Source organism: Patella vulgata, chromosome 1 (genome assembly GCF_932274485.2).
Source record: "Patella vulgata chromosome 1, xgPatVulg1.2, whole genome shotgun sequence".
NCBI lineage: Eukaryota > Metazoa > Mollusca > Gastropoda > Patellidae > Patella > Patella vulgata.
This window is the reverse complement of record NC_065879.2, coordinates 89,050,140-89,162,443: the sequence shown is the minus strand read 5'-3', so window position 1 is coordinate 89,162,443 and position 112,304 is coordinate 89,050,140. Positions and strand designations below refer to the sequence as shown.

The following is a 112,304-nucleotide window of genomic DNA, read 5'->3' as shown; positions in this document are numbered from 1 at the left end:
TGATACAACTATGTTGGTTAAAAGTACATGTTTGTTGTACTTTGACTGTTTTTATGGGTAATTCTACTATTCAAACAAGTTTAAATACGTGATGTGTGTACAATTTACAGGAAACCTGTAATTGTACATCTCTTTAAAACTTTAACATTGTCTATACTATAGTTCACATATGAGGGGGTCACGGTGGGTAAGACGCTGGCTCGCTAGCCTGGAGGTCAAGTGTTCGATCTCTGTTATTGGCCGAGAAAGTTCATCCAGATTTTCCGGCGTGGTTTCCCCCTTGTCAGTAATGCAGGACGGAGGATCAAACAAGGATAGCTGTCCCGTGTACACGTTGGTGTGCACGTAAAAGATCCCTATTAAACTGTTAAAGTTTTATGTATATTTACAGTTATAAGTATACTTTAAATACAGTGTCCGATTTGTAATATCACATAGTTTGTTAACTTACATTTAAAGCGATGTAAATGCATATGAATATAAAGCTTATGTAAGATTACATCAAACGTAATGTAGAAAGACAACCATATGTCAGTTTACATACAGAAATGTCATTTGAATTATTATTTCTACAGCAAATTGTAAATTATATGTCAAATAGTGGCCACATCGGTTATTCCCTCTTTGGTCAAATGTAAGATTACCTCAAACGTAATGTAGAAATACAAACATGTCAGTTTACATTATGTTAGCTGTATATTAACTGAAATGCTATTTGAAATAGTAATTTTACTATTACTGTAAATCCACATGCTGTTTGTAAATCTAAATCTACCGCTTAGGTGTTAAAATACAGTCAATTTACTGACAACTTTCTGCCAGTCAATTTACGGTAAAAATACATAGATATTATTTACTGTGTATGTGTGTCCGTCTTCTCCAAAACTATCAGAAATTTCAGGTTTTAAATTCAATTGTTATTATAACATAAAAATAAATATCAAACTGTTTAAAATAAAAATTGTGCATTATAATCATTTTCAGAGATGTGTGAAATCAAAATGCCAATACCCATGTCCTTTCCGCTGAATCAAAGACAGAATATTGTATTCTAGGTTAACTCCAAATATTTTATTTTCCCATATTTTATTTTATACCCATGTCTTTTCCGCTGAATCAAAGACAGAATATTGTATTCTAGTTTAACACCAAATATATGTTTTTTTCCCATATTTTATGTTTTTACTATATTGTGGGAACAACTGGCACACTTCATAATGAAATCAGCTATAGGTGTTCTTACTATTTTATATTTGTATCAGCGTCACAGGCCTATATAACATAGTTTGAGTTAATAGAAATAAAACATGATCTGGATGCAACATTTTATTCTAGCATACTAGATATACTATAAAGTCGTATCTGGTCAGCCGCCAAAGCTGTTCTGTTTTACATGAAAAACCAAAGCCAATTTATACTAAATTCACTTTGATAACACGGGTAATTAATAATATGGAACAAAAGGACTTATGTAAAGACTACATAATTAAATCATTTGTCATTGATAGATTATCTCACTATAAGCATATGGCAGGCTTCAGAACAATTGATGTGTGACAGCTAACGCTAGTAAACGTCATTAGTGATCAGCGGATTATCTAACTTGACCATTATACATATGGCAGCATCTGGTTCTTTATTAAATGAACAATAGTGTGGTCAATTAGAGAACAGTGGAGAGTTTATTACACATGCGGTCATAGGATAATTATAATCTTTTACCTATCACTGTCTCTCACACTATGTAACAATACCTCCATTGCCAACAGTTTGTGAAACAAACAAACAAAATATAATCACCCTATCCTTAATGGATATAAAAAAGTAATATATATATATATATAAAATTATTTGAAAAGTTCCTCTGAAAAATTGTTATAATGATGATCCAATTTTAACACATTAATAGTTCACAGTGTACACTAATTATCCACGGAATAAAATAAAACACACACAACAGCAACAACAGGATCCACAAAATTATCGGCACATCTATTCAGATCTTCTATATACAGGCCCGTTCAACGTTGATTCAACAGGAACTATTTATATTTCCTATAACTGGAACAGCCAGTTTGTTCCGTATATCATTTGTATCAATTTTCTTCCTCTTACGACAAAGTTAACGTAGGATAAATTAACTTTTCTTTTGGTGGTGTGGAGCTAATATCTTCTCCTTGTAGCGTAATTTCGCCCTCGGTCTTCGCCGACACCATCTCGGTCAGAGCAGAATACATTGCTCTGACTTCTTTGTTATTTTCGTATAATTTGGCTGATTTCTCATTTCTTTTTTTAATACATTTTACTAGTAAGTAAATACCAGTAATTATTCCCAAAAGTATTCCAAAACCGCTTACAACAAAACTTAAATGAGGCCATGGCTTGTCAACACTTATCTTATTTACACTTCTCAGTTGATTTACTAAATCTTTAATACGAATATTTTTAATGTTTTTAAGTTTAGAGGGAATCTGTGGAATTGTGACGTTTGGAAAGGCTACTGTTAATGGTTTCCATAATTTAATGTTTGAAATATTGAAATGCATATGTATATTTCGAATAGAATTTTTAATGACATATTTACTTTCCTTCGTATAATATGGTAGTAACGAGAGATATTCATTAGATGCAGAGCATGACATATTCAATTTTATAATATCTATGGGAGGATGTGCAACTAATTTGTGTCCAGAATTCGAATGTTTACCATAAAAACAAAGAAGAGAAAACCTTAAAATTTCTGTAGTTGATATAGCCCAATAACCATCCGTTAAATATTCAGCCAATGGTAGAATTATTCGAGGTCTAATATTAACATTACAAACTTGTTTTACTAATTTAGAATTTTGCATAAACAAAGCTATAATACATAATTTACTTAAATTTATTGGATAAAGAGGACTTTTAATAGGACAAAATTTTACAACCCGATTTCCGACAATGTCTACTTAAAAAGTCACTAACAGAACCTTTACTAGATTGATAAGCGATTAATTTCACTTTTTCAATGGCAATTTCAGCTAAAATTGCATATTTCTCTATGCTTTTTATCCAAGTTTCAAAATTTTGTCTTTCCCCTGAATATGTTTCGACTAACTGAGAAACGCCATGGTGTTTTAAAGTAGTTGACAAGCCTTTTAACTCCCCAGTTAAACCTTGAAATAGCGCAGAAACATCTCCTTGTTCAGCCATTTTTACGAAAAATAACAAAGCTAACGTACCTTTCTGACTTTGACTGGTTCTGTATTTGGTTCAAACTGGAGAGAATTCGGCTGCCACTACTCTATTCTGTATCTTTCCATACAACCACAGTTGTTCGCTGGACACGGTCACCAAATTATGATTATAACATAGTTTGAGTTAATAGAAATAAAACATGATCTGGATGCAACATTTTATTCTAGCATACTAGATATACTATAAAGTCGTATCTTTTTTTTTTTTAATTTTATGTTTTTACTATATTGTGGGAACAACTGGCACACTTCATAATGAAATCAGCTATAGGTGTTCTTACTATTTTATATTTGTATCAGCGTCACAGGCCTATATAACATAGTTTGAGTTAATAGAAATAAAACATGATCTGGATGCAACATTTTATTCTAGCATACTAGATATACTATAAAGTCGTATCTGGTCAGCCGCCAAAGCTGTTCTGTTTTACATGAAAAACCAAAGCCAATTTATACTAAATTCACTTTGATAACACGGGTAATTAATAATATGGAACAAAAGGACTTATGTAAAGACTACATAATTAAATCATTTGTCATTGATAGATTATCTCACTATAAGCATATGGCAGGCTTCAGAACAATTGATGTGTGACAGCTAACGCTAGTAAACGTCATTAGTGATCAGCGGATTATCTAACTTGACCATTATACATATGGCAGCATCTGGTTCTTTATTAAATGAACAATAGTGTGGTCAATTAGAGAACAGTGGAGAGTTTATTACACATGCGGTCATAGGATAATTATAATCTTTTACCTATCACTGTCTCTCACACTATGTAACACCTAGCCTAAAAGTTTTATGTAGAATGTAGAAAAGCGATGTACCCTTCTTTAATAAGTTGATTAGATGCAAGTTGTGTCTTAATATTATTGCATGGTTCACAAAGAAATGTTACAAACACCATCTCTGCATCTGAATGTCTCCTACCAACACCGAGAAGCATGTTCTATTAATCCTTACCACTGCTAAAAATAAATTATAATATTCAGATATTTAAAGTTGTCATATTTTATGGAAGAAATTTGTGTGCTGAAATGCGAGGTCTTTCTCTGGTCTTTTTTGCATACAGTCTTGTGATTCGAGACAAGACCCTAGAGTATGGTGAATTTTTTTGTTTTTCTTGAAACGTCAGCTTTTTTTCTTGAATTAAACGAAGGGCGTCCCCCAAAAAATCCACGTTGATTAAGACCTTATACATGTCACAGAGTTAATATGGGTGAGATCTACCCAATATTTAAAGTCTTTAGAAAGATCGATATTAAAGCGAGAATTTCATATTTTCTAAGAAAGTTACAACATAATTATTTCTAAGTCTTTTGCTCAATAGGTTGTCAACTCGCTATTATGCGATCATAGGTATCATTCCCACACTTAAAAATCATTCACCCCGGAAATAATAACACAATTACATCCCTTGTTTTTCTATCCCCCCATGGAATTGCTATCTTCAAACGTTTGAATTTGAAGTTGAAAATGATATTTTTGCCAATATTTTGGCAATAGTGAATTATAGAATTAATAGGATTATTCTTTAACAAGGTAGAACTGTTTAAAGATACCATCTCATTTAAGGTTTTATTTTAATACATTTTAAAAATATAACTTAAAAATATGAAATTTTCGCTTTAAGCAGTCCATAATATCGTAAAGAATACCAAACTATTTTGATTCTCCTTTACATATTGTTGTATACTGTATATCAAATAATTGCATCGCATGTATATATATCATTGCCACGTCTGGACATGTTCGATTTTACAATTTGTTATGCTTGATCTTACTAGTATGTATAAGTTTATATTATATTGGTTACTATTTTCTGTATTCTGGGCTAGGTCTTGTGTGTTGTTCAATCCTTACAAATGAATAAAATATTGTTTAAACATAATCATTCGTCAAAGGTACGAAACAGTTATTAAACAAAAACAACATTCATACAACTGGCATACCAAAAACAATACCAAATATACCAAACATATACCTGAGACTTGTTATCGTTGCGTCACATCCATAATTACTTTTAATTGATCTTTCTATTGTATCTTTCATGTCGTCCAAGCTGTCTCTATTAGGATTTTTTATCATTATTTTCATACTAAAGTAACCTAGTAAAAGATAATAAATAATTGATAATATATACGTACAGTTATAATGGCAAACACATACATATTGTATAGATATAATAAAATGGGTGAAAATGTACAGTATATATAGTAGTTAATAATTATACATATACAACCATAGTAAGCATTTTTAATAATAAGCAACATTAGAGTGACTAGCCAAAAAGTATACATAAAGTAGACGATAAAATATTATTTGATCGAGTTTAAAATCTGTTTGACATATCTATAAACTTATGGACCTGGTTAAAAATATTAGTGTTAACGTCCAGATGGTAGATTGTGGAACCGAATAAAAAAAGACTGTTTAAATTTTTAAAATCATGTTGTAATTTGTCTATGGTTTCTGTTGTGTATTTGAATGTAAGGAACATCGCAGAAGGTAATGGTCGGGATCTACAGATAGTTTGTATGTATGCGCTACACAATCAGGTGCTAGGATAAGCCGTAATCAAGATGCTTTTAATATAATTTTGAATGTCCAGGGGTATATAGTTTAATTATCTCGATTTACAGGATTTGGGATTGAAACAAGGGAGATATGTTCCCGCAGAGGAGATTCTGGGTAATTTTATATCAGTTATATGTTTGTATAACCTTCATAGCACAAAAGATCGAAAAGGTTTGGGGCATTTTGATGCGTGTTAATCACGTGGATAAAAACTAGGAACTCCCCATTGTAACTCGGCTTTATCCGACCATTCAATGATTTTGATTATTAATCTACAACGAAAACCTATTTAGAAAGTGAACAAGTAAGGATGTCAACTATCCTCAAGTAGAACACATCTTATATAGTGTGTACATTACTATAACTTCACAAAGTGATGCTCTTCCCGAATAGAATCTTGTCTTTTCGCAGAGTCAAGTTTGTAGGTAGGTATTATCGAGAGTCTATGGTAACAGCTTTCTGTAATAGATTCGATATCGAACGAAAATTTGAAATTTTAAAACTGAATCTGGATCCGATGTGTCGTGCAACATTTAATGTAAAATGATACTTACTATTATCTTTGATAGCCGCAACGTCTTCACATTCATCTGCAAAGGAACATCGTCAAATTCTACACTTTTATAATGTGCAAAACATTTACATGGCCAGTAGATTCAGAATTTCCCGAAGCATATATATATGGGAGGAGGAGGAATTATTCTATTCTTAAATTACCAAATTTGATATTAAATGGGAATATTGGGAGCATCTACAGAAAAATATTATTTATGTGTTAAATAAGGAGTGCGTGTAAAGGGGGTCCCTTAAAAAGCGTATGTATATCTACCTTGTTCTAGTATTCTTTTTGCCTGGTGGTGGAATGTAGCAGAAAGTGCCTGTAAAAATTCATCAAAGGCCCTTGGACCACGCTCCACCAAAGTCATTAACAATTGATCAGTCTGTTCTATTCGATCTTTTTCGGACTCTATTGTTCTTTTGTCATCTTCGTCAAATACAAAAGCAGAGAATAATTGTCTGCAAAGTGGAGTGGGTTTTACTATCTCTTTCAGTAGAGTTGTGTAATTGGCCTGTATTTTGCTATACTGGACATCCGGCATTCGTCCATATTCCACATAACCTGTAGCAAAGAATAAAATATAGACATAGGATGAAATTAGTAATGGCTCCTTATGTTAATACTATGGGGACTAAGTTATTCATAAAAATTACCCTATCCCTCCTACCCAAATCTTAAGCCTAACCATATAGCTCATTGAAGCTATCGAAATAGGAGTATAGAGTAGTATCGTCCCTGTCTAGGCAATATTGTCCCGATAATATATTGCATGTCGTATACCCCCATCTCGAATAAACCGGCTGGACAGTAGGACATTCCATCCAATGTCAATTTATTTCATTTATATTCCATTATTCCTTGTTAGATTACACAAAAACAGTAACAATTAAGATGCTAAATATTTGTCACGGGCTTTAATGCCACTGTGTCGGCAGTATGGACAACTAGGATTATGGATCCTGAAGTCAACACAAATTCGTTTTTCTCGAACGAGCACGTTTTTAATATTTACGATAATTGCGCGTGAAGGAATGGTAACTAGTAGACGTGCGAGCCCCCGTCGACACAAATACGTAATTTACGGAGGAACAAGTTGTTCATAGTTGCTGTTGTTCGCGTAGAGAAATGCAAACTGCTAAGTGACAACCCTGTGTGGACCTCCGGTGAACATTGTGAGCTAAACCACAATAATTGAAATACCTCTGCGTTTATTCTTGAATTCCTGTTTATTCTTCAATTTCTGTTTTGCAAGTGAAGATCTTAACTCTTCAACTGTTTGTTTCAATTCCAGGTTTTCTTTCTTAAGTTTTAGTAAACCACTATCATGTTCTACTTCAGTTGATTTACAATTATCTAGTACCCTTGTCTCATGTTTACAAGTGATAGAGTGAATAATTGGCATGGATTCACACGAATTGTGTGAATAAACTGGTTGTGCGGACATGTCGCCTGCAATAAACAAATTAAAAGAGAAACATACATTATACAGATAGATGGTAAAAAGGACTCTGAAAGGTAATGTAAATGCCATTTATTACTTTTGTCGCATTTCAACAAAATAGGTGAAAAATGTTTTCTACCTTGTAAGTTTGAGTAATAATATGTTCAGATAATATTCCAAGTTTTAATAAATTTGCTTGAAATCTTTAATGTTGGTTAGAGGAGTAGACGAAATTATAAAAACGTGGCCAACAGAAAGTATGTTTGACACGTTGGTTCAATAAACAGATTTTAAAAAAAATAAGCCATTAAATTGATTAATTGGTGAACCAGTTCTATCACTGATTTTGCATATAGACGATATTTTTTTCATTTCTGTATTGGTGTATTCTTTCTCGTACATAACATTTACTAGCTTTAAGTAAAAATAAAATAAAACCAAGTACGAACAATCCAAACCATAAGACAGAATTCGAAGTCCTAAAAAACGTTATAGGCAAAATAGTGTATTCAAGCAAAATAGTGTAATCAGCAAATGGACTGCTCCTCGTGTACAAAATAAACGACAAACAGTGGTAACAGGTGTCCGGAAGAGTAAGCTTACCCTGCCTGACGCCACACCCGCCATAGCTGCATCCAAACTATTAGGCGAAATGTATTCAAGCAAAATAGTGTAATCAGCAAATGGACTGCTCCTCGTGTACAAAATACACGACAAACAGTGGTAACAGGTGTCCGGAAGAGTAAGCTTACCCTGCCTGACGCCACACCCGCCATAGCTGCATCCAAACTATTAGGCGAAATGTCGGTAAAATAGCGTGATTGGCCAATGAACTATCGGTATGCAAAATGCACGCGATGAACTGTGTTAACGATGTAGTAGACATTGTCAGAGAGATAGCAATTAAATATATCTAGAATAATAGCCGAGAGAGACACGTTATATTTACCAATCAAATCAATATGACGGCCATAAAACTTTTTAAAGGTTTTAATAAGTTTAGTGCGCAAGTATCCTTGTAGTTGAAGCTTAGATGACAAATGCCTCGATCTACTTAAAAAATCAGAATAAAAGGAACAAGCTCTCGCGTAACGAGTTAGCTGAGACACAAACACTTCATAAGCTGGTGGTATTGGAATGTAACTACTAATAAATGGAAAGTTAACAATCGGAAAGTCAGAGTCATCACGTTTATCGTACAATTTAACACTCAGTTTATGGCAATTGTCAAAATCGAGACGCAGATCCAAGTAGGAAGCGTAATTGTCACTGTCAGTGGTGTTTTTAATTTCGAGTTCATCATGATATATGAATTCTACATAATCACTAAATTTAGGATTATTAAGTGAGAGAGAGAGAAATGGGGTTTTAACGTCCACTCGACACAAACTAGGTAATTTCGGAACTAACATATGGTTTAATTTTATTTCAATAATTTGCTTGCGCGTAGGGGTCTTTAGCAGTGGGAGGAAACCGGAGGACCCGGAGAAAACCCACGAGGTTGGACAGGCGACCCTACTCCTTGTCACGTACAACCGGGGATTCGAAACCACGTCAGTCGACTCAATGACAGACTTTATGATACAGCGCGCGCACGCTAACCATCAGCCATTCAACCCCCCTCCCCTGATTTTTTAGTGATAAAACATCATCGATATATCGATAAGTGAAATTAAAAAGTCTGACTGATCGTTTAGTGGAATATCTTATGCTGCTGATGATTTTACTGGCGATTGCAGGACTAATCTACGTCACTGTCCCGACATCTAATAAGAAATGTTAAACTATTGCACACGTGTATATATTTACATTCCAACTTACTGATCTGATTGATATCATATAAATAAATACGGCTTATGATATAACTACACAAGGCTCAACGGTTCCCGTCAATTAAATAGCTTTACTTATATATTTTAGATTGGTTATAGTAAATTATACATTCATCTAGTGTTAACTCTTCTTCTTAGTTAAGTGGGTTCACCAATTAACAAATATCTATTAGATATTGTATTAGATATTCATCTAGATATTCTCTCTGTATTGTCTCTCTCATTACCAAGCTATCACTGAACTGAACGGACTTATTGTATTGTCACAGCTCTCATTTCATCCAGGCGTAGCAACTATGTTCAATCTATGTTGAATGTCTGTTAAACACACCACTACCTAAGTCATTTAAATCGATAAACAGGAGTAGTAGAAATAATAAAATAGAATATAGCGAAGTGGACGTGGTTAAGTCACACAAAATCTATAGCTATAAAACTAAAACTATTGCCGACGAAATCAAAACCAAATAGGGAATCAAAGGCACTCCGAAACTAAAATATTGACAAATGGGAACGTACGATGGTGAAAATGCCTGCAATGGTGAAATGGCGGAGTAGAAGTGGTAATTGCCCCACCCCTATCTGTAACCCAGAAGCAAGGTGTTATTCATGTTGTCCCATGTGAATACTCAAACGAGGAACTCTTAAAAAATCACCAAACCAATGGTTATGAAGTAGTAAGTGTATACAGGTACAGCACCCCAGATGGCAAAACATCAGAAAACATATAAGTCACGATTAAAAAGGGACAGGTCCCGGTAAAAATAAAATTAGGCTATCAGAGAAGAACAGTATACAGGTGTATTCCCCGTGTCAAAATGTGTAGAAACCGGTCATGACCAAGCTCACCGTAAAGGTAAATCAGTGTGCGAAAAATGTTCATACTCGCACAGCAGTAATACCTGTTCATCTGAGGTATTAAAGTGTGCTAATGACTAAGTCGTATCTCTATACATATGTATGTATACAACGAAATCAAATGGGGTTGAACGTTCTACTGTTCTGTTCTGATATAATAAAGCTTTTAAAACAAATGTGCTGGAGCGAAAGTCACAAGTCAACTGACAAAACTTGCACCAAATTCATTGCAACAAAGGAAATTCTTAGAATTAAATATGCTAAGAACATTTCGTTTAGGTGGGGGGGGGGGGCTTTGTTTAATGTCATTCATGTATACACAAGAAACGAACGTTGAAAGGCAAACATTATATGCTAAATCAAATTTAGATAAGAATAAACCATTTAATCAAATAATCATTACATCGCAACATTCAAAGACAGAAACTCTTTTTATGAGTTTTTATTAGAAACAGCACTTCGGGTGATCACTCGTAAAAACAACCAAACGAGCAAGGACTTTGTAATTAACGTCATAAAACAAAATGCCAAAAAGTTTATTATTGAGAACCAACTGGAAATAAATAGCACAGTCCTTATTCCAGCGATAAACAATACTCAGAAAGCTGAATCGGATATTAAGGTTTGTGATGATGGGGTGTTATCTGACCACTCACATGATTACATCTCACATGCGGCTAAATATAGAAAATATATAATAATGGCTCAACCGCCGACCCCGTCGAACGAAGGGGGAGCAAATCTCCCTTGAAAAGGAAATTTCCGAAAGGACAACGGTTGTGTCCGTCCATCCAAAATAAATAAGACTAATACTAACGAATGCTATAACTGGCTAATTAATAAGAATTAAACCCTGAAATCAAACTAATCCAATAATTTACATCGGTATATCCAATAAGTTAAACATAATGCAAATTAATACCAATGGTCTCACATCACGTATGGCAGAATTTAACCACTTTGTTAGCAAAATTGACATAAAATGGATATAGGAAAAAAAAATAGGTCCAAAGCAGGAGGACCCAAAACTGACTGGATACACATTTTTGCGGAAAGATCGTCCTAACCTGACAAAGGGGGTTCCGGGGGTGTTCCAACTCTCATACGTTTATTACAGTAGACTCTGCTGAATTCGAGGTAATGGGATTAGAATTGGCTACAACCGACAAACAAAGAATGACCGTAGTTAACATTTATAATCCGTGTAAAATTATTGATGAAGAAGCGTATAAAAAATATATGATCAAGTAAAAACTAATAATATTTTTTTATGTGGAGATTTTAACAGTCACCACTCCATTTGGACTCTGCCTTTAATGATAATGCTGGAGATAAACTGAATAGTTTCACTGAAACTTCCAATTTTGTTCTATTTAATAATGGTGAGATAACGTAAGTAATGTAAACTTTATGTAAAATTTACGTTAGATTTACACCAGAACATGACGTAAACTTTCCGGTAGATTAACGTCATTTCCTGATGTTAAATTAACGTTAAAAAATGAGCAAAATGATGGTAAACTGACTTACCATTTTTACGTAAATATAACGTCATGATGTTATGTGGGGTACAAGAGGCGGCCATTTTGTCCGACAATTTTGTTCCAATTTTCACGAAATTCGACCTCAACCGACATTATGGGGCTACGGTGATATATTTATACGTTTTTTTTACGTAAGTAGCGTAAACTTGACGCGTGTAAATTCGATAATTTAAATGAATCCCAAATGCAAATACGTAAAATACTATAGGGCTTATATACAGTAGAGATTATCTGAGTTCTCTAAAAAGATGCTCTGGTTAATGTATTGAAGTTTTTTAGCTAGTATCAGTGACAAACGAGAACTAGGCTAACAAGGATAAATATGGAAGTTTAAAATTGGGCAATGGCATCATAGTCTGATGATCCAAATATAGTAATCACATGCTTTAGACACACGGGCAACTGTCCTCCTTGTGCCCATATTATTACAATGGGTATGTGCAGCTGACCAATCCGATAAAGGAAGTACTTGGTCAATTTCCCGGGGCTCAATACACGACCTATGCACGTATCCTCTTTATATAAGAAGAACGGGGTTAATTTTCCACTCAGACATCATGAGGAGATCGTAAAGAAGACATCATTGAGAAATCCTAGACAAGATATCATTTGGAGTTCCCAGAGGAACATCATACCCAAAGCCTCCTCAGTTGAGAAACTGGGAAATAGACACCATTCACAGGGGAACATCATATCCACAACCTTCTAGGCTGAGAAACAGACATCATTCGGTTCCCAGGGGAACATCATACTCACAGCCTCCTCGGATAAGAGGCTGGGAAACAGACATCATTCGGTTCCCAGGGGAACATCATACTCACAGCCTCCTCGGATAAGAGGCTGGGAAATAGACATCATTCGAGTATCATTCGGACATCATTTAGACACCACTTGGATTAGAACGCACCGTTAAATCGTAGGAGAGCCATATGATGCTGTGGGGTTCTTTCAGTAAACATGTCCTACGAAAACGTTTGGTAGAGAGAATGATGTTAATGGTAATGTATGCTTGTAATTTATGTATCCAGTGCTTGACATAAAAATGTAGAAACGAATTGTGGTAACCATAAACTGAATAATCGGAGTTAAATAAACGTTTTGACGATTGGGCTAAATTAAGTGGAGTCCTAGAGTAAAGAATTACAAAAAAAAACCCAGAGACAATACAAGACGATTAGATCACAGGGCTATTATAATATGTAGCAGAGGAGAGAGTATGCGTCACACGTTGGATGTGATGAGCTTTGTTGGAGTGTCTTTTCACATGCGACCCATAAGACATCGTGTTACATAAGCACTCTTAAGACATTAATTATCCTTTAATTATATTGAAAAATAGAACAGAATACTATTTTGTCAAGACCAATTTTAACACCACATGAAGATGAGGCAGTTAGATGTGTTAACTGAAAAAGATAAGAAACTACTTGTCGAAACGTCGTGCCATATTTGTATAAACCAGTGATTGTTTTCCATATAAATTGTGTTATGTTTTTTAATGTGCTCAATCGTTAAATACCACTGAAGGATTATAGGCTTTTGCCATGTTGTTAGGAACCAAAATATAGGCCTTGATTTAGAGTTATATCCCATATGATGTTTATAAAATGATTAACAGCATTAGCACATGTCCACCCAATTTTAGACCCCTTGACAAATATTCCGCTAAAACCACAAGACATCTCTATGGCTTAAGCCATTTTGTTAGGGAACAAAATATAGACGTTGATCCATGAGTTATATCCCATAAGGTGTTTATGGGTTATAGGACAACTTTGCAATTAAAATATTACCCTAGTCCCCCAGTTTTCTTCTTATGAATATTGGACTCGTATCTTAAGGTGTATTCGCTCGGAAATCTTCAATGGTGTTATGTTTCTTGACAATTTTAAGTAGTTTGGTTAGTGAAATAACTTTTGTCACTGCATTAATTGGCGTGTAATTGTACGTATATCTATTTTTATCAACCGAAACCATAAACAGGAAGATATTATATAGTATTAAGGTAATAGGTGCATCTTATCTTCAACAATATAAATCGTTGGGTCGAATACAATGTAGAATTCGCATATTATTATGGAACATTGTTGTGTGTACAATTTTACTATTACACAAAGACTTTTCAGAAAAAATACAGATTTATTAACACTAAACTCTTACAAAGCTTCCACACACAGGCAATTTAAGATGTTGTAGTGCTATACTGATCTTTGGGATTGCTGGACGGTATATTTATGTAAAAATCTATTTCGACCAAAATCCATAGTCTTCAAATTGTTTTGCCTGTAGCACATTTAGACTCATTTTGTCAGACATATCAAAATATTATTCATAATGAACATACTATACCTGTTTATATATTCATGTATTACGCACCAGTATTGAACTATATGTTCAAGGGAGCTAACTAACGTCGACAGAGTGTAGTTCCAGTAAATACATATATCCTTTCCCCTTCTTTTCACATTTCTGCACCACACTTTTCGCTTGACGTGAGATCTCGAATTGATGAAATAGACCATGTATTTTTATTTTCAATTGGTTACCACTAAGGAATTTGAGGTGGAATGATCGGGGGTGAAGAGGCGCATCCATTTGTGGGAATTCCCAATGAAAAATTACCTTTTTATATACAAGGGAAATAATTACTAGTTTTCATATAGGACACAGGCCACCATTTATTGTCTTCCTCCGCTTTTGCATGGCCAGTTTAGCCGATGTTTGAAGAGGGTTTGAATTGCTATGTTTTTGCCTGGTTTTGGTAAATATTCATGGTAATGATATGAGCATGCTTTTGGATGGATTTAGCGCTCTACAAATGTACATTATTATTATGGACGTATAACGGAGTTGACGTATGGGTCTACAATCGAAGAAGGGTGTTTTGCTTAGACAATCAAAGCGATTGCATCAGACGAACAGGGTATGGCGTACGCTTTCAGAACCAGGAATTATTTTTTACTCGTTAATTCTTCGTCGGTGAGCATGATGATGTATTCAATGGAATCAGAACCTGTTTTTTTTAATCATCGGATAATTCAATCTCAATTAGTTCTATATTTAAATATTCTTATTGGGCAATCGGGGAATTTCGTGTGTTTTCTGAAGCTGGTGTCTTGAGCATTATCCGTTCACCTAAGCCAACTAGTTGTTCCCACATCTCTTGTAATTCAAATTTCAGATGTGCTTCTTCCTACAATGGCTTTGAGTATTAATATCAGACTTCCACCAGGCGTCTTTCTCGAAACTTCGCAATGTTATATAATTAGGAAACTTTTAAATAAAAACTAAAATCTCATCTATATCAATCCTATTCTAAGGTGTGAACCATAAAACTGAAGTGCTAAACAAACCTGCGCCATGAGCATCCTTGCAATATAAATATTCGTTATTATTATTATTATTGGAAATTATTTAACGAACAGTTTTCAATTTGTAAATAATCCACGGGTCCAGCTATGTGGTTTTTACTGCGAGAGCTTACCTTTTCCACATAAAGCAAGATGATTCTTTTTCCCTTTTGACCTTTTTTTTCTTTCGGCATTGGTGATACCAACCATCCTGGACCTTCTGTTTTATTATGACCAAGGCGGAGATGACTCTCCTCTCTTCTCGAAGGACAGCGAAATTTAACACCGCTTTTAAAAGAACCCTTTTTATGTTTTAACTCTATTCTTTAATTCCTCTTTCAGATGTAAATAATATTGATTATATTTTCTATGGTGTATCCAAAGCAAACCTAAGAGGTTGGGAAGGAGACCTTAGGATCCAACGTGCAATTACATTGGAATTATGATCGGTTTAGGGTGTGGGGGTGGTACATTTGCTTTGTGGTAAGGTTAAGTCACCTAATAGAGGGTTAAAATTATCAAATCTTGACCTCGCAAGGTTTTTTTTTTTGCATCTCTTGATAAAATAGTTCTGTATTTTTTCAATATTGTGAATATTAAAATAACAAACTTTAGATGTGTGATTAACTTGTGCTTCTGTTCTTGTATTTAAACTATGGCTTGTATATAAGTGCAACTCCACTACCACGCGAGCCCCGTGGGCGGTGTTTGATAGAATAACCGTTAGGAACCAGTGCAGCAAGAGTCGATGAGTCCAAAATGTCATCATTTAGCCACGTTTCAGTAATGCTGCATACATCCAGAAAATTTCTCGATGATAAAATCTGACAAGCATGTTGTTTTATTTCTCACAGATCTAGCATTTAACAACCGAAAAGAAGATATTGAATTTTCATCTTTGAGTTCTCTAGTTTTAATGTGTATTAAATTACTGTGTTAGCTGTTGCTGTTAAATGAACCAAATTACCATAATTGATCCCACTGAATTGATTAGAAGTAAAGACATTGTCCAGTCATGTTGTACTTTGTTTATGTTTACTACAGAAACTAATGATAAAATATCTGGTCAGTTCTATTCCGAAAACTTACAAAGTCTGACCAACGAATTGTCAATTTCTATTACCATTATACAAGCTATAGTCAACAATAACAACATCAGTGTTAAGGGCTCAACAAGTATTATCCTAAATCCTGAGAGCCATGCTAAGAATGGAGGTAACGAGTCTAATGATAATACATCTAGTAGTTATGTTTCTTCCACCCCCATTAATACCCTACCTTCAGTAGGTCAAAGGTTTTTACACGCTAAAAGTAGTATTGACAATCCATTAAATGACATCCCTGAAACATCACAGTCAAATGTTAATTGTGACACCAATGCCTTATTGTTAGGATTTTCAGAAAGGGTGGGGCGAGCTGTCTCCACTTGGGAGTGACGGGCAATCAACCAAGCCACCAACCGGCTCGTTTTGTAGTAAATTACGATTTCCAATTAATCTGACTGTTTAGCAACATGAGTTTCGGTACCTACCTACCAGCTGAGAGGTGATCATTTTTGTTCTTTACCGCGAGAATATATGGGTCAAAAATTGTTCGCCACCGCAAAAAAAATGGATCCGCTCCTAGGGTGTGATAAAGACAATGAAAGAAATAGAAGTCTTGATAGTTTATCAGAAACAGTAATAGATGATCAAAGGTCGAGAGGGGAATCCCCGCTTACTGAAACATAAGTTTAGAGATCACACAATTTACACATTAATATATTCAGATTTGAAAATTATTTTAGAAAGCAGACTTTGGAGACTGTTAGCCCTGTTATTTTTCTAATTATTATGTTAATTTATTCAATTAATGTTCAACAAAGAAATCGTCAAAAGATTAAACAATTTAGCAACATATTTAACAGATTAGATATATTGTATGTATATAAGACATTTTAAAATTAGATGTCAATCATAATATAAAAAATGTTGAAAATGAAATTGGTTATAAGTTGTACACTGCATATAACGAAACCCAAATATTATACAAAAGCGTTACAATATACCTGAAGAACTAGAAGTAAATGCTAATAATGCAAATATCCAATTGTGTAATATATAAGGTCCCTGCAAGAGAGAATTTAAAACCAAATACAAGAAACTTCTTTAATATTTCAAAACTCTGTATTGTCCACAACATTCATAAATTATAAGAGGTGATTTCAATCTGATTGAATCCAATAAAGATAATAAACTTGGCAACATGAACAGCTATCCAAAATAAGCAATAAAATACCAAGGCCATATTCAACTCAACCTAATATCTCTGATGTCTACAGAATTATCTCCCCTGATATCCATTTTTACCTTTCTAAACACACAGGGACAGGCTTGAAGATTAGATAGCATATTCCTTTCCCTTTCACTGATCATCAAGTAGTGTAACTTAATATCAACCAGAATATGAATAAATGGGGTAATTGATTTTGGAAAACATACAATGGTGGCAAAAACGTAAAGCAGCTATTAAAAATATTTCACAAAAAATTTGTCAAGCTTTAACATTCCAAAACAAACATGTCCTCAGAAACATTTGTCAACAACTGGAAATAGATGAAGTTCTAAAGGCCTTGAAAAGTTTCAGAGCAAACCGTAGTCCCGGTATAGCCGGCATTCCAGGAGATTTCTACATTAAATTTTACATTAAATTCTTTGACACCATAGGAACCAATATAACAAAAGTAAAAACTGGCATCTATTTACAGGGTGTATTAGCTAACACAATGAGAACTGGTATAATAACAATTAATTATAAGAATGCAGGCGATCACCGACTACTTCAGAACTACATATTGATAAATCTGTCAAGTGTCGACTATAAAATCATAAAACTACCAATTTTAAGATGAACACAGTTATTAACAAATTAATCTCTAAAACACAAACTGGACCCGGACCAAATAAAAGCATTTTCGATAGCTTGTTTTTGATCGTATTGAACACAATTATTTAAACATTCACTAAAATATAAGAATTTTCCAAATTATAGCTTTAATTGGGTTACAATACTGTTTAAAAACTTGGATAGTAAAGTTCAAGTAAATGGATCATTTTCATAAAATATTAAAATTGCCAGTTTGATTCATCAAGGATGTCCATTATCCATGATCCTTAATTAAATTCCTTATGTATAAATCCCCTTGCTTCGTGAATAAACAGAAACATCTTTATAAAAGGCATCAGAATCCATAACAACCCATCAGAGATTAAGCTCGTTCAACATGCAGAGGACAGTTAACTTCTTGAACAATTTTGGCACCATATCTGGCTCTCAACTCAATCATGATAAAACCGAAATCCTCTGTGTTGGTAAACCATCCCAAGACTCGTGTCCTGAAAATATAAACATTAAAACGGACGCAATTAACTTATTGGGCAATTGGCTTAGGATTAATAAAATGGAAACACTGGTTAGCCTACCACTCATCATAACAATAACATCAACTATATATTAGTCGCTGGTCTACTTAGAACCTATCCATTTAAGAAAATGTTTGCATTCTAATCAAATACACATTAAGCAAACTCTAGTTTGTTGCTCGAATCATTCTTCCTTCTCCTTATAATATTACAAACATAAACTAATATACAATTTTATTTGGTCAAACTCGTGTGAAAATAATTAGAAGGAACACCCTGAATCTCGTATACACAGCAGGTGGGTTAAAAATTCCAAAGGTTGATTTAAAAACTAAAGCCATGCACCAACAAAACATAATCTATATTTTTATTTAAACCCATCACAAGAGAAAATCTACCACACAATTAAATACATTCACTCTGAATATAAAGAGATTAAAACCACCTACATTTATTTAAAATGAAACATGAAATTCTCTAACAAAATTAAGCTGAAATAGACTGGTCACTCATTGATAGTAAGAATGTACAACCAAAAATAAACAAACACCTACCTCATATAAAATTTGAAACAGTTTGGCATAATTTACATCAATGTGTTATACTATCTGAAATGGAAAAAAGAATTAATGTACAAAAGATATTCTCCACACACGAAATATTTACGTAGATATAACTATAAATGTCCATTTTGCCAAAAAAAACTAATGAAATCTACAGCCATTTCTTGTTTAACGCTGACCTAAATGGCATCACTGTAAATCCTTCGTTACTACACTTATAAACGATATATATTCCACAAAACGCTTTCATATAAATAGCACATTGCATTTACACGAGGATAACATATATAATATATATCTGTACCTCTGGATCATATGGTCTAACCGAATACATCCCTTTGCTTCCAACATCTTCAACCATCTCATATTACCAATTCTATTTGCCTCTCTCTTAATTACCCAGACGCTTATTGCTGATGATAAAACTCAGATCCTTGTGTGCTATAGAGAGGCAGACCATTAAATAACAGAAATTATTTGGTAAAGATAGAACAATATCCTTATATATATTTAATACTTTCGATATTGTTGTATATATCCGAATGTATATATAATAGTGACTAGGCTAAATTAAATTGTAATTCTCTGTATATACCACACTGTATATAAAGTGCTGTTTTAAGACAATTTGGCTAAATAGTGTATTTTGAGGTTGAAAATGATAGTTTATGTCGTGGAACCATGTTCCATTTAATTCAAATGCTTATACCAACTCTTGAATCATTCCAAGAAAACTGATTTTACTATTTTGGACGATTGGTGCCATGCCATTATCATTAATTTGGCTGTGCAGAGAAAAGAAAATGAAATGTACCTGGTCAGGGAGTGTTACCCAGACTTTTTCTAAGGGGCTCAATGTATAAAACAGAAAAAATCCAAAGTAAGTTTAGCTAGGAATGAAAAGAAATGAATGCAACCCCCCTCCCCCCGCCCCATGTTCCTGAAGCAACGACCGCGAGTTTTACAACATCTGGACGTTGCTATGTTACTTTACATTTCCAAACGTATAGCTACGTTATCTACATACACGTGAACAATAGCGCCCAATCAGAGGTTGTGACACAGCGACCTCCACGGAAACCTTGACATTGAACGAACCTTTAACATTGCAATTCGATTATCACAGGTAGACATTTTAGCTTAAAAGCGCTCGACTGAGTATTCGCGACGATCTAGGAATCTGATAGACTCACAAGCTCGGCTTGTACCCAATCAAAATTAGTGCCGAAATATGCAGGGTATTACGTGAAGGCCTTGATAAGATGTACGTAGTTAAAGCGAGATCAAGCCTTCTATCGAAGATGGCAGCCCCATACTATACATTATTTGAACTAATGGTGGTCACCCGTTGTTCCCTTTATCTGTTCTCATTGTAGGAGCAGTCAACCATGGACATTATCAATACAAAATTATTAAAACGATAGTCCGCTTCACAGAAATGTGGTTTAGGTAAAAAAGAAAACTCAACAAAAATCACTTTTATATATAGTTTATTACATATACCACAATCTACATGAAATAGACAAAAATGTATTAAAAACAAATCATAAACCCATAAATTATGAAATAGCGTGGCATAATCAGTAGCACTTTTTACTCACATCACCAGTTCGATCACTAAAACCGTGTTAACACTTCAGTATTTCCGCAATAATATTTAGAAAAAAATGTAGTAATTGGAGTGCTAAATATGCGTATACAGTGTTAGTGAGTTTCTAATCATATATTTGATTAATTCATGAGTAAATTTTGAATTCAAGATAAATGAATAATATTTAAGGTACTTGATAACCGATGACATATGAAATTATCACATATATTTTAATCATTAACATAGTTAACCGTTAACTAGATAAACAGTACTAATAATGATACAGTCTATAATCCATTGTTTTCGATATTTCTTTGTTTTCGATATTTCTTTGTTTACTTAATTTTTCACACCCCGCCGCTATAAAACCCAAATAATGGTAGGTCAACATCAGAGGATGGCGCAACAGCTGTAATTTTGATACTCACAATTAACCCCCAAAATACAACTAATTACTGTTTTTATTGGTTAACGATGGATCGTACATTTTTAGTGTTATTGTGAGGAATAATCGAAACGAAGACACAGCAAGGGAATACCCGAACTATAAATTAAAAACAAAACAGTTCTAAACTAATCTCTGTCTTGAGTTACTTTAAATAAACACTTTATTCTCTGGGATTTAAGATTAGCCCGTTGCTTAATGCAAGTGCAAGTAAACTATACATTCTCCAAAAAACATATTTACGCAGTTTTATTACGATCTTTACATCGAACTACCGAAAGCATTATTAAATAAAGTATTTATGCCCCTTGATCATATCGTAATAGGGTTATAAAAGATATTTATGTTTAAGTTATGTGGGGTTGTATTCACACAAACAGTAGTGTCAGCACAATAAAATTCCAATTCAAAATGTTAATTAAACGTGTTATAAATAAACTTTCAATTCAAAATGTTAAGTAAACGTGTTATAAATATACAGTTGACATATGACTATCACAATAGATTGAAATTTGTACCATTCACTTTGAAAAGTGCATTAAAGCTGAACTCCAATTTCAAAACTACAGAAATAATTAAATTAAAAAAAGTTAACGCTCTAAACAATCGACATACTTGATTTCATTTTGTAGAACAAACATGGCCGATTGCTTACGGCGTATAAAAATAGAGGTAGGCCACATTCACATCCAGTATATGAATTGCCGAGAACAATATCCACACTCGACTAGAAATATTTTAACTACCAATTACCTCCTGACTGATTGACGTACATATTATTTTACTAATTAGACAAAATAAGTCAATCACGAAACTGCCTTACCCCAAACAATAACAAATCTACTAACACAAGCCAATTTTCTTATTTCGTGAAATGTTTAGTATTATCGTTCCAAAATTTACCCAAAGCAGCAATAAAACTGTTGTCCTCTCCATCAAATAAGTATACTTTCACTTCAAAATAGACACCACCCTGTTGTTATTTATGACGATCATGGGACATAAGTAGTTATGTTAACAACATAGAATTGGTTGGTGTTGGTAGATGTTTGGGATAAGGCAGTTTTCTCTTATTTATAGGGTAAAAGTACATCGTGGTTGACTTATTTCGTCTAATTAGTAAAATAATACGTACATGATCAGATATAATAATTGTGTAGCAATAATTTTTTCAGTTAGCTGACAATGATAAAACGTCAATCAGTCAGGAGGTAATTGGTAGTTGAAATATTGCCAGCCGGATGTGGACACTGTGCTTGACAAGGCATATACCGGATGTCGGCGTGGCCTGACTCTGTTTTTGTACGCTGTAAGCAATCGGCCGTGTGTGTTCTACAAATTGGAAACAAGTACGACGATTGTTTAGGGCGTTAACTTTTTTTTGTTTAATCATTTCTGTAGTTTTGTAAGGATGTCTAAAGTATAAAAGCGAACCGAAATATAGATTTGTATGAGGGGTTGGGATGGCCATGGGGTGCCTTCTCAACCTCGTGGCATTCCGGTTTCCTCCCATAGGAAAGACCCCTGCGCGTGCACTGAGACAATGATAATGAAAAATAAGACTTGTCTGCGATATCACCTTCGGCGGAAGCGGACGTTAAACACTTAGAACAACAACAGATTTGTATTTCAATTAGATTGACAACGAATAATAGGCGTTAGGCTAGAACAATGTTTGGTTATTAAAGACAACCTTTCAGCTCAAGCCAAGTTGATCCGATTGTTTGACGAATTACAGTTCCTGTTTTCGTTAATACATTGTGAATACCTTTGGCAAACGTTAGTAGAATACCATCATTTTCTTCAACCTGCCTTCGAAAGTGCTCTCTCAATTCATACTCCATTAGTCGTTGACCTTGTTTGGCAAGTTCTTCTTTCCGTTCTTTTACTCTGCTTTGGTAAACCTTCTCTGCTTCTACAAACATAGCATCCGTGTAGTGTTTACCACAGTTAGAAAGTATGGTCTGTTCTACCAAACTCAGAATTATATTAACATCGCCCTCAATTGATCCAGTTGGCGCACGGTTATTAATCGTTGCCACTCGCCCGCCACATCTGTCGATCAGTGATCGAAGTTGTGGTGGTGATTTTTGTATATACTCTTCAAGTGTTATTCCCTTAGTCTCTAGTGAGTCTTTACAACTAAAGACACAGATGACGTGACGCATTACCTCTTCTCCAAATAATTCCCGTAGATGGTCTACCGTATCCAGTTCTTCCTGAGTAAATCTGTCAATACTCAGAACAAACAAGAACGCGTGTGGGCCAGGGCATGCAAGAGCAATACAGCGAACCAATTCTTTTGAAATTTCGTCATTGGTATCCCGGGTATCGAATAAACCCGGTGTGTCAACTACAACCAACCTCTTGTCACCCTGAATATCCAGGTAACCGGCTGTACAGTTGCTTGTAACCGAATTACTCGAAGCTGATGACCCAAAAACTGACCGCAGTAAACTGTTTCCTAGTGCACTTTTACCTCGACCAGTTTTCCCGACCAAAACCACCCTCAATTCTGAAAAATAGAACGAACCTGTCATAACTCTCTAGTAAATCTAGACTACAATCCGAAGATGCAAAGGTGCAACAGAAATTTGTTAGGTGGTGTAGAAAGAGTAAGCATACTGTGTGAACTCCTCAAATGGCAAGTGGTATTAGATGTTATATAAAGAATATGTATACTATGTGAACTCCTCCCTGCTCAGAAATTGTGTAAGGTGTTCTGGAAAGAGTAAGTATATACTATGTGAACTCTTTCAATGGGAAGTGTTATCAAATTTTATATAAAGAGTAAACAAACTATGTGAACTCATTCAATCGGAAGTAGTATCAGATGTTATATAAAGAGTAAGCAAACTATGTGAACTCCTCTCTTCTCAGAAATTGTGCTAGTTGTTCTAGAAAGAGTATATAAGCATACTATGTGAACTCCTCAAAAGAGACATGGTATGAGATGTTCTAGAATGAGTAGGCATACCATGTAGAAATGAAAATTCGTTTAGAGATGTAATCTTTGAGTCTTATTTTTTAAATATATCTATAATGTCCCGCATTCTTTTTTTGTTCATCCCAGTAATAGTCGTATTCTTGTTCTACATTTTTGTCAAGTTAAAGGGCGTATAGCTGTATTAATTGGAACTTTAAAATAAAACACTTATAAATATGAATTTAAATAAAATGATTTATATTGAGTTTTTAAAACATTTATTGTAGTTTCTAATCAATTATGTACCGTGAAATATGCAAACAGTCCAAAACTGCACGACAGTTGACGTGCCTGCTTAGTTTATTCTTCACTTTTTAAAAAAAAATTATTATCTTATAGTTTGTGAATCAGCCATTTTAATTACTTCCCCATTGTCTTCTGGGATATGTTAATTTTTGTTTATTACAAATAGCTTTCGAAACCATTATATCCATAGAGTACTAATTTTTGAAATTTGTATTGTTTCTTAAATAGTTTATATCTTTATCCCGTATTTTCACGGAAATGAAATAGGGTTTAACGCCCTACTATGCTTCTTCGTGGCTAATGAAGACGGGCATGCATACGCCATACAGTATGAGGCCAATTTTGCCCGGACAGCGGCGCAAAGGCCTACACTTATATCGACTTCCAACTGCCAGGGTATCTTTTACGTGCATTCCGATGTCTACACGGGTCCATCTGAGCGCTGTCCTGCACCACTGACAAGTGAAAACCCGCGACTAGCGAGCCAGCACATTATCCACTTAGCCAATGTGGCACCCGTATTTTCACGGTAAGATAACAACACCAATATTGATCATAATCAACTCTCGATGTCAACGCTAGCCTGCGATATTTGTTGGATCATGATCCAATTTGCTGCAGAACTTTCCTTCACGATTTAATGATTAACTGGATAATCGTACCGACTTTAGTAATGGTGATCAAGGCTAGGCGGAACATTCAACCGCTTAATTCTCGGTTCATAGTGTATCAATTTGACTGAAATTTTCAACAAATTGTCTTTACATTATCTAGTTTTTAACTATTATAGTGAGAACTGTCAACTCTTTATCTAATCTCCCATAATGTATCTTTAATTAATGTCTAATTAACAATTTAGATAACATTTCGGGTCTAAAGAAAGACCTGCAATACGGAGATTTAGCTTTTGCATAATGTATGTTTAAGCTTCTTTTTCTATGTTAAAGGTGCATTATGTGAGATTTAGATAAAGAGCTGACAGTTCTCGTTATCATAGTTAAAAAATAGATAATGCAAGGGGATTATGTTGAAAATGGCAGTCAAATTTCTTCATTGTTTGGTAAGATTTGGTTGTTTGAAGAATAGAATTGTCTCGATTGTAATTGCTATCGCTGTTCCGATAGTAACTAAAGTCTTCTCGATTATCTATTTTTTAAATAAGATAACCGTTTTTGGATCCGTTCCCAATCAAGAGCATCCGATGACCTAGAGAGCTGAATATGGTCTTGTTGGGTAAATAAATGTCTAAATAAGAATTCATATAGTATTTAAGGCCTAAAGAAAGACCTCCAATAGACCGATTTAGCTCTTGAATAATGCAGCTTTAAGTCGACTTTATACATCTATTGATATAGGGGGATCACGGTGGCTAAGTGGGTGAGACGCTGGCTCGCTAGCCTGGAGGTCGGGTGTTCGATCCCTGCATTGGCCGAGAAAGTTCATCCAGATTTTCCGGCGTGGTCTCCCCTTGTCAGTGATGCAGGACGCAGAGCCTGACAAGGACAGCTGTCTAGTCGTTCGGATGGGACGAAACATAAATTGAGGTCCCGTGTAAATATTGCCGTGCACGTAAAAGATCCCTTGGCAGTTGGAATTCGATATAAGAGTAGACCGTAGCGCCGCTGCCCGGGCAAAATTTCCCTCATAGCACACTGTATGGCATATGTCCGTCTTCATTAGCCCAGTTTAGGAGCAGAACAGTAGGACGTTCAACCCCATTTCACTTCATTTCACTTCTATTGATATAATACATATATAAGTGAACTTACCTTCACGGTCACTAGTAGCCGTCGTCTGTCGTGACACTGAAATAAAAGTTCATATATTTATAGTTATTATCAGACGGGATATAAGTGTTGTTTCAAAGGCTCACATGGCCTAGAGAGTTTATTACGGCCGTGTGATAGGTGGGTCCAGAGAACACACACAGGAAAATTTCGATCTAGAAGCCTGGAAATGCCATTTCCAGTGATCTGAGACAAGAATACGGATCTAAAGTGCGCCCAAAATTTGCATGTTCTAGATTTAGACAAAAAGAAGAGTATCATTCTGTATAAATCCTATTCCAATGAGATTGTTTATTGTTCAAGCAATAAGCGCTACCAAACGCATGACTGGTACGACAGTTAGGTTATTTTTACTATTATGTAATACCAAAACATCATGCCGATCCGATATCTACTGACAGAATTTGGTAGCTGCTTCCACAAATTATTGAAAGTCCCTCATATTTTAGCACCTTATCAACTAATATAAAACAAAAATCAAAATAGTATTTAGCGGGGAGTCCAAAGTACCAATATTTATGACAAATAACATCAATATTAAGTAACTCTTTATTAATTAATATTGACCAATTTGTTTTCATCGTTACCCACGGCAAAATAATAACGATTTTGAGGGCATTTTATGTAGTGTGTATATACTGTACCTTTGGGGTGCTGTTCTGCCTTATAATCAGTACCAGACATGACTGGTTCTGTTTGGGGTGTCACTGATACGTCCGAAGTACTTGAAGTATCCATTCTGCTACTAGAATGTGTAAGCGGCTCTGCATCTCGCTTTCTAATGTTTCTACTCGAAGATGTGCTTTTAAAATTCGACTTGTCGGTTTTCATCTTGTCGGGCAGGGTAGCCCTATGAAAAATATAAATGTTTCGTTGTGTGACAAAGTACTCTATAACTTTCATTAAACTGAATAATCATTTAGGTGTATAGAACTTATTGACCTACGCTCCTTTTGATAATATATTATATTAACTTTTCAACTCGTATAAACTTCTGTTAAGGCACGAACTGATTATGATTTAATTAATCATGTAATTAATCCCATGTCATTTACAAACTACATATGCCCTGTGTACAAGCTCCACATGACTTCAAAGTAATATACACTGGTCAGTAAGCATGCCATGACGTGATAAAGAGACAATCGCACGTATGAACATGTATTAGCCTATTGTTACATCACATCAAACATAGATACACTAACACTACTATTGACCTCACCTAATTTATTCCTTCACTATTTCGGACATTAATTAACCCATCAAACCTAACATGATAATCCGGAAGGCTCCTAAATCACACCTGCAACCTGCCAGGATTTTTTTTTTTTTTTTTTTTGCTTATTATATGGAGTGATTAGCTATAGGAAGGGAATTGGTAGTATATTGACATAACTAGAACCCAATATATTATAAATAAGCTTACTGTTCATTTAACATAACACTACTTGCACCAGCTCCCAGTTCATCAGATTTCTCTGCTTTCTCATTTAACCACCCTGAAAAATAAACGCGGGGAAAAACATTAACCACACACGTACACCAATCACCGGGGTTGTTGCAGATCGACAGAGATACTTGCGAATGGGTTATCACATAGTCGACATTGAAAGTCAACAAACAATTCAAGTTGTTCTTCTCATATTCGAGCCACAAACACATCATATTGCTGATCTATAAATAACGACCATTTTACAGCCGAAGACTTTACAGCACCAGGCCTTTTTTGCAGATTCGTGTATCTGAATTCAGATTTCGTACCGAAATGAAGTGTTCACTTCCTATGAAGTGTTCATTTCTGACACACTTCTAGGAACACTTCCGACGAAGTGTTCATTTCTGACAAACTTCTAGAAACGCTTCCCCTGAAGTGTTTAAAAAACTCAACCGGAATGTTCATTTCTAACATACTTCTAGGAGGGAGAGAGAGAGAAATGGGGTTTAACGTCCACTCGACACAAACTAGGTCATTTCGGGACTAACATATGGTTTAATTTTATTTACATAATTCGCTTGCGCGTAGGGGTCTTTAGCAGTGGGAGGAAACCGGAGGACCCGGTGAAAACCCACGAGGTTGGACAGGCGACCCTACTCCTTGCCACGTACAACCGGGGATTCGAAACCACGCCAGTCGACTCAATGACAGACTTTATGATACAGCGCGCTCACGCTAACCATTCAGCCACCCAACCCCCCAACATACTTCTAGAAACACCTCAAGCGAGGTATTCACTTTAAAAACATTTCCAAAGACACTTCCTTTCAAGTGTTATAAAAACTCCATCGAAATGCTAATTTCAGCGACACTTCCAAAAGATGGTCTGTTTTTACAGCATTTTATCGTCACTTCTGAAAGACAGTCGATATACAATTGCATGCCGTTGACACTTCTCGGAGATAGTGGATATAGATGATCATTTCATCGTCACTTCTGAAAGACTGTTTTAAAAAACGATCATTTCATCGTCACTTCTGAAAGATAGTCTATATAGAACTGCGTGTCATTAACACTTCTGAAAGATAGCATATAATGTATCTGGATGACATTAACACTTCTGAAAGTTAGTCTATATACAACTGCACTTTTGAAAGACTATTCCAAATCTTGAAAAAAATAATGAAACAAATAATGAAATAAAATGTGGCGCACAGTGCACACCACTCCGCCCGCTCAATTAAAAAAAATGTTTCGGAGTCACCGTTTTGTTATATATACCGCCTGAACTGTTTTAAATCCATAGCCATTACTCAATTTAAAGACATTTCGGTGCCCCAAAAATTGATGGAACGAATAATGGGAATATCGATACCGAAATACTTTCGCACCACCGCAGAGTGGCTACAACTATACAGACCAAAATGACATCGCTCGGTATTTTAGTCCACTTTATTTTGCCGACTAGAAAAAAAAAATAATAAATAAAATATTATATTCTTTTATTTATTTTACTTTATTCGTGAGTCGAAAAATCATTTAGCCCTGTCTTTGCTTTAACGGTACGCTGAATCAACTGAAGTAAATGTAGAAAAATTGCGTCTGTCTAAAAATATGTCATTAGCGGGGTTCGCTCTCCAGGAAGTCCAAATACTAAATACACAGTTTATTATTTCGGTATCCCCCTTTCTGTTGCGGGAAATTTAATCCTGTAGTCAGTAATTACACATAATAATTAATCCAATTGGTGGTTATTTGCTGTTTCGTTCCGTCTTTAAAAAATGAGGGAACAGCCATTGGCATAATCAAAATGGCCGACGACAATTGAATGTTTTTTTGATAGTTGAATTTCATTAGAGCCTAATGTGGCTTCACACGATATGTAATATATACAAGCATGCCTTATTTGACATTATATTATTTCAAATTATACTGTCGCCATGGCAGAAACGTAATCGTAACTAACGAGTCGTATATAATATAGCGATTAGCGGTGATTCTCGAAAGAATGAATGAATGAAATGTTGTTTAATGGCACGTCAGCTCCAACCGGGCTATACTGCGCCAAACATATGATGATGTTACGAGACAAACTAGAAACAAATAATCACATTATCTATATATACATAAATAAAAACAAATATCACAGTAAATATCAAATAAAACTAAATATAAACTTTATGTATATATATTTAAAACATGAAGGTGAAAATCAAATATATACAATTAAAATTTTCGATAAAAATTTGTCTCTTTTAAAAAATCTAGCGCTTTACTGTATATACCCGGTTGGGGATTCTCGAAAGAGATAACGGACACAGTCGACATTTCTTTCATTAGGCTACCGCCTTCAAGAAGCTCAATAAACTTGGAATTTCTATCAATGATTCGGTCATTCAGGTACCTAAAAATAACAACACGCCATCATGGGGTCTAGGCTACACGGTAAGAGTAAATTTGCTGGAAATTTGGTAATCCTTGGATGAGATTTGATGTGTATAGTCAGTACGGTACACATTTTAAACATTTCATTCAATACGATATTTTAAAAGACCAAAGCCACGAATAGGCAATAGTTTTACATCTGACTGAAAAAAGGGTTTGCTCTCATTTAATTTTGTACTATAGCCTATGCTGTGATGTTTAACTAGTTTGTCAGAGAAGATTTTGTAAGAAAAACTTTATTAAAATAACCAATCCCTATAAAATTGGATATCAATTACTTTACAAAAAATAAAGTAGAACATCAAAAAAAAAAATGGACTAATGTAAAGCGAAGTAAGATTTTGTAAGTTATATTACAGGCTATATGGTTTGCTGAGAATTAAAATTTTTACCTGTGTTTCAATTTTCCATCATACATTTTTGTCAAATAAAAATTCAAGTTGGCCATAAAATATATATACAATTTTGCATGTGAAAATGATAGCTATTAAATTTGTATATCCTATGTTTACAATATTTTATGCTTCTAACATTTTATTGTTGTTCAAATGAGTAAGTGCACATTCCTTTGTTTTGAAAAAGCGGTGGACAAACTAGTCGAATCAATTGGTGCTGATATTCCCCTATAGTGTCCACTGTCATTCCGCCGAATATTCGCCCAAATCACACGTTTTGAGTATTCGGCCGAATTATATTCGCCTAGTGTGTCCGCTTCGCCGAAACAATCACAAGATTGTAGAATTCATTAGCCAATCACCAATCATATATCGAAAAGTCATGTGATTGTTTTAAGACCAAGGTGATGCAATTGACTGGTGAATCGGGTGAAGGATTCGGCAAGTGTGACCACACATTGGGTCGAATTAATTTGGCTGTGATTTGGCACAGATTGATTCGGCCAAATGATTTGGCTAGTGTGTCCACCGCTAAAGAGAGAAGGGAGATTACTGGGGTTTACTGTTCAATAATTCGCTTGTGCTTAAGGGTCTTTAGCAGGGAAGGAAACCGGAGGGCCCAAAGAAAACCCACGAGGTTGGACAGGCAAACCTAAGTATGAAATCGAAACCATGTCACGTGACTCAACGACAGACCTTGTGATTTCATGTGCACACGTTAACCACTAGACCATGCATCCAACCCCTGCACTGAAAAAAAGAGACACAAGCATAGAACCAAATGTTACCTTGGAAGTGACCTGGTTTGTGTTGATCGGACTATATACAAACACAGAATGTGCAGTGTGATATGAGGGTAATTTTACATTGACATATATCGTATGACCTACTCTTATATCAAATTACAACTGCTATGGGTTCTTTTACATGCACACACATGAGTACACAGGACCTCAGGCTCTTTTACGTGCACACCAATGTGTACATGGCACCTCAATTTTGCCTTTGGTCCAAACTACACCAAATAGAAGCAAATTCTTGACAGGCCCTCCGTCCTACACCGCTGACAAAGAGAAACCATGTCAGAAAATTCTAATGACCTGTCTCGGGCAACTGGGAGCCTGGTCATTGAGCCTGCATCTTACTCTTTAAGCCACAGCGTATTGCTATTGCTATTCTTTTAAAAATCTTACATAACCTTAATTTATTACGTCCTATAGAATTATTAATTTCAGTATATATTATTTTGTGAAATTAGCAGTAAAACAAGAATGAATATTAAACATGCAAGAGCTAAATCTGATTATATTGCAAGTCTTTTTTATTTAGGCTTCAGATGTCATAGAAATTATAAAGAAAGTGGATAAACGACCGGCTAACGGCTTCCGATATATCGTCTCTGATTGGCCAATTTTAACATGTGGTTATTTTCCAATATGGCAGCCTCTACAGGCTTTACGACTCTAAATTCACTTTTAGAGGCGATGAAACAATTTGAATTTAAGAATAAAGTGACATATTGGCGAAGAGATACGCAGACATTAGAAAATGCGTTAGGGTTGGGAACCGTAATTCACAATATCCGGTTTCGTAGTAAATTTTTCGTTAAAGAACCGGTAACCGGTCGTTTATCCACTGCCAGTTATAAATTAGATCTTTATTTACACAACAAGCACAAAATCAACTCTGTAGACCCACGGATGGCTTGGACTCAGCTTGGATTTAAACGGGATTTCGTTGACCGATTTAATGTTAAATCTCGTGAGCGGAGATCCGTTACGTTGACGTCATACTCCCGGATCGAGGCTAAATGATAGAGTGTACAGAGCGAGGCGGCTGTTGGGCGATGCATTAACAAATGACATCTATACTATTTAAAGTGCAATAAACTAAACACAGATAATGACAAATTTTACAATTCCTGGAGACCGTGTGATGACTAATACAGATGGACAGGTCTTCTGTCTTAATAATATCAATAAAAATATTTTTATTTCTCCAATGATTTAATGCATGTCCGAAATAAAAGTAAGAATGAAAATTTACCCACTCATTTTGTCCAATTGTTATAAAAATCCAAAAAGGTAAAACACAAATTCGAATATGATGACAGCAGACAAAAGACAGCAGAGATTATGTAGGTGGAGTTAACGCCTGTCAATCAAACGATCGGCCATACTAAGAATCAGTGAAGATGGAATTCAATCCCATTTCTAGTCTAAAATTACACTGGTGGGAGTGGTGATAACTAGGCCCTAAACTATGTTCAGAATAAAGTAATTTGACTGAAATTTTCAATATATTCTTCTTTTATCATCTATTTTTGAACTGTTATAGCAAGAATGGCTAACTCCTTATAAAAAATCTCCCATTATGTACATGTATCTTTAAATAAGAAAATATTGCAGAGAGAAATTGGAATTCCTGTACCGTAACTAAAGTAAAGATATAATTAACATTAGAATAATTAGATCTAGGCTAATTACAATGATATCAATAGGATTTGTCCTTCTTGCTTTTATCTTCCGTTTATTTAACTGGTCCGATATGTATTTTTATTAAAAAAAAAGAATAATATTTGGCCCATTGGGGAATTTTAATATTAGTAGGCAAACTCTCAAAACTGTGTTTAAAACAAAATACAGGTGGTTTTTTTTTTGGGGGGGGGGGGGGTAATAAACATGTCCAAACACTGTTAAGTCCTAAATTTGGTTAAGTTGTCCAGATGTCCTATAGCAAAAGGTACCGCTCAGCATAAAAGTAGACATTAAACACAATTTGATTATGTAAATTATTATCCTTGGGATTGTTGCTTGAACAAAAAAAACATGACACATTCCAAACTCGACATTAACTTCTTCAGGAAAGTAATTACGTGGTTTCAATTTCTCGGCTGTACATGAGGAGTAAGGGCGCCTATCAAACCTCATTGTTTTTCTCCAGTTTCTACGGTGTCCTTCCACTGCTAAAGACCTTACCGCAAGCGAATTATTGAAATAAAAATAGAACCATATGTTGTTGCTCCCAAAATGACCTAGTTTGTAACGAGTGGATGTTATTGTTAGACCCCATATCCAAACTTGCAATACTTTTTTTTATTGGAAATAACCCCCTTGATTACTTTTTTTCAGGATGAATCTTTACCTGAACATTTTTTTGTTGTTTTATTTTTAGGTTAATCAAACCAGAATACCATCACCTATGAATGTGGCCGAATAAGGTGTGGTGGTGATTGATAGCAACATTGAATATCCACTTGTATTAGTCACCTCGGTGGGTTGAATGGTACAAAAGATGGAAGAAAACACATGAAATGTGTAAACTGTAAGGGTTTATAGTCTGGCCCTATCCAAATTACAATACACCTGTCCTTGAGTATATGAATATTAATTTTTTGTGGACAACTCTACAGGTCACAATTTTTATACGCCCACATTTTCATGTGAACGTGTATTGTCGTCACTCCTGTCCTGTCCTGTCCTGTCCTGGCCGTCCTTCCACAATTGTTTCTAAACAGTCTACAGGTCACAATTTTTATACGCCCGCGTTTTCATGTGGACGTATATTGTCGTCGCCCCTGTCCGTCCGTCCACAATTTGTTTGTGGACTCTCTACAGGCCAAAATTCTTATCCGATTTTGACGAAACTTGAAATATAGGTTTATCTCCAAAAGATCTCGGCTGTTTCGATATTGGCATGTATCAGATCGAAACTTCATTGATTATGGCCCCTTTTTGTACGAAAAATCACTTTTTTAGCTTTTGAACCCTATAGAGGTCACAATTTTTAACCGATTTGGTTGAAACTTGAAATGTAAGTTTATAACCCAAAGATCGCGGTTTGTTTCGATATTCGCGCATATCTGACCTTAACTTCTTAAATTATGGCCTCTGATTGTATGAAAAATCGCGTATTTAGCTTGTGGACCCTCTCCGATTTAAAAAAAACGTATTATTAGATCACCGTTACGCCCTATGGACGGCTGAGTTCGAATTTTGTTAAAGTCGGCCCAAAATTGACTAACAAAATGGCTGCCGTTCGTTCTCAAGTAAATATTATGGTATATCAAGGTTGTGGACCCCATAGAGGTCACAATTTTAATCCAATTTTTCTGAAACTTAAAATGTAAGTTTTTAATCCAAAGATCTCGGTTCCTTTTGATATTCGCGCATATCGGACCGTAACTTCCTGAATTATGGCCCTTGAATGGACAAAAAATCACGTTCTTAGCTTTGGGAACCTATAGAGGTAATAATTTTTATCCGATTTAAAAAAACGTATTATTATATCACCGTTACCAGGCCTCAAATTCTAATCTTTTTAGGGCACTGTCAGTTTGGCCTCGGGTTTTTGGCCAAATTTAGGGGCACCAAGGCCAATGATTGGGGCATCAAGGCCAAAAAAGTTTTCAGCAGCAGCACACCGAGGCAAAAATGTGTTTTTCTTTATAACTGACTTAATCAAGGATCAGTATGTGGTGTACTAAAGGACTCTGACATTACAACGTTTGTATTAAAGTGCAAAACAGGGTTATTAATCCAATTTGAAACAAACGGGACAGGGAATAGGGTAATTGCAAGCTTCCATTCCATTCCCTTTGATAAAAACAGACTTCTCAACAAAAATAATTCTTGGTAACTTGTTGTGGAGAATCTTGTATAATTATAATATACAAAAATAACGACAAACAGTGCACCGTTCAGAAAATTTTTCATATCAAATTCACATACTGACGTGGAAGTTCACGTCAATAATATTCCCGAATAAATCACCGAAAATAAATGTGGGGGGTGTGGAACTAAAAAATATGATGTGTAGTAAGACATTGTTTAAATTGCTGGTGTACTTTAAGGGTAATCATTTACCCTTACTTCTGCTTTTAATTGTCACGTATACTGTTCTCACAGTGCCTAATACGCAATGGGATCGCGAAGCATTCATAGATGTTTATGAGCATTCTTGGCAATTCATCGGATATTGAGAGTTGGGAACATGCTCCTAAAAGTCGCCATGAAAGCCTATTTCGCAATCTGTTTGATGGCAAGGCATATGATGTGATCGTAAGCCCCTTGTAAATATTTTCACCTTCAGCCACCTAAGCCTTATAGATATCCCACGGTAGCTTCGCCACAATAATTTCAAAATTAATCATAAACAAAATTGGTTACTTTTTGTTTCTGTTAAACATGTGTTTCATGAAATCTGCAATTTGGACTCTTAATATTGGTATCTTGTCCAAAGGACTTGAGCAACAATATATTTGTATAAAAAAAAGTTTTTATTCGCTTAGAATTACCACAACTAGATAAAAAAAATATATGACCACGTAATATCTGATTCCAAAGAAGTATAAAACTTACCTCCAATTTGATGAAAAGAGAATTGGTCTGTTGAAACCTTGTATGGGCCAAAGCTGCCAGATTTTACGGCTGTTTCTAGGATTGGGTGTAAGTTATTTAATTCAGACTTCGAAGTAGTTAAAACGCATTCAACAATAACACCACCACTTTGTCTATAATATAAAACATAATATTCATACACATCATGGGGGGTTGGATGGCCGAATGGTAAACGCGTGCGCGCTGTATCGTAAAGCCTGTCATTGAGTCAACTGGGGTGGTTTCGAATCCCCGGTTGTACGTGACAAGGAGTAGGGTCACCTGTCCAACCTCATGGGTTTTCTCCGGGTCCTCTGGTTTCCTCCCACTGCTAAAAAGACCCCTATACGCAAGCGAATTATTGAAATAAAGTTGAACCATATGTTGGTCCCGAAATGACCTAGTTTGTGTTGAGTGGACGTTAAACCCCATTTCTCCCTCTCTCTCTCGATACACATCAAGGAATCATGAAATACACTCATTAAAACGTGACTAGCAAATGAACTGGTGGCACACTAAAACAATCAGATAAACCACCCCATTACATCCCCATACAATTCCAAACAGTTCAGTGATAGATGCTAGTTAAGGGTAAAACATTCCATATACGTACTGCTCAGTTGAGCTAACTGTATTTTCATCTCCAATTACTGGAGTTACTTCTTCTGTGTCATCGGTGTTCCTGTTAGTTAACCATGCTGTAAATCAGAAGGTAGATCCCATGGTTTAGTATATTAAGACAAAATGAATAACGTTTTATGTTTAACTATATTAAATGTTGGTGTACAAAATATAATATATCACTAATATTTTCAGTTAGTCCTATTAATAGAATTTGAAATAATTTGTAGTAGTAGAATTTTAGGTGATATGATGCAATATCAGTTTTCGTATATATTATTGTGTATATATATATATATATATATTATGTTAAGTACTAACCTCCAATTCGACAAAATAGAAAATCATCTGTTGATACTTTGTAGTGACCTAAGTAGCCAGGCTTCAGAGCCTTGTGTAAGATTTCTAATACATTGTCGTCATCTGTCGTAGAAGACGTAGTAAAAACAAAACTTACAACAACGGGGTCATGGCTAGAAATAAAATCAAATAGTTAATGGTAGGATTTATCCGAAATACAAGTATATACATATACATGTAGTGTGTCATTATATAGTATCACTTATACCACGAACTGATACAAGCTTTGGTTAGCCACATATTCCACTATTCTTAGGTATTCAAAATTATCAGATGTGTCTCTGAAATCCTATTTCGAACCTCATGCAAAAGAATAGAACATTAAACACATTTTCATTTCATTTAACATATTAATGTACTGTGATAGTTACTTTTAATTTGTCAATAGTATTCATCATATAATTAATCAAATGAAAAGGTCAAATGAAAACAAATTGACTGTAATAAAAACATTTATAGCGTGTTATCTTCCACAATACAAAGCAGAAAGCTAGAAACGCTGTAGCTTGCACTTTTTTTCTGGGTAGTTAGATTTCTACCAGTAAGTTTAGAGTTTGATCAAAATGCTTGTTTTGGAATACCCGACCATTGGAACGTGGAACTACCGCCGAGCAAGTAGAGCGTGTTTGTAGATTTCACTAGACAAAATAAAACATCACTGTCTCTACTCTATAATTTAGAGTATTATTGACAATCACCTGACAAAATAAAACATCACTGTCTGTATAGTTTCGATTATTATTGAAAATTCTGTTTCCATCAAGTATTCGCCTTGTACGCCTACTATTCAAAAGTAAAAATATATACATAATCCTTGACGAAAATACTTCAGTTTATATTCATACTAAATAAGACTTAATGATAAACCTTTCATGAACATCGGCATCTATCCGAAATGTCGACATAGAAACCGAGCTCATAAGCGTGCCGAAAAGTCAAGTAACATAAACCATTGGGTAATCTTCCGTAAAATTATAAAGTAGGTAATTTCACTCACACAAAAGGTGAAAGGTGATTTTATATCTAAAATCACTAATAGATACCTCGCAAGAATTATCCCCCTTGGTATCAAAATGATTGATTTGTTCATAGCTGAACGAGAGGTTGAAGATCAATTAAAAATATTCAACTCCTCAAAGTACCCAGGGCCAAATGGAATCCGGCCATTAATTCCAAAAAACATATCTTCCACCTTTGTAATTCCATTAAAACTTAAACATACAATATGCAAGAGCTAAATCTGCCTATTGCAGTTCTTTCTTAAGGACTGAAATGTTTTCTTAATTATTAATTAGACATTAATTAACTTATCCAGGCCATAATCAACTCTCGGTGGCATCGGGTTTCTCCGATATTAAATAGATTAGAACAGTTCAGCCATATTTTGATTTAAGCTATAAAAATGGAGGAGCGAGACTTAGCTTTGAACAACCAGTACGGTGGTTGACATTATTGCACACGACTTGTCAAACCTTCAAAGGCTAATATCTTCGCTCGAAATAGAGTAAATGGAATGAAATTTTCAAATTATTCATTTTACATTGTCTACTTTGGAACTGTTATAGCAAGAATAGCAAGCTCTTTATTTAAATCTTACATAATGTATCTTTAATATTCACGCGTAAAAGAACTAATCATCCTAATTTTATGTAAGACAATAGAAATGAAATGAAATAAAATGGGGTTTAACGTCCTACTGTTCTGCTCCTAAACTGGGCTAATGAAGACGGGCATACGCCTACTCTTATATCGAATTCCAACTGCCAAGAGATCTTTTACGTGCACGCCAATGTGTACATGGAACCTCGGTTTTTCGTCGCATCCGAACGACTAGACAGCTGTCCTTGTCAGGCTCTCCGTCCTGCATCACTGACAAAGCGGAACCACGCCGGAAAATCTGGATGGACTTTCTCGGCCATTTATTTTTTAAATTGCAGACCGTTATCATAATTTTGTAGCTAGTTCTTGTTTGGACAATTGTAGTTTGTGCTTACATCCTCAAAAAATACCCTATAAAAACTATGTGATCTCTATGATTCTTGCGCTTGCTATGTGTACTGTTCTGACGTCATGTCAGCAAATGTCAATTTTTTGGTATAGTTCCTGTTTCCTAGGCCTATTTCAACAGCTATTTCCGACTCCTTCATTATTATCAGTCAGATCATGCTAGTGATCAAAGCGTGAATTTAAGATACCTCAGAACGATATCAATTAATTTATGACAAATTTTCAACTGTTTTAAGTATTTTAGGAATTTGTTTTCATAAATGAGGATGATGAAAAACGGTGTGATAGTCATGTGTGCAGATTTTCGAGAAGAATTTTCTCAATAAAGATTTTAGTTGAGGAAGATCATTGAGCACAAACAAAAACACTGTAATATTTTACGCAGTAATTCGCCATGATAATTTAGAGGGGGTTTATTGTCCATTCGACCACACTTTTCGATCAATCGAGGAAATATCTGATTTCTGCCACAATACAAAATAAACCAAAAAACATACCTGAGGCTTATTACCGTTGCGTCACACCCATACTCTCTAATTAACGTTTCTAGTTCATCTTTCAATTCTTTATATTTGTCGCTATTTGGATCACTATATTCAGAATGGTATTTTAGATCTGGAAACTTTATGTTCATACCCAAGTACCCTAATAAAAGAACAAAAATGATTAATGTAAATAAAGACACTTTGTAAGTATGCATGCTTAGCGGGCAACAGAATCATGTATCCTGATAGGCCGTAATCAGATGCGCTAAATGGCCAGGAGTATATAGTTTGACTATCTGGATCTGTAGGATTTGTGTTTCATGTTTGAAACAAAGTTTCATATTTTAAATAAGTCTTTACATTTGTCGCTTTTTTGGATCAAAATCTGGAGATTCTGCTGGTGATTTTTATATCAACTGTGGGTTCGTATAACATTAACTACAATAAAAAAAAAAAAATCGAAAAAGTTTGGGGACATTTGATGCGCGTGGATCACGTGGATAACATCTAGGAACACCTCAATGTAAGTCAGCAGTATCCGACCATTCAACGATTTTGATTATTCACGTACGACGAAAACCTATTTAATAAGTGACCACTATGGTGTCTTGAAAAGGTTAGGATGTCAACTATCCTCAAGTAGACCACATCTTATATGGTTTGTATATTACTATAAGTGATGCTCTTCCCGAATAGGATCTTGTCTTTTCGCTGAATCAAGTTTGTAGGTAGGTATTATCGGTAGTCCATGGTAACAGCTTTCTGTAACAGATTCGATATCGAAGGAAACTTTTTCATTGTATTTCCATCCGATGTGTCGTGCAACATTTAATGTAAAATGAGACTTACTATTATCTTTGACAGCCGCAACATCTTCACATGCATCTATAAAGAAATGAAATGAAATTGAATTTAACGTCTTACTGTTCTGCTTCTAACTGGGCTAATGACGACGGTGTATCTATAAAGGAACATCATCAATTTTTATACTTCTTTAATGTACAAAATAGCACAAGACCAGGAATTAATAAATTACCAAATTTGATATTGAATAGGAACATTAGGAGCATGTACATAAAAACATTATTAATGTGTTAAATAACTATAAGAAGTGTGTTTAAAGGGGTACCTTAAAAAGTGCATTTATATCTACCTTGTTCTAGTATTTGTCTTGCCTTGTAGTGGCCCGTAGCAGAAAGTGCCAGTAAAAATTTATCATAGGCGCTTTGACCACACTCTGTCAAGGTCATTAATAATTTATCTGTCAGCTCAATTCGATCTTTTTTGGACTCTATTATTCTTTTGTACTCTTCGTCAAATACAGAAGCAGAAAACAATAATCCGCAAAGATCACGGGGATTTTCTATGTGTTTCTGTAAAGCTATGTAATTTGCCTGTATTTTGTTAAACTGGGCCGTCGGCATTCGTCCCCTTTCCACGAAACCTGTAAAGAAGAGTGCAAAATGATTAATGGCTGGGTATGTTATTACCATAGGGACAAGGTTTTTCATAAGTATAAAGATTGCCTCATGAATAATGTAAATATTTTTCAAGCATTGGTGACCTAACCGTGAACCTAACCATACTGGGCTAATGAAGACGAGCATACGCCATACAGCGTGCTATGAGGAAAATTTTGCCCGGACAGCGGCACCACGGCCTACTCGTATATCGAATTCCAACTGTCAAGGGATCTTCTACGCTAATGTGTACACGGGACTTCGGTTTTTCGTCCCATCCGAACGACTAGACAGCTGTCCTTGTCAATCCCTCCGTTCTGGATCATTGACAAGGGGGAACCACGCCGGAAAATTTGGATGAATTTTCTCGCCCAATGCAGGGATCGAACACCCGACCTCCAGGCTAGCGAGCCAGCGTCTTACCCATTTAGCCACCGTGACCCCCTACTTTTCAAGCATTGATGAACTAACCGTAAACCTAACCATAGCTCATTGACGCTATCGAGTATTCTATGTGTTTGACCCCGGACTCTAAATCTCGTGAGCATGGTGTTCTTAAACTACATTCCTTAGTTAGGTTAATGGAAATACCTGTTTGTTTATTCTTCAATTCCTCTTTTGCAATTAAACCTTTTAACACTTGCACTTGCTGTGCCAGTTTCCGGTTATCTTCCACTAGTTTCAGTTTAGCATTATATTGTTCTACAGCCCTGCTATACATATCACGTGTATAGTGACTTCCGCCATTGCGCCTAACAGTGTCAAGGATCATGTTAAGAAGATTTCCACAGTTTCCATAACTTGGCTTTTCAACATCGTCCAAACATACATATCTGTCTTGACATTCCTTTATGATTTCCTTCAAATATTCTGATTCTTGTATCGTTAATGTTGTGTCCCGATCTTTAGGTTCCCAATTGAAAACTATAACAAGGTACTGGATGATTTGTGGACCAAATATATCCTTAAGCAGGTTGAAGGAACGTATGCATTCATCAGTAATCCTATCATCTATTTTAATAACGTAGACAAATACATGCGGGCCTGGTGGTGTTAGACAAAATGAAGAATAAAATTCTTCTGATCTGTGCGTAATGGTTTTCTTGGTATCAAACAGTCCTGGCGCATCAATGACTTCAATTGCTGCTCTATTATCTAGTACCTTTGTCTCGGACAGAAACACTGAATGGTTAAGCAACGAATTGCCCATCGCGCTTTTGCCACACCCTGTCTTACCAACCATTACTACTCTTATTTGTTTATCAGGTGGTGGGATTGCCATGTCGCCTGCAATAAAGTAATTAAAAGAAACATACACACATATATACTAATGTCCAAAAGAAAGTATACACTGAGCTGTTTGTGCTGCATCAACCAAAGTCGTTTTTCCATGGTATACGGTATTTGGGTAGAATGTCAATTTGTTTCACATTTTTATTTTGCTTAGAAATGTTGAGTTTGGACGCAAGAGACAAACTCAGTAATGCTTTATCAAATGTTTTTAATCTAAACAAAACTTGGTCATACTTTTAGTGTGTATACTTTCTTTTGGACATCAGTATACATTGTATATACAGATGGGGGGAACCAAGTAAAAAGTCATCGCTAATGCCATTTATTAATTCTGTATAGCTACGATTCTTGTCTCATTTCTACAAAATAAGTGGATTGTATCCCTCATAAGCTTGAAAAATATTTATTCAGTTGATATATTTGGTTGAAATCTTCAATGTGGGTTTGAGGAGCGGAAGAAGACGAGCCTATAAAAACATGTGACCCACAGAAAGTATGAAAACTAAGTATGACACACTGGTTCAATAAATTATTAAATACTGATTAAAAAGACTACTCAAACAGTCACTGCTTCACATACAACCAGGCGTTATTACCACTGATGAAATACACAAAAATCTAAGTATATATTAAGCTAATTTATTCTCAAGGGGGTGGGGGTTTGGGATCCCCTAGTACGAATATTTTGCAGAATCATTTGAATTCTAAACAAGTTACGAAATAAAATTCGATAATTTAAATGAATTCCTTGTTAAGCAAGTAAAGAAATGCAAATAAGCATTCTTAAGATATTTATTTATTTGTTAAGTATATTACGAAATACAACAGAATACAATTTTGTAAAGATACAATTTAACAAAACAACGTTACGGAGGTAACGGTTGTCCAAGAGGCACCGTATACACTTATAAATATAGCTCTAAATTAATGTTTTAACAATAATAAACTAAAAGATTTTCATAAACATTATCACATTTCCCACCAATTTTAGACATCAAACCGCCTCCCTACAGCCCCATCCCCCAAGGCAAACAAAACAGTTATGAAAGACCATCCTATATACTTATAAAATGACCAACAACCTTAGCACATTTCCACCCAATTTAAGACCCCTTGACCAATATTTCGCTAAAACCACAAGACATCTCTATGGCTTAAGCCTTGTGCACGAAAAACGTTGTCGGCAACAAGGGATAATCTAAGACCCCAGACAAAAATAGGTTTTTTGGTGCATAATTTTATTCTAATACGATCAAATTACAGCTTCATATCAAGACTGAATAATAATCAATCAGGGTGAACAAAAAATATTTTAGGCATTAACAGTGACGATATTAATTATAAGGTATTTTTGAAACCATACAAATCTACACATACACATTTCCATGTAGAATCCGTCTTTTGATGGGGTTAGTAGAGTACGTAGATTTGCTTTCAAATCTAGATTACTAGAATGGCCAAAACAATATCACCAGTAAGAAAGATTCCAAATAAAAGCTAGCACCGAGCGCAGAATAGATTAGACACTTGTAACCAGAAAGTAAATGAAAGGAAAGGGCAGGGGTACGGTAGCTGATAAGGGACATGAAAAATAATATAATTTGTTTTTTTGAATATTCACCCAAGTCAATTTAAATATAATTTTTTTTTTATAATTTTCACCCAAGTCAATTTTAATATAATTTGTTTTTTACAATTTTCACCCAAGTCAATTTTAATATAATTTTATTTTTATAATTTTCACCCAAGTCAATTTTAATATAATTTGTTTTTTATAATTTTCACCCAAGTCAATTTTAATTTCCACCCAAGTCATTTGTAATTTAATTTGTTTTTTATAATTTTCACCCAAGTCAATTTTAATTTTCACCCAAGTCATTTGTAATATAATTTCAATTCTGTTGAATTTTCACCCAGCGCGTGATGTCATCTCAATTAGCCTCGTTTCCAAAACACTAATTTTCGAACGCCATTGGGAAAATAAACGTGCAGGGGTCGACACAATCTTAGTCGGGATCTGACAGTGATATGTATTGAAATAAAATGAAATGGCGGTTTAACGTCAAACTTCGACTGGGTTACTGAATACAGTATGCACTAATGAATGATGGGTCACACGCATGGCTCTTGGCCTTACTACTGGAAAAAAACCAGATAGCTTTGCCATGAAGTCAGAGGGCCTCTTTTCTTACAAGACACAGAGGGTCTCTTTTCTTGGACTTAGGGCACTTCAACTGGATTTGGTGTTTCCTTTCAGTTTAATTTTTGGATATTTTCAAAAAAAAAGTTTATTACACTTTCCAATATAGGCCTATTTATACAGCAAATCTCCCCAGGGAGGTTCTCGCAAGATACTTGAATCGATATTTTGGTGCGTAACATCCACTCGACACAAATTAGGTCATTTCAGGACTATAACTCATTCATTTCAGTAGTCAGTTTGTGTGTAGTGGTCTTTAGTAATGGAAGGAAACTGGAGTACTGGACGAACAACCCTACTCCTTGCCACGTACGAGCGGGAAAAAATCGAAACCACGCCACTTGAATTATGATGCAATGCACACACGTTAACTATTCGCCCCCCCCCCTTTCAATTCTGAACATTTAATGAAAGTCAAGATTTCTTCCCTTTGATTTAGAGATCTTGTGATAATTTCAGTCCATAAAGTATAAATCAAATGTAATTACAGGCCTCATTTCTGGCTCTGAGACGTTGACAGGCCTGCTTGTGTTCCCCCAAAAAGTCATCATGTGATAATATCAAAAATCTTTATTACACTAGTAATGGCTTTTTGATAGTAATATTTGATATAAGGTAAATCATAATCTATTACAATCTGATACATGTAATTACAGAATGAGAAAAATATCTCTTTAATATAAAGGTAAAACATAATACATTACAATCTGCTAATTACAGTATGAGAACCAGCGGTTGTCAGGCAAGATATGCCCATATTCTGCAAGAGTGGGATTGAGAACAAGCAATAAAAAAGCTATTTTTCATACAATCAGGGGCCATAATCCATGAAGTTATGGTCTGAAATGCGCGAATATCGACATGGACTGAGATATTTGGGATATATATTTTAAGTTTCATCAAAGTTTGCGTCCAGCCTCGTGGGGTTTCTCCGGGTCCTCCGGTTTCCTCCCATTGCTAAAGACACCGACGCGCAAGCGAATTATTGAAATAAAATTAAATCATATGTTAGCCCCGAAATGACCTAGTTTGTGTCGAGTGGACGTTAAACCCACCTCTCTCTCTCTCTCTCTCTCTCTCTCTCTCTCAAAGTTTGCGTACGAGGGGCGACCATTTTGTCCGGCAGTTTCGATCAGATTTTCAGAAAATTCGAACTCAATCATCACTAGGGCGTAACGGTGATATATTCAAACGTTTTTTAAGTCGGATACAAATTGTGACCTCTAGAGGGACCACAAGCTAAGAACGAGATTTTTCGTACAATCAAGGGACGTACGTAATTCAGAAATTTAAGATCCAATAAGCGCGAATATCGAAAGAAACCAGATGATAATTGTGACCTCTAGAGTGTCCACACGCTAAAAAAAGTGACTTTTCGTACAATCATGCCAATATCGAATGGAACCTAGATCTTTTGGAGATAAACCTATATTTCAAGTCTCGTAAAAATCGGATAAGAATTGTGACCTGTATAGTGTCCACAAACAAATTATGGATGGACGTCCGGACGGACAGGGGTGACGACAATATACGCCCATATGAAAATGTGGGCGTATAAAAATATCTATTTGATATAAGGTAAAACATAATACATTGCAATCTGCTAATTACAGTATAAGAACCATATAAGATAAAACACAATACATTACATTGGAAACGAGGCTAATTGAGATGACGTCACGCGCTGGGTGGAACTTCAACAGAATTGAAATTAAATTACAAATGACTTGGGTGAAAATTAAAATTGACTTGGGTGAAAATTATAAAAAACAAATTATATTAAAATTGACTTGGGTGAAAATTAAAATTGATTTGGGTGAAAATTATAAAAAAACAAATTATATTATTTTTCATGTCCCTTATCAGCCACCGTAGAGGGGGGTCCACAAGACCCCTTGTGTACGATAATGTAATACTCGTAGTTTCTTGTCAAATGATGAATATTGCAACATCCTCGCGTACATTCTATTTACAGCATAATACTCGACATTAAATAGCTGACAATATAAAATTCTCTCTAGCCAATTATGACCCAGTTCCTCACAAACGTTAAGGATATGGTCGTGGGGTCCGGAAATACCACTTGTATACGCACAAGGGTTAAGCCATTTTGTTAGGGAACAAAATAAAGGCGTTGATTTAGAGTTATATCCCATAAGATGTTTATGGATTATGGGCCAACTTTGCTATTAAAATATTACCCTATTCACACAGTTTTCTTCTTATTAATATTGGACTCGTATCTTACAAACTACAAGGTATATTCGCTCGAAAATCTTCCATGATATTACGTTTCATCACAATATAAAGTAGTTTGGTTAGTGAAATACCCTTTGTCATTGCATTGCGTGGCGTGTCATTGTACGTATATCTATTTTTATCAACCGAAACTATAAACAGGAAGATATTATATAGTATTAATGTAATAGGTGCCTCTTAACTTCAACAAAATAAATCGTTGGATCGAATAAAGTGTAGAATTCGCATATTATTACGAAACATTGTTTTGTGTACAATTTCACTATTACACAAAGACTTTTCAGACAAAATACAGATTTATGAATACAAAACTCTTACAAAGCTACCAAACACAGGCAATTTAAGATGTTGTAGTGCTATACTGATCTTTGGGATTGCTGGACGGTATATTTATGTGAAAATCTATTTCGACCAAAATCCATATTCTTCAAATTGTTTTGCCTGTAGCACATTTAGACTCATTTTGTCAGAAATATCAAAATATAATACACAATAAACATACTATACCTGTTTATATATTCATGTATTACGCATCAGTATTGAACTATATGTTCAAGGGAGCTAACTAACGTTGACATACTGTAGTTCCAGTAATAATTGCTATTTACTAAACATAAATCCTTTCTCCTTCTTTTCCCATTTATGCAACAATTTTTTGCCTGACGTGGGATCTCGAATTGATGAAATGGACAGTATATCTTTTTGTTTTCAGTGGATTGATATTAAGGAATTTGAGGCGAAAGGATTGGTGTGTAAACAGGCGTAGATTGGGGAATTCCCAATAATTTTGTTATTTGTAACATTACCAGTGTAGTCATTTGGATCTTGATAAAATGCCACACTGTGCACCTTGGTGTTACAGAGTTTAAATACCACGATACGTTCCTACCCAGCTATCGCAAGAAATCAAGACGAAAGTCGATGGAAAATATTTTCTACATACTCGGGATATAATTAGGTGTTTACATACAAGGGAGATAATTACTTGTTTACATATAGGATGCAGACCACCATGAATTTCCAGTGCGTCGAAATATTATAACAATTCTCTCCCCCTCTCCCATTTTCTTCCTCCGCGTTTCCATGGTCTTTTTAGCAGAAGAATGTTTGAATTGCTATTTTCTGTTTGGGTTCGGTAAATATTCATGGCTTCGATACACACAGATAACGGATTTAAATATATATTTAAAAATAGTTTTGACAGCGGGAATTTGTTCCCCTTTTGCTTAGCGTTTTTTGTTGACGTATTAATTGGTCTAGACTCGAAGCAGAGTGTTTGAATTCCAATTCAATATTTTTATCAGATGATTGTGACACATTTCGTTCTTTGTTGCTGTAAATATTTAGATGATCGGAATGTCAAATAATGAGGAGGGGGGGGGGGGCTAGCGCTCTAGAGTGCCGCGCTTCGACCTCTAGCTTGCGGCTAAAAGACCCCTGCGCGTTCGCTAAGATAATAAAAAAAAAATTAGACTTGTCTGCGATATAACCTTTGGCGGAATCGGACGTTAAACGCTAAGAAGAACAATGGTAAATAAATGTTGTACGTTTTATGTATATTTATATCTGTATATGTGAAACAAAATTGGAATTTTTGAAAACATTCGATTGTAATTTGTTTAGGCAAAGCAATAAATGACTGAAGATTCTCAACTTTTCAAAGATTCCAATTTGTCCCCCCCCCCCGCTTACCTAAAATTCGTTTCGTCATATATGACCGAGTTACGTAAATTTGTACGTTACCATATATTTAGTTATTAATGGTTTCTGCCAAGCCTTTGGCAGAAGGGGACGTATTTTTAACAGCATGTTGTGTCGCACATACTGACTCTAGCGAGGTAGGCAAAGTCTTATTTTCCTTTACATTATCCATGCGTTCACAGGGACTGACAGGCGATCGTTTAGCAGTAAACAGTTGCCCAGTAAAATTGACTAGGGGCCGAAACTTTTTCGACATGGATTCAATAGGGCAGTTCCTAAACGTACAAGGCAAGTGTAATGAGACCTACGTTCAGAGCTGAACTATCAAATGGTAACCGAGGTCTACATGTTGGTCCAGGATGAACTTTATGTAGTCGTTCAGATGGTGGTCCAGGATGAGCATTATGTAGTCGTTCAGATGGTAGCCGAAGTCTAGAAGTTGGTCCACGATGAGCATTATGTAGTCGTTCGGATGGTAAGCGAGGTCCAGTGTATATGTTGACATTTTCGTTAAATATCGAATTGGTTTTATTATTTATTACTTACTGTCAATAATTTAGCCCCTGTGTTACCCCAGGTCTTTTAGAACTTTATACACCTGGTCGAACATTACATACATCAGATAAACAACTTTTAAACCCTAAAACTGTTCAACTAGTCTCGTGCAGTTTTCAAGCACCTGTTTTATGGAATAATTTACCATTTAGTTTAAGATGTTGCACGTTTCTATATTCTTTTACAAAACAACTTAAAATATTTATTTAAACAAGATTTTAACTGATTCTGTATGCAACTGTTAACATGTCCATAATCTTGTATTTTTCATGACAAATATGCTGTAATAATAATAATAAAAATGGCAGCGAACATGACGTAGTTGAAATGAATATAATTTATTTCATCTGGTGTTACATATTTAAATTCATCGCATTTCGACTGTTAAAATTTTAATCCGATAACTCCCCAACCCGTAGATGGATAACTCCCTACCCTCTACAATTACCTCCCCATAAGAATAGAGACTAAGCTAGTTGAACGACAATTTAAGTCCTAAATTTGAAGATTTTAGTCGAAAACACTAAATATATTTCGAGAAGTTTGATAAGTATATATTCTGCTTTCATTGAATGAAATTGAAAAGGTTTAATTAGTCTTTTTGTGTATAACAGATGTGAACCGGAGTAGGACCTAAAACAGTATACTAATTGTTGGATATGGCGGTCATTTAGGGCAGAGATTTATTCTCAAAGTAGAGTACTTAGTTCTCTGTGTGCAGAATGTAGACTAATGCTGCTCATGCTTGCTATGACGCTTGTGTTGCACATATTTCTGTTAGTTCTAATAAAGTCCTCTCTTGTTCATGCCCCGTAGCAGATACATGTAGTGTGAAGAATGTAGACTGATACTGCTGATGCATGCTACGACACTTTTGTTGCACGTATTTCTGTTAGTTCTAATAATGTCCTCTCTCGTTCATGCCCCGTAGCAGATAGTATGCAGAATGTAGCAGCGTTCTACTACACTTGTGTTACTCGTATATCTGTTAGTTCTAGTACTGCCCTCGCTTGCCCATGCCCCGTATCAGATAGGGCAGTTAAGAACTTGCTAAAAGCGTTTATGCCACATTCGAGCAGAATCATCAGTAGCTTATCACACTTCTCTGTACGACCCTGTGCTCGCTCTATTTTATCCTTGTCATCTTCATCAAACACACCCATTTCAAAAAGTTTTATACACAGAGGACCCGGATTTAAATTTTTTAACAAAAAGTGAAAATTACTCTGGATCTTTTGATATTCGTGCTCTGGCATACGACCACATTCTTTAGGATAAAAATCTGGAACAATAATAATAATAATAATTTATTATTAATACATAATTAATTAATTAATTAATTAATTAATTAATTAAAGATACATTATGGGAGATAAGATAAAGAGATGGCAGTTCTCGCTATAATAGTTAAAAACTAGATAGTGTAAAGGTAATTTGCTGAAAATTTCAGTCAAATTGATTCACTATGAGCCGAGAAAGAAGCGGGTGAAATTTTTGCATAGTCTCGGTCATCATTACTAAAATCATTAACATAAACAGCATAGTCTCGATTATCCACTTTTATTGATTTAATTATCACTGGCCGTTAGCGGCATATAGGAATCTAATCCAGCCAACATCGAAGCCTAGCCTTGACATCGAGAGTTTATTATGGCCTGGATAAGTTAATTAATGTCTAATTGATAATTTAGATAACATTTCAGGCCTAAAGAAAAACTTGTAATAAGCAGATTTTGCTCTTGCATAATGCAAGTTTAATAATACAATTAATACAATACAATATGTTACAATTAATTCAAGTTAGATATCTCCAAATCCGAAAACCGACATGCAAACGTTTATTGCCCCTACGTTTTTGTTAAAGGGAAACACATGACATAGTAAAGAGTATGGTCGCCTACTCCCTGTTGTTCCGACAGGTGTCGTTGGTTGTCCTCCTTTTGGCATCGGAAGTTTCACCATGAGTTCAAACCAACTCAAATGGAATATGCATCAAATGTGGATGTGTGATAAGTTCTTGGGGGCGTGGGCCTAAATTTATCTCGCTGGAACATACCCAGTATTTAAAACGCTCTTTCTGCAATAATCGCAGTCCAGGTGTTACTTCTGATTAATAAAACAACATTAGTTTGACAAATTATAAATGAAATATTATTTCTAAACAACACTGGTGCATAACTTTATCAGCTGATGTTTTCAAAGAAAACTGTCCATTTATTATTGAAAATCTGAAATGGATATATAAGTAGTATATAGGTGACTTATGGACAACAGCATCGGCTGTTATGTTCAAAGAAAGCTGTCAATCTATTACTGAAAACCTGAAATGGATATATTTAAGTACTATATAGGGGACTCGTAGAAACCTTCACTAGCAGGTATATTAAGGATAGGTTTTAAATGGGTATTTTATTAAAAGTCTATCGTTGCCAATCACTACATCAGTCGTTTGCCCAATCGAGTCTATATTGTAAAGCGCTAGACTTTATAAAGAGACACATTTTTATCGAAAATTTCAATTGTATATATCTGATTTTCTCTTTCATGTTTTAAATATATAAACATAAAGTTTGTGATATATATTTAAAACATGAAAGATATTTACTGATATATAAATGATATTGTGATTTTTGTTTTCTAGTTTGTGTCGAGAAACAGCACAAATACAGCCCAGTTGGAGCTGACGTGTCATTAAACAACATTTCATTCATTCATGCATTATTGAAAGTCATGTTCCTTCTTACCTTTTACAAGACGGACTGTTGCAGGTGGAGGGGCTGCAGCTAATGGTTGATCTGGGTAAGTTTTTAGATAAGTGCTATCATTTGGTCTCTGTATAGGTTCATCTATGCCTGCTTGTAAATTGGTTCTATCATTTGGTATCTGTACAGAGGTTTGGCGCTCTAAACAGTCTTCAAAATAAAGACAGACGTCATTGGAATTATAATGAAAACAAAACTAATCGGTACTAGTACTAGATATATAGGAGGCAAAACTATCTCTGATATATACTGATGCCCAAAAGAAAGTACACACACTAAAAGTATGACTAAGTTTTGTTTAGTTTAATAACATTTGATAAAGCATTACTAAGTGTGTCTCTTCTGTCCAAACTCAACATTTCTAAGCAAAATAAAAATGTGAAACAAATTGACATTCTACTCAAATACCGTATACTATGGAAAAACGACTTTGGTTGATGCAGCACAAAATGCACAGTGTATACTAAGGTTGCAACGATATCAAATTCTGATATCGCCATTAATCATGATAACTGCTTTTGGAATTATCGCGATAAATAAAAGTCTACGATTATCAATTTTATCACGATAATTCTCTTTATCATGATATTTTTCTCACCACCAACATCGTTTGGCTTTATCCCAAATGAAAATAATTCCACACAACAGACGATGTGTTTGCCTTTGCCGACAAATCAACGACATCAACTTGATCAAGATCATTATAAGCAGTCACTTGTTGTAGGCCTATTGTCTAATAGCATCGGTAGGTGTTTTTTGGACGTTCGACATTTTAATCATTAATTACAGTTTAAATTCTATTCTGTAGCAGCCGACGCACTGTGACCGAGTAAAAGACGAGAAATGGAAAAACCACCGACTCGATTGACCAGTCTTGAATATGGTATAACCGCTGTGTTAGTGTATGTTTTTCAACAATAAAAAATATACAAATTTATTAGTTTGTAAATATCTCATTAATTAAAGTTTAGTCGTATGGTTTTAAATATATGTTCTAATTACTTCTAAAATATTAAAAACCACCCAAAGTATGTTTTAAAAAATCATATCGATGAACCTGAGTGCGGATTCATAACTTGAAAAAAGCGGCTGGATGACTAAGTCGAGTTACTTGGTTGCTTTGTTTTGGCGGGTTAAACAACCAGACGTACAGTACTAACTTAACATTGAAATAAACATAATATTTTCAGTCTTGTTAACCGGGGATTCGCCGCACCGTTGCTACGGTACACCGATGTCGCGTGCGGCTTTGTTTACAAAATGTGTTTCGGGAACTTTCTCTCACCGATTTTTATTGTATAATTTTACAAGTAGTAATTAAACTATTATTTCGAATTCGATCCGGCCCCCGCACCGGTGAAAATGAACTTTGGATTTATTGCACCGACCTCCGCCCAAAAAAATCCTAAAATACCGGGGATTGCGATTATTCAACTTTGGCCGATACGATATCACTTGAAAAAAAATAATCGCGATAATGCGGCATCCCCGGGGTATCGCTGCAACCTTAGTGTATACTTTCTTTTGGACATTAGTATATTTACCTGTCTGTTCATTCAGATATAACTTTTATCAAGCACGTGCCAGATACATGTGATGACATTAGATTTGATGTACTTAGCCTGGATATACCTGTTGTAATATGTAATGTTAATCAGACCGTAGTTTCCTGTAACTTGTTGACTACTCTAAAGTTTTAAGATATGTTAATTAATGATATCTCACCCCGAGTTCACAAAGCATTCCCAGGCTTAAGTTAAGAATTTACACAAAATTGTTTGCCTTATTTTATCTAAAATATAGCGCTTTATAAAAACTTTTGTTTTTTAATGTATCAAATACATAAATAATAAACTATGTTCAAAGTTTTGTGTTTCTGGATCAAAAACATTTCTGATAGAAGTTGATTGAAAGTTGAGTAAATTCTTAACTTAAGTCTGAGAATGCTTTGTGAACTCGGGGCCAGGGTCCTGTTTCACGAAATTTTAACTAAAGATAAAATTTAAATTTTAGTAGATACTTCAATTTTTGATTGGCTAAGCACTAAAATCAATCTAATATTATCCAATCAAATTAATAAAATTTGGATTTTATCTTAGTTAAAATTTCGTGAAACAGGCCCCTGATATGTAATTGGTGTGAACGTAAAAGGACCCTTGACAGTCGGAATTCGAAATATGAGTAGGCCGTAGCGCCGGTGTCAGGACAAATTTTCCTCACAGCACACTACAAGGCGTATGTCGATCTTCATTAGCTCAGTAGGAGAAGTGCAATATGGCGTTAATCCCACTTAATTAAACAGTTGCAGTATGGATGTATCCGGAAGTGGGTCCCCGGGTCTAACCCTGTAAGATCATGTAATTAAACAGAACCGTAATGCATGAAGTTGGGGGAGTGGCAGTATGGATGTTTCCGGAAGTGAGTTCCTTAGCCTAAGCCTGTATGATGATGTATTTACATTACATTATAATTATTCGTGTTTTCAATATAAATAATATTGGTCTTTAATTAAATTAAACATACATTATGCAAGAGCTAAATCTGTCTATTGCAGGTCTTTCTTTAGGCCCGAAATGTTATATAAATTATTAATTAGCCATTAATTAACTTATCCAGGCCATAATCAACTCTCGATGGCATCGGATTTCTCCGATATTAAATAGATTAGAACAGCTCAGTCATATTTTGATTTAAGCTAAAAATGGAGGAGCGAGACTTAGTTTTGATGGTTGTTATTATTTTTTTTTGCACACGTCTTGCCAAACCTTCAAAGACTAATATCTATAATTTATAATCAGCTTGATAACGTTGAGAGAATACTCTTGGAAACGTCGACCAAATAAATAAGTAGCTGTTTTTCCATAAGTATGTGTTTTTGTGTATTGCTCTATCAGTTACTAAATGCCTCTAAAAGATTATTATAGCAAGAATGGCTAGCTCTTTATCTAAATCTTATATAATGTATCTTTAATACATGTAATAAATATATATCATTGCTAGATCTATTAATGTGTGTAATAATGATATATCTATGTCTATTAATACATGTTATAATCATCTACTATTAAAATGGCATACAGTTCATTTTTTATGGTCCTAAGGTACGGAATATGGCACCTAATGCAGCACAGTTTAGGGTTCGCAGCTTTTGTATACACATTCTGGCCTTACGGGTGCCTTTCAAGCACAGATGAACAAATACTAACTTACTTTCTAACATATCAGCCAAGCTATAATGGCGGGTTTCTCGTAAACACTCAACAAATGCTGAAAACCCACCACGACAATTATCTATCAATATGTCGATCATCTTTCTAACTTTATCACTTGGTAGCCTCTCCATGTCAATCATTTGTTTCTCTTCACGTAGAAATACATCATGACTGTCTAAATGGTCGAGTAGAGTTTGTGGGGAACCGATACCCGCTATAAGACGTGGTTTGCATATCTTCATACGAACCCTGTCCTTACCAGTCATTGGACCCTTTTCTAGATTCTCCATACCAAATGCTTTAAGGGCAGTTCGAAACTCTTTTAACACGCATAGCTAGAATAAAATTTAAAAAAAACTACAGTTAATTGACTGTCATACATTTTATCAGATGTAGCTTGTAGCTAGAACAAAGTGAAATATTATAATTGACTGTCACAACATTATTTTTGTGTGTGTGTGTGTGTGTGTGTGTGGGGGGGGGGGTTAACGCAGTCACGTTGTATCATAAGGTCTGTCATTGAGTCGACTGGCGTGTTTTTAGTATAATTACAATTATAACCATTATTTCACCAAGAAAATCTGGCTGACTGTTATAGAGAACAAAGCATACCCACCACGTGTTGACTAGCGCCCCCCCCCCTCTCTCTCTCTCCCCTCTCTCTCCCATCCCGTGTCTTTCGATATCTCTTTCATTCACTTTGATTTTCTCCCTTATATTCGTATGAACAATCATCGTTATTACTGGTTAATGTTTTATATATCAGCAACTAGAGTTAAAGTTTGATGATGGAGATGTAATTCAAACATGTAATACATGTGTAGAAATCTTACCTCATACCTCATATTACACTATACAATAACATTTGATTAATGATAATAACCTCCTGTTTGTAGTTTCCATTTCAAGGGTAACTAATGTTTAAAGTTTGATGATGGAGATGTAATTCAAACATGTAATACATGTGTAGAAATCTTACTTCATATTACAATAACACGTGATTAATGATAAAAACTTCCTGTTTGTAGTTTCCATTTAAAGAGTAACTTTTGAGAGAGAAATATGCCCGTCTGAAGCAAAGAAATACCCCAGTCGTAGGAGAAGTCTCAACGCATCACAGCTACAACGGATTAGTCTAACGAGTACGACATCAAGACTTGTACAAGTCGTCAGACAGCAGATTCACCTGCCTTTGTAATAATCAAAATAAACGGTAAAGACGTCCTTGACCTTTGACTCATCTGTAATGGCGAGCTTCAATATAATATCTTCCTTAGTTTCGTATAGTAGGTATTATGACGCATGTCGCTAAGTTTAGTACAGTTATCATAATGCAGTTGAGCGGAACAGTGATATATGCAATACTAGTCACAGCGTGTGTGTGTGGGTATTGATTTATACTCACACAGCCGTCAACAAACGACATTACACAAGGATATGAAGTAATGCACGCAGGTCTCACATAAATAAAAGCGTCGTCTGCTAGAGGTTTTACAAGCTAAAGATAAATGTGGTTTGACGTTTACCTGGAGCAGACCACCATAACGTCAGATTGAAAAAAAAACAAGCCAACAGTGAGGCTGATGTCCCCCGCCGACATTGCAAAATAAATAGATGACACATATTAATTAATCGCACATTTATTTTTTTCACTAAGTTTCATCACTCTCTATCAGATAGAATCAAGATTATCTTGTCCCAAACCATCGACAAATGAAATCGATTAGCTCTGCTTAGCTTCAGCTCGAAATGTTAATTATTGAACTCAGTCAAGACATTCACCTAATGAACATCTACACCAAGTTTAAACATTCACCTAATAGACACCCACGCCAAGTTTGAACATTCTACCTCAATTAGAAGGAGGGTTATTGTGTTCCATAGTCTCGACCAATCAAATTGCTTATCACTCTGCTTACCCTCAGCAAAAAATGCTCATGATCGAACTTAGTCAAGGTATTCATGTAATGAAACTATACACCAAGTTTCATCACTCTCACTTAATTAGAACTAAAGTTATCGTGTCCCAAAGCATCAACCAATCGAATTGCTTGTCTCTGCTTACCCTACGCAGAAAATGCTCATCTACGAACTCCATCAAGGCATTGACCTAATAAACACCTATACCAAGTTTGAACATTCTAGCTCAATTAGAAAGAGAGTTATTGTGTTCCAGAGTCTCGGCCAATGCAATTACTTATCGCTCTGCTTACCCTGAGCAGAAAATGCTCATTGTCGAACTTAGTCAAGGTATTGATGTAATAAAACTATACACCAAGTTTCACCACTCTCGCTTAAATAGAACTAAGTTATTGTGTCCCAAAGCATCAACCAATCAAATTGCTTATCTCTGCTTAACCTAAGCAGAAAATGCTAATCTTGGAACTCCATCAAGGCATTGACCTAATAAACACCCACACCAAGTTTGAACATTCTAGCTCAATTAAAAAGAGGGTTATTGTGTCCCAAAAGTGTGAAAGACAGACAGACGGACGGACGAACCCATTTTAATAGTCCCCTGCTTTCTTCGAAAGGCGGGGGACAAAAACTGTTTTTGGGTTAACCAATATGGCGTCGTGCTGCCTCCACGTCATTAAAGTTTCTGTGTCTTAACGTCCGCTCATCAATAAACTAGTTTTGTGTAAGGACATTGTACGGTGGCCGAGAACGTTTATCGGTAATATCCGGCGTGCCCCCCCCCCCCCGCTCTTGTCAGAGGTGTAGGACGAAGGGCCTGGCAAGCGACAACGAATAGTCGTTCGGAGAAGAACCCTTGACTTGGAAATCGATATAAGAATAGGCCGTATTGTCACTGTCCGGGGAAACTGTCACCCATAGCCCACTGTATGGCGTATACACGTCTTCTTTAGCCCAGTCGGAGCAGAATAGTAGGACGTTAAACCCATTTCATTTCATAACATCATTCATAACATACTGTATAGCGTGTGCCCGTCTTCATTAGCCCAGTAGGACAATAAAACCCCATTTCATTTCATTTTATTCCATTACCTATATATAACCAGTTCAAAAACACAACCGGTTTCCTCCCACTGCTAAAGAGCCCTACGCGCACGCGAATTATTGAAATAAAATTAAACTATATGTTAGTCCCGAAATGACCTAGTTTGTGTCGAGTGGACGTTAATCTCTCTCTCTCTCTCTCTCTCTCTCTCTCTCTCTCTCAAAACACAAACAAGACAGTTGTGTAAGTCGTTAGCTCAATAGCCAGGACATTTTTCAATGATGGCCGAATAAGTTCCTCTGTATTTTCCAGCGTGGTTTCATTCTTGTCAGTGTTGCAGAATGAAGACCCTGGCCAGATCAGTCACTGGTAGTTTGGAAGATCGCTGTACACGAAAAAGAAGAAACATAGGTGCGAATGCATCTGCCTGTTGGTGCCGTTAAAGATTGATACATTATTCAAGATACCTTATTCAAGATACATTATTCAAGATACCTTATTCAAGATACATAAGTCAAGATACATTATTCAAGATACATTTTTCAAGAGCTAAATTTGCCCATTGCAGGTCTTTCTTTAGACCTTAAATGTTATATAAATTATTAATTAGACAAGAACATTATCAACTCTCGATGCCACCGGATACTCGAAATTTTAACTAGATTAGAACAGTTCGGCTATTTAATGATTTAATTTTAAAATGGCGAAGCGAGGCTAAGCCTGGAATATACCGGTAACCTGGTTCCGATAATAAACACTCAATGCACACATTTTGTAAAAACTACAGACAGTGCTAACTTGGCTCTGAAAAAAGTAATTTAAATGAAATGTTCAATATATTCATTTTGCATTATCTAGTTATGAACTTTTGGTGTTCGATCCCCTGCATTGGCCGAGAAAGTTCATCTGGATTTTCCGACGTGGTTCCTCCTTGTCAGTGTTGCAGAACTGAGGGCCTGAAAATGACAGCTGTATAGTCCTTCGGATGAGACGAAAAACCGAGGTCCCGTGTATACATTGGAATGCACGTAAAAGATCCCTTGGCAGTTGGAAATCGATATAAGAGTAGGCCATAGCACACTGTAAGGCGTATGCCCGTCTTCATTAGCCCAGGTTAGGAGCAGAACAGTAAGACGTTAAACCCCATTTTATTTCATTTCAGTTATGAACTTTTAATAGCAAAACCAGTCAGTCCTTTATCTAAATCTTACATTATATATTTTTAAGCCTGGCTGGCATATTCTTTTTCATTTTGGGGGATTTGATGGCCGAATGGTTAGCAAGCGCGCTGTATCATACGGTCTGTCATTGAGTCAACTGGAGGGGTTTCGATTTCCCGGTTGTACGTGACAATGAGTAGGGTCGCCTTCCAACCCCGTGGGTTTTCTCCGGGTCCTCCGGTTTCCTCCCACTGCTAAAGACCCCTACGCGCAAGCGAATTATTGAAATAAAATTTAACTATGTGTTAGTCCCGAAATGACCTAGTTTTTGTGTCGAGTGGACGTTAAACCCCATCTCTCTCTCTCTCTCTCTCTCTCTCTCTCTCTCATTTTACGAATGATGACAAAAACGCTGTAAGCGTGGGTGGCAAATGTACAAAATAGCTATTCTTTGTAAAAGAAATTCCGAAAATTCAATGGAAAATCTCATTTTTATACATTAAACAATTTCCCTTTAAATGGGTGTCATTCAGATCACGTGATCCAAACCGGGAAGTAGTACGTTACACAAGATAACTATATATACATATAGGCCTATCTATCTATACAGCAATTACATACAAGGACATCTACTACAAGAAAATCACTAAAATAGTAAGTATAACTTTATATATCTGTGTTCTTTTCCTGTGCTAAAAAGGTACAAGGTACCACGTAACTACCATTGTTAGCCCTCTGCTTCTGGGGTGGTCGATAGTGGTCTGAAGCCTGCGGTTTGGATCATAAGGTCTATTACTGAATCAAGTGGTTGTGGTTGTAATCTCAATTCTTGCAATACAAACTGTAGGTTGTTTGTCTCGAAACAGCCTAGTTTGTTTCGTGTGGACGTTGAACCATATCCCTCTCTCGATCTTTATTGATATCTGGCATGGGGGGGGGGGGGTATTGGATGGCCGAATGGTTAGCACGTGCGCGCTGTGTCATTGAGTCAACTGGCGTGGTTTCGAATCATCGGTTGTACGTGACAAGGAGTAGAGTCGCCTGTCCAACCTCGTGGGGTTTCTCCGGGTCCTCCGGTTTCCTCCCACTGCTAAAGACCCCTACGCGCAAGCGAATTATTGAAATAGAATTGAACCATGTGTTGGTCCCGAAATGACCTAGTTTGTGTCGAGTGGACGTTAACCCCCCCTCCCTCTATCTCTATCTCTTTCTCTCTCTGCGTGGTTTCGAATCCCCGGTTGTACGTGACAAGGAGTAAGGTCGCCTGTCTAACCTCGTGGGTTTTCTCCGGGTCCTCCGGTTTCCTCCCACTGCTAAAGACCCTACGCGCAAGCGAATTATTGAAATAAGGTTGAACCATATGTTAGTCCCGAAATGACCTAGTTTGTGTCGAGTGGACGTTAAACCCCATCTCTCTCTCTCTCTCTCTTTCTCTCTCTCTCACTATCTCTCTCTTGATATATGATAGACATATGATATTCGATCATGGCAAGTTCATAGTTGAATATAAAGTATACAATGCGCACATTCATATCGTCACTGCATAATGTTACAATATTTATTTCATTTATAAAAGACATCAGTCAGGTCTTTGTATGGTGTTAATCATATTATATTATATCACAGTCATCTGACAAACCGTCATATTACTTTTATAGTTTTCTTCAAAGCAATAAACGTTATTTATCTTAAATACAGAAATGAAATGAAATGGGGTTTAACGTCCTACTGTTCTGCTACTATACTGGGCTAATGAAGACGGGCATACACCATACAGTGTGCTATGAGGGAATTTTGCCCGGGCAGCGGAACTATCGCCTACTCTTATATCGAATTCCAGCTGCCAAGGGATCTTTTACGTGCATTCCAATGTATACACGGGACCATGGTTTTTCGTCTCATCCGAAGGACTAGAAGCTGTCCTTGTCAGGCCCTCCGTCCTGCATCACTGACAAGGGGGAACCACGCCGGAAAATCTGGATGAACTCTCTCGGCCAATGCAGGGATCGAACACCCGACCTCCACGCTAGCGAGCCAGCGTCTTACCCACTTAGACAAACTTTCTCTAATTCATAGCACACTGTATAGCGTATGTTCGTCTTCATTAGCCCAGTCGGGGTAATATGGTAAACCTAATTTCATTTCACTTTATCTCAAGTTTGAAGTCTGCTTTAAACCTGTTTTATTTTAGATGAATATCTCTACCGAACCGTACACGGACTACCAGAACCATATAAAGCTGGACCATGAAGACGAGAATCTATCAGCTATGGAACTGTATGAACGGTACCATGACAAACTTCCTATAGTCGTGGTCGTCACGATTGGAAACTATGCAGAGATTGATATCGAAACTTTCGGCTCAGAACAGGTAAACAAAAATCTATTTAACGTGGGGGGGGGGGGGGGGAGTGGCCGGGTGGCTAATAATAATAATAATAATAATATATGCATTTATATCGCGCTGACATTCACTGCTCTGTGCGCTGGTTGTTCAATACTAATAGCAGATTAGAAAAAGAAAAGTTTTCAATTTAGTTTTGAATATGTTGAGACTTGAAGATGATTTAATGTCAATAGGTAACTCATTCCATTTGGTGGCTGCAGCATATTGGAAGGATCGCATCCCATATGTCTTGGAGTAAAACTGAGGAACTGTAAAAAGCCTCAAATTTTGTGATCGAAGTTGGCGTTTTGGGTTGTAGAGCGTGAGTAGTTTCTGAAGATATATTGGAGAGGTTCCATGAAAACACTTGTAAGCAGTAGTCAAAATTTTGAAATTTATTCGGGCGGATACTGGTAGCCAGTGTAGCTCTCTTAATATCGGTGTAATATGATCAAACTTTTTAGTCCTGGTGACAATTCTTGCTGCCGTATTCTGAATATTTTGAAGCCGTTTAAGTTGTTCCTGATTTGAATTTGCCAGAAGTCCATTGCAGTAGTCTAGTCGTGATAAGACAAGAGCAATTGTTAGCTCTATCTCTTGCAACTACACATATTTTCCTGGTCATTGCGGCATAGGGATCGGGGGCAGTGGTTTACCGCCGAGCCCGAGAAAATATTTGAATTTCGACATACCGGTGTTTTGGAATGTAAATTCCCTGTTCTTTGTGTTAAATTTGTAATAATTAGCTATGGTGGTTTTTCTCTCTCAAATTGACCCGAAAACGTCACCATCACATCACATGTCTGCCGTCAAAAGGCAACAACTAGTAACTCACGCTTTTCTTATTTTGAGAAAACAAAGGAAAACGTAATGAATGAATATTAAACTCCAGCTTATCCATTGATTTGACTATTGAGTTATTAGGTTTTTCTGTGGCATACTAGGCAAATGAAGGAAGTTGCTAGATTGTGTCATGGGTGTAACTGCTTACAAAATCAAGAGATTGGAATATCTAGTACAACAACAGAAAGCACATACCCTAGTAACTACGAATTTGGCCCTAACTCAATTTTGATAAAAAAAAAAGTGAGTTACTAGGTTTAGACTTTTGACGGGAAATATATAGTACCGCTATTTCTTTATTTCTCTGCAAAGCAATTTTAGTCAGTATGTGGGCATTTCCCCACTACTCACTATACTAAAACATGGCCTGGAATTAAAACATACCTTAGGGGGAAGAGAGAGAAAAATGGGGTTTAACGTCCACTCGACACAAACTAGGTCATTTCGGGACTATTATATGGTTCAATTTTATTTTCATAATTCGCTTGCGCGTAGGGGTCTTTAGCACTGGGGGGAAACCGGAGAACCCGGAGAAAAAACCACGACGTTGGACAGGCGACCCTACTCCTTGTCACGTACAACCGGGGATTCGAAACCACACCAGTTGACTCAATGACAGGCCTTATGATTCAGCGCGCACGTGCTAACCATTCGCCCCCCCCCCCCCCACGTACTGATATCAAATTAAAATAGACGACCAGGAACAGTTGTTCATAGATATTAAATAAATACAATATTTAAAGGGACATTACGGGAGATTAGATAAACACAGATCCTATTTCGTTTCGTTTTTATAGTTCAAAATTTCGTTTTACTTGTCTTTACTACACTTGGATCTGGAAGAGCTGTTATTTAACTCGTGTTCTGAATGGTGTCAGGGATAAGCCAATGAAACGGTCTGTTACGGCGAGCTTTAGGCGTGTTTTTGCACGGAACTGTGGGTAATCCACTAGAAACATCAATGTTGATTGGTTAATCAAATGTCTGACGTCATAGATCATAAGTCGGTCTTTTGACCCCAGACGTGACCTATGGCTATAACTTGTCAGATCTTCATGTAGTGTAGGTCATCGAAAGTATAAAAAAACGAAACGAAATATAGATCTATATTTTAATCAGATTGTGACAGTTCTCACTATAATAGTTAAAAACTAGATGATGTAAAGGCAACTTGCTGGAACAGTTATACTACTATCAGATTAAAATAGAGAGAGAGAGAGAGAGAGAGAGAGAGAGAGAGAGATGGGGTTTAACGTCCACTCGACACAAACTAGGTCATTTCGGGACTAACATATGGTTTAATTTTATTTCAATAATTCGCTTGCGCGTAGGGGTCTTTAGCAGTGGGAGGAAACCGGAGGACCCGGAGAAAACCCACGAGGTTGGACAGGCGACCCTACTCCTTGCCACGTACAACCGGGGATTCGAAACCACGCCAGTTGACTCAATGACAGACTTTATGATACAGCGCGCGCGCACGCTAACCATTCAGCCATCCAGCCCCCCCCCCCCCGATTAAAATAGATGACATTGGTTACAGGAACAGTTGTTCATAGATATTAGGGACATTTCGCATAAGTACGAAAACGAATACGAAAACAAAAACTTCATCGATTCGTGTGTACTTGTGAGGTCAACCCGTAATGAGTGTTCGGCCAGTGAAAAACGTTACGCGTATGGAGTTGGATTTACGTAGGTTTACAAACGAATGTGTTTGTTGTCTCATATGTTTTGTAGAACGTGCTCAAATGTAATATTCTGCTTGATTTGTTGTACACCTCTCAAAATATCGATTGACAAATTTGCCTATACAGAGAAGTTAATGAACTGGCAAAGTTTTCAATCGATACTTTGGCAGATGTCCCGTGTATACATTGGCGCGCACGTAAAAGATCCCTTGGCCGGGCAAAATTTCCCTCATAGCACACTGTATGGCGTATGTATGCCCGTTTCGGAGCAAAACAGTAGGACGTTAAACCCCATTTCATTTCATCACAACGAATTTAACATCTTGTATACGTTTTGAGATTCAATTCAGGGAATCTCGAACTCGAACAATCAAATGCTATATATAAACTAGAGTGTATTATTTTTCATATATCCAGATGTTCCGATTAGCGAAAGTGTCTCGTCAACGACGTGTAATAGCCAGAGATAAAGAAGGGCGTTACCTTACTCTACCTGTTAATATTGCCATTAAATTCCGCCTGGTTAAGGGTTACAAAAAAGGTAAGTAGCAAGTGATGATTATAATATTCTAGAGGAGAGAGAGAGAGAGAGAGAGAGAGAGAGAGAGACTAATGTCTAGTCGAGACAAACTAGGTAATTTCGGGACTAACATATGGCTTAATTTCATTTTAATAATTCACATTATGATTTCACGCGCACGCGTTAAACGACTATACTACCCTAATTTTTTAGAGGCATATAGTAACTGGATAGAGCAATAAACACTAACATCTATTTTGGACGAAGGGCTAGTAATTTATTTGGGTGACGTTTCGAATGCTATTTTTGCAGAGAGAGAGAGAGAGAGAGAGAGAGAGAGAGAGAGATGGGGTTTAACGTCCACTCGACACAGGCTAGGTCAATTCGGGACTAACATATGGTTCAATTTTATTTCAATAGATTAGACAAAGAGTTGGCAGTTCTCACTATAATAATTAAAAACTAGGGAATTTGCTGAAAATTACAGTCAAGTTGATCCACTCTGCACCGAGATTTTGTCGATTGAATTTCCGCCTAGTCTCGATCATCATTACATAGTCTCGATTATCCATATCATGCTTAAATCGTGAATGAAAGTATAGCACCAAATCGGGTCCTAATCCAGTCAATATCATAGGCTAGCGTTGATATCTAGAGTTGATTATGATCTGGATAGGTTAAAGATACATTATGGGAGATTCGATAACGAGTTGGCAGTTCGCACTATAATAGTTAAAAACTAGATAATGTAAAGGAAATTTGCTAAAATTTTCAGTCATGTTGATCCACTCTGAATCGAGATTTTAGCGATTGAATTTTCGGCGTAGCCTCGATCATTATAACTAAAGTCGGTATGATAACAAAAACACAGTCTCGATTATCCATTTCATGATTAAATCAGGAATGAAAGTATAGCAGCAAATCGGGTCCTAATCCAGTTAATATCATAGGCTAGCGATGCCATCGAGAGTTGATTATGGTCTGGATAAGGTAATTAATGTCTAATTAATAGATTGGATAACATTTAAGGCTTCAGTAGGCAGAATTTGCTCTTGCATAATGTATGTTTAATTTAATAATTATATGAAAACGTTAAGATTGCGTGACATCAACTTATCGTGAAATATGAGTTAAAAGGTTAAAGACAAAATATGACAAATGGGAGTTTCTGGTGGCCGAATGGTCAAACGTGTGCGCTGTAGATCAAAGGGCGTTTCATATATGCAAGCCGTGGGTTCGATACCTGTGACAGGGTAGGGTTAACTCGTAGTGAGCGAGAGAAATGGGTTTTAAAGTCCACTCGACACAAACAAGGTCATTTCGAGACTAATATATACATGTAGTTCAATTTTATTTCAGTATTCGCTTACGCGTAGGGGTCTTTAGCTTGACTCAATGACAGACCTTGTGATTTCACGCGCACGCCATTAAGCTACTACCCCCCCCCCTCCGCCTCATGGTGAGCTCTCTAATTAATGAATCCACAATTGTATATTTTAGTTGGAGAAATACAAACACTAAAGGAGATTATCGAGGAAAACAACACACCCATTCAAGTCCAATTTGCCCTCGATGCTAAGCACCATTCGTTTCGAATAGGATCGTCAGACACATCGCTCTACACGTTTGGTAACATTGTTATAACAGAAGTCTACGACGAGAAATACTTTCTAGCAAACACGTTGAATTGTGGTTCGTATACTTTTTTTTTATTATAGCTTGTTTATTAATAACTTATACATTATATAGGGTTACAAATGAACCAGTGACTATTTTCAGTTTGTTTATTAATAATTTAAACATTATATAGGGTAACATATTAACCAGTTACTACTTTCAATTTTTTTTATTAATAATTTAATATTATATAGGGTAACAAATTAACGAGTGACAATTCAGATAGGGTTATATAAATACATACAAAATATAATTTGATTTTTGATTCATACCTTCTATTAAAAATGCATCATGTAAGATTTAGATAAAGAGCTTGTTGTTCTCGCTACAACAATTTAAAGAGAGATAATACAAAATGAATTGGAAATTTATTCAAATTACATGTACTCTATTTTGAGCAAAGTTATCACTATTTGAAGTTTTGACAAGATGTGGCACAAATTGTTTATTATCGTAACAGGGTACGTGTTATTCGAGACTTGTCCTCGAATCGCCATTTTTAGATTAAATTTTTTTAAATGGCGACCATATTTTAAACAATTTAATTATCCGCCATAATACAAAATGAATTGGAAATTTATTCAAATTACATGTACTCTATTTTGAGCAAAGTTATCACTATTTGAAGTTTTGACAAGATGTGGCACAAATTGTTTATTATCGTAACAGGGTACGTGTTATTCGAGACTTGTCCTCGAATCGACATTTTTAGATTAAATTTTTTTAAATGGCGACCATATTTTAAACAATTTAATTATCCGCCATCTGATGGTCGAAAGAGTTGATTATAGGCTTATTATATGAATAAATGTCTAAATAATAGTTTATATAACATTTTAAGCCAAAATAAAGACCTGTAATAGGGCGATTTAGCTTTTACATAAGATTTGAAGTCGGATTTAACTCTTACATAATGTAACTTTAATATATGTTTAATTTGTAGCTGTTTATTTGTAGCTGTTTATTTGTAGCTGTTTTGTTGATACCTGATTATTTGTAGCAATTTTGTATCATGTCTGTTTTGTTGATACTTGATTATTTGTAGCTGTTTTGTATCACGTCTGTTTTGTTGATACCTGATTATTTGTAGCAATTTTGTATCACGTCTGTTTTGTTGATACTTGATTATTTGTAGCAATTTTGTATCACGTCTGTTTTGTTGATACCTGTTTATTTGTAGCTGTTTTGTGTCACACTAATATATTTAATTATTTACAACTGTTTTGTATTACACCAATATATTATTGATATTTGATTATCTGCAGCTGTTTTGTATCACAACAATAATGTTGATCCATGATATCTGTTTATTTGCAGCTGTTTTGTATCGCATCTGCTTTGTTAAAACCTATTTATTTGTAGCTGTTTTGTATCACGCCTATATGATGATGCATATTGTTTTGCAGCTGTTTTGTATCACAACAATAATGTTTTACCATGATATCTGTTTATTTGCAGCTGTTTTGTATCACATCTGCTTTGTTAAAACCTATTTATTTGTAGCTGTTTTGTATCACGCCTATATGATGATGCATATTGTTTTGCAGCTGTTTTGTATCACAACAATAATGTTGATCCATGATATCTGTTTATTTGCAGCTGTTTTGTATCACATCATTATGCTTATCCGTGATATCTGCTTATTTTCAACTGTTTTGTATCACACCAATATAATGATATTTGATTGTTTGCAGCTGTTTTGTATCACACCTATATGTTGATACCGGTTTATTTGAAAGAAGTGAGTTTTGCTCGAGTAACGAAGGTCCGAGATGGAACGAAACAAGATTGGAAGAATTTACTGATTGGTTTAGATAAAGCAGCAGAAAATTTTAAATATGATATTACGGACGGAAATAAAGGTAAGATTTTAAATATGATATTACGAATAGCAATAAAGGTAATATCTTCGATATGATATTATGGCAACAATAAAGGTCAGATTTTAAATGATATCTGTATAATACCTGTTTTTGGCTTAACCCCTTGACAATGTAACACAAAATAAGGTATATATCAACATTTTATCTTTCTTGAAAGTGGACAGATGCATACTTCATCAATCAAATCAAGGCACCCAAAAGTAGGTTTACTCAAATAGAAAAGGCCTAGTCAGTTTAGATGGGGAGCCGCGGTGGATTAGTGAGTTAAGCACTGGTTCACCAACTAGGGAGTCTTGATGTCGATCCCCACGGTAGTGGTTCAGGACGGAGCGTTTGACAATGAACACCGCCTGGTCCTTTGGGTCGTACATTTTGAAAGCGGACAGATAACCTTTTCAACAACCAGTTAATTCCTGATGTCGATCCCCTTGGAAGTGGTGCAGGATGAAAAGTCTGGCAAGGACCAGAGTCTGGTCCTTTGGATGGCACGAACAAAAATGTCCCATATAAAAGAACACTTGACAGATGTGAGAGTAGGCGGAAATGTCCCTCATACCTCACTGTGTGTCAGCCTCCTTTACCGCCCACTCGACACAAACTATGGTTCAATTTTTTTCAATAATTGGCTTGCGAGTAGGGATCTTTAGCAGTGGGAGGAAAACCGAGGACCCGGAGAAAACCCACTAGGTTGGACAGGCGATCCTACTCCTTGTCACGTACAACCGGGGAATCGAAACCACGCCAGTTGATTTAGTGACAGACCTTATGATACAGAGTGCACACGCTAATCATTCAGCCATCCAACCCTCCTTTCCCCATACCACACTGCATGATGTGTGCCCGTCTTCTTAGCCCAGTCATGAGCAGAAAAGTGGGACGTTAAACCCCATTTCAATTCATTTCATTTTTTCTTGCAGATGTTGCCCTTCTTCCCGAGGAATGTGCAGTAGTGACGTCGGACAATATATATGATTTCATAGACCCAAAGAGTTTCGTATCTGTATCCAAAAAATCAAAAAAATCCAAAATACCGGATGACGGAGAGTACGTGGACATAACGGTCGAAACAACGGAAGACAAATCTAAAAAGAAGAAGAAGGCTTCCGAGAAGCCACCAACTCTACCTGGTCGAAATATGATACCAAGAAAAACATCAGCAACGTCCTTGACGTCACCAATTTTGTCGCCGACCACACCACCCTACGTCAATCAGCAGAAATCTATGACGTCGACAGAAACTGGGTCAGGAGGCAGTATTATGAGTTTAACGGACGAGGGAGATTTTGTACGAGGTTATTCAATACGTGAAATTGGGGAAAGTTTGGAGAAACTCCATTTGTCTAAATATATCAAACAGCTACGCGATGCTCATATAGATGGCGCATGTCTATTAGAACTGGATTCAGGAAACCTCAAAGAAGATTTTGGTATGAAAGGATTCGAAGCGAAAAAGTTGATGTTGTTTGCCCATACAGGACATATTCCAAGTTAACGCCGTTACACGCGGGACATGAATTATTGCAGTGTATGTATTACTTGCCGTGAAATTAGATCATATATTGTATATATTACTTACTGTAAAATTAGGTCGTTATTAAATTACTTCATGTATTGTATATATTACTTACTGTGAAATTAGATCGTTATTGAATCACTTCATAGTTTGTGGTATAAATATTACTTACTGTGAAATTAGATCGTTATTCAATTACTTCATAGTTTCTAGTATATATATATATTACTTACTGCGAAATTAGATCGTTATTCAATTACTTCATAGTTTCTAGTATATATATATATTACTTACTGTGCAATAAGATCGTTATTCAATCACTTCATAGTTTGTAGTGTTTATATTAAGTTAACCTTAGGTGGAAGAGGCTCTGGTCCATAGTTATACATCCTTTCAAATATTCTAAAGCTTTATTTGGGCAAGACAAAAAGCACTATTATCCCATGGAAAACTGCACCAGTTTGTTATGCTAAATACTAGATGTGTATGTATTATAATAATATAGGAATTTAAATAACTTATTGTTTTTGTAAAGTATTTTTATGTGTGGGTCCTATCACCTTTAATTAAAGGAAAATAGCAGATATATTAAAGTTACAATTTCATATTTTCTAAGAAAGTCAAAACATAATTATTTCTATGTCTTTTGCTCAATAGGTTGTCAACTCACTATTATACGATCATAGGTGTCATTCTCACACTTAAACTCATTTACACCGGAAATAATAACACAATTACCTCCCATGTTTTCTATTCTCCACCATGGAGTAGTTATCTTCAAACGTTGGAATTTGAAATTGAAAATGATATTTTTGCCAATTTCTCAACTGACAGTAGTTCGAATTATAGGATTAATAGGATTATTCTTTAACAAGGTAGGACGGTTTATGAATACCATCTATTTTAAGGCTTTATTGTAAGAAAATTTTAAAAATATAACTTAAAAATATGAAATTGTAGCTTTAAATAACTTATTGTTTATGTAAAGTATTTTTATGAGTGGGTGCTATCAGCTTTAATCAAGGATAAATAGCAGATATATAAACAAAATTATATAGGAAGCTTAAATAACTTATTGTCTATGTAAAGTAATTTTATTATGAGTGGGTGCCTTTAATCAAAGGCAAATAACAGATATAGTAGCATAATTATGTAGGGAGCTTAAATAACCTATTGTCTATGTGACGTATTTATGTGTGAGTGCTATCAGCTTTAATTAAGGGTTTAATAGCAGATGAAGAGTCCGGGGCCCAAGTTCAAAAAGCATTCTCAGACTTAAGTTAAGAATTTACTCAACTTTCAGTCACTCTTTATGGGAAGTATCTTTAATCCAGAAACACAAAACTTTGCTCATAGTTTCTTATAGATGTATTTAATACATTAAAACAAAATAAATTTTATAAAGGGCTATATTTTAGATCAAATAAGGTGAAACATTTTGAGTAAATTCTTAACTTAAGTCTGGGAATGCTTTGTGGGGAAGAACGATCTAAGTCACATTTTTGTCTTTTCGCATAAAAGGCAAAACAGACTTTTGGACGAGAATGATTGACGCAAACAGAACAACGAGCCGAGTGGGTTTAATTACAACATCAAAATGATGTATAATACGAATCATTATTACAAGTACAACAGCTGACTTCAACTTTTCAGCAAAATTAAGGTTAAATAAAGAGTACGATATGGACGTATTTGTCCGGGAGGCCATTTCAGAAGGGCCTTGGTCATAGGCGTAGGGGCTCGATGACAGTTAGGGGGGCAGAACCCGAAATGCCCGAAAAAATTTCGGGTTTACAGACAGCAGCGACCTTGTATACCCCCCCCCCCCCCCCGAAGACAATTTTGGAATATTTGACGGCTGCAAACACGTTTTCCTGCTATTGCAGCCGTTGAACAAAGCAACTTCAAAGTGGTCTAATATAGCCTAATTAAGGTGGCTGACTCGGAAATCCAATCAATCGTTTACAGTCCTCGAAGACGGGACCGTTAGGAGTAAATTTTGAAAATTTAACTGCCGCAAACGCGTTTTCCCGATACTTCAGCCAGTGAACAAAGCAACTTCAAGCGGTCTTATATAGCCTAATTAAGGTGGCTGACTCGAATTCCAATCAATCGTTTACAGTCCTCGAAGACGGGACCGTTAGGAGAAAATTTTGAAAATTTAACTGTCGCAAACGCGTTTTCCTGCTATTTCAGCCGGTGAACAAAGCAACTTCAAAGTGGTCGAATATATATTATAGCCTTATTAAGGTGGCTGACTCGAATTCCAATCAATCGTTTACAGTCAACGAAGACGGGACCGTTGGGAGAAAAGTTTGAAAATGTAACTGCCGCAAACGCGTTTTCCTGTTATTCCAGTCTGTGAATACAGCAACTTCAATTTGGTCCAATATATATAGCCTACCTGGCTGACCCGAATTCCAAACAACCAATCAATCGTCGCGCGGTATATGGAGGCCTCACCCTCCCGGAGAAAAATTTGAAAAATTAATCACCGTAAATGCGTTTTCTGCTATTCTAGCCCGTGTAAGCAACTCCAAAAGTATCCAATGGTTTTGTAACTGAAATCCCACTCTGAATTCTAACCATCCAATCAGACTGTTGCATCTGCATTCACAAATAATAATCGATGCCTGAAAAATGTCGCACAAAGTAGAGTGGCTCCAGACAAAATGTTTTAATCCATAGTCAACTTAGTACAAATTCGTGATATTCAATTACAAGAAAAGTAAAATTAGTGTTTTATTAGGGCTCGATGACAGTTAGGGAAGCAAAACTAGAAATGCCCGAAAAATTTCGGATTTATATAGACAGCGGCGCCGGTTTTCTTTGAGAGGCGAATGATCCGCCAAGAAAATTTTGGAATATTTGACGGTCGCAAACGCGTTTTACTGCTAGTTTCCTCTGCCGCTTTCCGGCCCGATGCCCGTTTTTCGGGCAATACCGTTTTTTCGGGCATACCTATCATAAGAGAGCTTCGGGCATATTTTCGGGCATATGCAGTGGACAAGAAAAAGACGATCTCATAGAAATTAGTTAGTTATATTTTTTCTCTAAACGTTAATAGAAAAAAAAAGGTCGTCGAATTTTTCATTGCCCCCCCCCCCTGCCCCCCCCTCCCCCGGCTCCTACACCTATGGCCTTGGTTCGATGTGACTCCGATCGTTTTTACCTGAAATTGATTGTTGCACAGAAAGCTTATACAATTTGCTACCAGATAACGCCATTAACTGGGGTTCGTTGAAAAAAAGTGACTTAGACGGTTCTTCCCAGGGGCTTCTGATATAATAACAGAATTATGTAGGGAGCTTAAATAACTTATTGTGTATGTAAAGTATGCTTTATCTGCGAGTTATAAATCTATTGTAAGTGTAATTGTTATTGTATTCCAAATCTGGTTGTACTTTATTTATACTGAAATCTACACCATCTACAATTATCGCTGTAAAGCGGGAGGAGGGGGGGGGGGTGGCTAAGTGGGTAAGACGCTAGAGGTCGCGCGCTCGTTCCCTGCATTGGTCGAGAAAGTTCATCGGGATTTTCCGGCGCGGTTCCCCTTGTCAGTGTTGCAGGACGGAGGGCCTGGCAATGAGGGCTGTCTAGTCGATCGGATGAGACGAAAACCCGAGGTCCTGTGTATACATTGGCGTGCACGTAAAAGATACCTTGGCAGTTAGAATTCGATATAAGGGCCCGGGCAAAATTTCCCTCATAGCACACTGCATGGCTGTCTTTATTAGCCCAGTAGGACGTTAAACCCCATTTCATTTACACCATCTACAATGATCTCTTTAAACGGCAATTATTATGAGGTCATCGGATTTTCAAATAGCACAGTGAGCATAGCTGACTATATCATTCACATAAAAGTGAGAAAAATAATCAGCCAAATAGGGTGAACTTACAGAGAGAGTGAGAGAGAAATGGGGTTTAACGTGCACTCGACACAAACTAGGTCATTTCGGGACTAACACATGGTTCAATTTTATTTAAATAATTCGCTTGCGCGTAGGGGTCTTTAGCAGTGGGAGGAAACCGGAGGACCCGGAGAAAACCCACGAGGTTGGACAGGCGACCCTACTCCTTGTCACGTACAACCGGGGAATCGAAACCCCGCCAGTTAACTCAATGACAGACCGTATGATACAGCGCAGCGCGCACGTGCTGACCATTCGGCCATCCACCCCTCCCCTCCCCCCAGCCTTAATAGAACTAAATGAAACGTGTTGATGTTTACACACACAATACAATACCCAATACAATACCCAATACAACATACAACATACAATACAATACCCAATACAATACCCAATACAACATACAATACAATACAATACCCAATACAATACCCAATACAATATACAACATACAATACAATACTCAATACAATACCCAATACAACATACAACATACAATACCCATACAATATACAACATACAACATACAATACAATACCAATTACAATACCAATTACAATAATTGATTTAAGTTTGATTTATTTAATATTTTCTCTCTATGTAGATGTATTTAGTATTTTCTCTCTATGGAGATGCAGCCATCAAAAGTATAAAAATAACAAAAAATTTAAACATGTATTTGAATAACAGTTTTAATGATACTAATTTACACAATGTATTTGAATAACAGTTTTAATGATACTAATTTACACAATGTATTTGAATAACAGTTTTAATTATACTAATTTACACAATGTATTTGAATAACAGTTTTAATGATACTAATTTACACAATGTATTTGAATAACAGTTTTAATGATACTAATTTACACAATGTATTTGAATAACAGTTTTAATTATACTAATTTACACAATGTATTTGAATAACAGTTTTAATTATACTAATTTACACAATGTATTTTAATAACAGTTTTAATGATACTAATTTACACAATGTATTTGAATAACAGTTTTAATTATACTAATTTACACAATGTATTTGAATAACAGTTTTAATTATACTAATTTATTTTTTTAAAAGTAAATTTCCTTGAAAACATGAAAATGACTTGTGTCTTATGCAGCATTGAGATTCCTTTCTCACAGGAAGGGAAGGAGAGGGGGGCGGGGTATTTGACATGAGGAGTCCGTTTATAAATTTATGAGATGGGTGCCTTTGGAGTTTGCATGGGGAGTCCGTTTACTTAGGGGATGGGTGCGTTATGTAGTTGGCATGGGGAATCCGTTTACTTAGGGTATGGGTGCGTTATGTAGTTAGCATGGAGATTCCATTCAAGGAGCGCTTTGGTTGGGAGAGGGGGTACCAAAGAAATAAGCACTGTAATTCTTCAGTAGATGGAATGGGACGAGGTTTAATGTCTTGTCAACTGAATACAGTTGAGACATGCATAGGGTAATTATTATTTCGAGTTTAGTCGTTCGGGTGGGACGAAAATTCGAGAGAAAGAGAAACATGCATTATGTAAGAGCTAAATCTACCGATTGCATTTGTTTCTTTGGGCATGAAATGTTATATAAATTATTAATTAGACATTTATAAGCTTATCCAGACCATAATCAACTCACGATGGCATCGCTAGCCTGTGATATTATGGATAATCGGGACTTTGTTTTTTATCGTAGCGACTTTAATGATGATCGAGGCTAGGCCTAAAATTCAGTCGCTAATATCTTAGTCCAAAGTGGAGCAACTTGACTGTAATTTTCCGCATACATGTATTATCTATTTTTTAGCTAATATAACGAGAGCTGTCAGCTCTTTATCTAATCTCCCATAATGGGTAATTTCAGGACTAACATATGGTACAATTTTATTTCTAAAATTCGCATGCACGTATGGGTCTTTGATAGAGTGGGGGGGGGTGAGCGGGGGGGGGGGGGGGGGTAACCCACGAAGCTGACCAGTTATGGAATTCAATATCACAATATCACAATACCCCTTATAGCCCAGAGTATAGCATGTTCCTGAAGCAACGACTGCGAGTTGCACAACATCTGGCCGTTGCTTGTTTACTTCACAATTCCCTAACTTATAGCTATGTTATCTACAGACACGTGACATTGAATGAACCTTGAACTTTGCAACTCGATTATCACAGGTAGACATTTTAACTGGAAAGCGCGAGACTTGGCATTCGGTGAAATATGTAGGGTATTACGTGAAGGCCTTTATAAGATGTACGTAGTTAAAGCGAGATCAAGCCTTCTATTGAAGATGAGAGTATAGCGGCTGCGGGACTTCGATATGCCGGTTGATGCAGAAAAGATAAAACCCATTTTGTTCGGTATAAAGAGGTATTGCCGCTTTAAACTACGAGGCTTACCAGTTGGAATTTAATTGCTGTCTGGGTACAATGTCCCTCATATAACACTGTATGACGAAAACCCGTCTTGTTTATCCTGGTTGGCGCAGAAAAGCAGGGGGGGGGGGGGTCACGATGGCTAAGTTTGTAAGACGTTGGCTCGCTAGCCTGGAAGTCGCACGTTCGATCCCTGCATTGGCCGAGAAAGTTCATCGGGTTTTTTCGACGTGGTTCCCCCCCCCCCCCCCCCTGTCAGTGGTGCAGGACAGACCGATTGACAAGGAAAGCTGTCTAGTCGTTCGGATGGTAAGAAAAACCGAAGTCCCGTTTACACATTAGGGTGCACGTAAAAGATCCCTTGGCTGTGGGAATTCGATATAAGTGTAGGTCATATTGCCGCTGCCCGAGCAAAATCTCCCTCATAGCACACTATGGCGTATGGCCGTCTTCATTAGCCCAGTCGGACCAGAACAGTAGGGCCTTAAAATACATTTCATTTTATTTCATAAACGTGTGACCCCAGCGTATTCGTTATTTCACCTGTGATAATATTATAGTTTAATGTTCAGATATAAACCCAAAGAGGAAGTATATTCAACCTGAAGCTCTACTTGTTATACGTATCTATTTAAATATGTGTACGTACTTAGGTAAGGACAGGTGTCACAGGTGTCACAGATATAATTTTAACAACTAAACTCAAGATATTGTGAGTATGTTTTAAATTTCTTTTCGATTCTACGCTTTTACATGACAAGGAGTAGTGTCGCCTGTCCAACCTCGTGGGTTCCGTCCGCTATCTCCGGTTTCCTCCCAACGCTATATAAAATTAAACTATTGGACGTTAAACTCCCAATTCTCTATATATAGATCATGTGAGTACGTTGTAAATCATGAAACTAGGTAAAAGCTGCACTACTGTTTGTTTCACAGTAAACGATAATAAGGGGTAGATAAAGAAAATTAGTTAAAGATACATTATGGGAGATTATTATAGAGAGTTGGCCATTCTTGCTATAACAGCTCCAAAGTAGATTATGAAAGAAGAATTAGTGAAATCGTATTTTAATCCGAGCTGTAACCGAGCCATCCGTGGGTCTACAGAGTTGATTTTGGTCTAAATAAAGATCTAATTTATAATTTCTATAACATCTGAAGCCTAAATTAAGACTTGCAATAATCAAATTTAGCTCTTGCATAATGCATATTTAATGAAATTATTACTTATCGACTATTAAGTGGAGGAAAGTATTTCTTAATAAAATGGGTTTCCATTAATTTTCTTTTCGCCCTGTCATCGACTTTCAGTTTATAAAAGGGAAAATTTGAAATTTGACGTGTAGGTGTCTTACACATCTAAAGATATATATATATATATATATATATATATATATATATATATATATATATATATATACAGATAAAATATAGATAGTGTTAATGATCTAACTGTATATGATCCAGATGGATATACATTAGATAGTAAAACTTGGTACATACTTTACTATCTAATTTTGTCTCAACAAAACACAAAATCGCGTTTTGTCGATAGCCCAGACGAGGTCAGCGTGTTTTATTAACATAAAGATATAAATGTATACGTTAATTCAATACAAATAATGGATTGTAACAATAATGGAATATAACAATAAAGGAATGGAATATAACAATAATGTAATATAACAATAATAGAATGAATTATAACAATAATGTTATATTACATTATTGTTATATTTTTTATTATTGTTATATTTTTATTATTGTTAAATATTTTTTTATTGTTATTTGATAAATCAAAGGAAAACGTAATGAATGAATATTAAACCCCAGCTTATGCATTGATTTGACTATTGAGTTACTAGGTTTTTCTGTGGCATACTAGGCAAATGAAGGAAGTTGCTAGGTTGTGTCATGGGTGTAACTGCTTACAAAATCAAAAGATTGGAATATCTAGTACAACAACAGGAAGCACATACCCTAGTAACTACAAATTTGGTCCTAACTCAATTTTGATAAAAAGAAGTGAGTTACTAGGTTTTAACTTTTGACGGGAGAAGTCCTAATCACCGTTTATTTTAGACTTATATCTTATATCATAAATGCATGTATGTGTTATACAAAGCTTATCTTATCTTATAAATGTACATTTTTATGCTAAGAGTATCTCAGCACTGTTTATTTAGCCCCAACCTAGCCCCAGGACTATAAGTCATAATCACGCAGGTTTCTTATACTTAATCCCCGGTTGTACGTGGCAAGGAGTGGGGTTGCCTGTCCAATCTCGTGGGTTTTCTCCGGGTCCTCCGGTTTCCTCCCACTGCTAAAGACCCATACGCGCAAGCGAATTATTGAAATAAAATGAAACCATATGTTAGTCCCGAAATGACCTAGTTTGTGTCGAGTGGACGTTAAACCCCATCTCTCTCTCTCTCTCTCTCTCTCTCTCTCTCTCTCTCTCTCTCTCTATTTTATACTTATATCATAAATGCATGTATATATACAAAGCGTATCCTATTTCATGAATGCGTGTATATTTTGCTGTTGACTCACGCTACGAGTATCTCAGCGCCGTTTATTTAATGTTTTTAAAATGTGTTAACGTTTTTTTGTAGACCTATATAGCATATATAATATTATATAAACTATAGATATGATCAAACAGGAAGGGCGCATGTTATTTCTATAGTGTATATAATATTATACATTTTAACAACCTGTTCGAGAGCAATGGAGTGTGACGACCACTTCAGACAAACTAGGCCGTTTTGTGATTATCATAATGGCACAGTTTTATTTCAATAATGTGCCCGTGTACATAGCAGTTGGTGGACCCTACTCATAGCCACGTGCTAGAGGGGGGGGGGGGCGGAGACACTTGAATCAATTACAGAGAGAGAGAGAGAGAGAGAGAGGGGGGGGGGGGTAACGTCCACGCGACACAAACTATATAGGTCATTTCGGGACTAACATATGGTTTAATTTTATTTCAATAATTCATTTGCGCGTAGGGTCTTTAGCAGTTGGAGGAAACCGGAGGACCGGAGAAAACTAATGAGGATGGACAGACGACCCTACTCCTTGTCACGTACAACCGGGGATTCGAAACCACGCCAGTTGACTCAATGACAGACCTTATGATACAGCGCGCACGTGCTAACCATTCAGCCATCCAAATCCCCTGAATCAATTACATGTTTAGTTCATATTCCACAATATTTAAATGTATCATTTTTGAAATATTCTGTTGATTTATTTCACATTTATTCGTACATTAATGTACACTTCTTTACAATATTTACAATATATATAAATACATTTAGTCAATGCATATATAAGTCATTATTTCATTAAGATCTTTTCTATGTGAGTAAGTTTCGTGCGACTCACGCATATTTATCAGATCTACAATTTAACCAGATCTTTATTATGTTTAAAAGTTTATTTACTTTTATATTAGGCCTTTATAAATCGTATCTAAGGCATGACGGGCACATATCTTAATACAGTCATTATTCTTTTGAATTGAACTAATAAACTGTTTATGCATGGACCTTATAATGCACTATATTAATAATTATTTCAATGAAAGGAATATAACTTCGTATCTATCATTTAAAATATTCTCATCATTTAATATTCTATATAAGGAGAAGACGTTTATAAGTTGTTAGAACTTATGTTTAATCCTTTTGCATTGTACTAGATCGCTTGCGCGTAGGAGTCTTTGGTAGTGGAGGGAAGCCGGTGGACCCGGAGAAAACCCACGAGGTTGGCAGGCGAACCTACTCCTTGTCACGAAATGAAATAAAATGGGGTTTAACGTCCTACTGTTCTGCTCCTATACTGCGCTAATTACGACGGGTATACGCCATAGTGTTCTATAATAAGGGAAATTTTGCCCGGGCAGCGGCACAATGGCCTACTCTATATCGAACCCCAACTGCTAAGAGATCTTTTACGTGCACGCCTTTTCATATCGTCCGAACGACTAGACAGCTGTCCTTGTCCGACCCTCCGTCCTGCGCCACTGACAAGGGGAACCCACGTCGGAAAATCCTGATGAACTTTCTCTTACCCACTTCGCCAACGTGGCTACGATAAGCATAACGTTGATACAGTTTGAACTAAAGCAAATATGTTTAGCGCCTTTAAAATGAGCACGACGTGGCCAGGTATTATTGTGATATGTTTATCGGGCCGTGTCATCATAATACAAAATATAACGTAATGTAATGAATGCGACGGCGGGTTAAAGTCTAAATTACAGCAAGACTACGTGTTTGTAACTATGTTGATATATGTTATACACTGTAAAAAACTTGTGTTGAAACAACACAAACTTGTGTTGTTTTCAACACAAGTAAGGTGTCTCTATTTAACAACACAAACTTGTGTTGAAACAACACAAAACTTGTGTTAAATGTTGAAACAACACAAAACTTGTGTTAAAATTTATCAAACAACACAAACTTGTGTTGAAACTTAAGTGAAAATCTACACAATACTTGTGTTGAAATTTTTGAAACTTGTGTTGAAATTTTTGAAACTTGTGTTGAAATTTCTGAAACTTGTGTTAAAATTTCTGAAACTTGTGTTGAAATTTCTGAAACTTGTGTGGTTTCATACAAACTTGTGTATAACCATCCACAAAAACTTGTGTTGTGTTTTTCCCCAATTTATATACAGTATAGCAACCTTTTTATGCAGGACCCATCTCTTTGCTCTGTTAGACCTGTAAAGTTTGATAAAAGAAGGAAACAAAAAAAAATTTTGTAAGATTATTATTTATTCATAAAATCATAGGAAAAAGTAAATTAATACATCAAAACTAAATAGATATTTGAAATGTTAACAGAAAAACAGAGAATTCTAATACTAATTATATTGTGTTATATATAATGACCCCCCCCCCCCCTCACACACACACACACCCCACTTTACCCATCACAAAATATAACATAGCTATTTAAATTGTTCTTAACCCCACACACTTTACCTATCACAAAATATAAAATAGCTATATAAATTGTTCTTTACCCCAAAACAAGAACTGAGAATATAAAGATATGTACACAGTATCCCTACCCCATACTCCAAAATATATAATTCAAATAATATCTAAATTTAATAACATCCAAACCAAGCACTAAGATTAATTATGCACTAAATTGAAACAATTTCAAAAACTGAAAAGTGCTACAAAATCACACTACAAGTGATTTGTGAGACATATAGAAATAACTAATATACACAGAAAACTAACAAATGAAAAATGCACTATTTTGCAGGAGTAATAAAATGATGTAAAACCTTTTCCTCATTAAAAAAAACCCAAACAAAATGAATATTTTGTAAATAAAAGAAGCAAAGCATCAAGATTACAGGATTGAAATAAAAAAATATCATATGTACAAAACATTTATATACAATCACAAGTCATAAGCCACAGTGGTTCAGTGAGTAAAAGGTGTTGGCCGAGAAATTTCAACTGGATTTTCCGGCACAGTTCCCACTTGTCAGTAGTGTTTGATATGGCAAGGGATAATTGGGTACAAGCCCGGAATCGAAAGAGAGAGAGAGAGAAATGGGGTTTAACGTCCACTTGACACAAACTAGGTCATTTCGGGATTAACATATGGTTTAATTTTATTTCAATAATTCGTTGCGCATAGGGGTCTTTAGCAGTGGGAGGAAACCGGAGGTCCCGGAGAAAACCCACAAGATTGGACAGGCGACCCTACTCCTTGTCACGTACAACCGGGGATTCGAAACCACGCCAGTTGACTCAATGACAGGCCGTATGATACCGCACGCACGTGCTTACCATTCGGCCATCCACCCCCCCTCCCCCATTCCCGGAATCGAAACCATCCCCACTGCGTTCACTTAGAAGAACCCTTGACAATTGAATTATTTGACTCAATGACAGACTTCCTGATCAAATGTGTGCGTGTTAATCATTGCCCCCCCCCCCCCGGGTTCCCGTTAAAGAACCCTTGACAGTTGAAATATTTGATATAAGAGTAGGGTGTAGGGCAGAATCACTCTAAGAACACAGAAAAGTAGGATACTAAACCGTATTTCATTTCATAAGCAAGGGAAAGTCACCTTTATGTAGGTCAAGATTTTTTGTAATTCTGGGTGTATTTGATCTACATTTGGTTTCTAGTAATGCCTATTAAATACTTTATGATTTCTGACCAAATTCTAAGTGATTTATATGTCACTTTACTTGCTATATTATACATACATTTCTGAAGAGAATTAAAATCTAATTGTGTTTTGGAAGAAAATTTAACATTAATAACAAAAAATAAATATTTAAAAATTGGGTCAAATGCATTCTTTCCCAGAAGTATAAAATAAATTGATGCTTGGGTTTTCTTGTTGTTATCATACAGCAAATACTCTTTCAATGGTGTTCCAGCCTAAAAAATAAAAAGTAGGCAATAAGAATACTTTCTATGGTTCACAACGTTTAAATAAACAATTTATTTTGCCACATCGAGACCGAGTCTCTATTTGGTTTCAACTTTGCTTAACGCTTATTGTGTCTTGTCCAGTTACAGACCCAGGCAGATTATTATGCTCAAATCAAATGAGTTAGAAGTCAGAAAAAAGTCTTGAGATTTGGGACTGAAGTCTCATAATAGGTCAACTATTCACCCTTTCATACATGTATTGTCTGCAAATCCAGATTCCCTACTACATCATGGCAGCACCTTTTTACTTGGCAATGTCTAATTATTTTTGGACCCATTCTTATTTTATTTCAATTGACAACAAATTGGATATTACCCTTTAAAATCTATTGAAATCTATTTGAAAGTAAAATACTGTCCATCATTATTTTACTGCTATTTACTGTAAAAATACACATACATGTAGGGCCTATCGCAACTTGAAGGAAATCAATGGATGTGATTGGCAAAAATCAAGCATGCCAAGTACTTGAAACAGCAGAGTCCTAGGCATTGCCCCAAGAAGAATAACTAGATTACCAAGCAAGTGTATAGAAGTACTTCCTGATTAAAAATACAAATATATATGTTAATTACATTTTGCGTGTTTTCCCCTTGTCAGTGATACAGGACGGAGGGCCTGACAAGGACAGCTGTCTAGTCGTTCGGATGGGACGAAAAACCGAGGTCCCGTGTACACATTGGCGTGCACGTAAAAGATTCCTTGGCAATTGGAATTCGATATAAGAGTAGGCTGTAGCGCCGCTGCCCGGGCAAAATTCCCTTCATAGCACACTGTATGGCGTATGCCCGTCTTCATTAGCCCAATTTATGAGCAAAACAGTAGGATGTTAAACCCCATTTCATTTCATTTTCAAAATTATAAAATAATTTGATGGCTTAATATTCAAAAGGTACAGTCCTTCATGTTTATAAAATTGTACGGGAGCCATAAAAAGCTCCTGATACCTTGAATATATGCAGTTTAAAAGTAAACAAAAATCTCAATATTTAGGAGAGAGAGAGAGAGAGAGAAATGGGGTTTAACGTCCATCCAACCCTCCCACCAAGTGTATAGAACCAGTTCCTGATTTAAAAAGCAAATATGCATGGTACTTACATAGTCTTTGTCTGATAAGCAAGATCTGTGAGAAAACGTCTCCACAATATCAATAGCCCTTTCCAACTTGATCTTCCGAGGTGGGTAACTGAAAAAAAAAATGGCAATGTATTAGTTGGCTTAAATTGACTAGACAGTTTTGATTAATTAAAAAAATGTTAATTTAATTACATTTGTTTTGTTTCATGTGTTGGTTTGCTTTGCCACAGATGAGACTGTGATATCTACATATAACTAAGATTCTGTCTCTGCTCATACATGACATGTACAGTTTTACTATACTAAACTGAATTTTAGATTTCAAAATAGCATAACAATCTTTTCTATTAGAATTGAATAGTTACCCACCAAGAAAAAGCTGCTCTATCATCATTTTTTCCAGCCATTTCTTCTTCCATTTTTTTCTTTTATAATTTCTTTTGTTATTACATGATCTTTTTCTGGGTGATTTGCATATACATCCAATATTGAAACTGAAAAAATAAATACATGATATGTAATTTACGATTAAAGCTACCTTACCATATATACAAACTATGTGATATGAAATTGAAACTAATGTATCTATATGTATCAAAAGTTTTAATCCCAAGGAACTACCTAAGCCGTAAAAGTCTATCTTAATAATCCTTGTTTGTCACATGGTTTAACTGTCGCAGTAATTAGAAGACGGCCATGGTGACTGGGTAAATTAGGTGCTGGCACACTAGCATGGAGGCCACAGGTTATCTCTTGGGGTTGAGCGAGAAAGCTCATCTTGATTTTGCAGAGTGGTTTCCCCTGAGATCCAATGTACACATTGGCGTACACATAAAAGTTCTCTTGGCAGTTTGAATTCGGTATGAGAGTAGGCCATAGTGTCGCTGCCCAGACAAACATTTTCACTTAGCACAATGCATTAGAGTAGTCGGAGCTGACCAGTAGGACGTTGTCTTTAAACCCCATTTCATTTCAGGTAATCTAGTAGTTTTCTAGTAAGATTGAAGTCTCTCTACTTTCTTTATATGTAAATATCATATTTGAAATAAGTCATACTTTTATTCGATATGGGGTGGGGCTGGGGGGAATGGTCTAGTAGGTAATGCATGCGCATGAAATCACAGGGTCTGTCATTGTGTTAAGTGGCATGGTTTCAATTTCAAGGAGTAGAGTCGCCTGTCCAATCTCTTGAGTTTTTTCGCTGGGTCATTCGGTTTCCTCCGTTTTCTAAATACATGTACCCCTACGCCAAGCGAATTATTCATATTAAATTGAAGCATACCTTCTCTAATCTCTGGGTCCTTTTGTTTCCTCCTTTTGCTAAATACCCATACCCGCAAGCGAATTATTCATATTAAATTTAACCTTACCTGTCCTTTTTCCCGAAACGACCTAGCGTCTGTAGGCTAAGTAGATATAAGGACCCATCTTGCAACAACTCTACATGTAGGTTCGTGCATAATTAATATTACAGTAACATACCAATTTTTAATACATGTAGAATGAGACAGTGTGCAGGGAAAGGGTGGAAACGGAAGTAGGCTAATCCTCGTCGTAGTTGATTACCGGTATGCATATAGGCACAGCATGGACTACTTGATTCTTCAAATACAAGTACATGTAAGGCCTTGTTTATGTCATTTCTCTCTCTCTCTCTCTGTTGCATGTAAGTGCCATATAAATACTTTATTTTGGATTGTATGTTCACATACACTAATCATTGTAGGACATTGGTAAAAAAAAAATAGAAAATATAAAAATTAATTGAAATTTTTACCTGTTTGTCTTCGATTCAATGCCAATGGAGTCCTTGGTAAATTCTCAATAATTATTGCTGGAAGGTGGAAAGAGTCACATATCATCATTGACTGGAAAAAATAATAAAACTATAGAGAAACTTCCACAGGCTGATTCTAGTTCCATTATTTATTAACTGTGACTGAATCAGGCAAAAATGGGGCCTAATATTAAATATTACACAGACTCACAGAGGTTGAACAACGGATTACATGTCATTTGGGACTCGCGTCATTTGGGACTCAAAAAAATATGACCACGACATTTGGGACTCGGGTATACGACGTTTGGGACTTTGGTATACGTCGTTTGGGACTTTGGTATACGTCGTTTGGGACTCGGGTTAACGACGTTTGGGACTCGGGATAATTTATTAGAAATAGGCCAATTCAAAACACGAAAGAAAATATTTATTAACACGAAACACGTGGTTAGTAAAAGGCTCAACCAAACGATAAAACATTAGTTGCACTTACGGTTCTTTGATAATCATCGTTTCTCATAAAAGTTTTATATTTATTTAAAACGAATAATATGCTGATGAATTTATTTGAAAATGACCTACACAAAAAACAAAATAAATATTTACACGACATGCAATCTTTTTTTACAAGCCCCTAGAAATTGTTAACGATAATCCGTGAGCTGCACGTTGACATGCTTGTCGTAGACGGCAATACCAATTGATAAATTAGTGCGTACAAGGCAAAGTTTTTTTGTGGAAAATATAAGAAATGGCAACGAACAAAGCGGGATAATTAAAGCTGATTAACTGATAATCCCAATGTTATTACAGTATGTTCAAAGAAACCTAACGGTTCTTTGGTGGATGAGGAAAAACGTGAGTTGTCAATCATCGAGAATGGCGGCCGTGTGTTGATTGCAGTTATACCGTTTCACGAAAAAACATTAGCAGTGGTCGGTCAATCAAGCTCGTTTACTATTTATAACGCAAATTTTTCGTTTCGGTTAAAACAAAATATACGTCCATTTTAATTGGCCGAAGGATGTGCGACTAATAGAAATATGGCGGGCGGACAAACTGACCAAACAGTATATTTCGAGGTATTTGAGGTAAGCTAATTTAATATTATATCATAACTGCATGTGCATACTTGTGTTTCTGTGTGATTAAATATTCAAAAAATCATTCTTAGGATACAGCCTCGACACCAGCCCGCCTTGAATTGCAATGTTGGTTTTGTGTTCTGGGCGCCATTTTGAAAAAAACTGACATGACCTATATAATACAATCCAGCGATAGTGCAGTCAATTTCCTTTAAAAGGGAATCCGAATTTGTTAATTTTCTGCAATATCACTTCGGTGGTAGCGGACGTTAAATAAAGCTATTTCACGTACAAAGACCTACAATAAAATCCAGGTGAATTGGGAAAAATATTCATGTATTTTCTTGATGAAGAGTAGCTATTTCAATTTGTAAATGCCCAGTCATCTTAGACAAATAATAATTCCAACTTCAAATCAGTTGTATTTATTAAAATCATACTATGAATAATTGTATTTTTCCACTTGCATAATAATAAAAACTTGACTTTTATTATTTTATTTCTTCAGGCCAAGAACATGGAAAATTGGTAATTGCCTTGTATCACTGCTAACTATAAGGCACAGGGAGCCTTGGGCAGAAATGATAATAATATGGTTCTCAGATATGTTACTGTGTACAGACTGAACAAAAAATATATATACACTTGCTATTAGATGTACATTATATCATTGGCAATAATAAGATCCAATTTTAGTTTTTAGTTACACACTGTTAACCACCAATAGATGACAATAAATCATAAAATGTATTCAGCTCGACGTAAGACTTAAATAAATAGATACAGTTGGTTTAACTTGAATATATGCATATATATGCATATATCACCTTACAGCTGAATCACATTACATATCTTTTTAGTTGATGTTCATATCGTCTTACGTATTTGTCAACATCAATGTGACCTTGTTCTATGTCACATTAGCCTTTTCAGACTTGTCACCACGAATTTACTCACCACAAACTCGCATAGTTATGAATTTATTGTTTGGTTTAAACAATATTTTATTTCTTAGTGAATCACAGATATATTTAACATACAATATATGGATACAATAACAAGCATTGCTGCTTATGTAAAATCGCTTCCATAAATAGTGATCATTCAGAAGTGGACGACTGGATGTATTTGATTAACATATTTTACAGAGTGCAGAAGGTGAAGGAAAAGAAGGTAAAGAAGGTAAAGATCCCTTAGAAAGGAAATAAACAGTACATATACAAGTAGATTATAACGATAGATATTCAATAAGACGATGACGATGCCGAGGCCCAAAATTAGTTCATCAAGTTTTATGAATTTTATGAGTTCATCTGCTAACTGGAGGGGGTGGGGAATTTCAGTAATGATCTAGGCAGTTTTAAAGCGTTTAGTTAGTTTGATAAAATTATGTACGATTTCAACGATTAAAGAATTTTCATCAAAAGAAATAGTGGTGTTTCCAAAAAGTATTGTTTGAATATTCCTATGATCAAAACCTAATTTATTTATTGTGATTTTTCGCTGAGAATTGTATAGTGGACAGTGTAAGAAATAATGTTCACAGTCTTCGACACCTTGACCACAAAAACATGAGGGATTTTCCGATATGTGCATCAAACACTTATGAAGGTTTAAGTCGCTCTTTGAGTTTCGTAGTTTACAATGTATTATCTGTAGATGTCTTTCGCCTATATAGTAGTGAGCATTTGTTTCGATTAAGCGCATGCCTGATTTTAATTTAGTTTTGAATTCAGAAATAGTTTTGGAATTTTTTATTTGATGACTTAGATCATTCCACTGTTTAACAGAGGAAGGAAAAAAAGAATTCTGGTATAGTAATGTTCTACAGTTTATTTGCTTAATTTGGTTTGAGTTACGAAGACGGTAGGGTTGGTCGGCGGATACAAGAGGTGGGATTATATCGGTTAGATATTTAGGAACTAGTCCATTTAAAATTTTGTAGAAAAGTATCATTTTATGTTGATAGCGTCTTAGTTGAAGCTGGCATATTCCGGTTTCCGTATAAAGTATATTATGAGAGGTACCACGTGGAAGACCGGTTATAGTACGCAAGGCGTCGAGTTGGAGTTTTTCAAGTTGGGTTGATTTGTCTTTAGAACAGTTATTCCATACACAATCTGCATAATCGAAAATTGGAAGAATGAATGACTTATATATAGTTTCTAATGTTTTTCGTTTTAGACGGTATTTAAAACTTCGCAGATAATTTATCAGTTTGCTTATTTTCGACGTAAGGTAATCTATATGCATATCCCAGTTACACGACTTACTGAAAAGAAGGCCTAAATGTTTATGGCTTATTTCATCGTTTATATCTGAGTTGTTTAGCGATAATTTAAAGATTGAGGGTGATAATTTTCTTGAAAAGGTTAAACTTACAGTTTTTGATGGGTTAAAATCCACCTTCCATTTAATTGACCATTGAAATATCTTTTCAATATCTCTATTTAGAATGGCTTGTGCATCTTTAGGGTTATTTATTATTAAAAAAAGAGAAGTGTCGTCAGCGAACAAGCGTATATTAGATTCAATGTCATTTACAATATCATTTATGTAAATAAGGAATAGTAACGGACCTAAAATGGAACCCTGGGGTACCCCAGAGGTAATATTTTGAAGAGAAGAACTCTGGCCACCAATTAGCACCTTTTGTTTTGATTAGATAAATAATTTTCGATTAATTTAAGAGTATTATTTCTGATACCTACCGAATTTAGTTTATGCAAAAGGCCCTCGTGCCAAACACGATCAAATGCTTTACTTATATCAAAAAAGATGGATTTGACTTCATGTCCATTGTCGATGGCTCTACATATATAATCATACATTTCAATCAATTGGTAAACGGAAGAATTATTTGGTTGAAAGCCCGACTGTAAAGGGGTTATAAGATTGTGGCGTAGAGTAAAATTAAAAATATGTTTGTATACAATTTTTTCAAATACTTTTCCAATCGAGCTGAGAAGAGATATAGGCCTATAATTAGAACAATCATGAATATCGCCTTTCTTATATATCGGAACTATATTAGCTTCTTTCCAGCAGTTTGGGAAAATACAATTTTCTATTAAAATGTTAAAAAGTTTGGATAGGGGATCACTAAAAGAATTGGCTACGGTTTTCAGAATAATATTATTGATGTTGTCAGGACCACAGGATGTTTTCATTTTTAGAGAGAGTAGTGTAAGTTTAACGTCATATGGATTTACAGAGAGGTCGTTTATAATCGTGTTGTACGTTGTAACAAAAGGGAGATCATTGGACGATTTAGAGTCTGTTACTGACTGGGATACAAAGTAATCGTTCATGAGATTTGCCTTATCAACATTTTCGAAATAGACAGTATCTTTCGATTTAAGTGGCGGTAGTTTGTATTCAGAATTTCCATTATTTAAAGAAACGTTTTTTATCAAAGACCACCATTTTGATTCATTAAAGTTATTTTCGTCTATTAATCTATCAATTTTATCTAAGTAGGCTTTTTTGGATTTTCGGATTTCGTTTGTTACTAAATTTCGTTTTTGTCTAAATAAGTACCAATGGTTCGAATCGTTTGAAAGTTTAGCCTTTTTATGAATTCTATTTCTTTGCCTTATCAGTTTTCTAAGATGCGCATTTATCCATAAGGGATCCTTGGGTCGACATACTATAACCTTATTTGGAACAAATGATTTAATACCACTTAATAAAATTTTTGAAACATTTAAAGTTAATTCATGTGGACAAGCAATAGAGTTAAAAGTACTATCCCAGTCAAAGTTATTTATAAATTCGTTTAGCCCTATAACGTTCATATTCTTGTAATTCCAAATGGTCCTATTAAAACAATGGGGTTTTAGCTTGTTAAAATTGAAATGTAAAACCATCGGGCTATGGTCACTTAAGCCAGAATCCCTCACATCAACACTACTCACGTAATCAGGACAACTCACGATAGCAAGGTCGATCAATGATTTAGAGTTCGGCTGAACACGTGTTGGGTGTTTTACAACTTGAGAGAAGTTAAAAGTGTTTATCAAATTATGTAGTCTGCTATTTTTAATAGCAAGAAAATCAACGTTAAAATCTCCTAAAATAATAATATTATAGTCAACAAAATCACGAGTTGCATTAAAACTTTCTTCTACGAGGTCCCAATAATCAATGGAAGCTGAAGGTTGACGATAAAATGAACCTATTAAAAACTTTTTGTTTCTGAAATGCACCTCTACCCAAATCGCCTCGAGTTTTTTAATGATAAGTTCATAACGTGGTTTAAAATATAGGTTTGATTTAATATAAATTGCAACCCCGCCACCCCTACCGTCTTCGCGATTCAATAATACGGGTCGATGATAACCGTGTATGCTCAAAATATCTAAAGGTGTGTTATTATTTAGCCATGTCTCAGAAAAAGTTAGTATATCGAAATCTTTTAATTCTACCGTTATTTCGTCAATTTTGTGTTTAATGCTTCGCACATTTAAATGCAGAATCGAAAATTTATCAGGTCCCGGATTTGGGTGGATATCCCCGCACAATGTTAAAAGTTTAATATTAAAAGATAAGCAGGTCTTCGTAAGACTAAAAGTTATTAAGTATCTGTAAGAAGTACAAACTATATCGTTTAGCGTTATATATTTAAATATTAAGTGATAGTGTTTGGATTAAAATAACTGGTTATCGACATAGTTGTATTTCCTGCAGATAATATAAATTTACAATGTGTGATGTAGGCCTGGCATCGACACCGATAATAATATAAGAAATAATCAATAATACGATGACAATAAGTTAAGATGAAATAAAACTTTACCAAGGGATGTATTACCTCCAGGAAAAATGTGATCAAAAGTATACAATGTGTTTTACATTTAGAAGAAAAATATACAAAATAAAGGTACAAGACAAAAAATGTTAACAAATATTTACAAGAGTGTAGGGGGGTCACAACAGACATATGGAGTACTTTAAACAGAAAGCAACTATTGATCAATATAAGGGTGAAAATTGATATTGATAGGATGGACTAAGTTAGTGTCAACAGATAGTAAAGCTTTTGTAAGTGACAAAGCGAGTAATGGTCACGTTCATGGGATATGTAACTAATATATCTCAAGGTGTGGTCAGGATGGGGGGGGGGGTCAGGGTGTGTGTGGGGGGGGGGGGGGGGCGGTCAGGGTGTGGGGAGATCAGGGTAAAGATAGTTAATCGGATTATAATACTGCTTAATATATCAAGACATTATATATTGTATATTATTTATAAATGCATATAATAGAATAATGTTGATGGTGATAATAGTTATAATATTCGGATATCTGGGTTTATTTACAAGATAGTGTTACCTATATCATGTCACAGCAATTATACTTTTTGTGCTACTTTTTCGGGTGTGGGATTTTGCTGTTGGTTTTAAGTTAAGACAACGTTATAACGGTAATTTTGACGGTGATAGAGGTCACGGAGTGAGCACGTGTATCGAAAGAGCAAGGGACTTTTTTGGACTTTCATTGGAATTGTTTACAAATCAAATTTTGATGGATACAGCGTTATCTTTCCTTTTTAAAAGCTATCGGGTGCTACACATGACGTTGCGTCTAAATTCATATATCTTTAAACGAAGTGGAGCCGAAAATCGAAAGTTGATAGCAATTTAGGGAGACAAGCTGGTACTACATACATTCAAAGTTGGAAGGGCCAATTTGCGAGCTTCAGTGGCTGTACATTTTAAATTATACTACAATGGCCAGTATACGATGCTTTGATTGATTGATTAACATTTTTAACCTGGATTTAAGATTATACTTATCTTATCAAACAATTTTACAAGGTTTTCATGATGTACATTAGAAAACAGGTTTGTCCCAAACTCAAGTGTGCTCTCTCATCAGTTTAGGTGGAATGATGTAAGGTATACAAAGGCACATATAAAGGAGGTAGAAGGTTTATGAATATACAATATACTTATGTATATGCACAGAATTATTTAAATGTGAACAAATTTAGCTAGAAGTATATGTTCGTATATGTATGATAAAATGTGTTTGAAATATGCTCTTTGAAATTTTACAGATTAGATTTATCATATATATTTTAGAGCTCTTTCAGAAAAAAAAAAAAAAAAAAAAAAAAGAAATATGTCTGCTACTATACAATTTTACTCATTAAATCCACTTGTTGTGAACAAGGAAAGAAATGGGGATAGTTATCTTAAAGACAAATGTATGTCAGCATACTTCCAGTTATAAATAATTTGTGCTTATACATTTGTAACAATATTTTATAAGAATATATAGGTTGAGCTATGTTATATAAATACGATTATGTAATAAATACTTTATATCCAGGATCTAATCTATAAACACCATTATAAGATAACAAGGAAATGAGATAAAGGGGTGGAACACATCATCTGTATTGTTTAGTGCTTGAGGACACAGCGACATACATTTTTATAACAGTATTCGCACATCTATCATAACTACCATGGATTTTACATGTACTTCAAACAAGCGAGTAGACGACAAAAAGTATGGTGGCCAATTATTGACATCGAAGTGTGTTCTGCAGTTGAACTGTGTTTGATGTTAAGTTTATCGACTGTGGAAGAAGATATCTGTATACATATTATCTTTTGAGAAACACAATCGGATTTTCGCATATATTTATTAGATTACACATTCAGATTTCTTCAGTCAGATAAATACTTTATAAGTTGATCATCCATATCAGGGTATAATTCAACACGGCAAGTTTTGCCATTATGACCCTCTGCTCGAACCTTACCATTTGAAAACCACGCTGATTTCACAAGGGGGTGTTTTTGTACAGCTGCTAGAAGTTTCACATTGACTTGTGTCATGTCTTCTGATATAGATATGCCAGATTGTTTTAGTTTTTTCCTGTTAGACAGCACTAGTTGTCTTTCATCGCGTCTCATAAAACGCACAATGATGCCTCTATGATGTATTTGTGTTGGATGCACTTGTCCTACAACAGCCTGGTTTGTTTTCGATTTGGGTCCGACTCTATGAGCGGCATCTATGGATATCGGCTGATCAATCTTTAATCGTTCTTTAATTATTTTGTTGACTAGCTCTATGCAACTCTCTCCAGCGGTCTCCTTGACGCCAAAAACTCTTAGATGCGATTTACGAGTATATTGTTCAAGATTGTTAATTTTATTTTTAAGTAACATTACCTCTTCGTCGTTAATTTTTATACTGGATTCAATCTTCTCGAATCGTTCATGGAAGCTATCAACATCGCTGCCTACATTTACAAGGGTCATTTCAACTTCTGTTACTCTTTCTTCTATTTTCGATAGTCGTTCGTTGATGATTGCAGTAAGACCAATTTTAAGTTCATTTACAGCCGCTTTCACTGCCTTGTCGACTATAGAGTTTATTTTAACAACGTCAAACAAAGGACTTTCCACATCACCTGAGATGGTGTTCACCTGAGTAGTTTCTTGATCCAATTCATCGATATCCATTCTTAAAGTGTTACAAAATCCAACAAAAGGTCACTAAATATACATCCTTTTCGTAAGAATACACACTGGTTAATACATTACATTCACTTTATATTCATTTATTTGATTACGTTGCAGTATTTCTGGGGTTTTGAAACTTTAGGCGGAGCGCTGATGAAAACGACTTTCTCCAGTCGCCATCTTGACTAAAGAAACATTTTGTAGGAATGTATGCTTTTATAGATTGGACACTTGTTTGCAATATCATTGTCGGTGGAAACTGGCACTATACCTAAAGAATGACTGAACAAATAGCGGAGACGGGGTTTCAGCCGGCTGATTTAAATTATTTCTTTAAATACAGTAAAGCTTGAAATATGTCAGTTTTCACTCTTTAGAATGTTTTTGTAGTTTCCGTGGCGTATTCCCAATAAGCGTTAGAAACAAAGATATACACCCTTAATCCCGGTGCCGATAAATGTTGGGTTGTGTGGAACATGCTAACAAATCTCGGGTACGATATATGTTTGATTCTGGTTGAGAACAGCATGAGAGCAACATGAATGTTTTCATTGGAGATGAGACGCAAATATTCAAAGGGGTCAGACAAACTCTAAACCAACCGCGTTCCCTTTACTGAGTCCCTTCAAAGGAGGCCCTGTCTGTCTACCTGTGGAATAACATGCATTTGTATCTGTTAAATTTGTGTGGTAAACAGATTGATATTATTTATATAACGTCTTACCCCAAACAAATTGCAAAAGAAACCATGAAGTTTCTGAGAGCGACATTTCGTAATTAGTGTGCTTTAATGGTGGGAGAATAAATAATTTCTTTTTAAACTTTTCAAACACAAACTGGTTCATATATAAAATAGCATTTTCTGACAAGACCAGCGATAATCTCGTAAGATATGACTTTTACTATGTCTATTAAATGGTTTTCGACGTCTCTTCAAGGTCACCGTCTTGCGCCAAAGTCGTGAAACGCACCGTCGGGGGATTTGTTGGGCCTGTCTCCCCCAGAAAAATTTCTAGAAATTTCAAGTCGGTCTTGCCTGGCCGTGGTCGATTTTAATGTAGACATCTGAACTCCAATCAACAAATCAATTAACCAGGCTGTTGTCGTTGCATTCACATGACACCAGACGTGTCACCGATGAAACAAATATGCCTGAAACAAATGTCGCTGTTAGTGCGACCCATTTGTGACAATTTCAAGGTCCCAAATAATAGTCCTTTTTTTACTATTAATAGTAATTCAATCAGTAAGTGCTATTTACCTTATAATAGTCGTCTTGGCTTTTACCCGACATTACACAAAACACCAATGGTAACTGTCGGGTGGTCTCTCCAGTCTTAATGAAGGCGTGGATGGTAAACAGCTGAGACCATGGCTTGTTCACCACCCGAAAAGTTGCATCCATATACCAAGTTTTTGCGCGTGCGAGTAGTTGCATCTGTCTAAGAGTACAAAAAATGTGATGGCGCCTTTCCCCAACTTTTACTCTTTTTTGATAAAATCCCGGTGCACTATGATCGATGAAATCTTCGTCAAGCTAAAACAAAAAATAAATAAAAAAGTACATTTAATTACATGTTAATAAATAAATAAAATTGTACATTTAATTACATGTTAATAAATTCTTATATACATGGGTATTTAATTGCATGAATACTTACGCTTGACGACACGTCAGTGGGATCTTTTGGTCGCAGAGTCTGTCGGGTTCTTTGTAGCGACCTTACAAGTGCTGCCATGGGTGGTCTGCTATGAATGGGTTCTTCTGCAGAACCGACACTGGATAAAACTCTCTCCGCTATTGAGGAACATGACTTGGTAAAAACATTTCCTTTGGCTTCATGCTTTGCCTGTAATGATAAGATAAAACATATTAAACTACAAATATATTATTGGTTTATTTATATTTTATTTATTTACACACATATATAAATTTTTAATTTAATTGATATATAATTTTTAAACCTACTCTAACTTTTATCTTGGTAGCCGTGTGTATACCGGGTTCTGCTGGGTGAAGATGGTTCTTTAAGCCTGGTTGGTATGTATCACCATCTTGGATTACTGTTGCCGGACATCGTGTTGGTCCGCTTCTTTTGGAACACCTCCAAATCGTAGTTTTCTTCTCTGTCTAAAATTTATTAAATTCATTTATTATTATAGAGTTAACTAGGTTAACTAGAGTTAATTATCTTTACATTTTGTAGCTGAAATACATTTCTATACAAGGTAGTTAACTAGGTAAAATAAATCACCCTACCTTAATTGTATAACTAAACCCTTGGTTGTCAAACAACTTGGACTTGCCACGGGAGGAACCAGCTTCTACCTGCGTATACACCACTACGGGTTCTTCGTCGCAGAAGACACTAACGTCGGCATCGTCTGAGATGGAGGACTCCATGACCATAGTGCCGCTGTCCGGGCAAAATTTCCCTCATAGCACACTGTATGGTGTATGCCCGTCTTCATTAGAACAGTTCGGAGCAGAACATTTCATTTCATTTCCAATACACAAGCAATATTGGAGAGAGAGAGAGAAATGGGGTTTAACGTCCACTCGACACAATTTATTTCAATAATTCGCTTGTGCTTAGGGATCTTTAGCAGTCGGAGGACCCGGAGAAAACCCACGAGGTTGGACAGGTGACCCTACTCCAAGCAATATTGATGTTATTCTATTGTTGTATTATATTCTTGTGAGAAAAAAACAGTCTTTCTGTTTAAAAAAACGAAGTTGATGATGAACTTTTTCGGCTAGGGCTCGAGCACAGGACCTCCGGGTTAGCAAGCTAATGTCTTACTCACTGAGCCACTGTGGCCTCCGTCCTTCTTTTGAAAGTGGGTTTTGAGGTCCCGAGCTGTGTAACAAATGAAATGAAATCAAATTGAGTTGAACGTCCTACTTTTCTCATGAAGATCGTCATTATAGCATACAATGTGCTATGAGGGAAATGAAGACGGGCATTATAGCATACAATGTGCTATGAGGGAAATGAGGACAGGCATTATAGCATACAATGTGCTATGACAGAAATGAGGACAGGCATTATAGCATACAATGTGCTATGAGGGAAATGAAGACGGGCATTATAGCATACAATGTGCTATGAGGAGAAACGTTACCCGGACAGCCACTCCACAACCTACTCTCATTTCAAATTCCAACTGTCAATGGTTCTCTTACCTGCACACTAACCCTCGATTTTTCGTCCCATCCGACGACTAGACAGCTGTCATGCACCATTGACCATTATTTCAAATTCCAACTGTTAACTGTTCTTCTACGTGCACGTCAATACGAAACTACGAGCATCTCGGCCAAAATAGAGATTGCTGTTATCGAGCACGCGTTTTGCTCACTGAGCCACCGCGGCTCTCCAGCTGTATAGATCACTTACCAACTATACACATGCCAAGCAGATAATTAACAACAAAACAAACGATAAAACAGTTAGATGCCTAGTACACATATAGATCACTTACCATCAATACACATGCCAAGCAGATAATTAACAACAAAACAAACGATAAAACAGATATATGCCTAGTACACATACAGATACAAATAAAACAGATAATTAACAAACGATACAAATAAAACAGATATATGCCTAGTACACATACAGGAACGTATATAATACAAACATATAGAATAGACACAAAACGCACAGATAATTAACATACAGCAGCGTATAATACAGAGAAAATGAAATGAAATGAAATGGGGTTTAACGTCCTACTGTTCTGCTCCTATACTGGGCTAATGAAGACGGGCATACGCCATACAGTGTGCTATGAGGGAAATTTTGCCCGGGCAGCGGCGCTATCGCCTACTCTTATATCGAATTCCAACTGCCAAGGGATCTTTTACGTGCATTCCAATGTATACACGGGACCTCGGTTTTTAGTCTCATCCGAAGGATATAATACAGAGAGAGAGGGGGGAGAGAGAGAGAGGGAGAGGAAGAGAGAGAGGGGGAGAGAAAAAAGAGAGAGAGGGGGAAAGAGAGAGAGAGAGAGAGAGGGTGGTTAACGTCCACTCGACACAAACTAGGTCATTTCGGGAATAACATATGGTTTAATTTTATTTCAATGATTCGCTTGCGTGTAGGGGTCTTTAGCAGTGGGAGGAAACCGGAGGACACGGAGAAAACCCACGAGGTTGAGCAGGCGACCCTACTCCTTGTCACGTACAACCGGGGATTCGAAACCACGCCAGTCGACTCAATGACAGACCTTATGATACAGCGCGCACGTGCTAACCATTCAGCAATCCAACCCCCCAATATAGAATAGAAACAAAACGCACAGTAATTTTGAATTCGTTTTTGATATGAACTATATGGACACGGGGGATTGATTCCAAATAAAGGGAGCCACGGTGGCTTAGTGGGTAAGACGTTGGCTCACTAGCCTGAAAGTCGCGTGTTCGATCCCTGCATTGGCCGAGAAAGTTCATCGAGATTTTGACGATATTGGGTTTCTTTTTGGTAGTATTGGGTTATCATTTGCTTGTTTTGTGTGATATTGGGAGATCAATTGGGCAAACAGACATCGATAATCGCATTTAATGTACATTTCCCGCGATTTAACTCTCTATTTTTGAAAAAAACAAAACAAATGATATGTCTATTTTGCATCATAATGTTGTAGTAATGGGTAGCATGTGATGATATTGGGGCGGTATTGGGGCGGTATTGGGTATTATTGGGTAGTATTGGGTAAATCGTCCAATCATATTTTATGATGATACCTTTATTATTACAGCTTCCCCGGAGTAGGAAATTAAAATCTGAAATAAGTCTGGTTCATGAAATTGGATTTATTTGGCCGTTGATTTTCAATTTATTCTTTCATTCCTACATTGCATTTTAATTCCCAGGATTCAACAGCAGTGACAAAGGGGTCATTTATCCAAACACGGAATAACCGAGATGGCGACTGAAATAGAATTTGAATTAAACAGCGCCTCGTTGTCAATACGAAATGTTTATGAGCAATTTGGCCAGCGTTTGCCTGTTATAATACAGGTGACACAGGGTTACTATGGTGATGTTGATATAGATACGTATTCTACTGGTCACGTGAGTATTATTCACATATGTAATTCAACAGCAAGGAGAAAATAGTCACTTATATTTTACTCCATCTGCACTCAGATTGATTATGATTGATAATTTAAAGATCCATTATTTAAGATTTAGATAAAGAGTTGAGATAAATAGAAGAACAATTATGTTGAAAACGGTGTGGAAATATTACTTACGGCTAGTGCCGCGTATCACTTTACAATTATTGTACTCTCTTAGAAAGCTGCCCGGTCTGTGATTTTGCTAAATATGCTTAACGGAGCTAAATCGCTAACATTTGGGACCTAGAAATTGACACAATTGGGTCGCAACGCATATAATACTGTAATATGGATGTATATAAACTGATTTACATTCAATGGTTTCCGTTTTTACTCTTAACATAAATCAGTTATGTTCGGCGAAATAAGCCAGCAGTCTCAATCGAATGCAAATTTCTAGCGTCTGGTTATTTTCCAGTCTACATAGTATTTATTGCGCATGGTCTCCAGATAAGAATATGGCGACGCCGTTTGATTTGGTGCAATGTGTCTAGCCTCGTTCCTCGAGTCTCTTGTTACAACAGGGGCTGAAACGCATCGTGTACCAATGGTAAAATGTTTATTTTGTCTTAAATATTGGATATCAGAGGCCCATCTTTTTCCGATAAGATCACAGCATCAACCTTGATTTAAATTGACTAATAATTCGTGTTTTGAAAGTTAAAGATTTTGGATGATATTGAGTTAGAGACTTAGCTACTTTAAGATCTCTCAACTCTGAACATGGTTATGTCTTGTCTGGTCATCATAGGGTGTGAAGTGTCAAACGGGTGTATCTAAGAATTTCTAAAGATTAAGAAATAGAACCTCTTGAATTTCAAAATCAAGATACAAAATTTGGACACATGATAACCAGAACAGTTCTGATTATACACAGCTTAGAAAGAAATGTGCATATTAATCGGGAGATTTTAAAAATGCAAAAGGTGTATTTGACTAATTTCCCGAGTTACACCCTTTTGACACTTCACCGACGATATGTGCTTAAAGGCTCAATACCACTCTTGTTGTAACTGAATAATATGTCCCAATCTTTATTCTGGTCAACAAATCGCACTATTTTACAATATTCCAATTAATTGATGATACAAATTTCATCTTAACACACCTAATTTAAAAAAATTGAAAAAATTCAACTAAATGATTTGAAAAGCCTGACGTAAAGCTTTTCGAGTGTGATTTGGATTTAAAAATATTTTTGAACCCTCTGGACAAGTAAAATAGGATTTAATGGATAATTTACACAACAGGTAGGACACTAACACATCTAGTACTTAGAATAAGACTATTTTTTTATTTTTTGGAGCTGTCAAGCCAGCAAGAGTGTTATTGTCCCTTTAAGATCTGTCAACTTTGCACTCTGATAATTTAAAGATGCATTATGTAGGATTTTGTTAAAATTGCAATTTCATATTTTTAAGTTATATTTTTAAAATTTATTGAAATAAAGCCTTAAAATAGATGGTATCTATAAATCGTCCTACCTTGTTAAAGAATAATTCTATTAATCCTATAATTCACTATTGCCAGTTGAGAAATTGGCAAAAATATCATTTTCATCTTCAAATTCCAACGTTTGAAGATAACTACTCCATGGTGGAGAATAGAAAACATGGGAGGTAATTGGGAGGTAATTGTGTTATTATTTCCGGTGTAAATGAGTTTTAAGTGTGAGAATGACACCTATGATCGTATAATAGTGAGTTGACAACCTATTGAGCAAAAGACATAGAAATAATTATGTTTTGACTTTCTTAGAAAATATGAAATTGTAACTTTAAAGAGACGACAAATCTCGCTATAATAGTTCAAAAATAGATAAATATGCTTAAGATCGTTCAACTTTGATCACGATTATTTCTTTTCTAAGACTGATCATTTGAAGATGTATTAATGTACGGTTTTGTTAAAGAGACGACAAATCTCGATATAATTTCAAAAATAGATAAATATACTTAAGATCTTTCAACTTTCAACACGATTATTTCTTTTCTAAGACGATGAGGATTCATTCCTATTCTAAACAACGCCGAGTGGTTGCTAAGGATACACACGGGCGCCATCTTAGTATTCCTGTAGATTATCCAGTTACTGCAAAAATGAAAAAGAAAGGTAAAATCAATGAATATTATTATTTAAAATCATACAATCAAGTTTGTTGTTCGTTATTGACCAATAGGAAACAGTTCGTTATTCACCAATAGGAACAGTTCGTTATTCACCAATAGGGACAGTTCGTTATTCAGGTAGAAAGACAGCTTGTTAGAAGTGTTATAACCGATAAGGCTCATAGGAACCCCACTCCATGCGAATTCCCTATAAAAGTATCTTAAAGTATTTTATAGTTCAAAATTTAGTTTTACTTGTCGGCCATCAAAAGTATAAAAAAAAAACGAAACGAAATATAGAACTGTATTTTAATCAGATTGAAAGGCGCATGATCTGTATGTTTCAGCTGGTCGAGGAGAGAGTCTACGTAAAATAGTCGAGACGAACAACTTGCCGATTAGCATAGAACTTTGTACACCACCTGATGGATACTCGTTACAGATTGGCAAGGCAATACAAGGGATAGACGTGTTCGGTAAATTGAATCTTACAGACATCTACGATGAAACATATCTACTAGCTAACAGTATCAATGAAGGTCAGTATATCTATTAGCTAACAGTATCAATGAAGGTCAGTATATCTATTAGCTAACAGTATCAATAAAGGTCAGTATATCTATTAGCTAACAGTATCAATGAAGGTCAGTATATCTATTAGCTAACAGTATCAATGAAGGTCAGTATATCTATTAGCCAACAGTATCAATGAAGGTCAGTATATCTATTAGCTAATAGTATCAATGAAGGTCAGTATATCTATTAGCTAATAGTATCAATGAAGGTCAGTATATCTACTAGCTAACAGTATCAATGAAGGTCAGTATATCTATTAGCTAATAATATCAATGAAGGTCAGTATATCTACTAGCTAATAGTATCAATGAAGGTCAGTATATCTATTAGCTAATAGCATCAATGAAGGTCAGTATATCTATTAGCTAATAGTATCAATGCAAGTCAGTTAATGTTTTCAAATTTTACAGAAATCTCTCGCATGCATTATATGAAGCACGACCTACCTAGACAGTGCTAGATTTTATTATAGGGTTATTAGATGAAGCAGTACCTATACAGTGTTAGATTATATTATAGGTGGATATAATAAAGCGGTACCTACCTATACAGTGTTAGATTATATTATAGGTGGACTAGATGAAGCAGTACCTACCTATACAGTGTTAGCTAATATTATAGTACGATATATCTATACAGTGTTAGATTATATTAATGTAGATTAGACGAAGCACGAGCTCTAAGACAGTGTTAGAATATATTATTGGTGGACTAGTTGAAGCAGTACCTACCTAGACCGTTTTAGATTATATCATAGGTGGATTAGATGAAGCAGGTACCTATACAGTGTTAGATTATATTATAGGTGAATTAGATGAAACACGACCCGCCTATACATTGTTAGATTATATTATAGATGGATAAGCACGATCTACCTTATCCGTGTTTGATTGTATTATAGGTCATTTAGATGAAAGGCTACTATTTGTCCCGATCTACTTACGGACTGTTAACGTGTCTGTGGTATCTGGTATAAAAGGTCAACCGCGGTCTGTATTCACAGCTATTCAACGGAACATGAACAAGGTAGCGAACGGTATTATGTACGATTTGACTGGTGGAAATCCAGGTAAATGGAATTTCTTTTCTTCATTTCCGAGTTTCCCCATGTGCCATCCTTGTCATGAGCAAAAAAATTCATCTGACTTTACAGCGCGGTTCCTACACGGGGTGGGTGACCTGATAAGGGACAACGTATAGTCGTACGGATGGTACAAAGAACCAAAGTCTCGTGTACACATTGACGTGCAAATAAAAAGAACTCTTGCCAGTTTGAATTCAAGAGTAGTTCGTGTTGCCGCTGACGGGGCAAATGCCCGTCTTCATTAGCCCAGTCGGTGCAGAACAGTGGGATGTTAAATCCGGTTTTAGTTCTGTTTTGACAGTGCATCACTAACATGCAAGTTCAGAATTTCGACGCTCAGTTGGGTGTGTGAGTAGGTCAGTTGGTGGAGAACAGCAGGGCACTGGATCACTAGTATGGAGGTCTAGAGTTTCGAGGTCCAGTCGGGTGTGTGAGTAGCCCAGCAAGGCACTGGATCAATAACACGAAAGTCCAGAGTGCGATCCTGGTGTCCTGTTTCACGAAATTTTAACTAAAGATAAAATCCAAATTTTAGTAGATACTTCAATTTTGATTGGCTAAGCACTACAATCAGTCTAATATTATCCAATCAAATTACTAAACTTTAGATTTTATCTTAGTTAAAATTTCGTGCAACAGGCCCCTGGTGTCGGTTGTGAACGTTCCTCAGAATTTTCCAGCGTTCATTCATCTTGTTAGTCGCATTCCTGGAGTCCCATGTAGCCTACCCGTTGACTTGCACGTAAACAGAAGCCTTGGAATTGATTTTCAATGACAAGTCGAACGTTAAACCAAATTTCATTTCATTTCATTTCCGCATTTCAGATTTTATCATTACATTATTAATATGTTTATTTTTCAGATATTGCTGTTTATTCACCTGACATTATCTCGAAATCAACAGAAAATGTCTACGACTACATCGAACCGAATCATTTCATCAAATACCGTGCTACTAACGAGAAACGAACAGATCCCACAACAATGTCATGCGTCAAAGAGCTTCGTGATCGTATTGAACAGAAGCAGATACAGTCAACATACGCGCAGCTTAACGCGACAGGTGACAGACAGGTGTATTCAAAACTTACCCCACAACAAGAGGATGTCGCAACATCCCCTCCTCCCCTTCCTGCGCGAACATATCGACCGGGTGTGTCTTACCCTACCCAACCCAATAACAATGGTGGCCAGGTAGACAAAAGAGGTCAAGATGCCGTCAAATCGTCCCAAATCCCGTTTTTACAAAGATCGGATTACGTTAAAGGCTTCAGCATCCAGGATCTAGCGGAAAATCTAGAAACATTAAAACTGGGTAAATATGCTAAATGTTTTAAAGAAGTTCAAATGGACGGGGATTTGTTATTGGAACTAGACGAAGAGAGTCTTAAGAGCGATTTCAACATGAAGAATTATGAGGCTGCTAAACTGATGAAATTTGCCAGAACAGGGCATGTGCCTCAATAAGATACTGATACGTGTCTCAGTAAGATACTGATACGTGTTTCAACAAGGAACTAGTTACATGACCCTATAATAGCAAGTGCAGGAGACCCACACCATGCAGCAACAGTTAATAGAATCCCAGAGGTATTTGTGGAAAGTACACACGCATATTATATGATTGATGTTTGTGGGATAACTGAAACGTGGCTGAATAATGAATGTTCGGATTCATTAAAAATCGTAGCTTTAGTACCCGATGGATATTCTAGAGGTTCACGTGGCGGAGGTGTAGCACTTATATTTAAGTCATCTTTTAAGTCTAAGAAAATCCGCCATGAACGTTTTTATTCTTTCAAAATTTTGGCAGTTTTCTTTCAAGGAAACTAGGATTATTATACTAGTAATTTAACAGCCGGCCAGTAGCAAATTGTGTCAAAAATTTATGGAAGAAATTGGATTATGTCTGGATAAGTTGTTTATGACAAAGTGCTGCATTTTTATGTGGGGGATTTTAATTTTCATGTTGATGATTCCAGTGACTCTACCGCGGTTGATTTTTGTGAAATGTTGAATAAAATATCTTTCATACAACATGTTTCCTCTTCACCTCGTAACGGTTGACATATTCTCGGTCTTGTCATTTTTGAAATAACTAATTTATGTGATCTTCAATGGGATAATCTGTGTGCCTTGGACAAATTAATATCGGATCATTTTTCGGATAGTTTTAATCTTAATATCCAGAAATAACAACCGAAAAGAAAGACTGTAAAATATATAAGAGGGTTTAAATCACTTGACATTAATAAAATAAAACACAAATCATCAACTCAAGATTCCAATGAGGTTCAACGTATTTAAGACATACAAGAGAAAGCAACCCGGCATCACTCTAAACTTGCTGAAATTTTGGACTCACTTTTGCCCCATAATACGAAAACATTTACTATTCATCCCAACACGCAGTGGTTTAATGACGCTATTTTAGAAGCAAAAAGGGAACCTAACAAGGCTGAACATGGCCATAAACAGATTTATAAATCTTTAAAAAACAATGTGAATAAATTAATTGAAGACGCTTAATTAAATTTTACTCTGATAAATTAGAAATTGGTGAGAACAGACACAAAGATCTGTATTAAGTTGTAAATTCATTATTGGGTCATAATGCTGAACTCGCAAATTTATTCTCGAATTTCTTTTGAATAAAAATATCGAATTGATTCTAAGATCTTATTGCATACTTTTAAATGTTTAAAAATTTAGCTCCTGTTTACCTCTCAGATCTTTTAGAACTTTATACACCTGATCGAACATTACTTACATCAGATAAACTACATTTAAAGCCTAGTTTCTTCTGGCCAGTGCTCCTTTAGTTTTCAAGCCCCTGTTTTATGGAATAAACTACCTTTTAGTTTTTGGGGGGTTGGATGGCTGAATGGTTAGCACGTTCTCGCTGTATCATAAAGTCTGTCATTGAGTCAACTGGCGTGGTTTCGAGTCCCCGGTTGTACGTGACAAGGAGTAGGGTTGCCTGTCCAACCTCGTGGGTTTTCTCCGGGCCCTCCGGTTTCCTCCCACTGCTAACGACCCCTACGCGCAAGCGAATTATGGAAATAAAATTGAATCATATGTTAGTCCTGAAATGACCTGGTTTGTGTCGAGTGGGCGTTAAGCCCCATTTCTCTCTCTCTCTCTCTCTCTCTCTCTCTCTATCTCTCTCTCTCCCTCTCTCCTTTAGTTTAAGATGTTGTACGTACATCTCTAAATTCTTTTAAAAAACAACTTAAAACACATTTATTTAAACAAACTTTTAACTGACTCTGTATCTACAACTTTTTTTAACATGTCCATAATTTTGGTTTTAAGATTATATTGTCACTTTGTAAAGTGCCCCTAAACACGTGATGTCAAAGGCCGCACTATAAATATGCTGTAGTAATAATACTAATAATAAAATGCCTAAAACATGCGTGGGCATCCCTTTACTTATTTCGCGCACTGCATTGGCCGAGAAAGTTCATCCAGATTTTCCGGCGTGGTTCTCCCTTGTCAGTGATGCAGGACGGAGGGGCTGACAAGGAAAGCTGTCTAGTCGTTTGGATGGGGCGAAAAACCGAGGTCCCGTGTACACATTGGCGTGCACGTAAAAGATCCCTTGGCAGTTGGAATTCGATATAAGAGTAGGCCGTAGTGCCGCTGTCCGGGCAAAATTTCCCTCATAGCACACTGTATGGCGTATGCCCGTCTTCATTAGCCCAGGTTAGGAGCAGAACAGTAGGACGTTAAACCCCATTTCATTTCATTTCATTTCATTTACCTCTCCGGAAAAGCCCAAGAGGACCGTGGATGTTGGTTTCGCTTTGATTTGTTTCAGCGTGCTTTGATGTTAAAGTGGTTGTTTTCAGCCCAGAAGAATACAACGTTATCTTAAATCGATATAAAGTGGCACGAGGCAATATAACTATACAATTCGGGATGACTGATGAGTCCAACTCAGAGGCGATGATAAATTAAAACTTACTTCTTAACTTGTAGACAATATACTAGAACGTGATAAGCTGGCGACGGAGTATTTATATGTCATATCTTGATCTTGCATATCCAGTCCGTAATGAAGCGGGTTCTCAGATCACAGTTTGCCCGACCGAGGGGAATATTTAATTGTCAAACTTATTACATATGTAGTTCGATCCCTGTGTTGGCCGAGAAAATTAGTTCCCTTGTCAGCCAAGCAAAAATGTAGGATAATATATTGTACAGAATTCATAGTGTACCCCAAAGGTTACCATGCCAAGTGTTATGTGGGCAGTGCATTACCATGAATATTTATGAGTCAATAAACCGTGAGAAATATTAGAATACCTTTCACCAATATATATATATATATTGCTATGTATTTATTGTGCAAGAAATGTTTAGAAACAGCTCAGAAAATAATAAAAACCATCACTGCGATACAGTCATAACGGGTTTCACCGGTGCCCAGTACCCTTAACTGACGTCACTTCCCTTACTACTGAAACATCGACCACTATTTTATTCTTTTGAAAAGTGACTCCCACAAGATTGCCTATTTCTCGGAAATGGCAGACATTCACAATTATATATGGATTTTAGTATCAATAATGTTGTTCTGTATCATAGCAGTTAATTCTGTGTCAATCGGATAATTATTATTCGATCAGTTTACACGCTAAACATTATCGCCAAAGGGAGAGAATTTTTTTATATATTAAGAGCACCTTCTTGTAGCAAATTGCATGAGCTTTCTGTGAAACAATTAATTTCAGGTAAAAACGATCGGAGTCACATCGAACCAAGGCCCTTCTGAAATGGCCTCCCAGACAAATACGTCCATCGTACCCTTTATTTGATCTTAATTTGACTGAAAAGTGGAAGTTAGTTGTTGTACTGGTAATTATGATTCATTTTAAACATCATTTTGAAGTTGTAATTAAACCCACTCGTTGTTCTGTTCGCGTCAAGCATTCTCGTCCAAAAGTCTGTTTTGCCTTTTATGCGAAAAGACCAAAAATGTGACTGGATCGTTCTTCCCCTGGACTCATCAATACTTATATACTGTATCTTTAATACTGTACTTACTATTATAATGATAGTGCCTTTAAAGTTGGGTAAATGAGGAAGCACCTGTTGATGTGATACCTATTTACAGGTGATCAGTAACTTTGATCTCAAAAATAGAGTAGTTCAATAAGAAAAGTGGAAACAAAACCTATAATAATATTAATCCGAACAAAAACAATTGTTATTTTACAAAAGCTTCACGGTTTGAAACCCTAATAAGTATTTTTGCCGTAAAGCAAAACCAACAGGTAAATTAGCCCACTCAATATTTCTAATCGAAAGCACCCGATTGGTAGATCCCTGTCTACCCTTTCCGCGATATGCATGTCTTCAATTTTCGGCAGACCGAGTCGTAATGTGTATGTTCCGAGATTTGGACAATGTCGAAATATGTGACATTTACAAAAGAATAATTCTACTGAACTAGGCGTTACGACTCTAAAAAGAAAGGAACAGGATGACAATTTCAGGTATGTCACAAAGTTTTCACCAAATAAATTAAAAATTGGAAGAAATAGCAAGCAGTTTTTGAGTCGGAGTATTTCCTGGAATATTTCGCGATATCGTCTTCCCTGTTATCTCGGATGCTATTTACAATGAGAAGGCTTGGTGAAGAAATTAATCAGCAACATTAATTAAATGAAATGCGGTTTGCCGTCCTACTGTTCTGCTCCGACTGGGCTAATGAAGACGGACCAATGTGTAAACAGGTCCTTGGTTTTTCGTCCAATCCGTTGTTGAATTATTATAAAAGTGTGTCAGCCGTGGCAAGAAATGATTCCCGTGGCAAATAAAGAAGAATCACGGTGAAAAATAGTCGCTAATGATTCCAAAATAACCGTAGACCAGAGGTGGGGATGATCGATATTTTCATATTGCAGCTATATAGGAAGGGATAGGAACTGGCTGTCTAGTCGTTCGGATGGGGCGAAAAACCGAGGTCCCGTGTACGTACACATAGGCGTGAACGTAAAAGATCCCTTGGCAGTTGGAATTCAATATAAGAGTAGGCCGTAGCGCCACTGCCTGGGCAAAATTTCCCATATAGCACACTGTATGGCGTATGTTCGTCTTCATTAGTCCAGTTTAGGAGCAGAAAAGTAGGACGTTAAACCCCATTTCACTTCATTTCTGTTATCGTTACCAGTATAGTCTCAGTAAGCTAAAGAAAATTACTGATCATAGCATGAGATAATGGTGTAAGTTGGCAAGTCCACCGAGGGAATGGAAGTTAACAAATTTAGAAGTATATGTTTTGGTGGCAATATCAACATCTTTGATGTCTGCTTGGCGAATAACCCCATCGTAAATATAGCACTGACCTTTGCTGGATTATAGTTGGAACAAATATCACATTTTTTGAATTTTTCAATAATTCTACACCCTACACTTCAACAGTTTTATTATCCTGCCATGATACATGGAGACTTTAATGTCTCTTCTGGTGGTTCTTCTTTAAATGAGCAGGTGAACAATAGATGTATCAAGTTTATAATAGTAATGTCAGTCAATAAATCTATACGATAGTCATGTCAGTCAATAAACTGAAAGATGATCTGCTCCTAAATAAAGATCTTAATAACCGTGGTCTGATACCTGCAAAATTATACACGACTTAAACATACATTATGCAATAGCAAAATCTGCTTATTACAAGTCTTTCTTTAGGCCTGAAATGTTATCTAAATTATCAATTAGACATTAATTAACTTATCCACACCATAATAAACTCTCGATGTCAAGGCTAGCCTTCGATGTAGGCTGGATTAGATTCCTATATGCCGCTAACGGCCAAAGATAATTAAATCAGAAAAAGTGGATTATCGAGACTATGCTGTTTATATTAATGATTTTAGTAATGATAACCGAGACTATGCAAAAATTTCAACGGCTTCTTTCTCGGCTCATAGTGGGTCAATTTGGACTGAAATTTTCAGCAAACTACCTTTACACTATTTAGTTTTTAACTATTATAGCGAGAAATGCCATCTCTTTATCTTATCTCCCATAATGTATCTTTAAGGCTATCAAGCGAATATGAAAGATTTGTTTTTAACCAAAAAAAAAACCTATTTGAGACGAGGTACTTTCGCCATAGTTCAGGAAGATTGAATACTACTAAATTTGCATGGAATATGAATATTACATACTGTAGATATACTATATAGTCACTATCTGCACATGCATGGCCAGACATGTGTAACACTACAGATAACAGAAGATCAGCATAATTGATAAGACCTTTATTAAGAACATGAAATAGACATAATTAGAGGGGAGCTCTATTCCAAGTCTGACTTACTGTCAGTAAACTCCTGCTTATATAACGTCCAACAATTAGGGAAAATGGGACAAAAGTGATCATCATATATGGTATTGTTTAATAGATTATGGTAACTGCACTGCGCATTCCCTTTGAAGTCATTATCATGTCATGGTATGATGCACTGACCACTACTACATTCTCTTTGAGGTTCTGCCGAGTGTTATACACCGATCACGTGTAGCTTATAAAGGGCATATTGAATTAATTACATGTTTAATTAAATCATAGCAAGTTCGTGCATTAACATAAGTTTATACAGAGTTGAAACGTCAATAGCATATATTATCAAAGCCCAGCAGAGGTCATAAAGTTCTATGCACCTAAATGATCGTTAAATTTGATGAAAGGTATAGATCACGTTGTCACACATGTGATTACACCATGATCTGGAGTGAAAATGACGTACTGACTTCTTCATCTCTATGGGTAGCTGTATGTTTAGTTAATTGCTATCGGAAACATTCCATATACGCAGATATTAAAGATGGTAAAGATCAAAAAGATGGTAACTAACTCCCCCTGTTGTTTATGTATGGATATTTGATTATTAATGTCACCTGTCCAACCTCGTGGGTTTTCTCCGGGACCTCCGGTTTCCTCCCACTGCTAAAGACCCCTACGCGCAAGCGAATTATGTAAACAAAATAAAACCATATGTTAGTCCCGAAATGACCTAGTTTGTGTCGAGTGGACGTTAAACCACATTTCTCTCTCTCTATCTCTTGATTATTAATGCATAAGTTGTGAATGAGAAAAACTTGCAGTTGAATTCATTCTATGGTATTAAACACCTGTATTACCACGGTGAACAGTCCATTTCCTGATTACACTATTTTACCTGTAACGTTTTTTTTTAGGACTTCGAATGTTGTCTAACCGTTTGGATTGTTCGTACTTGGTTTTATTTTATTGGGAGGGAGGGGGGTGTATGGCCGAGTGCTTAGCGCGTTGTATCATAAGGTATGTCAATGAGTCATCTGTCGTTGTTTCGATATCCCAGTTGTACTTGCCAAGAGTATGGTCGCCTTCCTACCTCGTGGGTTTCCTTCCACCGCTAAAGACCCCTGCACGCAAGCGAAGTATTGAAATAAAATTGAGCCATATGTTAGTCCTGAAATGACCTAGTTTGTGTCGAGTGGACGTTAAACCCCATTCATTTCTCTTTCTCTCTCAGGCCAATCTGTGCACCCAAAACTATTTTTCATAGGAGAGAGCAAGCATCCCCTAACAAGGCCCACCTTTCACTCACAGCACCACCAATTTAAATCCCTTGAAAATGCCCTGTGTACAAATAAAAAAATCCGGGTTTTCGCCTGTTCCTTTAAACAAGGGACACTTTCCCTGTGGGCCCCACAGTTTGGAAGAGATAGTATCAATACGTGTATTGATCGTCTGCTATCTACCGCTACATTACAAATAAGAACGACGTGGTGTAGGACGGAGTGCCTGAAACGGAGAACTGTCAAGTTGTTCGGATGGGACGGCAAACCGAGTACGGTGTATACATTGGCGTGCATGTAAAAGATTCCTTGGCAGTTGGAATTCAATATAAGAGTAGGTCATAGTGCCACTGCCCACTGTTTGACGTATGCCCGTCTTCAGTAGCCCTGTATAGGATCTGAAAAGTAGGACGTTAAACCCCAATAGCCAGATTTGGCTCTTGCATAATGTATGTTTAAGTAACCTGGAGCAATATTACAGTTGTAAGTTAAAACAGATATTTTAAAAACGACCATTTGTTTAACTGGAATTCAGTGTAAATCTGTTAGGGCCGGGTTTATTTGTTGACTTTGTGTCATTCTGGTTAAGCACAAACTTTGTTTCGTTCTGGTTAAACACAAACTTTGTTTTTGCATTGCTCGCGTCGTCTTGTGGCGCAGGGACATTAAATTGTTGGAACTTAGGCACATATAATGGTAGTTTATTAAACTTTTAAATTTGACAAAAATAAAATTGCCCATTTAATTTGATATGTTGATTTGTTGTGTGCTATGGCAATCTGTGTTCGTGGAACATTGTGCATCTGTAGATCTAGTGCGGGAACTAGCAGATTGTGTGTTCCACTTTTAGCACCTTAAGTCAAGATATGATTTAAAATTTAACATGCATTATACGAGATTAAGATAAACCTTTGATTAAAAATCACAATTTGTATCGGGGTTTAGAAACCGAAGGCAATTAAATTTCTGTTGAATTTGTATTACTTTTAATCGAGATCGAGAGAGAGAGAGAGATGG

At 36.0% G+C, this 112,304-nt stretch overlaps 3 protein-coding genes and 4 long non-coding RNA genes across 12 annotated transcripts; 2 read left to right on the top strand and 5 right to left on the bottom strand.

The window, feature by feature from the left end:
• Nucleotides 1–3,474: 3,474 nt before the first annotated feature.
• LOC126817248 (uncharacterized) lies at nt 3,475–14,498 on the bottom strand. Its single transcript, XR_007678956.2, has 6 exons — nt 14,401–14,498; nt 7,577–7,825; nt 6,647–6,937; nt 6,372–6,407; nt 5,225–5,348; nt 3,475–4,208 (listed from the first exon to the last, which is right to left on the bottom strand). It is a non-coding gene; the product is annotated as an uncharacterized LOC126817248 (long non-coding RNA).
• A 2,211-nt stretch (nt 14,499–16,709) lies between these two features.
• LOC126817608 (uncharacterized) lies at nt 16,710–20,207 on the bottom strand. The gene is made up of 3 exons (XR_007679084.2): nt 19,670–20,207; nt 19,357–19,410; nt 16,710–18,775 (listed from the first exon to the last, which is right to left on the bottom strand). It is a non-coding gene; the product is annotated as an uncharacterized LOC126817608 (long non-coding RNA).
• A 631-nt stretch (nt 20,208–20,838) lies between these two features.
• On the bottom strand, nt 20,839–47,334 carry LOC126809150 (uncharacterized). Its single transcript, XM_050534929.2, has 12 exons — nt 47,266–47,334; nt 41,598–42,293; nt 40,700–40,990; nt 40,396–40,431; nt 39,559–39,706; nt 37,016–37,167; nt 36,687–36,771; nt 36,056–36,207; nt 27,847–27,919; nt 27,065–27,270; nt 26,403–26,438; nt 20,839–23,916 (listed from the first exon to the last, which is right to left on the bottom strand). Exons 2-12 carry the CDS (start codon nt 42,286–42,288, stop codon nt 23,084–23,086), a joined length of 2,703 nt encoding a protein of 900 aa, XP_050390886.1. The 5' UTR covers nt 42,289–42,293; nt 47,266–47,334; the 3' UTR covers nt 20,839–23,083.
• Nucleotides 47,335–49,333: 1,999 nt separating this feature from the next.
• LOC126816581 (uncharacterized) lies at nt 49,334–56,240 on the bottom strand. Its single transcript, XR_007678460.2, has 4 exons — nt 55,822–56,240; nt 54,987–55,323; nt 51,759–51,926; nt 49,334–50,296 (listed from the first exon to the last, which is right to left on the bottom strand). It is a non-coding gene; the product is annotated as an uncharacterized LOC126816581 (long non-coding RNA).
• Nucleotides 56,241–59,641: 3,401 nt separating this feature from the next.
• Nucleotides 59,642–73,908, top strand: LOC126812659 (uncharacterized). The gene is made up of 6 exons (XM_050539095.2): nt 59,642–59,764; nt 61,302–61,481; nt 64,445–64,568; nt 66,048–66,239; nt 67,919–68,086; nt 69,025–73,908. Exons 2-6 carry the CDS (start codon nt 61,302–61,304, stop codon nt 69,597–69,599), a joined length of 1,239 nt encoding a protein of 412 aa, XP_050395052.1. The 5' UTR covers nt 59,642–59,764; the 3' UTR covers nt 69,600–73,908.
• A 2,550-nt stretch (nt 73,909–76,458) lies between these two features.
• LOC126812819 (uncharacterized) lies at nt 76,459–105,377 on the top strand. Of its 3 annotated transcripts, XM_050539118.2 has the most exons (7): nt 76,517–76,609; nt 95,795–95,846; nt 98,691–98,892; nt 100,937–101,051; nt 101,395–101,586; nt 102,525–102,692; nt 103,570–105,377. In XM_050539118.2, the coding sequence occupies exons 3-7, from the start codon at nt 98,743–98,745 to the stop codon at nt 104,172–104,174; spliced, it is 1,230 nt and encodes a 409-aa protein (XP_050395075.1). In that variant the 5' UTR covers nt 76,517–76,609; nt 95,795–95,846; nt 98,691–98,742; the 3' UTR covers nt 104,175–105,377. The 3 variants fall into 3 exon arrangements, with proteins under 3 accessions (XP_050395065.1, XP_050395075.1, XP_050395093.1); XM_050539108.1 differs by lacking the exon at nt 95,795–95,846 and having other exon boundaries at nt 76,459–76,609; XM_050539136.2 differs by lacking the exons at nt 76,517–76,609; nt 95,795–95,846; nt 98,691–98,892 and having other exon boundaries at nt 99,487–101,051.
• On the bottom strand, nt 80,823–85,062 carry LOC126816325 (uncharacterized). 4 transcript variants are annotated; one of them, XR_007678318.2, is made up of 4 exons: nt 84,831–85,062; nt 83,830–83,954; nt 83,482–83,569; nt 80,823–82,328 (listed from the first exon to the last, which is right to left on the bottom strand). It is a non-coding gene; the product is annotated as an uncharacterized LOC126816325 (long non-coding RNA). The 4 variants fall into 4 exon arrangements; XR_007678328.2 differs by having other exon boundaries at nt 84,943–85,033; XR_007678332.2 differs by lacking the exon at nt 84,831–85,062 and adding an exon at nt 84,517–84,822.
• Nucleotides 105,378–112,304: the final 6,927 nt, after the last annotated feature.

What these genes read in the sequence shown, in the direction of transcription:
- LOC126812819 (XM_050539108.1), top strand. Translation starts at nt 98,743, where the DNA reads ATGGCGACTGAAATAGAATTTGAATTAAACAGCGCCTCGTTGTCAATA. An exon ending in ATACGTATTCTACTGGTCAC is followed by an intron (nt 98,893 to 100,936) that starts GTGAGTATTATT and finishes TTCTTTTCTAAG; the next exon opens with ACGATGAGGATTCATTCCTA. An exon ending in AGCTAACAGTATCAATGAAG is followed by an intron (nt 101,587 to 102,524) that starts GTCAGTATATCT and finishes ATTGTATTATAG; the next exon opens with GTCATTTAGATGAAAGGCTA.
- LOC126812659 (XM_050539095.2), top strand. Translation starts at nt 61,302, where the DNA reads ATGAATATCTCTACCGAACCGTACACGGACTACCAGAACCATATAAAG. An exon ending in AAACTTTCGGCTCAGAACAG is followed by an intron (nt 61,482 to 64,444) that starts GTAAACAAAAAT and finishes TCATATATCCAG; the next exon opens with ATGTTCCGATTAGCGAAAGT. An exon ending in TATTACGGACGGAAATAAAG is followed by an intron (nt 68,087 to 69,024) that starts GTAAGATTTTAA and finishes TTTTTCTTGCAG; the next exon opens with ATGTTGCCCTTCTTCCCGAG.
- LOC126809150 (XM_050534929.2), bottom strand. Translation starts at nt 42,288, where the DNA reads ATGGCAATCCCACCACCTGATAAACAAATAAGAGTAGTAATGGTTGGT. An exon ending in AAGACAAATACTAGAACAAG is followed by an intron (nt 40,432 to 40,699) that starts GTAGATATAAAT and finishes ATTTCTTTATAG; the next exon opens with ATGCATGTGAAGATGTTGCG. An exon ending in GGCTACTAGTGACCGTGAAG is followed by an intron (nt 23,917 to 26,402) that starts GTAAGTTCACTT and finishes TCTATTTTTCAG; the next exon opens with AATTGAGGGTGGTTTTGGTC.